The sequence below is a fragment of the Hemiscyllium ocellatum genome, chromosome 22, assembly GCF_020745735.1.
Source record: "Hemiscyllium ocellatum isolate sHemOce1 chromosome 22, sHemOce1.pat.X.cur, whole genome shotgun sequence".
Taxonomy (NCBI): domain Eukaryota; kingdom Metazoa; phylum Chordata; class Chondrichthyes; order Orectolobiformes; family Hemiscylliidae; genus Hemiscyllium; species Hemiscyllium ocellatum.
Window position 1 is genome coordinate 54,176,066 of NC_083422.1, and position 144,179 is coordinate 54,320,244.

The 144,179-nt window shown below is 41.4% G+C and overlaps 1 protein-coding gene across 1 annotated transcript; it reads left to right on the forward strand.

Moving 5' to 3' along the window:
- The first annotated feature begins 41,274 nt into the window (after nucleotides 1-41,274).
- slc25a28 (solute carrier family 25 member 28) lies at nucleotides 41,275-89,736 on the forward strand. The gene is made up of 4 exons (XM_060842239.1): nucleotides 41,275-41,843; nucleotides 76,965-77,193; nucleotides 80,523-80,579; nucleotides 88,495-89,736. The coding sequence occupies exons 1-4, from the start codon at nucleotides 41,499-41,501 to the stop codon at nucleotides 89,013-89,015; spliced, it is 1,152 nt and encodes a 383-aa protein (XP_060698222.1). The 5' UTR covers nucleotides 41,275-41,498; the 3' UTR covers nucleotides 89,016-89,736.
- Nucleotides 89,737-144,179: the final 54,443 nt, after the last annotated feature.

The window sequence follows — 144,179 nt, forward strand, 5'->3', positions numbered from 1 at the left end:
GGAACACTAAGTGATAGAGCCTAGCATCAGCAATTGCAGCTCTCTAGCTGTGCTCAAAGTAAAATTGGACAGCTCCACACGTTTCTGCATTGAATACCAAAAAATTAATGCAGTGAGTTGAACCAACTCTTAACTGACAACTCAGCTGGAAGGTTGCATGGAGAGCCTAGGTAAAGCAACCTACATTATCAAGTTGGATTTACTTAAGGGGTTTTCTGTAAGCTGACAACCTATTCATTAGATTGATGAAAGAGAACTCTCGTTCATCCTTCTTCTCCTCTTTCTCTTTCAACTCACCATTCATCTTTTGTGAGCTCAGCACAAGGATTCTTCAAAGACGTCATCATCTCAAAGATGGTCTTCTCAAGTTTGGGTTCATCCTGAAGTAGTTGCTCTGCCTTTATCTCTTCACTTTTCTCCCCACAGCAGACAGCTGAAATTTCAACTCCACTTATTCAGAAGAGAGTACAGTGTTCCATTCTCCTTTCATACTCAGTTCCACAAGTGTTTCTTGAAATGTTTTCTCCAATTTCTGCTGTGTCTCTGATCTTTGACTGCTTCCTTGGATTGTGACCAGCACACAGTCAGACGTGCTGTTATACCAGCACCCAGTGGTTCAGCAGTGTCCATGATGTGGAATGACCAAGCAGACTGATTGGAATTACAGTCCAGCACTCTTGATCCTGTACACGGAATATATGTGAACCTTGGAAACTGAAAGTTTTACATTTGTAGGTTTTGTCATGGCTTCTCACGTCTATGGATACATGTATTTTGGAATTTGCAGAAATAGAATATTGACACTTGCCCTTGTATCAATTTTAGCCAATAACAAATCATCACCAATCTTCAGAAGATGTGAATACACTGTCAGTTTCCCCAGGTATAACAGTGTGAGCCTTGTATTCAGCACTCTTTGTCTTAAGCTGCACATCACCAGATTCTGGGTTGTCAATCACTTCATGGGTATGCCTTTGGTGGGATACCATATGGTCTTTATTGTAGCTGGACAGCACAACTTAAGTATGGTCTGTTTGGGTTGGTGCTCTTTGTAGTTGCATCAGGCTTTGCTCTACTGCACAACTTCAGTAGACGGCCTTTTCTGCAACTTGCCTTGACAAGTTGAGTACTTCCTTGATGCATGACAAAGGACGCACTTTCCACATGTCTTGCTCTGTTTGGATGTTTGTGTAATTGGGCCAACCATTGCATTTTGTATTTAAGCCCTCGAAATTTTTGTCAATCCATCCATCTTTTAAGAGGTCTTTAATGCTATAAGACTTCAGTTTGTCCTGAAGATCTTTCTGGAAAGCTTCTAAGGAGGTTGCAAAGTTAAAAATCACACAACACCAGGTTATCGTCCAACGGATTTATTTGGACGTACTCAGTTTCGGAGTGTTGCTCCTCCATCAGGTGGTTGTGATGAAGAAGCAGCGCTCCGAAAGTTAGTGCTTCCAGATAAACCTATTGGACTATAACCTGGTGTTGTGTGATTTTTTTTTATATAGATATTTTTATTGAAGAAAAAGGAAATTTTTTAAATCATTTTTTACGAACTTACAAAATAACACAAATAAATGTAAACACTAATATATCATTAAATATTCAATAAATAATAACCAAAACATAACAGACACAAAAAAGAAAGAGAAAAAAACCCACTCAACTAAGAACTAATCTAACTTACCAATAACCAAAGCATATAATAGAATATCTTATGTTACTCAAAAAACAGAGATAACAATAAATAAATAATGAAGTACATGCTCAGAGTGAATAAGCATTAAGACATAATAAAACCCGTATTCATACAGGATTTCTCCTCCCAGGGGCCCCTGGACCAGCCTGAACCACTACTACAACTAGATAAAAGCCCTTAACATTATGGCTGAAATATCTGTATCTATATAGTTCAGGATGGGCTGCCATATTTTATAGAATAATTCAGTTTTTTGGTGCACTGTATTTGTAAGGAGGTCAAGGGAAATACATTCCATGATTAACCTGTGCCAATTCGAAAGTCCTGGAGGGTCCTCAGCTAACCAAGATACTAAGATATTTTTCCTTGCACAAAAGGAGAGAATGGAAAATAATTTCCTCACATGTATGTCCAAGGAAGGCAGGTTCGGAAAGCCCAGGAGAAGAGATCTGTACAAAAGTTGGCATTGTACAGCTGACCAAAAACTGAAATGATAAAAATCCCTAAATATAAAAAACCCTCCAGAGACCACCGAAAGGAAAAGCAAGACCTGTCCGATAAATTAGACATACTAGCGAAGCCACCCACCGGCATGGCCTCCGATTTTGTGAAATTGATTTTGTAGCATGAGAACGCACTGAATAAATTAATTACTTGGATCAAGCGGGGCACTGATATCAAAGGATTACTAAGAAAAAGGAGAACATTGTCTGCAAAAAAGGTCATTATAATTTACCTGAAGCAACTTTTGGAGCCATTATATCAGATTCCAGCATCTGCAGTCATTGTTTTTACCTTTTTGCCATTATATTAGAATCAGCCCGTAAGCTTCTGTTAGTGGTTCAATTATTAGCGTGAATAATAACGGTGAGAGAGGACAGCCCCTACCCACACTGAAGCTATCCGATCCTACACCATTAGTAATTATGGCCACTTTGGGATCGATGTACAGTATTGAGATCCATTTGGCGAATACCTCTCCGACACCGAACTTTTCAAGTGTAGAAAACAGATATGACCATCCAACCCGATCGAATGCCTTCTCCACATTTAAAGAGACCACTATTCCCGGTATTCTTTCCTGATGAAAGACTTGGATCACATTTAAAACCCTTCTAATATTATTAGATGATCTGCGGTCCTTAATAAACCCCATCTGATCCTCTTTTATAATGTATGGTAGAACCCTCTCTGGCCTTAGAAAGAATTTTAAAATCTACATTTAGCAAAGATATTGACCTGTATGATTTGCAATCTTCTGGCGCCTTTACTTTTTTAAGGATGAGAGAAATATTTGCTTCTCACATCGAAGGCAGAAGGCAGCCCTGACTATATGAATCATTGTACATGTCTATAAGTGGACCAGCCAGTATCCCTATAATCTCTTTGTAGAATTCAGCCTGGAATCCATCTGGGCCAGGTGCTTTACCACTCTGAAGCTGCCTAATTGCATCAAGTACTTCCTGGGTTGTCAGGGGCACATTCAGGATCAAACCTGTTCTGGGGTTAAATCCGGAAAGGCCAGGTTTTTAAAAAAGGACTGCATCTTCTTAGCTCTATCTTCACAATCCTGTGATTTATACAGATCAGCATAAAACTTTCTGAAGGCTGTATTGATCCTTTTGCGGTCATGAGTCAGAGCACCAGCACTTTCCCTAATGGATGTGATAGCTTGAGGGGCCTTTTTTCTCCTTGCGAGATATGCTAGGTATCTACCAGGCCTATCACCGTATTCATATCATCTTTGTTTTGCAAATAATATTTCCCTCTTTGCTGTTTGGGTAAGTGCGGTACTCAAGGCTGTAATCCTTTGTAATTTAGCAATAGAGGGCCATCAACATTTGCTATCTCAGCTGCCTTCAAGCGAGCCTCGAGTAGATGCTGCTGTTCTCCCTTTTGTATTTTCTGTGTTGCCGAGTATGAAATAATGAGACCTCGCGCATAGGCCTTAATGCTCTCCCATATCATCGACGGGTTACTGACCGTGCCTTAGTTATTTTCCAAAAATGTTTTAAACTCTTGAGGGAAATATTTTACGAATTTATTATCCTTCATTAAGAAGGAATCCATACGCCAATGTCGGTGGCTTATCTCATCGTCCCTAGTCTTAACTTCCGTATATACAGGAGCATGGTCAGAGATTATTATATTATCTATTTTGCAGGATAATATGGAGTTCAAAAAGGTCGAGGGAGCAAAAAACATAACAGTTCTAGTATGACACTTATGTGGGTTAGAGTCGAAAGTAAAGTCTCTGCCCTGTGAATGAAGGCACCTCCACCCATCTACTAGCCCTAGCTCCTTATTCAAATCTGCCAATTGTTTGGATCTAGGAGATATACCTGCAGTACTCTTGGGTATCCTGTCTATCTCTGGGTCCATAGTACAATTAAAATCTCCTCCTATAATTGTGTGACGAGCCCCAAAAGCCATCAATTTGGAAAACGCTTCCGTTATAAATTTGAAAGGGTGTGCCAGGGGACAATAAAGATTCAAAATTCCATACTCCTCTCCATTTATGAGGGCTTTGATCAGTATATACCATCCGGATTCATCTTTTATCTGATTTAAGATTTTGAAAGGAAGGTTCTTCTGAATGAGAATGACTACCCCCTATTTTTGGAACTAAAAGATGAAAAGAAGGCCTGATCGAATCCTCCTTGCTGTAATTTTAAGTGTTGTTTATCCAGTAAGTGTGTCTCCTATAAGAGGTCTAAATCAACCCTTTCTTTTTTGAGGTTTGATGGTATTTTCTTTGTTTTGATTGGAGAATTACTCCCCTTGACATTCCAGATGCACCACCTAATCGAATGACTAACCATGATCGTCCAGGCAAGTCCAAGACCCCCCCGGGAGTAAGAGCCCCACCCAAAACATCCCGAGCACAGACCGTAGAAAATTCACAAAAGTAGAAATTCTTTAATATATTAATGCCATTATAGCTAAAATCTATTCTAAATAAGAAAAATACAAAACACATTTAAAAGGAGATTTTCCCCTTGTTCCCAGGGGCATCACTACCTATCAATAAACCCATCGTATCCTCTCCCAACCCGCCCTGCCCTCGACCCAGGCACCACATAATAGAGTGAATAAATTCTTGTGTACTATAAAATCAAACACTTGAGTACATTTAGTAAAGATAATACAAAGTATAAACATATAAAACTATAAAGTTACAATCCCAGCCATTAATAGATAACTTAAGTATAATAACAGAAGAAGAAAAAAGAACCCCGCTCTGAAAAAAAAATTGAGGTGGGACAGAGCGAATGCTCCCCCCCACACGAATCAACTAAGCTGCCCGGCCTGTAAACAATAAGAAAATCACAGTAGGTAACAAATAAGTAAGCCCCCCCTCCCTGCTCCCCAGAGAATATATTAAACAATAAGGGGGATGAAAAAAGAAAGAAAAGGTAAACCGGGAGAAGGAGGGGACAAAATAGCATCATTAGCCACATAATTTAATTCTTACAGTCTATTTAAGAGAGTCCAAAAATTCCTTAGCCTCCCTTAGCCTTCTCCGATGACCCCAAGTTATAAGTGGATCTTTCATGGCTGGAGCACAGCGTTGCTGGATAACGCAAGGAATATTGGATGTTTAAGTCTCTCAGACGCTTCTTCGCCTCATCAAACGCCCTCCTTTTGTGGACAACGCTGGAGAAAAGTCCTGGAATAGCATAATCCTAAAGCCCTTGTACACCATGGCCTGGGGATCCTTCCCCAGGATTCTAGAGGCTTCCTGGAGCTTCTGTTTCTCTCTGTAGCATTAGAGCCGGAACAGGACTGGGTAGAGGTGCTGGTCCGACCCGGGCCTGCATATAGCAACCCGGTGGGCCCACTCTACCCATACCTGGCCTGATCCGGACTCCAGCTTTAATATTTCAGGGAGCCATTGCTCCAAAAAAACTGCCAGCTGGCCTTCCTCTTCCCGTTCGGGAAGGCCCAGCAACCGAATATTTTTTTGACAACCTCGATTATCGTCGAAGTGCTCCTCCAAGGTCCGGACTCACTGCTCGAGAGCCCGGACCTGGCCCACGGCCAATTCAGCGGCTGTCTCCGAGGTCGCGGCCTTCAGTTCCGCCCCTCCAACGCGATGTTCAAGCTTTTCAATTTCTCAGTCGTGCTTTTGCAGCGTGACCAAGAATGGCTCCCACCTGCTCCTGGATCCTTTGATGAAGGTGTCAGTCCTCTCCTACAGCTTGTTAATCACGGAGACCAGGCTCCCCTCCGCAGGTAAGTCCCCTGGGGTGACCGTGGATGTCTCCGCTGCTGCGGGAGGGGGTGGGGAGGGGTCCCTGCCTGTTGCGAGTTGCGGGCATTTTTTCCTTTAGTCATTTTAAGCACAGCACCAACTGTTGGTGCAAAATGACTAACTATGCTGGGTAAAAGTTATTTTAAATATTTTAGAAGATGTGGTGGAGGTGAGCACCCCACTTTGCCTGAGTCTTGGGCAGAGCACTACAGACTCAGACTTGCTGGGTCGCCGCCATCTTGAATCTCCCCGTTGTGTGATTTTTAACTTTGCACATCCCAGTCCAACTCTAGCACATCCAAATCATTCCAAGGAGGTGGAAGCAATCATCAACTCAACAATTCCATTTCCTCATTCCTCATCTGAAAAATCACATCATGAGCCCTTTTCTTGGCATCTGCTAACAAAGTGGTCAATGAATTCTGTATGCTTGACTCTAAATGACGTGGATTTGAGTGGATGTATGTGGAAGTTTAACTTGTCTCTAAATTAGTCTTCAGAAGACCAATGGCATGTTGAGTCCGTGTAGACCTGTGTTTTAAACAAATCTTAATGCCGTTTTTTCTGCCTCAGGCACACCCAAAAATAGAATCCAGAGCTCTGAATGCTGTTTAACCACTTTAATTTTAATTAGGAGGTCTGCTGTGTCACAACTTAAACCAGGAAATTTTGAGGACATTCTAACAATAAATCTTGTTGACCTTTTTCTTGCTATTGACACAGCACACACCCTGATCACATGCCTTTCTCAAGTGAGCTAAACTGATATCTCACTACAGTACAGATTTACTTAGATTAGATTTCCGACAGTTTGAAACAGGCCCTTCAGCCCAACAAGACCCTCCGAAGAACAACCCACCCAGACCCATTCCCCTATATTTGCCCCTGACTAATGCCCCTAACACTCCAGGGAATTTAGCATGGCCAATTCACCTAACCTGCACATCTTTGGACTGTGGGAGGAAACCCACGCAGACACAGGGAGGATGTGCAAACTCCACACAGACAGTTGCCCGAGGTGGGAATTGAATCCGGATTCCTAGTGCTGTGAGATAGCAGTGCTAACCAGTGAGCCAATGTGTTTCCAACACTTTCTGACACTTTAATGAACAAAGACATTGAGCGTGTCTCATGCATTTTAGCACAGTTTAAGACTTGTGTTTTTGACCTGTAGATTAACTTGTTTACTGACTCTTTGGGCATGATCAGCCTCATCAATGCGATGTTTCCCAACATTATTCCACAGGGCGTATTAATGATAATGGTCTATGAATGAATCGCTCAACAAGAAGTGGTTAACTCCTTAGGTTAGTTTATTTAAAATAGTAAAGCACATTACAAGTTATGAAGCAGACATTACAGCAAGCCAAATTATTTCTGTGATCGTAACTGGAAAACCCATTGCAGACAAACAACAAGGTGGAGTCACAGCATTGTATGCAGACATGGAGCTCTTAAAGGTGAACTTGTTTAAAGTCAACATAGGCCTGGGTCATTCTCAGTCCTGGGACTCCAGTGAATACTGTTATGGCATCAGCCAAGACCTCAGAACAGCTTAGACTCAAAATTTCTCTGGGTGGGAGTACCTCACCTGGTCTTGCCACTGCCTGATTCGCTTGACAGATCTTCCTAAAAACAGGCAACTGGCTCCACTAGGCAGACAAGACAACTGATCACCTCAGCAAGGTTTTGTCCAGTATGTTCAATAGTCATGAGGTTTTTTAACTACAAGGTTGAGGGAAATTTCTCAGTATATCTTAGGAAACACACCTCACGAACTATATGTTGAGCCACTCTGGTATCCTTCACACCTGATTGCAGCCTCAGTTTATCACAGGTAAACTCACCTCTCACCGGATGTCCATTGAAACATCAGCATCCATAGGACCTTCACCAACTTCATGAGGCTGCCGAGACAGGTACTGGCATTTCAAGGCTGTCCTGTTCGGTGATGGGTACGTTGTGAACACACCTGAGAAGAGGAAGATGGCACTCCGATTCTCCGACATATACCTGAAGGTCCTGGTGGAGGGGGTAGTGCTTAGGAGGGACATCCTCTTCTTACATGATCAATGGAAGAGGCCATGTCACCTAGATCTTTGCAGCCTGGCCTCAGAGGCTACCTGGGTCAGTGCCGTCTCCATGGCACAGATAAACAGTCAACAGTGTCATGAGAAGGTGTCAGCAATGTTGTAGGACCTTCTCCACTCCACCAGTGTAAGTGCCACTCTCTTCTCTCTGTCACCTCACACTCACTCTATCTCTGTTACTGCACCTGCCTCCATCAGGGCTCACGCTCTTCCACTCTTACTATCGCCTGCAATACCCTCCCTCACTTTCACCCAACCCATGCCAATACTAATCCTGTATGTCCTCTGTGTTGCATACTCACTACCTCAGATGACTTCAGCACCTTTTGACCACCTGCATCAGCACTAACAGCTGTGCCAACCCGCCCCACCCCACCCCATCCCACCCTCAGCTCACACAATGCCTCCCTTTCTTTTATTCAAATGGAAACAGCTCACAACAGGGGAGAAAAGACTTGGATAGATGGAGGCATTACCAACATCAGACTCCTGATGTCCCTAGAGGCATGGATCCCTGAACATTGCAGGAGAAGACCAGGAATGCTCTTGGGGAGATGCCAAGAGATTCATTTTCTTCCAGCTGAATAAGTCCTTCATTCCATTGATAATCTCTTCATTCTTCACCATATCGCCCCTCAAAAAGATAACCCTTGCCATTCACTTCATGATTGTAATGCCCCTCCCCCACCCATGCAATCCTCAATTCTGAAAAATCTGAGTCTCCTAGTGTGATAGCTTCCTGCCCCCCTTCTTTGTCTCCCTCATCCTCCTCAGTTTCTGTGGATGGATCATCGAGACTGACTCTGGCCCATCCCCTAGAATGACCTAAACCAGAGAGCTTGAGAATGTGAAGTGGCCAGATCCCTGACTGATGACTGTACATCTCCCCACTACAGGCCCTGCCCCCAGACTAACTACTATAGAGCCATAGGACTGACTGTTACCCACTCCCTGGACTGCACACCGAGAAATCCCTAACCAGACACCAGACCATGGCTAATTCAGTTGACTCTGCCAGGAACTCTTGACATACAAGGCCCTCCATGGACTTTGGTGAGGACTTTAAACCTGGTTGCCAGATTTCTGAACACACAGCATGTTTGCTACATGAGCTCCTGGCATGTGATGTAGGTGTGGGACTGCTGTGCAGCAAGATGTCCATCTCTTTGACTGGGGACTACTGAGCAGCAAAGCAATTTGCCTGGTTATGTGACTTTACTAATTGGCAAGGCAGCGATGCTGTAAAGATGCAGGTAGGTACAAAGTGAGCAGCCCTAAGATGCAGCAGGTCCAATCCGTGAGCTGGGTCACTTGTGCAAGAGTGTACTTGCAACAGCCTTTCAACACGAATTGCTGGTGCGCCCTGCAGTGCAATCCTGTGCTTCTGAAACATCCTGGAAGTGAATCAGAGAGGTACCATGAGGTTTGTCAGGGATTGACAAATGTCAAATGCCAATATCAAGGGCTGCATGGGGCTGGTGCCCACGGATTATTTGATGCTCAGCAGCGTGGAGGCTCCTTGCAGTCAGAGGTGAGCTGATGTCGTAGAGTCATAGAGACGTACAGCACGGAAACCGACCCTTCGGTCCAACTCGTCCATGCCGAACAGATATCCCAAGCCAACCTAGTCCCCCTTGCCAGCACTGGCCCATATCCCTTCAACCCCTTCCTAGTCATATACCCATCCAGATGCCTTTTAAATGTTGCAATTGTACCAGCCTCCAGGTTGCCAGGTACCCACTTGAATGTCCATGCTGACAGTTCTCAATATCTAGCTTTTTTAGCACTTTTGATAAGCTAACACACTGCATATTAATGAGGTGAATTGTGGCATAATTACGTTTTTTCAAATATCAAGTTATAACAAATCTTATAACAAGTCCTTTAATTAATAACCCACAAGAGCCTGGTGAGAATCTTGTCTTGAGACTCAGCAAATGCACAAAAGCTGCAGCAGGTTGCCTCTGACATCGAGAAGGACCTCGCCAGACCTTACACAACTCTGCCACAAATCTCACCATAGCCCACATCACTCAGGCCCCTTAAAGACTCTACTCTATTATTTTTTGGAAAGCATATTTAACTTTGGTCTCTGTGTATCCAAAGCATTTCATCAAAGAATTAATTTTTCAGGATCAGATCTGGCAAACCCTTTTATAGCCACAAGGCATGAATTAGATCATTTCAATGTCTCTCCCTTTTGCAACAAGAAATACCAAACCCCAGTCGCATATTGTGTGGAGTTGGCTAACTTCTACTCATCATGTGATTCTGTCGCAAATGTCCTCTTTTATCACAAAGACTGATGTCATCCACCGCAGTCAATGATCTCCAAAACAAGAATCTGAGAATTCCAAAATTAAATTATGAACAACACACACATGCATTAATAGACACACTTACAGAAAACAACAATTTCTCTTTTTTTTAGCACCCTAAACAATAATACATTTCAAGGTGCTTCATAGGAGCACTGTAAAACAAAATTTGACACTAAGCTATTGTAAGCTGATACTATGGCTGGTGGCCAAAAGCTTGGTCAAAGAGATTGGTTTTAAGCAGCGTCCTGAAGAAGGGAAAGTGTGGTCAACAGGCAGTGAAGTTTAAAAGGGGAGGACCAGACTGTAGGCCACTAACAGCTAAATGCACATCCACCATGCACCACAGCAATTGTTTGAGAGGCTAGAATTGGAGTGCAGTGATCTCAGAGGGTGAGGGTAGTGGGACTGGAGCAGCTTACAGAGATCAGCTGGTGGGGGGTGGGGGAATGATTTGGAAACAAGCATGAGTATTTTTAAATCTAGACATTGCTTGACTGGGAGCTAAAGTAAGATGACGGCTCAACAGGGGTGTGTAAAAATATCCACAACAGGAGGACCGCACTCACAGACAGAGATATGTTTACATGCAGAGACACATATATTCGCGACCATCCATGCACAAATATACAAGCATCTCTTAGAAACACATATACAGATCAAGATTGGAATTTGCTAATTAATTGAACAGGTAGCAAGGAGCTCAAGGTAGTAATACAATCTCAGGGTTCAGGTAACCTGTTCAAGCCACTTGAACTGCACCTTCCACAACACATGAGGAAATTGAAAACCCTGAGCTGTATTATTGTCAATAGTGACATCTATCTCTTCCATTTTGCAGCATGTAACAAGCATCCAGGCTTCTATTATTCCGTTAATAATACATGGATAATTCAATTCCAACAATCAAATAGAAGCAGCCCAAAAGTCTTCAAGTAAATGGTCACTCTCAAAGGGAATTTCCTTATAGTTCTCAATTTTGGAAAGGAAAGTAGTTTTTATGAAATGACTTGTGCAGGCTAAATAGGGAATACAACAATGCACACGTGTAATTTAATTCTGCTGTAAGAAAACTAGAATTATTTTTGAGTCTGTTTGCCTTTGCATGCTGTGAGATGTCTGATGAAACACATCCAGTCATTGTTGTTTGATTTCAACCAAAGTGTATTTATGATTCATAATTTCATCAAGTTTGGTATACAGCCCAGCAAACAATTAGGAAGGCAAATGGAATGTGGTCTAAACACCGAGAATGTTGGAGAAACTCAGCAGGTCTGGCATCATCTATGAAGACAGAAATAGAGTGAATGTTTCAAGTGTGGAATGACTCTTCTTCAGAACTTACCACGAATGTGAGTAAGAATTAACCGTTTCTCTCTCCGCAGATGCTGTCGGACCTGCTGAATTTCTCCAACGCTCTGTGTTTCTCTTGCATTCTTTGTGTTTGTTTCAGATTTCCCGTGTCTGCAGTGTTTTGCGTTTGAATGGAGTGTTGGCATCATTACAGAGGGGGATAGGTTGTGAATGTAGAGATATCTTGTTACAGCTGTGCAGGGTCTTCATCAGTCCACATACAGTATTCGCCTCCTGACTGGAGGGATTATATTTACATTGTAGCCAGTTCAGACAGATTCATGCATTGACTCTTGTCATGAAAGAGTTTTCATCTGAGAAAAGTTGGAGGAAGAGTAACCAAAACTCATTGGAGTTTAGAATTAGAATTGGGTTTTATTCTCATGTGTACTCAGGTACAGGAGTACAGCGAAAAGTTTATAATGTCACCATTCATAGTGCCATTTTAGGTACAAGGTACCTAAGTACAAAATCTTAGATTAAAAAGTAGAAAAAAGTTAAAAATTCAACGTTGCAGTTCTTCTTAGTATAAGAAAGTAAATAAGAAATTAAGTTACAAGTTCTAAATTACAGTTCTTCTTCAGCCATGGGCCTGCAGTCATTCCATGCTGACCTTTCACCACAATCTCTCCCCCCACACGAGACTTAATCTTTTATCGTTCAGCCTCAGGAAACATTTTCACTGAATGAGTTGCTAAAATCCTGAACAGTAGAAGAGTGATCTTATTTAAACATAAGATTCTGAGGGGGCTTGGCAGAGTGGATACTGGGAGGATGTCTCCCTTCATATGGAAGTCCAGAACCACAGTTCCAGAAGAAAGGGTCTCAGGCTTAGGTGGAGATGAGAGGAAGTTTCTACTCTCAGGGAGTCATGAATCTTTATAGTCCTTTTCCATATGAATTGTGCGGACTGGGTCATTGCATATATTCAAAGCTGAGATCAATTTTTGAACAATACAAACACAAATTTGCTGTCACGCAATTGATGAATTGGGGGCACTGTTTCTAAAGTGCGAACTTTTAAAACATATGTTGACTGTAATGCAATTACATCGCCATCACTTTAAGCACTGTTTCTAAAGCACAGTTTTTCAATAACATGGGATTGCACATGAACACAACCATCGAGTGATAAAAGAACGACCTGTTCTGGGCAAAAGGCAGGAGAGTGAAATTAAAGCTATATTCAGATCAACCGTGATGCTATTGAGTGGCAGGAAAGCTCCAAGGATCGAATGGCCAACCCCTGCACCTACTTTGTATGTTCTGATGCTGTAATCTGCATTTCTGGTTGAATAATAACCTTACTAGTGATCAACTGTTAGGAATGAGAGGTATACATCCCATCAAACTCATGTGAGAGTTAAGTATGACATGGGACCAAACCTCATCAATTTTCCAACATATGGGTTAACTTAAAATTGCATTGTCTTACGTTTCAGTTTTAACCAGTATTCCAGCCAAACTTGATAACATAAATTTGGGCAAAGTTTTCCTCTTAATATGTTGAGCTGTAGGCCCAAATGAAGTCTTTGTCGGGACTCTCTTTCCACAACAAGTGGTTGCCCAACAAGGATCAGTGCTGGGCCCACAATTTCTGAACAAATTGTGAATGACTTGGATGAGGAAAATGAATGTATTATTGCCAAGTCTGCGGATGACACAAAAGTAGGTGGGAAGACACGGTGAGGATGACACAAAGAGTCGACAGAGGGATATGGACAGGTTATGCAAGTGGGCAAAAACTTGGCAGACTTTAAGCTCTGTTTCTTAAGCACATTTTTTCCATAACATGGGATTGCACATGAACACAACCATCAAGTTATACAAGAACTGCCTGTTCTGGATGCTGAGGTTTCTGGGCAATGGGCAGGAGAATTGCGTTACCACGAATTCGCGTTTGTATTGTTCAACTTGGAGTATAATATGAGGTTATGCACTTGGACAAGTAAATAAAAACAGATGAATATTATTTAACTGGAGAAAAATGGCAGAAAGCTACAGTCCTCAAGCATGAATCACAAAAAGTGAACATCTGAGTTCAGTGGGTAAAAGGGAATATTGGCCTTTATTTCAAAAGGAGGGTAATATAAAAGTTGGGAGATTTTACTAAAACTATACAAGGCAGAGCTGGAATACTGTGAGGCTCTAAGGGAGGCTTATCAGGTGTGGAGGGACTGACTTTTGAAGCAAGGTTGAGTAGATTTGGCTTTTTCTTTGGAATATAGAAGTATAAATCCTTCTGTCACATATAAGGTTCTTAGGGGTTTTGACAGAGTAGATACAGAGACGTTGTTTCCTCTTGTGGGGGAGTCTAGGACTACAGGCCATAACCTCAGATTAAGGGGTCACCCACTTAAGACAGCGATGAGGAGGAATGACTCTGCAGGCAGCTGTGGAATTTGGGTCATTAAGTATATTCAAGGCTGAGATAGATTTTTAATCAGTAAGGGAATCAAGAGTTATGGGGAAAGGCAGCAAAATGGATTGTGGCCCATGAGTTCCAGATTATGGAATACTTTGCCCATTAAGATCGTGGGCGGCACGGTGGCACAGTGGTTAGCACTGCTGCCTCACAGCGCCTGAGACCCGGGTTCAATTCCCGACTCAGGTGACTGACTGTGTGGAGTTTGCACGTTCTCCCCGTGTCTGCGTGGGTTTCCTCCGGGTGCTCCGGTTTCCTCCCACAGTCCAAAGATGTGCGGGTCAGGTGAATTGGCCATGCTAAATTGCCCGTAGTGTTAGGTAAGGGGTAAATGTAGGGGTATGGGTGGGTTGTCGCTTCGGCGGGTCGGTGTGGACTTGTTGGGCCGAAGGGCCTGTTTCCACACTGTAAGTAATCTAATCTAATCTAATCTGCTGTAAAAGGCATCTCATTTCCCAACTCGATATCTCAGGAGGCAATTGAAACAATGGACAAACTTGACGTCACATTATAACCTTTTTCTGTCACTTGAAAATAGTTATAGAACCAACTGGAATAAAGTAAGGCAACCCAATATGGACCAGACATTGTATCTTGGGCATCTCTCATCTTTGGTTTTAAACTGTTGCGACCCATTAGGCCAGTCACAGCCAGACATCTGCAAGGTCAAGGGCAACCAGGGCATGGTCATAAAAAGCAAAATCAAAGCTTATTAATTAAAGGGAAAAGAACAGAGGTGCTGTTGAAGTTGAGAGAGTTGGATTGAAGCCCAGCCTTGTCTTTCTTTTGGTGAGGAAGGAGAATGTAAAATATTACATGAGCAGAAATCTCTAGTTTGTTAGTTAATTCCCCCAGTGGATGGGGCTTTAATAGCTAGGCTCAATGCAAAAGGAGTGATATACTGCATTACTGTAGCCTGGATGCAAATGCAAAGTTTAATTAAAGTCAAATTACTTTTCTTGTAGCCAATTATGTAATGTAACTGACAGCAAATTACAAGCACAGACTTCTTCAGTCCAAAGAAGGACCTGAAAACCCCTGACATTGATCGGCATGTACTTGATAAATGGACTTGGCAAATGGTCCCTTTTCCTTTCCTGTGATTTCTGCCTTACTTGTTCCTGGGGTTGCATAATCACAGCTTGCCCCAGTCCTCCACTATTTCACTTAGGAGCTGTCTGAAGCATGTGAGCTATGGGAAAATCAATGAGCAATATGACACTTTAGCTCATCGCTTTAGAATTAAATCCCATCTACATTCATCCTCCAGACGCATTGACTTTCAAGCTGAAACCACTGAATAGTCTTCAGGAATAGGACCGCTGTCTGATTTTGCATGACCAAATTATTCGCATAAAATTTGATTGTAACTTTGAGATCAGCTGATTTGTTAGGATGCCAGAGAGCAGCTCGCAAATATCCACTCCGTCCACCGTAAAAACACAGTGGCAGCGATGCACACCTTCTAGAAGATGCACTGCAGCCCACCATGGCTGTGTCAATAGCATCTTCCAAATCCATAACACCTACCACCTAGTAGGGTAAGGCCAGAAGAGCATGAGAACACCACCACTTTGAAGTTTCCCTTTAAGTCATACTAACTTAGAACTTGCTGTCATTTCATTTCCCAAGGGATTGGGACCTTCAGCAGTAAGATGGAAACAGGAGCTGGTAATTCCACAGGGTAAGTACTTTAATAGCATTCCTCAAAGATGCAGGAATGTTCTCCCCATTGCTCTTTGTCCCCACTGTGGTCCTGTAAGGAAATCTTTGTATCCTCCACCAATCATATCCAGCCTCTTGGTCTTATTCTTCGCCTAAACACCAGTTCCAAACTTGCTGACCTCCTGTGCTGGATTTAACTCCTCGCTGATGGCCAGACTGACAATTTGGACAGCTTCCGGATTGAGAATGAAACATAAAGACAATAATAAGGAGCTGCGGTTAAGTTCAGCTTTCTGGGGTCCTTATCTCTTGCTTGCTCAGATGGGTACCAGCCAGACTGGGTCACTTCCTTAAATATGTATGCAGCATGCCCAAAACAAAATTGGCAGCTTATATAATGCACCGCAGGGCATTTCATTCTTATGACTGTGTGCATTAACATCAGGAGCATTTTCAGGTTAGGAATTAGTATAACAGTTCTTTTAAAGTTGTTGAATCAGAATAATTCAGCAATCTGAAAGAGTAAACATTAGAAATGGGCAAGATCAACCCATTTGGGCATAGAGTCATAGAGATGCACAGCACGGAAACAGACCCTTCAGTCCAACTTGTCCATGCTAACCAGATGTCCCAACCTAATCTTCGGCCCACATCCCTCCAAATCCTTCCTATTCATATACCCATCCAATGTCTTTTAAAAGTTGCAATTGTACCAGCTTCCACCACTTCCTCCGACAGCTCATTCCATACATGTATCACCCTCTGAGTGAAAAGGTTGCCCCTCAGGTCCCTTTTATATCCTTCCCCTCTCACCCTAAACCTACACCATCGAGTTTTGGACTACCCAACGCAGGGAAAAGGTTTTGTCTATTTATCCTATCCATACCTCTCATGATTTTATAAACCTCTATAAGGTCGCCCCTCAGCCTCTGAAATTCCAGGGAAAACAGTCCCAGCCTATTCAACCTCTCCCTATAGCTCAAATCCTCCAACCCTGGCAACATCCTTGTGAAGTTGGAGATGGCACGGAGTAGGGTGACACCAGGCACACGGACACACAAGATGGCCACTGAACCATAAATTGGCCACTTAATGCACAAGATGGTTGCCGGACCACAATATGGAGAGAGACAGCAGAGCAAACACAGACACTGCCTGGGGCCACCAGAATGCCAGTACAATGCACTCACAACCTAGTTGATTAGTTTAAGGTGGTTGGGGGAGAGACTACACATGAGTAGCATATACTGCTCGCCGAAGTGTCTGGGTCCAGCCAACACCTTTGATAGAAATGCTAACAGTCTGATACAGACTCAGTACAGAGTGATAATAGCCAGCACTGCAGTAATCGTCCTGCTCAGGAAGAGCGATTAGCGCCTATTACAAGTGACGGACATCCGCGCAAACATTGAAACTGACAATGTCTGCGCTGAAACTGACAATGACTGCACTGCAATTAACAGAAGCTGCACTGGAACTGACAATGACTGCATCGAAACTGTCAACGACTCTGCAATTTTACAATAAACTAACTCTGTTACGGAGACAATAACCTCATCACTGACCGAATAATGTATAAAAGTTTCTTGATATGTGCTCCGGGTTGAGAGAAGACTTGCAGCTGACCACTGTGCTGATAGTGTCTTTCTCTCCCCAGAGCTCTGGTATTTCCTTGCACAATAACTCCCTCTTGAACCCCAACTCTGCCTCCGAGGCTGGTGATTTTCCCCTCAACACTTGTAAATCTTTTCTGAACCCTTTCAAGTTTCACAACATTCTTCTGATAAGAAGGAGACCAGAATTGCATGGACTACTCCAGAAGTGGCCTAACCAATGTCCTGTACAGCTGCAACATGACCTCCCAAATCCTATACTCAATACTCTGTCCAATAAAGGAAAGTATACCCAACGCCTTCTTCACTATAATATCTACCTACAACTCTACTTTCAAGGTGCTATGAATCTGCACTCCAAGGTCTCTTACCTTACCATTAAATGTATACGTCCTGCTAAGATTTACTTTCCCAAGATGCAGCACCTAACATTTATCTAAATTAAACTCCATCTACACTCAGCCCATTAGCCCATCTGATCAAGATCCCATTGTAATCTGAGGTAACTTTCTTTGCTGTCCACTACACCTCCACTTTTAGTGTCATCTTCAAAATTACTAACTATACCTCTTATGCTCACATCCAAATAATTTATATAAAGATGAAAAGTAGTGGACCCAGCACTGATTCTTGTGGCACTCCACTGGTCACAGACCTCCAGTCTGAAAAACAACCCCCCACGACCACCTTTGAGCCAGTTCTGTATCCAAATGGCTAGTTCTTCCTGTATTCCATGAGATCTAACTTTGGAACCAGTCTCCCATGGGGAACCAAGTCAAACGCCTTACTGAAGTCCATGTAGATCACATCTACCACTCTGCTCTCATCAATCCTCTTTGTTGCTTCTTCAAAAAACTCAATAAAGTTTGTGAGACATGATTTCCCACCCACAAAGCCATGTTGACTATCTCTAATTAATCCTTGCCTTTCCAAATACATGTATATCCTATCCCACAGGATTCCCTCCAACAGCTTGCCCACTACAGATGTCAGGCTCACCGGTCTATCGTTCCTTGGCTTGTCCTTACCACCTTTCTTAAACAGTGGCACCACATTAGCCAACCTCCAGTCTCACCTGTGACTATCAATGATACAAATATCTCAGCAAGGGGCCCAGCAATCAATTCCCTCGCTTCCCACAGAGTTCTAGGGTACGCCTGATCAGGTGCTGAGGATTTATCCACTATTATATGTTGCAAGACATCCAGCACTTCCTCCTCTGTAATATGGAAATTTTTCAAAATGTCATCATCTATTTCCCTACATTCTAGGTGAGATTACTTACAGTGTGGAAACAGGCCCTTCGGCCCAACAAGTCCACACCAACCCTACAAAGAGCAACCCACCCAGACCCATTCCCCTACATTTACCTCTTCACCTAACACTACAGGCAATTTAGAATAGCCAATTCACCAGAACCCGAAGGAAACCCACGCAGACACCGGGAAAATGTGGAAACTCCACACAAACAGTTGCCTGAGGTGGGAATTGAACCTGGGTCTCTGGCACTGTGAGGCAGCAGTGCTAACCACTGTGCCACCATGTGCACATGTCTTCCATGTTCTTCTCCACAGTAAACACTGACGCAAAATACCCGTTTAGTATCTCCCCCCATCTCCTGCAGTTCCACACAAAGGTTACCTTGCTGATCTTTTGAGGGGCACTATTCTTTCCCTAGTTACCCTTTGTCCTTAATCTATTTGTAATAACCCTTTGGATTCTCCTTCACTCTATCTGCCAAAGCATCATTAAGTAAAATAAGTTTCACATATCTCAGCTGATCTTTTAAAATGCAAATATGGCACCAGATGCAGTACTAAATCAAAGATTTGAGGGTTAGGCTTATACATATGTGACAACCCCTACGAGATCTATGGGGTATCATTAATTAATCTCCCTATGGAGCTCAATGACTATGAGTTTCCTTGGTACCAGGTAATGCTCAGGAGTTGAAGTCCCATCTTCACCAGAGGTATTTAATAACATAGCAGAACCGGTTGATTAGAAAATAGGTTAAATTTTTAAAAAACTAAAGCAGACTACCTCAGTGCAGAAGGGTGTGGGCAGGTCAGAGGAACTCCTCATAGGCCTGCCTAGGCTGGCTGTAAATAGGTCCAGGCAGCTGACTGTGGCGGAGTCATCTCTGCCAATTGTCTGCCTCTCTTCCACGGTTACACTTGTGCCCAGGTATCAAAGAACAACAAACAATACAGCACTGGAACAGGCCTTTGGCCCACTAAGCCTGTGCTGATTCCTAGTCTTTATTTAGACTCACTAACTCTTGCCTGTACAGAGGAACCTCGATTATCCAAATATCAATTATCCAAATTTTGGATTATCCAAAGAAAATCCCAAGGTCCCAATAGCAACATTACATTAAAGAGGTGTTTCAACACTGACCATGTCTTTTGTTTACAATGATTAAAAATGAACTCGGCTTACTGAAATGTAGTGGACCCAGCACTGATTCTTGTGGCACTCCACTGGTCACAGGCCTCCAGTCTGAAAAACAACCCTCCACCACCATCCTCTATCTTCTATCTTTGAGCCAGTTCTGTATCCAAACGGCTAGTTCTTCCTGTATTCCATGAGCTCTCATCTTGGAATCTGTCTCCCATGGGGAACCAAGTCAAACGCCTTACTGAAGTCCATGTAGATCACGTTTACCACTCTGCTCTCATCAATCCTCGGCTTACTGTCGAGATCAGTCCTGGACATTGATGGGGGCCCAGGCACCGTCTCCAAATGACTGACCGCCCGCGCTCTCTCTCTCTCTCCCCACATTTTCCATGGAGTTCTACACACGGGTGTACCCTAAACCCCCCCCCTTCCCCAGATAATCTTTCCAACATTGTCCTGCACAGGCAAAGGTGGAACCTGTCAAAAGGTTGCAGTAAAGAGTTGTGCATGTGTGCTATTTTGAGACTCACCCACCCCCCCCAAAGGCAGCAGCAGTCTTACTGTTGGTGTCTGGTCTGACTACCTCAGAGGGAGTGAGGTGGCAGACAGTGGATGGAGGTGGACTGGGGGGGGTTTGCGATGTAGGATGTGGGCGGGGTTTGGGGGCAGGATTGGGGGAGCAGACAGGAGGGGCAGGGGCGCATGCGTGGTGTGCTGCTGCCTAGTCTCCTGAATGGGGAGCAGACTTAGTAAGCGCTTGCTGTGTCAATCCCGTTGAACTGTTGAGGGGGTTGATGTGGGAGGCTTCAGTAATGGTGTAGGTCCGTTACATACAAGTGTGTGTCTGCTCAGAAACAAACCCTGAGACAGACAGAGGGAGCAAGACAGGCAGAGCGAGGAAAAAGGAAACTTTAGAAAACTCCGAGCCTCAGAGGAGAGGTATTGAATCTATTAACCAAATAATCAATTATCTGAACGAAATAGTGCCCGCCCATCTCGTTTGGATAATCAAGGATCGTCAGTATACAGTTTTTATTCCTCTGTTCACCTCCCGTTCATATGTCTATCAAGACACGCCTTAATGTTGCTAATGTGCCTGCTTCCATCTCCTCCACTGGCAGTGCATTCCAGGCACCCACCACCCTCTGTGTGAAAACATTTTCCCATCACTTCCCCATGGAGAGGGAGCGTACAGTGTTCCCCAATGCTCTCAGTGCCTCTCTCCCTATCACCTCCTCACTTTTGATGGTTTACATCGCCCTTTGCCTGTACATATTTAGTTGGCTATGCAGTGATTACTGGTGGGAGATAGAAAAGGAAAACAAAACACAAAAAAAGTCAGCCATTTTGGCAATGGGAAAATCGCTCAGTTGTGTGTGTTGGCATTTCTAGGTATAAAAAAAGAAAGAAAAAGGGGAAAAATTGAAGCAGTCCCTGACGGGGCTCTTGAGGTGCAGTGGTAGTGTCCCTACCTCTGAGCTAGATGTCTTGGATTCATGTCTCTGTCTGTTCCAAAGGTGGGCAATAATATTCAAAAACAGATTGATTAGAAAATATAAAGTAGACCCAGAAGACTCTGGTAAGCGCAGCAGTAACATCCCTAACTCTCAGCCAGGAGACCTGTGTTCAAATCCCACCTGCTGCAGATCTGTATAATAGCATCTCTGAACAGGTTAATTTAAAAAACACATAAAGCAGGCCCAGGGATAAATCTGCAAAACTGTCTATCCCAGTTTGGGACTGATGAAGAGCTTATGCTCAAAACGTCGACTCTCCTGCTCCTTGGATACTACCTGATCGCCTGTGCTTTTCCAGCACCACGCTTTTTGACACTAGCCTATGTATGCCATGAGGAGTGGCTCTACTTTGGTGTTCAATCATCAACAATGTTCCTTTCCAGTCAGGCTTCCTGAGGTATTATACTATGGATCTATCTTTTGTAAACAGGACAGTGATAGTGAACATAAAATGACAGTCCTCCATTAAATTCCCGTTCCTGCTTGGATCTTGACAGCTGCCAATTAATTGGCTTTGGGCTTTTTTCTTGAAAGGGTGACATTTTAAGACAAAATGGTATCTAATAAGGAAAGTTTAAAGCACTGTTGGTTTTATGATAGATACCCTTACCCTACGAAACACATAAAGACCCGACACCAAAGCATTACCACATAGCAAAGTAGAGAATTGAATGAGCTGAGAATGATCTCTGTGAGGGCAGGAGCAGCAAGTCCCCTCATTGTGGAGTCTACAGTCAGTCATTATGCAAATATTTAAAAACAAGAACAACTTCAACAGAGTCAGAAAGAAATTGAAATCTCTGGGCTTCCCTTAATTGCATCAGGCCTGTCAATTTCCTCAACGTTTTATTTATTGTAAGCCACAGGCTAGTCAGGATTGCTTCATCCAACATTGCAGTTAATTCTCATAAAGAAGTTTCATTATTCATTCCCTTTAAGTGACTCCTGTCACCACATCCTTTCTAGAGGTGCAATCTAGCCATCTCATCAGTAGGATTGCCAACCATTCAGAGGATTGACCTGGAATGTACCTGAGAGTTAAATAACTGGACACAATTATGAGCAACTCCAGGAGAAAAATGTGTTTCCTTCCCTCAGAAACTTTTAATTCACTCATTCACAGGATGCTATCATGTCAATGGCAAGGCCAACTTTTATTAGCCATCTTTATGTAGCTTAGTGGCCCACCAAGGATTTTCAGAGGACAATTATGAGTCAATCACATTGCTTTGGCTCTGGAATATAAAGGGCAAAATCACCATACTCCCGCTCTCCCATTAGAGAGAAATGACTGGTGGTGGTTTAATCTGAGGGTCACCACACCTCAGACAAGGGAAGAGGTTGAGAAGTAAATTCCTTCACTGTAAACTCAGCCGGTGCAGGAATTGAACCCGTGCTCTGCATTTCAAGCCAGCTATCCAGCCAACTGCTCTAGGCTTTGTAGATCAGACCAGGCAAGGATGGCAGATATCCTTCCACAAAGGATCTTACTGAACCAGACAGGTTTTTGCAGCAAGCAGGTAGTTTTGTGATCACTATCAGCGATGTTTGCTTCATTACTTTCACAATAATTAATTAGCAGAATTCAAGCTTCCCAACCCTCATCGTGGAATTTAACATAATGGATCTGGATGATTGATCTTGATCTGTGGATTCCTCTCACAGTGACATGAGACAATTGCTTATTTAGTAAAAACATCTTTGTTAGAAAGAAGGAAGATCATGACTGGGCAGCATGGATGGAGGGAGGAGATGTGAAATCATTGGGAATACTTAGGATATCTTCTCTGTTTGGACGCGTTGGACCAAAGGGTCTGTTTTCGTGCTGTACATCCCTGTGTCTCTATGACATCAAACCAATATTAATAACCCAATTAGACTTTTCTGAAGAAGAATAGCCTGTCATTATACACTTCAGCACAATGCTGAGCACTTAACATACACTTGGATTTGCACTTGAAACAAGAGCTTGCAATGCCACAATACAATCAGAAGCTGGAATTGAGAGGAATGTTGCTCAGCATTTTAGGAAAGCTCTCAACTCTTCTTCAAAAAGTGGAATCTTTAAAGCAGCCCCAAGAAGTGGAAGATGCAGCATATAAGAAATGTTTTCATTTTCCATTGTCTCACAGAAACATAGAAAATAGAAACAGGAATAGACCATTCAGCTCTTTGAAACTGCTGTGCCATTCAATATGATCATGGCTCAGTCCCCTGCTCCTGTTTTCTCCACATACCCTTTGGTTACTTTAGCCCTATTAACTATATCTAACTCTTTCTTGAAAGCATTCAGTGTTATGGCCTCAAATACATTCTGTGGCTCACTACTCCCTGTGTGAAATAATGTCTCTTCATCTCATGTAATCTGAATACAGTACTTCTGAAAATATACCATTGGGAGGGGACTTGAATGAAAAACCCCAAAGTAACAATTTGCATGAAATTCTTTGAAGCGTTCCTAAAGGAGAGAAAGTAGTGGAGGCTGGTACAATTACAGCCTTTAAAAGGCATCTGGATGAGTATATGAATAGGAAGGAAGGGTTTGGAGGGATATGGGCCAAATGCTGGCAAATGTCACTAGGTTAATGTAGAATATCTGATCCACATGGATGAGTTGGACCGAAGGGTCTGGTACCGTGCTGTACAGCTCTATGACTCTATGTCACTAAACAATAAATGAGCCTTTCCTCCCTTCATTGTTATTCTGCAGCCTGTAATGGTATCGCGTTTATCATTTTTGCATAGACAGCCTGGTGGATTGTGCCGCAATGAAAGATTGTCAAAAGAATTCTTGCAAATGGCATATATCTCAACAAAATGCAGAAGAAATCTACAGGAACTAAGTTGGCAGTGAGACTGCCACTTTAAATTGTGTTTGCAATCCAGAACCAAGCCATTCAGTTTGTGCTGCTCCTTATGTTCCAAGAAAACCTATTCTCAACCTCCTTCATCTCTCACATCTCTTTCAATTTCGTATTCCCTTATCTAATTGTGTAGCCTTCTCAGAAATGTCACCAATGTGATTCATCTCAACCCGGTGTGCAGTTGCATATTCTACATTTTAAATATTCAGAATAAAGAATATTAGGCACATTATTTTCCATGTTCTCAGATCTTCTGGATCGAACAACTATTTGACAGCTTGTTTAAACCAGTTTCGGTCAGGTTGGGGAGAAAGTAAAAATGCGGGGATTAATTTCTGTGTGTGAGGCGTGTTTACTTTCATGGTAGATTTTAAACCAGCCTTGCTAGTCAGAGTCGGCAACCATTGAAGAGTTAATTGTTGGGTGTAACAGGGTTCATCTGTGTCGTGGCTTCCCGGAATGTTATGCCTGCCTAAAGCACTTCCACTTCCACTGAAAACTTTGATGGGTTTCACCGTGGGGCTTCAGGTCAATTATTTGGAATCTTACAGACCAACTTTTCCATCAGTTTGCAATACTGTCAATCTCTCAACTACAGCAGGTTCTTCCCACCACTTTAGAACTATCATGAGCATTGTTTTTCACAGTATCCTCCAAATCTGGCAGCTAAAAAGATTTTGTTTTATTCCAAATGTTAAGCCAGCCTATATTGCTCATCCAAAATTGCTGGGAGTGCAGCTGAGATTCAGTCACATTGACCTGGGTCTGGATTCACATCTAGCCAAGAGTGTGATGCTGGAAAAACACAGTAGGTCAAGACAGCATCCGAGGAGCAGGAGAATCAACATTTCAGGCATAAGCCCTCTTTCAGGATTCACATGTAGGCAAGACCAAGTAAGGACAGCAGATTTCCTTCCCTGAATTAAGGGATCAGATGGGATTCTACAACAATCAATAGTGGTTACATATTTTCCACTGGGCCAATTATTTTATTGTAGATTTTAAATCAGCCTTGCTAGTCAGATATTTGGTTTTAGTTTAAATTTTACCATCTACCATGGTGGGTTTCAAATCCACAATCCCCGAACTTTACTTTTAGATTTTGGATTATTATCTTAATAATATTACCACTAGGCCACCACCTCTGTATTCAACAGCAGGTAATCCAACAGGAGCTTTCTCTACCAAGTCAACTTGACCAACATTGAAACGATAATCACTCAAAACCTACTCTGCGGGACAGCACACATTGTTCATGTGCCTGACATCAGACGCAATGCCTGTAACCAGAAACTGGTCGAGGAAGATAGTAGATAAACATCCACAAAGCATTCCTCAAGAGGTCAAACATCATGGAAAGCCACCTTATGTTCGACCAAAATGGAGAAGATTTATTTAAAAAGGAAGGACATGCTTCAGGAGATTTCATTAGGAATTTGCAGAGGCAAAGCTTTGGAGGGAACACATAACCTCCAAACATCTACTCAACCCTCTGAGAGTCATCTGCCCTGCATGCGGAAGAATCTAAAGATTGTGCATTGGACTGATCAGCCGCCTGAGAACCCATCGAACTGGAGTGGAAGCCTAAGAGACACCCTCAGAGTGGGGCTGACGATTGGTGTGTTCCTATGCAGAGGGCAGTAGGTGGAGAAATAACTTATTGTCAACAGTCTGTGAAATTCTTTCATATAAAGGCACTCATTTCTGTCCAAAAACAGAAATTGCTAGAAAAGTTCAGCAAGTCTGGTGGCATCTGTGGAAAGAAATAGAATTAATGTTTCAGGTCCATTGATCCTTCCCCAGAACCGCCCCATTTTTCTGATTTGGGGGATAACAGCCCTATCCAATTCACCTGATGTCTACATGGAACATGTGTTTTTGCTGCATAAAGCTTTGCTAAAGTTTTCACTTGCAGTGGTACATTTTGTCCTAGCACACTGTACCTCAGGAAAGATATATGTGGTTTAGAAGAGTTAAGTGCAGATTTATTGCAGTAGTACTTGGGTTAAATAATGAGGACAGGTTGCATGACTAGTCTTGGGTTTCCTTGAGTATAAAAGATAAAGGACTGATCTAATTGTGGCTGTTAAGATGATTAAAGGATTTGATAAGATAGATAGGGAGAAGCTATTTCCTTCGGGGGGGGGGGGGAGGGTGAGTCCAGCACAACCTCACCATGACAGTGAGGACATTCATGGGGTGATATCAGAAAACACTTCCTTTGTGCAAAGTATCGTGGGTATCTGGAACTCTTCCCAAAAACAATGCAGTGGCTGGAGATTGGTTTTATCTTTTGAAACAGCAATAGACAGGGTTTTGTTTGACAAAGTTATTAAGAGTTATAGAACTGAGCTGCAGAGATCGGGTTAAGACAATGATCAGCCACGACCTAATTCAGAGTTGCCCAAAGTAGAGGTCAGGACTCCGTGTTGGGTCACCAGCTGAAGGTTTGGGGCCAGGATTTCTAAGGCAGTTATGGCTGCTGTTGAGCTCTGAATGGGTTATAAGTGCAATCCTCTAATAGGCTCCCGGTCCCTAGAACCCACAACCCTCAATCCCCATTCTCAGTCAGAGGCAGCAGTAATTTTCAAGCCTCAAAATGGGGTCACAGTGGACAAACGTTTGAGAAGCAATGACGGAGCAGACTCAAGGAGCTGAATGACCTGTTCTTGCTTCCATGTAACATTCCTAACCTTTCAGTTGTAAATCTTTGGATAATAATCCTCTCTCCCTCTCTCTCTCTCTCTTCCCTCCACCCCTTTGGCCCAAGGAGATTGAGAGCAGTATCAACAAGCCAGCCTGGTCTGGATCTCTGACAACCCTTTGCAAAGACAGCTTCCATGCTGGTTTCATAGAAAGAGACAACGTTATGTTATCTCATGTTCTTCTATACCTAATTTCCCACAACCTGACATCCCTGAATCCTTCAATTAGAGAGCCATACAAGGACAGGTAACTTGAATGGAGGGGCTCTAACTGGCAGTATTGATGCTTCCCGCACTCCCTAACTCACTCCCTACCTTAGGAAGCTGGCTTTTCACGCTCAAAGCCTGAGCAGTACCCTGAAGGCTGTGATGTTAGACTAGCATCAAGGCGAATGGGTGTCAAAGGGTTTAAAGAAATTGAGAACTTCTTATGAACTTGTAAAATGTTTTTCACCACCTCAGGATGTTCCCAAGGCACTTTCCAACCTGTTGCAGTCACTGTTGTAAGGTAGATAACATGGCAGCCAATTTGTTCACAGCAAGCTCTCACAAACAGCAATGTGATAAAGGCCAGGTAATTTGTTTTCAGTGATTTTCATTAAGGGATACACTTTGCCCACAAAGGTCTGTTTCTTTCAGCATCTGAATGAGGACTTCAAATGCAAGGGCACAGTAACTTATGGATGAAGTGCAGGTTAATGGGATTAGTATAGTTTGGTGTTCGTTGGTTAGCTTAGGCATGGTGAGCATAGGGCTTATTTCTATGCTGTAAAAGCAAAGTACTGTAGATTCTGGAAATGTGAAATAAACACATGGTAGTGGAGAAACTCAGCAGGTCTGGCAGCATCTGTGGAGAGAAAACAGAGTTCACATTTTGAGTCCAACATAGCTCTGGAACATATTTATTATCTTATATATCACAGGCTTTGAAATTATACTGTACAGTTTAGTTATAAAACTATGAAATTTTATATGGTTGGCCTGGACGAGTTGGACTGAAGGGTCTGTTTTTGTGCTGGAGACCTCTATGATTCTATGACTCTATGTAAACTGTAGACAGTGAAATTTCATTCAAATATCTGAGACAATTGTAGGCAAAAGGCATATGTATTTAAAACTTAAGTGTATGACATTGTGTCAGGTTGATAAAAAATGAAAATGCCTTTGGCAAAACTACTATTTATAAATGGAATGACTGGCACACGACATTTTCTTTCACAATGTCATTTCAATCTAATTTGCGTCATCAAGTCTTCTGCCAGTAAACTGAAAAGAAAGTTTGGCTGTATGAGGAACTTGTTCCTCCCTCCAGCTCAAACATTCCCTGGGGCCAGCAGTGGGTCAGTACTATGGGCACTAATCTCTCATTGCCAAACTCTGATAATTGTGATTTGGAGGTGCCAGTGTTGGACTGGGGTGGACAAAGTGCAGCAGAGCAGAAAGTGTTGGTTTACAAATTTCCAAACTTTGTTACATTGCCAAAGAGGAAATGTCCCACTTGGCTGGTTGACATCAAAGAGCCTCTCAGATGAGTGAGAAGCGAGCGCCTTTCCCAATGTGGAACTGAGTCACAAAGGCTACGAGTGTGTCAGGTTCTCCAGTCTATGCCAAGTCCAAAGTTGCGGTAAAGGATCTACAAATGGCCTTAGCAACATTTACCAAGAGTTCCACTGTTGACAAAGAAAATAATCACAGCCCCATCACTTGAAATTTTCAAAACCTATCTCTAGGCTATTGACCAGAGGGTTTACGTTATCAGGTCGACCATCGCATCAGATCATGTCTGGTTTATCCAGCACTACCCATGGAAATGTTGGCAGAATATAAACGATAGTATTCAAAACTCAGACAAACAAAAACAGATTCCAGTGGTTTTGGTACAGAAAGTGCATACTTGTAGGCATTAAGCTCTTTTATGATGTTCTGCTTGTTGAACAGCCTACTGGCAGTCACTGACTTGGGTCCATACATAACTTATACATTTGTATGTGGAATTGCAGGGTAACCAGCCCCAGTAGAACTATACCTCAATGTAATTTACTAACTCCAGGAATGGACCAATGAGGGCACTGGAGAATTAAAGGCAGAATTGAGGACCATCAAGTGCTCACTCTGAAATGTAGGTGCTGGTATCTTGTTTAAATTATGACCACAGGATGGCCTGTCTGCTTCTCAAATTAGTTTCAAATCTATGGAGACTTTGACGAAGAAGATCCAGTTCTTACACTGTTCTTATTGATGGACTCTAAAACTCAATCCTAAAGGAATTCTTATCTTTCCAAAACCCTACCACATACTTCCTATCCTGCTTCCCAGTCCATTCACCATTACCTGTTCTTGCTAACCTCCACCAGCTTCTTATCAATCAGTGCATGCATTTCAAAATCTTCCAAACTCTTTTACAAGTCCCTGCAAGAACTCTTCCCACATTCCCCAGCAAACACCTTCTTCCAATCATCCATTTCTCACCCATTCTGCTCATTCTCGTATTTATTTTAACACCAATGTCAGTGAGTCTCCGCATTGTAAAATTCTCCATGTCAACACTCAGTAATTGCCTTCCTAGCTCTCAAACTTCTCCTCCAAACTGATCCCTTCAACGAGTCTATAAGTCACCATGACTAATCTCTTTCCCAATTCCCGCTCATTGCCTGTTTCCTCCTCCGCTCATTTTGCAGCTTAGATACCCTTTGCCCTGGAATTGGTGCCTTTCTATCATGAATCTGGACTGTATACTCTGGATTTCCCTCCTAAATCTCTCTTCCTCTCTGGCCTCCTTCAAGAGATTACATCTTCAACTAAATAAGTCCTTACATGTCTCAGTATCAAAATTTGCACTTTTGTAGCTCGTTGGGATGTTTAACTACCTTAAGGTCACTTTGAAATTCCTCTGAACTTTTCGCAACATTGTAGGTGCGATGTTTAGTCATCCTGAAACATTGGATTTGCTCAGCCAATGGATCATACATAACGGGGAAAGGCAAATCTCGAATTCCTGGTGTATCCAATTCCCGGTTTCCTTGTGTGTCTTGAAGTAACCTCATTATGTATAGTCTACTTCCTTGGTATATAGCATGGTTGTGTGACCAACAGTAGTGAATCAAAAGTTATGTCAAGAAAACATTGATGTCCTGGGCTTTCACAGATGCACTATTACACATCTTTGAAAAATGGAAGAGAAAAGTCAATAAGTGATAAAATGCTTGCCAACCCACTGTAGATTGCTTGTAAGATTCTCAATACTATAGTCATTGTATTTGGAACCAAAGTTTAAATGTGATTTTTCACGGAATTGTTACGGTGCAGAGGACGACCATTCAGCCTTGAGGGAGAGTTCATTGAATGTAGGAGAGATTGTTTCTTGGAGCAATATGTTGTGGAAACAATCAGGGAGCAGACTTTCCTGAAATTGGTACTGAGTAATAAGATGAGATGAAATAAAGATCTCATGGTAAAGGATCCTCTCAAGAAGAGTGATCACATCATATTAGAATTTCAAATTCAATTGGAGGGTGAGAAACTGGAGTCCCACACTAGTGTTCTGGTGTTAACAAAGATAATCACATAGGCATGAGGGCAGGTCTGGCCCTGGGAAGACTGAAAGTTGATGAGCAGTGGCAGATGTTTAAGGAAATACACAATTCCTTTTCGCTAAAATATATTGAAGAAACGAAGAAAGACTGTAGGAAGATCAGCAAGGAAGTTAAATAATATAAAGACAAAAACTAAGGTATACCATATTGCAAAAGCAAGTGGCAGACTGGAAGATTAGGAAACTTTTAAAGATCAATGACGGGTTACTAAAAATGGGTAATGAAAAGAACCAACATAAATAATAAATACTGTATATACTTCAGTAAAAGTCAATCTTGCAAAAATCCACACCCTATTTTTGGCCACCAAGTCTGGAATTTTCCATATATTTTGTGCAAAAGTCAACCCTAGTTCTTTACAGGTGACAGATCAGTATTTGCGAGTCAAGGTATTATCCTGCACATAAATGTTGCTGTTGTCCGTTTCCCTATCCCTGTATCAGTCGAAGCAAACACTGAATGACACAGTTTGGCTTTACCTCCTCTTGGAGGGAAAGAGGACAATCACCCACGTGTGCAGAGACATGAATTCTCGGTCTTCTCTCGAACAGCTGATTCTTAAGGAAGCAGCATCCAAATAATGCAACATTTATATTGATTGGATGACCGTTACAATCAGCGAGCATCAACAGTAAAGGTTAAACTATCTGCAATTATACAATGGATGTTCTTAACTTTGTTAACTGGCATTACGTAATGGATGCTTTTCACCTTGTTAACCCACTGCCCTTGCCTCCAGCACCTCATTGTTTACTGCAAATTCTTATCTGGTCAAAGTCATGCCAGCTGAGCCTTTGTTAAACAACCCAAAACTTAAACTCTTTCCCTACCTGCTCATACCTTATACACTTTCTAATTCCCTCTTTTTATCATTTCATGATAACCACCTAGATAGCACTACCAGCTTTCATAAGACTCTGACATCCAGTATTTAAGCACATTATTGACACACAGCATACAATGTTTATAACAACAAAAATTACTATTCCTTTACAGTAAATAGAATTTGAAGAATCCTCCCATGTGGAAAAAAATTCAAAAGTAAAGTTCTTAAATCCACAGTCCTTAGTGACCACTCCATCCCCTCCAAGTCGAGTGGAAATGAGCCAGTTCTCCAAAACTTCCTTCAGTAGAGTCCAACCTGGAAACAAAGTTCAGTCTATCCTGGCACACCACTCCACAGAGAAATCTGAATTCTTGGATAAGGGCAGTTAAATACTGAACAAAACAGACAAGACTTCCTTCCTTGCAGAGATGCTTCAGATGGAGGATATCGGCACATCTGAGCGTGCAGTGCAGCAGTTGCAGCAGCAGGCTAGGGGAATTCAGTATTCTTTGCTGCTTCTGCTCCCGCTTTAAACATAACAAAGCCAACTGGATGTTGTGATGTTGGCTTGGTCAGTGAACCTTCATATCCCTTAAATGATCACAAGACAAAGTAAAGCTCATGTGGTTTAATATCCGTAGGAAGGCCTCTGACAAAAAATGTACCGACCTCCTCTTACACTGTTGTTAGCTTCTTCACTTTTCATGCTTGTGACTGAGGAGCTGATTGAATCATTGGATCAGGTTGTGGAAGGGTGGGCAGTGGTCCGAAGGCGTGCTTTACCTGTGTTTGGGGAAACTCTAGAGACGATGTTAGCTGCTGAAAGTATCTTTGCAATTCTTCTCTCATTCCTTCCTGGCCAGGGTGGTTATCAGTATGAGGACAGTCATACACTTAGCTACACTAAATTGTGTCTGCCTATTTCAATATTCTCAGTCATCTTGAAGTCTTGTTATTCTGTTCACTATTTATAACATTATCAAGTTTTATGCAATCCATAAACTTCTAAATTGTACTGCTTAAACATTTCAGTCAATTATAAACAACAATCAATGGTCCTAAAATCTAACCCTCATTCAGGTTATTCCAAAATTATTTTCCTTTAACAAATTGAGACTTGGCATATGTGAAAGCTGTCAGGGAAAGTATTTCAAAAGTCTGGAACAGCAAGAAAACAGCAAAATGTTTCCTGTGCTTTAGCAATTGAAGAGGCAGTTTCAGTTCAGATTTAAATCTCAAGTATTTGTGGGAAACAAATGCAGAATATATTAAAATATGTTTTCCAAATTGCCAAATAAAACAGTTGGAATTACAGTGGCAACTTTGGTAGAGATCAACATTCTTTGAATTTGCATTATGAAGTGGGGGAGGAGCAAAAAAGCCTGAATAATAAATGAAAGAATTCAAACAGCTCAGCCTCAAGTTCTAATATTCTCTAAAATCTTAACAAAACATCAAACTAAAAATGCACTCTTCTTTGTGTGAACAGTGCATTAAAAACACAGCAGCAGCAAAGATATTATAATACAATACTCTCATCTGGCTGCAGCATGACCAGTGATCCAACTGTTTTTTGAAACAGGCATTCCTGATGAAGGGCTTATGCCCGAAACGTCAAATTTCCTATTCCTTGGATGCTGCCTAACCTGCTGTGCTTTAACCAGCAACACATTTTCAGCTGTGATCTCCAGCATCTGCAGACCTCATTTTTTACCCATTGTAGAATTTGAGACAAATCAGAGGCTCAACACACTCAATCAATTTGTGTTAAGGTTCCAATTTTGATAATTTTAAAAAAGGGCATAATGTTATACAATTTACCCCATTACATAGCCCACAAAGCACACTGAATTGAGATCCTAATTCAAACAAGGCAAAACAGTTACTTAAAAGTATTTTCTAAACCAGGATTTTTAACAAACCAAAATATTTAAATATTAAACACTCTCAGCATGGCTCAATTTAGACTGAAACTTCCTTTCTTGACCCAAGTATTGGTACAATCTTAATTTCAGCATTTCTCGTTTTATTTTAAGAGCCTTTAGTCAGAGATCTTCTCATTTTACTATGCGGGAGAAACACACACCTTTGAGACCCCACTCAGTTCACCTGGTAATGATCCATGAAATGGAAAACGAGGAATCGAAAAGATGGAGGAGGTGGCCCCAAAAGATCCACACCAGAGTCGGCAAAAATAAATCACGTCCACAGACTCTGAATCGACCACCACAGCACAGAAAAAAAAGCAAGCATCGGTCCAAGATTCCCAAAGCTCTGCGAACCCGACAGTGCGTGGCATGCACACACAGAAAGATCACTGAAACATCCTCATCTCAGTGGAAACGGGACTAAGGAATGCCATCCCACTACTGGACAAGGCTGCGAAGGAAAGGAAGACCAGCCGTACCCTCACGATGAAATCACACACACACAAAAAACCTCGCAGCGGAGCATACGGCGCCGTAGTCCAAGCCACTCTCTTCCCCCAGAAGAAAGATTCAGAGAGCCTCAAACTTCACCACTAGGAGACTTACACCCCTTACTCACCTTACTTCTCACAAGGACTCAAATCCCTTTTCTTACTCGATATGTCCAGGGACTCTAACCCCAATTAAACCCAGGGACATCGAACCCCAATTAAAACCCAGGGGACTGGAAACCCAATCTAACCCAGGGAACTCGAACCCCAATTAAACACAGGGGACTTGAACCTCAATTAAAACTCAGGGGACATCGAACCCCAAATAAAGTGGGCGGCACGGTGGTACAGTGGTTAGCAGTGCTGCCTCACAGTGCCAGAGACCTGGGTTCAATTCCTGCCTCAGGCGACTGACTGTGTGGAGTTTGCACATTCTCCCCGTGTCTGCGTGGGTTTCCTCCGGGTGCTCCGGTTTCCTCCCACAGTCCAAAAATGTGCAGGTTAGATGAGTTGGCCATGTTAACTTGCCCATAGTGTTAGGTGAAGAGGTAAATGGGTGGGTTGCTTTTTGGAAGGTCAGTGTGGACTTGTTGGGCCTGGTTCCACTCTGTCAGTAATCTAATCTAAACCCAGGGAACTCGAACCCCTATTAAACATAGGGGACTTGAATCCAATCAAACCCAGGGGACCCAAACCCCTATTAAACACAGGGATGTGAACCCCAATTAAACCCAGGGGACTTGAGCCCCAGTCAAACACCGGGAACCTGATCCCCAATCAAACACAGGGGACTCGAACCCCAATTAAACACAGGGACTCCAACTCCACCCAAACCCAGGAGACTCGAACCCCAATCAAACCCAGGGGACCCGAACCCCAATCAAACCCAGGGGACCTAAACCCCAATCAAACACAGGGGATGTGAAACCCAATCAAACTCAGGGGACTTGAACCCCAGTTAAACAAAGGGGACTCAAACCCCAATCAAACCTAGGGGACCCGAAACATTTGCAGCAAAAACTTCCAGCTCGGCGAACAGAACCACAACAACGGACACCCGAGCTACAAATCTTCAACCAGACTTTAAATAGCTGAGGGACTCAAATCCCAATTAAACCTAGGGGACTTGAACCCCAATTCAGCCCAGGGGACCCAAACCCCTGTTTGTCAGTGCGTTTACAAAACTGTCCCTCTCGACTGAACTAACTACTATTCTAGAAGTCCTTAGAATATAAAACAATTGAACGAGGGGACTGTTTCCGACACACAGGAATATCAAGAGGGACCAAGGTTTAAAATCTTACATTATGGGCCCGTCTGTCTTGAAATACCAGTGTTCCAGGCAAACATTGACACCGTCCGATCGTAACCATTCGTTTGGAATCCTGCTGACTATGCCATATTGTCGTCCCGTTTCCCTATCCCCATATCAGTCGAAGCAAACACTCAGAGACACAGTATAACTTTACCTCCTTCATCTTTTTCCGGGCCTTGGAGGGAGAGAGAACAATCGCCCATGTGCACAGAGACATGAGTTCTTGGTCTTCTCTTGAACAATAGATTCTTATGGAATTATATAGTCACTTACACGGAGCAGCATCCAAATAATCTCATTCCTGATGAAGGGCTTATGCCCGAAACATCGAATTTCCTGTTCCTTGGATGCTGCCTAACCTGCTGTGCTTTAACCAGCAACACATTTTCAACCAGCATCCAAATAAGGCAACATCTGTAGTGATTGGGTGACCTTTACAATCAGCAAGCGTCAACAGTAAAGATTAAGCCATCAGGCATGAAATAATGGATGTTCTTAACCTTGTTAACTGGCATTACATAATAGATGTTTTTTACCTCGTTAACCAGTACCCTTGCCTCCAACACCTCACTGTTCTTATCTGGTCAAGGTCATGCGAGCCGAGCCTTTGTTACACAACCCAAAACTAAAACTCTTACCTGCTCATACCTCATACACTTTCTCATTACAATGAGGAAATGAATTTTGTTTTTCATGCTACTATGTGTTTTGGTGTACAATCAACACCAACATTAGGCTAAAGATTTCTCAAGTTCATTATTAAACAACCACAATAACGAGTATAAGTTTTGTGATACAAAGTTTATCACATTATCACTTCATATATAAGATAGGCCTATATGCATTTACTTCAGTCTAATTACCACGTAGCTGTTGACGATTTCTCATGACTACCATGATTGGTGAGACTGTATGAGAGTCAAATATCTGATAAAATTCTTGTCAGAAATGAAAACTTAAAATCTCAGTTTGAGAAACTAAAAAAACCGTGGATGAGAGAAAATGGAAGAATTTGGTGCGCAATTTAAGACACATCAGGTCAGAGTTAGGTGGCAACCTTCCTTTGTATGCATTCTAGATGAGTGGTGCTGGGAGAGCGCAGCAGTTCAGGCAGTATCCGAGGAGCAGTAAAATCGACATTTCAGGCAAAAGTCCTTCATTAAGGAATAAAGGCAGAGAGCTTGAAGCGTGGAGAGATAAGCTAGAGGAGGGTGGGGGTGGGGAGAAAGTAAATGACCTTTGCAGTTGGAGAGGAACTTCCTGAGATTCTTATAGAGAGAGGAGGAAAACTTCAAGGCAGGCATCCTTGCAAGAGGATTCACAGTAGGGTTAAAATCGAGGATGCCTGCCTTGAACTGCGAATCCTCTTGCAAGGATGCCTGCCTTGAAGAAGTTTTTCTCCTCTCTCTATAAGAATCTCAGGAAGTTCCTCTCCTACTGCAACTCCTAGGTCATTTACTTTCTTCCCACCCCCACCCTCCTCTAGCTTATCTCTCCACGCTTCAGGCTCACTGCCTTTATTCCTGATGAAGGGCTTTTGCCCGAAATGTCGATGTTACTGCTCCTCGGACGCTGCCTGAACTGCTATGCTCTTCCAGCACCACTCATCCAGAATCTGGTTTCCAGCATCTGCAGTCATTCTTTTGTATGCAGTTCAGCTGAGCTCAGTTTCCCTGTAGCGCTCATGGAATGACTGTAACTCGTGTTTTTTTTTACTTTATTCGTTTAGAAATCAATTGGGTTTCTGCTAATGATATGGTATTTTGGGCTGTAGCATTAATTTCAGCCCCTCAACAGTAGTATCCATGTAATAGTCAACCCCACTGATTTAATCTTAAAAAGTAGTCTAAAAATTCTGACTTTAACGTGAGTATATACTGTAGCAAACAGCACAAAATGTAAAAATATGAATCAGCAAAAGCCTTTATATGCATATGAAAGGGAAGAGAATAGCTAAAGTGAATGTTGGTCCCTTGAAGGATGAGACTGGGGAATTAGGGACTGGGGAACACAGAAATGACACAGTTACTAAATTTTGCTTCAGTTTTCATAGTGAAAACACTAGTTCTATCCCAATAGTACCGGGCAAAGCTAAGGTTATAGAATGAGAGGAACTTAAATCAATAATCATCACTAGTGAATAAGTACTAGGCAAACTAGCGAGATTGAGTGCGACAAATCCCAGAGCTTAATGCCCCAAATCCTAGGATCTTAAAGGAAGTTCTAGCAGAACAGTGGATTCATTGGTTTTAATATTCTAAAATTCTCTGGATGCGGTAAAGGGTTTAAGTGGATTGGAAAAAGGTTAATGTGACACGCTTCTTCAAAAAGGGAGGCAGAAAGTAGGAAATTATCAACCAGTTAGTTTACCATGTGTTTTTAGGAAATTGTTAGAATTCAATATTAAGGAAGTAATAACAGAACATTTGGAAAATGCAATCCACCAGAGTCAATATGATTTATAAAGGATAAATCACATTTGCCTAATTTGCTAGAGTTCTTAAAGGTATAAAAAGCAATATGGATAACGGGAATTCTGTAGATGTCATATATCTGAACTTCCAGAAGGCATTTGATGAGGTGCCTCATGAAAGGTTAATACCTAAAATAAGATCACATATGCTCGAGGTACTTTATGAGCTTAGATAGAGGATTGGCTAATCAATAGAAAGCTGAGAGTTGGGATAAATGGCTCTATTTCTGGTTAGTGAGGTGTAACTAATAAGGTGTCTCAGGCCCAACCTATTTACAAATTATATTCATGACCTGGATGTGGGGTAGAAAGTACGAATGCCAAAGTGGCAATGAAGAAAAAAGAAATATACAAATGGATATGGACAGGTTAGGTGAATGGGTCAAGATTTGACAAGATTTGGATAAGTGTGAAGTTATTCATTTTCGTCAGTGGAATAGAAAAGCAACTAATTATCTAAATGGAGAGAGACTTCAGAATGCTTTGGTGCAAAGGTACTTGGGTCGTCTTGTGCATGAATAACAGAGAACTCTGAGATAATAAGAAAGGTAAATGCAATTTTGGCATTTATTGCTAAAGGAATATAGGGTATAAAAGACGAGAAGTGTCGCTGAAACTGTGCAAAGCATTATGAAACTGCATCTGAAGTATTGCATAGAATTTTACTCAGGAAGGAATGTAGTTGCATTGGAAGCAGTTCAGAGGAGGTTCACTAGATTCATTCCAGAGGTGAGAGGTTGCCTTCTGAAGCATTTTAGGGTCTACTGTCTGGAGTTTAGCAGAATAAGAAATTTTATTAGGTTAAGCAAGATGTTAAAGGGGATTGATAAAGTAGATGTAGAAATGATGTGTGTGCAGTATTTTAAATGAAAGGTCATAGTTTTAAGAAAAGGGGTAGATTTGAAACAAGAATGAGGAGGGATTACTTCTCTCAAATATATCTCTGGAATTCATTACCCCACAGCGCAGTTGACACTGGGACTTTGAGTAAATTTGAGGAGGAGATAGACAGATTTTAATTAGTATGGGTTGAGGATTATAGAGAGCAGGCAGGAAAATGAATTTGAGGCTGAGATGAGATCAGCCATGATTGTATCAAATGGCGGGAACACTGAATCGGCTATTCCTGCTCCTAGTTCTTATGTTCTTTCAAAAGGAAACCTAACAAATATCTGAAAAAGGTCCTGCAAAGATATGGGAAAAGAGTTGATAAAACAATATGAAACTTAAGAAATAGAAGGAGTAGGGCAACGGGCTCCTTGAACCTGCTCTGCAATTCAATTAGAATGGGAACTCAATTCCCCTTCCTATCTGTTCCCTATTTCTCTTGATTCTCCTATTGTTCAAAATATTTCTATCTAAGCCTTGAATATATTCAATGAGACAGTGTCCATACCTCTTTGGGGGAGAGAATTCCAAAGATCCATCACCCCCTGATACAACTTCCTCATCTTCAGTTTACATGGGCAATTCCTTATTCTGAAACTATACTCCTTATTTCTTGATTCCCCTCGTGAGGGGTCATATTCTCTAAGCATCTACCCTGTTAAGACCATAAGACATAGGAGTGGAAGTAAGGCCATTCGGCCCATCGAGGAGAAAGTGATGATTGCAGATGCTGGAGATCAGAGCTGAAAATATGTTGCTGGAAAGGCGCAGCAGGTCGATTAGTCGATTCTCCTGTTCCTTGGATGCTGCCTGACCTGCTGCGCCTTTCCAGCAACACATTTTCAGCATTCGGCCCATCGAGTCCACTCTGCTGTTAAGTCATGAGATGACCTCTCATTCTTCCAAATGCCAATGAGTGTAGCACAAATCTGTCAACCTTGTAGGATAACCCCTTAATCTGAGCCAAATGTGAATCGCCTTCAAACCAAGTGTAACCCTTCTTAAGTCAAGACTTATACTGAATATGTGTTCGAGGTGCAGTGTCACCACTTGTACAATTCTAACAAGAATTTGCTATTTTTGTATTCCATCCTATTTGAAATAAAGGCCAGCATTTTGTTTGCATTTTCAATTACTTGCTGTACCTGCATGTTCACATTTTGTATTTCGTATACCCAGAATCATCAGTAGTGTTGCATTCTGCAGTCTCTCTTGCTCTCTATTAAAGCAACAGTTAAAAATAATTTTAAAAAGTTTTAAAAATCTTTTTATGGTGAACATTGACCTCACTGACTCGCTTCACCTTTATGTACACTTCCACCAAATTTAGGTTCAGTGGTGCACAATTCCTATTTTTCTTAGATAAAAACAAGGACTGCAGATGCTGGAAACCAGAGGCTAGATTAGAGTGGCGCTGGAAAAGCACAGCAGATCAAACAGCATCAGGGAGCAGGAAAATCAACGTTTCGGGCAAAAGCCCCTCACCAGGAATAGATATGAAGGGCTTATGCCCGAAACGTCGATTTTCCTGCTCAGATGCTGCCTGACCTGCTGTGCTTTTCCAGCACCACTCTAATCTAGATTTCTATTGTTGCACTATCAGCTGGATAATATTTGCAACTATTTTTAAAAATTGTGTTGTGAATTTTTCCTCAGTTTGTGACCTGTAGCTATCAAAATTTTGGAACCCTTTCCTTTGCCTAGAAATTATTTCACCATTCGTGACATTTTGTGGTTGCGATCATGGATGTTTTTCCATTGTCCACGCCAAACCTGGGGAGCGACTTCACGGATTACTCTTGAAAAGACCTGCGCAATGAGTTGAATTACCTCCTTGTTGCAATATTAAATGATCCTATAACTTTAATTCTGTAAGTATTATGGTTAAACGAAGAATTTTCATTGAAGAGGGTGGCGGCCTGGCTTAAGTGCAGACATTTTGATGGCCAACGTTAATGCCCCACCATAAAGAACATAGAAAGTAACTTGACATTCTATATAATGAGTGTCGGCACATAGTATATTAAGTGTTTAATTTACACTTTCGAAATTGTAACCTCAGAGACAGTAACCCTCATCTGTTGTACTGTATTCTTAAACGATAACCAAATGCTACGCAATTGTGACATTCTCAAACAATCCTCTCATTTCGTCACCTGGCAAAAGATTATTGCACTTTATTTTAAACTGTGTTATATCGGAAATGCATTCATTTAGCTTTAGAAAATTGGAAAGGAAATCCGTTTTAGGTGATTTCAAAACTAGTTGCGTCATTGCAGATTGTTGCATATTTCTGGAATTTTTGCATTGATGAAGACGAGAAATACCGAGCTATCAACATTCCTTCAAAAAAAGTGCAATGAATGACCTTTCCCCGTTGTCCTTGCTGGGAAGCGGCTTGGGGACTTATTGCAACACCAGCAGGCGGCAGGGAGTCATGTGACAGGCTTTCCCGCCACTGATTGGAATATCTGCCTCGTGAACCCACGCCGCCTTCGCAACCTAACCCGCTGACCTGAGTGACAGTCGGATAAGCCAATCCAAGCTGGAAAGATGACCGGAAGACGGTACGACTGTCCAATCCCTGGCGCAGAGGTCTCGGAGTGGTGGAGGGAGGGAAGGCCATTAAGTTCGATAGAGAGCGCACGCGGGTTGGCGAGAGAAACCCTCCCAACTCGACACTGTAGGTGAGGAGGCGGGGCCAAGGGAGATAATGGACGGAGGCCGTCGCCATTGGAAAAGGGGAATTAGGTGTCCATCAACGATCTGGTCCAACCGAAGTTGGGGAGGCGGGATAAGGGGCGGGTACGCGGTGTGATGGGGTGGGGTTGAGAAATCGGAGGTACGTCACAGGGCCTCGGCCCCCATTTTACCTCCGTCCCGCTGCAAGTCCGGCCAAGGCGAGGATGGCGACCGTGAGGGAGGACGATAGCGGTGGCTGCTTATAAAAGGCCGGAGCGTCGAGTGAGTGAGTGAGCCGACGTGGGAAAGGCGAGGGAGCGGAAAAAAAAAATTCGAAGAGAGAGGAAGAAAAATAAAGGCGAAAGAAAACAAAACGTCTTATTTTCTTTTATTTCCCGATGGAATTTGAAAATGATGGAGTGAGGATCGAAGTACCGGAGCGGCCTGAAGCGATCGCCAACGGTAACGGCAAGGCCAACAGCCCGAGCAGCATCGCGGCCGGCTCGCCAGCCCTCGCCTCCCCGCCAGCTCTCTTCCACATCTTGGTGAAGCCACCGTCCCCGCCCAGCCGTTTTTTAAATATTATGGACAATTTCTCGGATGAGAAGAATAATAATAGCAGCAGCAGTGAGGTAGAATACGAGAGCCTTCCCGAGACCGCTTCCACCTCCACCCACATGATCGCCGGAGCGGTGGCCGGTGTCCTGGAGCACTGCGTGATGTACCCGATCGACTGCGTCAAGGTATCAGGCTCCCCCCTTCCCTCCCTCCCTCTCCTCCTCCTCCTCCTCCTCACACCATACAGCCTGACCAAATGGGGTGGGGGTGGGGAGCAGAAGATATCGATTGCAATTCCTTTGCATTTTATTTCTCTGTATTTGTCAAGAAAGCCTAGAGTTGTGCACCATGTGGAGCGACTTTCACCCTTCTTTATCTATCTCTCTGTCTATTTTGTAAAGCTTGCAGAGACAGCACCAACTTTTCACCAGGAAACTGCAAAGCACTGGTATTTCCAGTTTTAATTCTCGGGTGAGATCAATTCCCGACAATTAGTTCCTCATTTTAACTCCAACAAGTTCAAGGAAGGCATCAACATCTGTCTCGATGTATGTTTTATTTCTTTGAAAATCACGATCTGGAGTGTAACTTTAAGTTGCAGAGTTGAGTGGGTTGCATATCACTGACTGTAGCCAAGTTTTGTTTTAATGATGAGGTGGCTTGAACTTGTAAGTTTCCCACTGAATGGAGTGTCCAATCCATTTCACTGTTGGTCAGAATTTCTTTCGACTTCTCTGCAGCTGTACTTCATAACTGTGTGAGGACACCAGGTGTGTTCTGTTCTGATTTTAGGATTGCACAGATTGAAGGAGTTTTGATGGAAAAGTACAAATTTGAAGGGAGGGAACAAGTTAGCCATAACTACGCATCAGTCTGTTTTGCTGTCTACTTTTGTGGTGAACTTCTAAATAAACTTGAGAACTGAAATCCTACATTTTTCTTTTTTGTTTTTAGTAAATATTGCTGAAAAGGTTGGAACTTAAAGTAAACTTAGCATTCTCTATAAGTATCATGTGAAGAATGAAAATAGAATTTTTTTTTGAACAGTTGAGACTTGGAGAATTGTTGAGTTCTTCGAGGTGAGTTGTTGACTTGAGCTTTTTTAATGTCTTTAGCACAAGGAAAGTTGAAAGATGAGAATCCTAGCAAATGTCATGTTATAAGCAAGGGGAAAACTAACAGAACAGATGTACTAACTTTTAATTGATATGTAGGTTAAAGAAGTTTGGAGAAAGTTCCATTGAGTGTCTGGTCAACACAAATCTCATCTTTTTGAAGTGTTGAAACCCTTAACATCCTTCCGTTTGTGGTCTTTCTATTAACACTGGAGCTTAAATCTATCTTTTAAAAAGTATTGAGGATTTTTTTGGTTTGGTCTAATTCTCATTGTCAGTTTTTAAATAGGATCTGTTTCAAATCTACCTATCGTCTTCCCAGCTATCTTTCCCCAGCCCCATCCTCGCCCTCCAATCTGTCAGCACCCTCGACATCACTGAAGGGCTTAGACCCGAAAAGTCAATTCTCTGCTCTTTAGGCACAGCCTGACCTGCTGTGCCTTTTGAAGTGCTACACTTTAAGTGTTTAAGTCTTCCTGATTGTAATTTCTCCCCCAGTGAAACCTGTATTTAAGTCCTTGGAGGAGCTGATGTGGATTTATTTTCATTATGCTGTTTATTTTTTATTTTACCAATCTGCTTACTATACAAAAGTCGACTCTAGTAAGAGGAATTACTGTCATCTTAATGTTGCAAAGCAGTTCTGTTAGTATAATACTAATAATTAACACAGGCCATTTCCTTAGTTTGTACAAGGAATGTTGATGTTATATGAACACTGTACTGTAGGTTTGTGTGAATATTTAATGGGTTTGCTCTGTTTGTTGACTGAGATATGCTGAGTACATTCTGTCCTGACAGTGCCTTTTTATACTTCAAAGATATAGTAGTTGTATATGTAGCAGCGTTTTTAAGGTTATTTAGGCAAATGTTGTCATATTTTAGAACTTAATTGGGCTTGTATACTTATTCACCTGCAAATTAACGACATGGTTTTGGGATACTTAGATAATGCTGTTGAGGTAGTGAATACTTTAACATTCTTCCACTTCAAACAGATCAAAGGTATGTGGCTGGCATTTCTGCATGAATGCTGAAGTATGAAGGCCCCATTAGGGTTTGAAGAGTAGCAATTCAGGAGTAAATGACCCCCCAAAGACATTTGGCATTTAACTACGACTTGAGTTTTTTTCCAGTCTGTGGCTACTGTAAATCTTTACTGAGCAGTTGCTTTAAGTGGCTATGCAAACTTAGTAAGGCTGAGCATAAAAATAAGAAAAATTGAGTACCTGACCCCAAAACAGTCTTGTATAAACCATGCAAGAAGTGGCACACATTCAATTACCACCTGATAAAGGAGCAGTGCTCCAAAACCTAGTGCCTCCGTTTTAAACCGGTTGGATTATAACCTGGTGGTGTGATTTTTAAAAAAAAATTCAATTACATTTGTATTGTTCGGAGAGATTAGCTTGATTGGAATTGATTTGTATTGCCTGTGTTCATCTGATTTTGTGGTGTTTGACCCCACCCCCCCCACCTCAGCCGTGGTTTTTTGCAGAGTGGAGTGGGGTTCAATGGCAGCATGTTGGGCAAAAAAAAGTGAATTCTAAGCCTTCTGTAGCATGGAAAATAAGCAACCATGGGAGCATAACACCGTACTTAAAAAAGCTGTTTACTCAATGAACTCTCTTGGCCTCCACTGTAAGGTTGATGATCTAATGCACAAAATGATAGTTGAATTATGGTTGCAGTCCTACTAGAAGTATTCACTTTTCAAACTGGAGGTGTACAGTATTTTGTCAGAATATGTTCAATCCATAGTGGTTATATGTGCGATGCATATACTGTTCCCCTATTGACAGACAGTTAACCAAAGATGGAAAATCTGCTGTTGGGCAGACAGTGCTTGTTTGTGTACATCAACAGAAGTAAACTGTAACTCAAATGTGTCTGAGGTCCTGGAGCCAGAATTTTAATTACCATGTGGATTTCCTTAACAGCTGAGTTTGGTAGACACCAATTTGTAAAATAGTGGCAAGAGGACAAGTTGACATGATTGGGGTTTATTTTGTTGGTTTGAGTTTTTTTTAAAAATATACTTAACAGTTGTGTATTAATTCTCTGCATATTGGCTATTCTGTAACTTAGTAACCTGTTCATGTTTGAGCCTCAACTGCCATCGTTACAACAGACTATCTGATAGTTACTTGTGGAGTCTTGCTGGACTCCATTGTCTGCCATATTTTCTATCATCTTGTATTCCTTTACACCTGTGAGATGTTACTGCTATGTCTTAATGCATAGTGTGCTAATAACTGCAGTATACTTGGTCTTCAGACTTGAATAAAAATGCCTTGGGATTCTGGTGCCACCACCACTTGCTGGATGTTAAATAGAGGAAGGAGAGGCCAAAATGGTTTAGTGCCTTTGGAACAGGGTGTAAGTTGTTGTTGTACTTAGTCTTGCATGTTAGCTGTAGAAAATACTTTTACTAGACAGAATTGTTTTACTTGAGGTAAGTTGGTTTGTACATGTAATGTCTACAGGTGAAAGCTTGTGTGAAGCTTACATGCCTTCAGTATGCAAAGTGTGTGCCATTGAATGTTCAGCTTGTACCATGAGATTCATGATGACTTGCAATTTTGATATCTTAGGGTGTTGACTCTTGTAGAAAATGTGGCAGTGCTGAGTTAGATAGCTAGTTTGGGCTTGTTGTTGCCAGTATAACCACTTATGTGGGAGTGGGGATAGAGTAACTGAAGTGCTGATCTGAATTGTATGAAAGCAGACCTAGCTGGTTGCAGCAGTGCTTGGGAAGAGAATCTTCAGTTTGTTTTATATTGTGGAAATGCTGCCACTGATCATGTCTCATAATAGTGAATTTAGCTGTGTGCAGTAGATCAACAAACTAACCTTCGTTCTAAAGCAGGTTAACTTGTAGTGTAAGTTTTAAAAATGCCTTTCCCAGTCATGAATAGGCTAGGAATAGTACTGTACCCTGTGGATCGCAGTCACTCGGCCTGTGTAGGCTCAAAGAATAACCCAGGAGTTATTCATGTACGCATCACTGGTAAGGTTGCACTTATTGCACATACCTAATTGGCCAGTAAGCAGGTAAGAGTCAACTACATTGTGGGTCCAGAGTCACAACTACCTTACCGTTTAGTGCCATCCCTACTTGCATTGTGAAACCATTGTTGAATTGGATTCAACCATCATCATCATTAGAATCTTTCCAGATTTGTTTTTGATTTCAAAGTCCTCTATCTTCTGTAGAAGGTTTTGAGCCCAGGTCTTTTGAATGTTAGCGGAGAGGTGCTGGAAAAGCACAGCAGATCGGGCAGCTCTGAGGAGCAGGATAATCGACATTACTGTGGTGTAACTATCTATCTAGTAATAATACCACTGTACCATGACTTTGGATCAGCACTCCAGTTATTCCGTCCTTACGCTCACTTGTGTATCGTACTGGCAATAACAAGCCAAAGCTAGCTATCTGAGTAACATTATCTCAAAGACAGTTACCATCCTGCAATATTGCACATTGTGATGAACCTCTTGGTTACAAGCTGCCATACCTGACCTTTGCATTCACTCATACAAATGTTTTCCTACTTCAGTAGTCTTCAAGAGGAAAGCTTTGAATCTAAGATTAAAAACTAATTCAGCAATTCCATGGTCTCATCTAGGGTCTGTGGTGTAGCAGATATGGAAAGTGGGATAAGTTACTTTTTTGGCATATTTGCATCCTCATCAATTTCAGTGGTTTTCTCTTTTACAACTGATTTGAAGTACAAGAGGAACACCTTTTTAGAAATCGCAAATTACGCATAGCGGTAACAGGAATAAGAGCTAATGTTTGGATAAGGCCTTAGATTACACCTCACTGGTACATGGGGTGAAGTGACTGATGTTTTGTCAGTCATAGCCATGTTGTCTTTTAAGGATTCAAAATCAATGATCGGAATTACAGAATGAGTTGAACCTTGTGTTCCTGATCAATAAAACACTAGCCAGGCCTTCTCATACATTTGAATCTCTATTTATCCAATACAAGCTGGACTTAAATTTTTTTAAACTGTTTCACTCAAGGTTCAGTAATTTTAGTGCTGCATTGTCCAAATCAGGAATTTGATAAGTGACTTTGCTGTTTAAATTTGCAAAATTGCACGTGTGCAGTTAAAGCCAGCCAAGCTTATGTCACCAAAGTAATGTCTAATGGGTGGTTTAGAAATAAAAGGAAAGTACAAGACATAAATTTGTCTCGCACGTAAATGAGAGAGCAGCAGAATGTTACTACAGGATTGCATCGACTCCTGAATTCATCAAAGAAATCCGGCTGCAGATCAAAAGTACTCCTGCTTTGGAAATGGAGCAAGGTCTTCTAAAAGCAGCAAAAAGCTACAAAACCGACTCCATTTCACAATGTTAACTTGCTGTTTAACATTGTACAGGTAAACATCAACTATCAGCATCTCGTGCGCCATTTTGCTAAATTTCTCTCATTCTCCAGTTGTGTATCTCGATGAAGTGATCATTGTATCCACATATTCATCACTTTAACATGTTAATTGGGGTATGAGGGATTCAGGTGAAAGATTTTAAATGTTTTCTTATTGCTAGCAAGAAGAATGACAATGCTTCAAGAAGCTGCAAATACTATCATGCAAAACTATTTCGCTTTTCTTGTGGAATGAGAGCCAACTTTGATATATTCACAGGGTGAGTGATAGGAGTCAATTGATAATACTACTGGTTAACTGGCTGAAGGCCTAGCTGTTGACCTTTGCCATCTTTGTATGATTGTTGGAATTTGCTGTTCTGTACTGAGTTGGATTATTTATAGTTGCAAGTACTTTTTTAAAAAAAGTTAATTGCCATGTTTTTGGCACTATTTTTAACGAACTACTGAGAGTTAATCTTTTTAACGTAATGTCTTCTGTTCCTCATCTGCTCTGCTTGACTTCAGCCAGGTTCTGTCTACCTGGCTTCCAGTTTCTTTACTGGGGTCTCTAATGGGCTCTGGGCCCACCAATGCTGCTGTCATTGCTGCAAATAGGAGCACTGTTCTGTGCCCACCGCAGCCATTGATGCTGCTTTCTTCCATTGGTGCAGTCTACCAGAGAATGAAAGGGACAAAGAAGGGTATGACTGGCCTGTTGTTTGGGAGCAGATGGAACTAGGAACCCAGATGCTGCTTACCTACTGCTGCCATATTGAAAATCCGTCTAACTTGCTTTATAATTCTGTTGGTAACTATGAATTAGGATGAGGTTACATACAGTAACTCCAGATTAGTGTTTGTTTTAAATTTTACATTGATTCAGATTTAGGTTTTATTGTCATCTAAACTAATGTACAGGAGTACAGTGAAGTGTACAATATGGCACTTAGCCTTTCTGGTGCCAGCTTAAGTACAAAGATACTTAGATACAAAAATAGGAAAAAAGTAAAGTTCAGCACTGCTGTTCTTAGTATAATGGAGTTAAAAGTTAAGCATTACAGACTGACCATCAGCCATAGGCTAACAGAGTCCACACTGGGCTTGCTGCACAAGTCCTCCCCCCTGTACAGCACTGACTGCTGCTTCATTTGTAAGCTGTTTCATACCTGATCGCACTAACCACCAGTCAGGCTTTACTAGCAACCAGCTGGGCTTGCCAGCCGTCTTCACTGCTGCTTTACCACTGACTATCAGCTGGGCAGTTTATTTATTTGCAGTTAAACGTTTTCCTGTGTAGGACAAGCGTTAAATTCCTGGTCTACAGATCAATAACTGTGACCAAGTGATCATTCTCCTCTTGTAGTATAAGTTGATTCTTTTTAGAAAGTAATCCTCAATTGCTACAGTTGGTAGGTGAGAGGTGCACAATAGACTCTTGCCTCTTTAATTTTTGAGGTTTTTTTTATCCATTGTCTAAAGGACTTGCACTCCTAGGAGTTGCAACTGCCTTTCTTTCAGCTGAAGACAACAGCAAACATTTTAACTGGCACCGATTAGTCCACACTGAATTTAAAATTGCACAGCAATAGAAACTTAATACAGGGGATACATATATCATTGTTATACTTTATTAAACTGATTTATACTATAAATGCAGCCTTGCCGCAAAACCTAACAGCAGAAAGCCTCCTTGCTCACACCTTCAACTGACTATTCCAGACGTTGTGGTAGATTGCAATATTTGAGGAGAAATTGACTCCAAATTGAATCAACTATTGATATTTAATGTGGCCATTTGATTAATAATACTTATGTTGTATTATTCTATCCAATTAGATTTTTTCTAAAATCTCAGTAAAAACAGTGCTTGCTGGTTTATCAAGTGTGCTGGTTCATGAGCTATTGGTTTAACATTTTCTGCAGTTCGTGGATTACTGGTAAATTATTTCTTGCACAGATCAAATGAAGTTTTTCACAATTTAAAGATGGAAATATTGTCTGTGGTCTACAGTGATTTTTAAGTTTACTTGATTTTTGTTTCCTCTCAGTTGCATTGTCAGCTGTTTCTTTAATTTTCAATGCATGACTTCGCGAACTGCAATGAGCAAGCTACAGAAGACACTTACGGAAAGTTGCAATTTAGAAGTCTCTATCTGAATTTGATTTTACTTGGTAATGACTTAATTGTATGTTCATTTTTCTCAACTTGCAAAGCTGATTTGTGAAAGCAAACCAGTTTTAATCATGCTACACCAATGTATGTTAGTGACTGCCTATTTAATAGCCTTAATGTTTTGAAGACCTTGGTAAATCAAGATATTGGGTTGATGGGTGCATTTTTACCTAGCCCCTCCGACACAGCCCCATACCTGGTAATCATTGCTGGCAACAAATTGCTATCATGCTTGCGTTCTGGGAGCATTAGGTTGTCACAGAAAGGTGCACCCATCTGGAAACAAGTACTGTATGTGGTGCCCTTTGCTAAGAAGCTGGAAGCACACAAAATTAACTGTTCTTTGCAATAAGCCTTTGGTTGGGAACTGAAATTTCTTTTAAGTGGGCACCTTGTATGTACAATAAGTTGTACTATGTACAGTATAGCTAATTTTCTGACCAGGCAAATGCTCAGGTTTCCCCCTTTTTTGTTTCATGGTCTTGTTTTGTAAATTTCTTTTATCTGGTGACTGCACATAGCTCTCCATCTATGAGCAATGCAATTTATTTTCTAAACTTCATTTTAGCTATATTGTCATAGAATCATCGATGTACAGCACAGACCTTTTTTTAAAATTGTAGCTCATCCATGCTGACCAAATATCCTCATTTAATCTAGTCCCATTTAGCCATCACTTGGCCCATATCCCCCTCAACCCTTCCTAGCAATGTACCATTCAGATGCCTTTTAAATGCTGTAACTGTACCAGCCTCCATTTCCTCTGGCAGATCATTCCATTTCTGCCCGGAAAAAAATTCCCCTTAAGTCCCTTTTATACATCTTTCCCCCTCGCCCTCAACCTAAAGCTTCTAGTTCTGGACCCACCCTCCCAAGGAAACAATATTGTCTATTTATCCTATCCATGCCTGTTACGATTGTATAAACTTCTATAAGGCATAAGTGGGTACTGCAGATGCTGGAAATCAGTCTAGATTAGAATGGTGCTGGAAAAGCACAGGAGGTCAGGCAGCATCAGAGGAGCAGGAAAATTGCCGTTTTGGGCAAAACCTCAAACCTGATGAAAGCTTTACCCAAAATGTGGATTTAAACTTCTAGAAGGTGACCCCTCAGTGCTCCAGGGAAACGAGCCCGAGTCTGTTCAGCCTCTCTGTATAGCTCAAATGCTCCAGCCCTGGCAACATCCTTGTAAATCTTTTCTGAACCCTTTCAAGTTTCACAACATCTTTCCGATAGGAAGAAGACCAGAATTGCAGGCAATATTCCAACAGTGGCTTAACCAACGTCCTGTACAGACTCAACATGACCTCCCAACTCCTGTACTGAGTACTCTGACCAATAAAGGAAAGCATACCAAATACCTCCTTCACTATCCTATCTACTTGCGACTCCACTTTCAAGGAGCTATGAACCTGCACTCCAAGGTCTCTTTGTTCAGCAACACTCCCTAGGACCTTAGCAGGACTTATACACTTAATGATAAGATTTGCTTTCCCAAAATGCAGCACCTTGCATTTATCCATTGTCTGAGTTTTGTGGACAATAGGCTCAGGTTCTTAAAATAGTAAGTGACGTTAACACTGGAATTTTTGTTTCAGACAATTGAGTTTTCTCCACTTTTTTTCATGAAGTTGGTTGGAAGAGTACATTAGTTTCAGAAAACATTTTGCACTGTGCCATCAGCATTTCTACTGGTTTACATTCTAAACTGCATTGTGCTTTTGGGATTAAATGTCCCAAGTAGCAATGCAGAGAAAGCTTAATGAAATGCTTTATATTTCATTGATACTGTCGGGTTGAACCACTGTGATACAGCGTTTTAAAGTGGATCTGGTCTTAACACATGCCCATTTCTTTGGGCATGTTGGAGTGTGCAGCTACACCTAACAAAGGGATTTGGTTTTGACCCTTTGGTCTGTTGAATTAATTAGCTTGTCACTCTGCCAGCCTGCCTCCAGGCCTCTACAAAATCCACTTCAAAAATTTTTGAAATAACGTTTGGTGATTTTTTTTTTTTGTTTTTTGCAGGTGAAGCATTTGATAGAACCACAGGTGGTGAAATCATATAATTGGAGACTTGCTTGGTATGGTCACTTGTTAGAACACATGCTCATTTCCATTTAGTTTCCTTTCCTAATCGTATTCCTGCATATCCTAATGCATGAATTCCCCAGCTGTTGGGCACTGGAGCAGATGAGGACAAGATATTTGTTGTTAATTGGGTCATTCCCCAAAGAGATTATCTTGAGCTTTTTTTGGGGGGTATAAAGTATGCAGAGCTTGGTTCAGGATATGACCAAAGCTGATAATGCAATCGTAGTCAAAACTGTTTTTGCAAATCTGATTTTTCAAATGTCTACATTGCATACGTCAATTTAACATGCTGTATAATTTCAGGAATGCATTTGGAAGGTGAAATTTCGTAGTATCAATAGGTACTGCATTGCTGTTTGCAGACCTCGAATTATTTCCTACTTGAAAGGCAAGCTCGGAATAATTGGTGTACATGTTGGTTTTCTTAGCAAAGGTGATTCAGTAGCTCAACCTTCAGAGCAAAATGTCTACCATTACTAATTTTTGGCCTGGAATGATGCGTCTTGTACTTCTAAGGTGCCAAAGTTAAAGTGAACTATTTGTTTCTGAGGTAATAGGTGCAAATATGGAATGACTGGGACCTGGTATATTTCTAACGGTTCTAGATACAGAAAAGGAATTTGACAAGTCTGTTTGGAGATGAAAGGTTTGCTTTTCTAACTTGCAGTTGGCCTCAGTCTTACCCCACGCATGTGCCTGAAAATTTCACCAATGTTGAAGAGAGCATAATCTGTGCTTACCTTTTTTTGAGGATGCCATCTTTTTAAAGGACTCTCAGGATTTTGTCAGGACCGTTTCTGTCCAAGCAACAAACCAGCTTAAAATGAGTCCATTTCCATTAGCAGTTTTGGGATGACACAACCTCACTTTTTCATGTTAATGAATGTGATTACCCTAGGATATGTAATAAACTTGGAATATTAGTTTTAAGAACTTGTCCCCCACATTTGGATGTAGGTTTGCTCGCTGAGCTGGAAGGTTCATTTCCAGGCATTTCATCACACTACTAGGTAACCCCTTCAGTGGGTCTCCAGTCCTTCCACTTTTTAAACAAGGACTGTAACAAACCCTGTATTAGACAAACTGAGAAAACTAGCCACCAGGACACATGAACACCAAGTTGCCACAAAATGACATTGACCCTCTCTAACTAGTATTCTTACATACAGATAAGGAAAGACACAATTTCCACTCAGGACAACACATCCATCCTAGGACAAGCCAAACAGATGCATGAGAATTCCTAGAAGCATGGCATTCCAACTGGAACTCTCACCTACTATGGAGATGAAACGTCTGAAATGAACCATCCAGCTCAGCGAGCAAACCTACATCCAGAACCTCAACCTGAGCTACAAATCTTCTCAAACTTGTTGGGTTCCCCACATTTTAATTAGTTTGGGTAAAACTTCAAGTTCATTTTTCATATTTCCTAGTTTTCCCATCACTTAGTTGCTGTTGTCTCAGACTTGTTTGTATCATTACTTAGCCACAGCAAAAGTGAAGCAACAGTAACATACATCCAAGCCATGCACCATTCTGTCTTGGAGAGGAATTGCAACCCTCTGACCACCGATCATTGGTCCTGTACAAAACACCTTAAATGTGCCTGATGTTTGTGGACTGTTGAAAAGTGGTCAAATGCCACAGATGCAGAAAAAATCAAAACTTGTCACATTAGTGAATAGTCCAGGTGTGGTGCTGGAAAAGCACAGCTGGTCGAGCAGGATCTGAGGAGCAGGGGAGTCTGTTTCAGGCATATTCTTCCCTCCAGGATGCGGAGGGCCTGAGGGGTTTGAGAAAGAAGTGGGGGGGGGGGGGTGATAGCTGGGAATGCAATAGGCAGATGAAAGTGGGGGGTGATAGGTTGAGGAGGATAGAGCATGAGAACAATATAGCACAAACAGGCCCTTCAGCCCACGATGTTGTGCCGAACATTTGTCCTAGCTTAAGTACCTATCCAATTGCTGCTTAAAGGTCACCAATGATTCTGACTCTGCCACTCCGACAGGCAGTGCATTCCATGCCCCCACCACTCTCTGGGTAAAGAACCTACCCCAAACATCATTTTTCCCCCACCCCCCCAAAATACCTTCCACCCTTCACCTTAAATTTGTCCCCTTGTAACATTATCGTACCCGGGGAAAAAGTCTGACTGCCTACTCTATCTATTCCCCTGATCATCTTATAAACTTCTATCAAGTCACCCCTCATCCTTCGCCATTCCAGGCAACATCCTGGTAAATCTCCTCTGCACCCTCTCCAAAGCTTCCACATCTTTCCTAGAGTGAGGCAACCAGAACTGCGCACAGTACTCCAAATGTGGCCTTACCAAGGTCCTGTACAGCTGCAACATCACCTCACGACTCTTGAAATCAATCCCTCTGCTAATGAACGCTAATACACCATAGGCCGCCTTAAACTCTATCCACCTGAGTGGCAACTTTCAAAGAGCTATGAACATAGACCCCAAGATCCCTCTGCTCCTCCACCTTAAGAACCCTACCGTTAACCCTGTATTCTGCATTCTTATTTGTCCTTCCAAAATGGACAACCTCACACTTGACAGGGTTGAACGCCATCTGCCACTCCTCAGCCCAACTCTGCGACATATTAAGTCCCTTTGCAGCCGACTACAGCCCTCCTCACTATCCATGACTCCTCCAATCTTATTGTCTGCAAATTTACTGACCCACACTTTGACTCCCTCTTCCAAGTCATTAATAAAAATTACAAACAGCAGAGGACCTAGAACTGATCCCTGCAGAACTCCATTTGTAGCTGGGCTCCAGGCTGAATATTTACCATCTACCACCACTCTCTGACTTCAACCGGTTAGTCAGTTCTCTATCCAACTGGCCAAATTTCCCACTATCCCACGCCTCCTGACTTTCTGCATAAGCCTACCATGGGGAACTTTATCAATGCCTTACTAAAATCCATGTTCACTACATCCACTGCTCTACCCTCATCCACATGCTTGGTCACCTCCTCAAAGAATTCAATAAGACTTGTAAGGCAAGACCTACCCCTCTCAAATCCGTGCTGGCTGTCCCTATTCAAGCATTGTCTTTCCAGATACTCAAATCCTATCCCTCAGTACCCTTTCCGTTACTTTGCCTACCACCGAAGTAAGACTAACTGTAATTTCAAGGGTTATCCCTATTCCCTTTTTGAATGGGCACAACAGTCGCCACTCTCCAGTCCCCTGGTACCACCCCCGTTGACAGTGAAGACGAAAAGATCATTGCCAACGGCTCTCCAATTTCCTCTCTTCCCACATAATCCTAGGATATATCCCGTCAGGCCCGGGGGAGTTGTCTCTCAAGTTTTGCAATATGCCCAACGCATGTTCCTTCCTAACAAGTATCTCCTCTAGCTTACCAGTCCGTTTCATACTCTCCTTTTCAACAATACGGTCCCTCTCATTTGTAAATACTGAAGAAAAGTACTCATTCAAGACGTCTCATCTCTTCCGACTCAATACACGGTCTCCTACTACTGTCTGTGATCGGATCTACCCTTGTTCTTGTCATTCTCATGTTTCTCACATACGCATAAAAGGCCTTGGGGTTATCCTTGATCCTACCCGCCAAAGATTTTTCATACCCTCTCTTAGCTCTCCTAATCCCTTCCTTCAGCTCCCTCCTGGCTATCCTGTATCCCTCCAATGCTCTGTCTGAACCTTGTTTCCTCAACCTTATGTAAGCCTCCTTCCTCTTTACTAGACATTCAATCTCCCTCGTCAACCAAGGTTCCCTCACACGACCATCTCTTTCCTGCCTGACAGGTACATACATATCAAGGACATGTCGTATCTGTTCCTTGAAAAAGTTCCTCATTACAACAACATCCTTCCCTGACAGTCTATGCTCCCAACTTGTGCTCCTCAGATCCTGTCTTGCAGCATCGTATTTACCCTTCTCCCCAATTGTAAAACCTGCCCTGTTGCCCTCACCTATCTCTCTCTCTCTCCATAACCAAGGTGAAAGTCACAGAATTGTGATCACCATCACCAAAATGCTCACCCACTAACAAGCCTGTCACTTGTCCAGTTCGTTACCAAGTACCAAATCTAATATGGCCTCCCCTCTGGTCGGAAAATCTACATATGGAGTTAGAAAAGCTTCCTGGACACACTTCACAAACACCGCCCTGTCCAAGCTACTTGATCTAAAGAGCTTCCAATCAATATTTGGGAAGTTGAAATCGCTCATAATTACTACTCTGGCTTCTGCACCTTTCCAAAAATCTGTTTCCCAATCTGTTTCTCCACATCTCTGCTACTATTGGGGGGCCTATAGTAAACACCCAAAAAGGTGACTGCTCCTTTCCTATTTCTGACTTCAGCCCATACTATCTCCAAAGGCAGGTCCCCCTTGAACTGCCTTTCTGCAGCCATTATACCATTTCTAATTAGCAATGTCACACCCGCTCCTTTTTTTTAAACCACCTTCCCTAATCTTACTGAAACATCTGTAACCAGGAACCTCCAACAACCATTCCCGTCCCTCTTTTATCCACGCTTCCATGATGGCCACAACATCGTAGTCCCAAGTACCAATCCACGTCTTAAGTTCACCCACCTTATTTCTGATACTCCTTGGGTTGAAGTATGCACACTTTAACCCATCTGTGTCCACAAGTATTCCCCGTCAGTGCTGCCTTCTCCACAGCCTCCCTACATTCTTGAATATCCTGAAAAACAGCTAACCTATTTGCTGGACTACAAGTCCTGATCCCATCTTCCTGCCAAACTAGTTTTAATCTCCCACCCCGCAGAGTGCTACCAAACCTACCTCCAGGATATTGGTGCCCTTCTGGTTCAGGTGTAACCCATCCCACCTTCCCCAGAATGCAGTCCAATTGTCCAAATACCTGAAGCCCGTCCTCCTACACCATCCTTGCAGCCACGTGTTCAACAGCACTCTGCCTATTCCTTGCCTCGCTGTCACGTGGCACCGGCAACAACTGAGAGATGATGACTCTGTCCGTCCTATTTTTTAGCTTCCAACCTAACTGAGCTCCTGAATGACCTCCCCACCCCTCTTCCTACCTATGCCGTTGGTGCCAATGTGCACCTCGACTTCTGGCTGCACATCCTCTCCCTTAAATGTTCTGAAGACACGGTCAGAGAAGTCTCGGACCCTGGCACCCGGGAGGCAACAAACCATCCGAGAGTCTCGCCCATGTTCACAGAACTGCCTGTCTGTCCCCCTAACTATAGAGTCTCCTATAACTAGCGCACTCCTCCTCTTTCCCCTTTCCCTTCTGAGCCTCCGAGCTGGGCCTCATGCCAGAGACCCAGTCACTGTAGCTTGCCCCTGTTAGGCCGTTTCCCCCACCCCCCAACAATATCCAAAGCGGTATACTTATTGTTGAGGGGAACGACCACAGGGGATCCCTGCACTGCCTGCTTCCTCCCCTTCCCACCTCTATTACTCGCCTGCCTCTGTTCTCAGGCATAACTGTCTCTGTAGCTTCTATTTATCACCCTCTCAGCTTCTAGAATAATCCTCAGTTCATCCAACTCCAGCTCCAGTTCCCTCATGCAGTCTGAGAGGAGGTGGCTGCACTTCCTGCAGGTGAAGTCGACAGGAGCATCGGTGGTCACCCCTACCTCAAGTGCATAGTGGGAGATAGGACCGTTCAAGAGGGCGATGCTGAGTTGGAGGGTTGGATCTGGGATAAGACGGGGGCAGGAGATATGTTGAAACTGCCGAAATCCACATTGATCCCACGTGATTGGGCAGTCCCAAGGCAGAAGATGAGGCATTCTTCCTCCAGGTGTCTAGAGTTCAGTGGTGGAGGAGACCAAGAACTTGGCGGAGTGGTGGGGAAGTTTAAGTGGTTGGCCACAGGGTGGTGCAGTTGATTGGTGCGTGTGTCCCAGAGATATTCTCTGAACAGTACAGCAAGTTGGTGTCCTGTCTCCTCAGTGCAGAGAGCAATGGACATAAATAACATGTGGAAGTACAGAAGTTTCTGTGGAAGGATCAGTTTGGGGCCTTGGAGGTGTGTGCGCAGGTTTTGCAGTGGTCGGGGAAGGGGTTGGGAGTGGAGGGTGGTGTGTGTGCATCCAGAGGGAGTGTCTCTTAGAATGCAGGTTGGGGAGGGCAATATTCCTGGTGGGTCTGTTTTGTAGATGGCAGAAATGGCAAAGGATGAGGTGTTTGTATTTGGAGGTTTGGGTGGAAGATGAGACCAGCAGGCTCTGTCCTTGTGATTGGAGGTGTAGGGTTCAAGAATGATTGATTGGGAATTGGAGGGTATTGTCCACCACGTGGAAGGGGAAATTAAAGGAGGTCATCTGGGATGTTCTGTGGTGGAATTGGTCCTCCTGGGAGCAGATGAGGTGGACGAATTCGTAGTGAGGGATAGCATTTTTTGCTGGAGGCAGGATGGGGTGAGGTGTAGTCAAAGTAGCTGTGGGAGCTGGTGGGTTTGAAGGATATGTCCATGTTGAGTCAGTCATTAGAAATGGAGATGGATGTCCAGGAAGGGGCCTCAGCCACCACCAAACGCTAGCCACCTGATGCTTGGAGGAAGCACACCTCATCTTCTGTCTTGGGACCCTCCAACCACATGAAATCAATGTGGATTTCACCAGTTCCCTCATTCTCTCCGCGCCCCCCCCCCCCCCCCTCCATATCCCAGATCCAACCTTCCACGTCAGTACACAACTGTCCATCTCTCTTCACCTATCTGCTCCACCCTCCCCTCTGACCTATCACCAACTCCCACCTTTCATGTACCTATTGCAGTCCCAGCTATCTGTCGTCCCCACCACCACCTATTTCATTCTCTGCCCCCTTGCACCTCCCCACCCCAAAATATTGTTGAAGGGCCTATGCCAGAAGTGTCAACTCTCCTTCCTCAGATTTTCTGACCTGCTGTAATTTTTCCAGCACTATACTGAACTCTGATATCCGGCATCTGCAGTCCTCGCTTTGTCCAAAATGGGCAGATGTCAATAACAATGCAGTGCATGATCCTTTTGAAGGAGGAATACAGGCAGTTATGTATTGGTTTTGAATAGCCTGCAAAACCATTGAGGTACACATGGATAAACCTTTTGAAGATGATGGGAAAATCTCTTAAGAAAACTCTATTATAACTGCAAGTATAGGAGTTAACCTAAGTAACTGTGTAAATCTCTGGTTAGCTCTTTAATTGAGGATTGTATTCAGTATTGTACCCATATGTTACCTGTGCAATCTCTGAAGGAGTTCTCCACTTTAATTCCAAAACTCTAAATTCCTTTTATCCTTTTGACAAGAAATAAGTAACCATGATGAATCTAGTTCTGTCACCTTTTTTTTGGGGATAGGCTGTTGTTATTAATTTCTTTGAAAGTTACTCTTTTTTTTGTTTCCACCCTGTTCTCTTGCAAATTTAATGATTTGACAACCCAGACTTCTGAGGTAGATCCCAGGATAGATTTCCATTGTTTAGTCTATTAGGATCTTGATATCTAGTTGTGATTGCAGAACTATATTTAGCATGTTGAACAAGTGTAGTCTAGTACCAATAATCCTTAGTCCTGTGCTAAAATGTCACTAGTATTCTGCTAATGAGCCTTATTTCTGTGGTTTCTCAAACATTTGTGAGTAACTGCCATTGAGTCAAGACTGGAACATTTTAAAACTTTTTTGTTCTGCTCATAATATTCGATCCCTTGCATCTGAACATTTTCTGGCTCAACAGGAGGTTAAGGAAAGTAATACAATAAGCAATGGGAGAAGCAGAGAGATGGTTTTTAAAGTGGTGGAAGTGCTCAAGTTTGGCAGGGCTTTGGGAGAGGGGAAAATAGTTATTTATTTTTCAGTATGATGGTAGAGGGAAGGTCCTAAAGATAGAGGACGGGGTGGGAGAGATCGACAGCATTTAAAAGGCATCTGGATGAGTGTATAAATAACAAGGTTTTGTGCCAAGCACTGGCAAACACGACTAGTTTAGGATATCTGGTCGGCATGTGAATTGGACCAAAGGGTCTGTTTCTGTGCTGTACATCTCTGGCTCTAAATGAAACAAAGTTATGGAGCGTAAGGCAAAGGGAGTGGTGTTGATTGCAGTGAAGAAATTGCATAAATGTCAAAAACCTGTCAAAACTTGAAAAAAGTCTCAAACTAGCATGTTTTAGGAAGAGAAGCAAAATTGGGGGCAAGATTAATTCTGAAATTCAGCTTTCTGAAATTCCAGTTCTAAGCCCTTGCTTGGAAAACATTTTCATTAAGCTCAATCAGTAAACAAAGCAGAACAATGGGAGCAAGACGGTGTATTTAAAATAGCAACCACGAAAAGCTTGGTAACACACCCACAATGGATTAAGTGTTCTGCAAAGTCACCATCCAGTTTACTCAGTAGTCCCAGAGTAGCAGATACTGCATAATGAATGGTGATGACTGTTGAAGTAGTGAAAAAGCACAATTGACTTATTACTTGATCAAAAGTATTTGGCACTATGGATGGTGAGGCGAGAGAGGAGATAAATTGACGGTTTTTGCATTTTATTTTTAATCTTGCTGTTTAAAAAGCTCAACTTCGGAGAAAGATGTCCTGCAGTAAACTTAGTATCATACATTGCTGTAATAGTATAGAATGTAATGAATTGGACCAACAGAAGTCCCTTCCCAGGAGACCCAGTAGCAGTAGTTGTAAGTTTTTGTCATGGTTGAGTTGCATATTTGTATTTTTTAGATGTGGATTATCATTGGACTGGGGTTTGCTTATTCCTCAGTTTGGACATAAAATGGGTACTTTCTAAGACTCTTGTGCGGGATTTCTTTCAGTCCCTGTTTCAATCTTAGAGGTTTGTCCTTTTATTACATCCTTTGACTTTGGAGCTACACAAAGCTTTCACTGACAACATGACCAATTAACTGTACTTGTTAAAAATAAGTCAATCTAAAAGTAATGGCAGTTGATTGACCTTATGCACTATATACTTAACCTGAAGAGTTGTCTAAAAGGGATGAATAACAAATACTGGCCTTAGTAGCAGTGCTGCTATCGCATGAAAGACAATCAAAACAATGACTGAATAATTTGTTTTGGTTAAGTGCAAATTAGTGTTGAGGATATTATAATGTTATAACACTGCAAGTCATTTCTTGTGTATGTTTAAACCATGGCATTGTAATGTTTTAATGAAGGAAGTGTTTTCCTTGCAAACTTTTATATTTTTCAACAAAAGTGTAGTATTATTGTTTACTATTGATAATATTATCTCTAGAACTCCCACAGACAATTGTTTTAAAATTCATCGTGCAGATTCGACTGTAATAGTGCTTGATTAAAACTGCGAGGTGTACTTGTGTTTACTGAGTTCTAATTAGAGTTTTAGTGCAAAACAACTAGTTAGGGGTAATTAGTTTTTGCAATATGTGTAGAGAGAGAATTAATGTATAAAATCCAAAATGACACTTCCAAACTCAAGTTTGGCCTAAAAAGTGAACACCAATTTAGTTCCAAGTCAGAATGGTGTGGGGTTTTGGTGTCTGACCATCTTTTCATTGGTTCACTGCAAAATCTCTGTGTATGGACTTCTCAAAAGTATCTTCAAACTATGGTAAAGTGCCCTGGTAGATGCAGTAAAGTTGCAACGTGCCAGATTACGGCGCATTTTGTGTGGACACAATATTGGCTGAGGCAAAGCAGATAGGAATGGAAGAGATGTCTACACTGATCTTCTTCCTACAGATTTGTATCAGAGCATGACTTTTATTTTGGTTTCCACCATTTAGTCTTTGGATGATGTGACTGTAGACTGTTAAACATGCTGTAACTAAATATGCATTGCACAGTATAGCACAAGAGTACTTCAGTGCCAGTTTAGAATATCCTAGTTAATATTTAGTAATTGCTAAAATTTTATTCGGGACTTTAACTACATGTTTTCCTTAGTTCACGTGCTGCTTGACCTGACTTTCTCCAGCATTCTGTGCTTATTTTGGATTTCCAGCAACCTCTGTTCTAGCTATATTTGAACATTGTGTTTCCTTTACAAGTCATGAATAATGAGGACTCGTATGTACCTTTCATGACCCTGGGACAGCCAAAGCACTACAGCATATTGTGTAAATAGGCATTGAGGAACCACGATAGTCACTTAATACACAGAAAGATCTCATGGACAGTAATACAGTATTGGATAATCTAGTTAGTTGGGATAAATAGTGGTGTCAATGTTTGAATTCATTTGCATAGTGCTATTGGATATTTTAATTGAACAAATTGTCACCTTAGTTTAGCATCTCCTGTAACAGTCCACATTCCCTCAATCACAAATGACTTGTGCTCAAGTCTCTGGAACAGGTCTTGAGCAATTACCTTTTTGATTTCAGGCACGAGTGCTACCAACTGAACCACAATAGATAGAAGCTTAACTGTTTAGTGATGCAACTTGATTTGAGTGAAGTTATGTAATGTCCTTTTTCTGTGACCTGTAATGCTTCCAAGTGTGCACATGTAATTGGATGTATCTATGTTTTAAACGTATTTATTGAGTCTACAGTGAAGTTCGGTGTTGTGTCTTTCTATAGTCCATTCTTTGGAATTGTAAATAGCTTTTTGAATGTACGCTGCCTATGGATGCAAGAGGTATTTGCCAATTTTTAAAAACTGTCCCTTCAAATTTCATCCTTAGCTTTAGAGCCCATGAATCCTGCTGGAGTATCTTTTTTTTCTTTGCTAATGTTTTGGATAAGAATATTTTCCCTCTGTCTTGCAGATATTACCTGCATTCCCTAGGTTACAAACAGGTTCTGTTTCAGAGTCCATTTTGAAGTCCATTTGTATGCAAGTTGGAACATGGGCAAGATGTAAAATAACTATTAATAATTAGTCCTAGAGATGTACAGCACAGAAACAGACTCTCTGGTCCAACTTGTCAACGCTGACCAGATATCCCAACACCATCTAATCCCTCTTGCCAGCACCCGGCCCAAATCCCTCCCAACCCTTCCTATTCATATACCTATCCAGATGCCTTTTTAAAGTTGTAATTGTACCAGCCTCCACCACTTCCTCTGGCAACCAATTCCACACACAGCTCACCATCAGATGAAAAAATTGTCCTTTACGTCCCTTTTTTGTATCTTTCCCTGCTCACCCTATGCTCTTCAGTTCTGGACTCACTCAGTCCAGAGAAAAGTCCATGTCTACTTGCCCTATCTGTGCCCCTCATGATTTTATAATGTCAACCCTCAGCCTCTGCTCCAGGGAAAACAGCCCTAGCTTATTCAACCTCTCCTCATAGCTCAGATCCTCCAACCCTGGCAACATCCTTGTAAATCTTTTCTGAACCCTTGCAAGTTTCACAACATCTTTCCGATGGGCGACCTAAATAGTATGCAGCATTCTAAAAGTGGCCTAACCAGTGTCCTGTACAGTTGCAACATGACCCCCCAACTCCTTTACTCAGTACTCTGCCCAATAATGGAAAGTATACCAAACATCGTCTTCACTGTCTTATCTACCTGTGACTCCCTTTTCAAGGAGCTATGGACCTACACTCCAAGGTCTTTGTTCAGCAACACTCCCGAGGACCTTACCATTAAGTGTATATGTTCTGCTACGATTTGTTTTCCCAAAATGCAGCACCTTGTATTTATCTGAATTAAACTCCATCTGCTACTCTGCCCTTTGGTCCATGTGATCCAGATCCCATTGTAATGAGGTAGCCTCCTTCTGTCCATTTATGGCATTCCACTGGTCACAGGTCTCCAATCTGAAAAACAACCCTCCACTGCTGCCACCACCCTTCGTCTTCTACCTTTTTTGAGCCAGTTCTGTATTCAGTGAGATCTAACCCTGCTGACCAGTCTCCCATGGGGAACCTTGTCCAACGCCTCAGTTTTGAAGGTGCATGGTTTGTCTCGTAATGAGCATCCACTCGTGGTTGGTTTAAAATGCTTTCACTTGGACTGAGCTTGAGCATTTTCTATTGGCAGAGCTGACTTTACCATGGAAAGCTAGTCAGCTTTCTAGTTATCTCTCTCGCCAGCATAAATACGTGAGGCTCATTGTGCATTTGTCATGCAAACCGAAGACAGTAGTGTTGTGTACTGTTCTGTAATTAATGAACATTAACTACACTTTGGTTAGATTTTTGACATCCTATTACTGTACTCTGAATATATTAGTTAAATACTGACTGAACCTCTAGTCCTAAGCTTGTTGATGTCCCAGAATGCCAGGCCTACACAAGCGAAGGTGGTGTTTAGGTTTTCATTTTTGTAGCAGGTGATTTAACTTAATCCCTGCTAGTAGTTTTAAAATAAAACTCTTTCAAGCCGTTAGAATCCTTAACCTTTAAATTTAACTGAACTGCCATATCTCCCACAAAATGTAGCAGTACTCCTGGATGCAGTTCCACAATTATGCAGCTCTTGAATCCATAGATTACTTTGGCTAGCATTTTTAGTCAGAGTACCACACCTGTTCAACTATTAAACCAGGTCTTTTTTTGACAACCTTTTGTATTTCAATGCGTGTTTAAATGTAAAAACTTGTTTAAATTCAACCACTGGAACTACTTAATTTGTGAAGCTTGAATTTTGCAATTGGAAAATCTGTTCTGTGCTAATTAGATCTGTAGGAGGGTAATCATACAAGGTAATGCCACTGAAATAAAAACCTCTGCAATAGAAATTAGGCCCTTTGGACTGAATAACTAGTTGGACGAGGTATTGGATGAATGCTGGAAGCTATAGAGTAACCCATGGTTGAGGTGTGGTGAAACTTCACCCTATAACCACCTTGCATGAAAAGTGTGGTACTTTTGATGTTCCTTTACAGTCTTCGTTGGACAATAGTAAAGTTAACGTTGGGTTGTGGAAAGATTTTTTTAAGCTTGTGTTCCTATATCTTACAAAAACGAGGGTTTTGATAGTAAAAATTCCCTGTACTGTTTAATTCTGCTAATTCCTCAGTGTCCTCTGACCTACAACAATTTATCTTAATGTAAATTTTCAAAGGCTTGGAGCCCAAATTTTAATTATTCCCAAATGTCGAATGCTGTCTTAACATTTAAGGGAGGCTTACTTCAAATTTAGAACGCAATGTCAAAGGGACTCCTATTTTTATAAATACACAATTTATAAAAAATAGTATATTTATCTTTTTTAAAGTGTTGTAGATGGTGAAAATTTTTTGATCCTTGCAGTCGCTTGATTTTAGTGAAATAGCTCACTCTTGAAAGCATACAAAGTATGAACTAACGTTATTAGTTTAAGGGCACACAAATCTAGCAAAGTGGGGGGAGAGGTGGTGTGCAGAAGACAATGTGGCCTTGTGGCATGGTTTGTCATACAGCATGGAAGCTGAAAATGTGTTGCTGGTTAAAGCACAGCAGGTCAGGTACATACAGCATGGAAACAAACCCTTGTTCTTGCTGACCAGAATTCGCAATCTGACCTAGTCCTCTTTTGCCAGATACCCCTCTAAACTCTGCCTATTTGTGTACCTATCAAGATGCCTTTTTTAAACACTGTAATCGTAACTGTTTCCAACACTTTGTCTGGAAGCTTGTTCCTTACACATGCCAGAGCTGAAAATGTGTTGCTGGTTAAAGCACAGCAGGTTAGGCAGCATCCAAGGAACAGGAAATTCGACGTTTCGGGCCAGAGCCCCTCATCCTGATGAAGGGCTCTGGCCCGAAACGTCAAATTTCCTGTTCCTTGGATGCTGCCTAACCTGCTGTGCTTTAACCAGCAACACATTTTCAGCTCTGATCTCCAGCATCTGCAGACCTCACTTTTTACCCTTACACATGCCACCCTTATCATGAAAAAGGCACCCATTAGGTCCTCATCTCACCCCCCTCATCTCTTAAACATGTGTCCTCTCTCTACTTTTGGATGACTCTACCTTTGGAGAAGGGAGAGTTGGGAATGGATGTCTGATTGGAAGGCTTGGTGAGAGTTGCTTGCAGTGTCACTTAAGTAAATCTTGAGTAACTAGGTTTTGATTCTGTCTTGTCCTGGGTAACTATAAGACTTTTGTAGAGGATCCTAGATAGTGGGGAATTGCCCATTGCAAGTTGAAACTTTGAACATTCCCTTGGTGACTTTGGCTAACTTTGTGGAATCCTATTGAGTATCTTCAGTCATGCATTGTATGACTAACTCTTTATGCTCGATCAGCCTTAAGAATGTATGCAATATGGTACTGTAATGTTAAGATTAATGTCCAGAGAGACATTCCCCTTTAATGTAATAAAGGTTTAAACTGCACTGTCGTCTTGGGTGAGGGTGACAATCATGAAAGAATTCCCATGACAATCCATTGTAATTTGCACTTAACTTAGATAGTCATTAGCTACTACTCCCTTGCTCTTGTCAAGTTAAACTATCATTCAATCTCTTCCATTCAGAATGCTTTCTTGCCAGAGGTAAGTCACACCTGCATTGATTTAGGGAATTAGGAATCATTTATGTAGACAATTTCTTTACTAAGGACTAGGGCATTGGCATGATCTCATCCTGCCGTTGGTGTGTGAAACCCTGAGAACAGAACCTTGTGGCACTGCAGATTGAGCGATTTGTAACATCTGTCCTGTAGTAACTTAGTCACACGTAAAGGCTAACTGGGTCATCTTAGCTACACTTAAGACCTTGAATCTTCTTTTCTCCCTTATGTCTACTACCAGTTCCCACCCCCATTATCCAAATTCTCTTCCCACCCACCCCCACCTTGTAAGCTAACCATACTCCCCCAGCTGTTATCCTGGCAGACTTGGCTTACATCAACTTTCAGGGCAAATGGTTATCCTAAAGCTATGAGCGAATAGTGTAGAATTGATGACTGCATGTGATTCAATATGGTGAGATTAATTGCCCTCAACTAATCTAGGTTTGAGGGAAAGTTTCCTGATCTATCTTTGGGCATGTGTGGAAGTGTTTTTTGGAAATGACCTCATATATCACATGGTGTTGACTTAGTCTAAAAAGTTGCCAGCTTGGCATAACTGTTGAATTCCAGACAGATTTATCCATGTTCTGGTAACAAAACTGAAACAAAACCGTTTCCAGGAATTGGAAGAAAAGAACTATTCTCCTTTTTGCTTGTTTAGTAGTTGTGGGATTGGTTTTTTTAAGTAGAAGATAGTGAAATTTAAGCATGTAAAATATTTCTATTTTCAATCTTTCCCACCAATAATGAATCTGACTTTCTTTGCTCATTGCTGCTCTGAAACGATGCTTATTGATTTGCCAAGTCACTCTACCCTTCAGTTTCTTGCCTCTACTTGAAAAGTGGCTATTTTTCAGTTACCGGTTTTAAGATAGTGGCTCAGTGGTTAGCACTGAAGCAGAGGTGCGAAGGACCCGGGTTCAATTTCAGTCTTGGGTGACTGTGTGCAGACTCCACACAGACTCATTCTCCTGGTGTTGTCGTGGGTTTCTTCCAGGTGCTCTGGTTTCCTCTCGCAGTCCAAAGATGTGCATTTTAAGTGAATTGGCCATGCTAAATTGCCCATAGTGCTCATAATACACAATTGCTTAGGTGTAGGTTAGGTGCATTTAGTCAGGAGAAATGTAGGGGAATAGGTCTGGATGGGACATTCTTTTGGAGGGTCCATACGGACTTGTTGGGCGGAAGGGCCTGTTTCCACACTGTAGGGACTGTATGAAAAACTGATGCCACCAAAAACTGGTTTTCTACTGCTTAAATGAGATATTGTGCTAAGTGGATGACAATCTTAATGCAAGGCCTTACCTTGGACAGGATAATCCACAGCTGCATCTTTCAAGATGTGGTAACCACATTTGATTTATAAATTGAAGTAAAACTGTTTCCATATCTAATGCTTGCTTTATTCACTTCAAGCATTCCCCTTTCTCAAAAGGAGCAATGGCATCTGACTCGAGATTAAATGAGCCACCTTGTTCAATTCGGCATATAACTATGGTTAAACTTTCAGATGTGCCTGGCGTATTGCTGGCTCAGCATCAATAAATGTCTGCATTTCTCATTTACAATCAAACTTATTTATTTTCTGTAGATGCTACAGCAAACAAAGTTTGGTTTGACATTGTAGTCAGGTGATGTAGTGATGAGTTTTACTCATTAGAAGAGAGAACTTTGGATTGGTCCTGCTGTTACATTCTCAAATGGGTACCTGCCAAAACTCTAGGCAAAGCAATCTGATTTTACTTGTATGTCAGCTCGGTTTTCTGTTTTGTATCCTGTCTTTCCCTGTTCCTTTGCTCTTGCTGTCCGCCTGCCCACCCATCTGACAGTGAATTAGTTCTAGCATTGGTCATTTAACGCTGTTTATTGACTTGATGAAATTGAGATTCCAAACTGTTTCTGGTCCTGTCTTTTGGGCTTCATTGCAGGATGAAAATTGCCAGCTTTGAAGTGGTTTGTGGCAGTTGGATTGCTAACAGGATTATGATGTACAGAGGAACCTTGATTATCCAAATGTCGATTTTTGTCTGAATTTAACTATCCAAACAAGATCGCAAGGCCCTGGTGCTTGGCTAAACTGTTACCTGACATCCAATTATCCAAACAAACTACTCCCCGCCAGTGTCGTTTGGATAATCGGGGTTCCTCTTTAAGTCTTTTTCATTACCTTAAGCTAGTGAGACCATCATACCAATGGCCAAGTTTGTTTTCAAAGGTGGAATAAACTTCTCACTGAAGTGATCTTAAGGTTGCAGGCTTGGCTGTTTGCTGCAAACGTTCACTTTAACCTGTCCACCTGGATGGTGTAAAACTGTAATGACTTGGTGTCAATTGCCTTGTTATTTGCTCTGAACCTGTCCTCCAGTGGATCTCAAATTGGGCCCAAAAATACTTTTTCAGAACTGCAGGTAAGTGAAATGGGCAGTTTCCTCAGGCACCATGGTCAAGAGTAAACAAAGGAGCAGCAGTCTGATCATAGTTGGCTTTTCTAAAAGCTCCTGCTCTTCTCTTCTCTGAACCTAGATTAGATTAGATTAGACTTAGTGTGGAAACAGGCCCTTCCGCCCAACAAGTCCACACCGACCCGCCGAAGCGCAACCCACCCATACCCTTACATTTACCCCTTACCTAACACTACGGGCAATTTAGCTTGGCCAATTCACCTGACCCGCACATCTTTGTGACTGTGGGAGGAAACCGGAGCACCCGGAGGAAACCCACGCAGACACGGGGAGAACGTGCAAACTCCACACAGTCAGAAGAGTACTGTTGTTTCTGCCAACTTCACTCCTGTGAACAATAGTCACATTTTGCAGTGAGAAGTGGTGTACCAGCACATTAAATATGAACACCTGTTTTCCTAAAAAGCATTTGAACACTGCATGTGCAATGCTTTCATAATTGAATTGGGCTTGGGGACTGGTTGTGATTACTCATCCATTTGAAAAGGGTCCGTCAAAGTAAAATGGAGAACCACTCTTCCTTCATGAAGCCTGCAAAAGCCACAACCACCTGATGGAGTGGTGCTCAGAAAGCTAGTTCTTCTAATTAAACCTGTTGGACTATAATCTGGTGTTGCGTGATTTGTAACTTGGCAAAAGCATGGGCTTTCAATGAATGATGAGCATGGCCTATTTTCTTAGATATGAAGTGCTGTAGATGTTTAAGTTCCATACACTAACCAAAATTAGTGTATTGAGGCTACATTAATGTAATTGACACTCTGCCAATTCACCACTTCAAATTATTCCCATTGTCAGCACTTGAAACACTTTTTTTTTCCCCTGTGGGATTCTATATCAGTGCACAGACCACATTTGGAAAGATCAGGTCTCTAATTGGTACTGTTAACTTTTTTTCCCCAGCTTGGATGGATGTTAGTATGAGCTTCATTTGGCAATTGCATGTTACTGAAGGCTGTAATTGAGTAGTTTAAATTGGTTATTACTGACCTTCCTGTTGGGAGTTGTGATAAATTTTAGAACTGCTGGGGTGAGTTGGATTTTTGTGTTATGGTGGGACTGTAAAAGTTAATATAAGATAGCAATGGGGTGGTCTTTTTAAAAAGAAAACCTGCTGATTGCAGGTTCATGACATCATTTTTGCCCTTCAGGAATGCATGTCTGATTCTCTGGGAGCTCATTTTTTTGCACTTATCTGGGAATTATCTTGTTTACATGTGGTTAAAATTGTATCCCTTATCAGTCACAACAAATGCACGTGTGCGTGAAAAGTTTACTGGTATTGCTGAGAGCCCAGATATGAACAAAATCAAAAAAATTTCTTTTGCATGTTTTGTAATAGAAATTTTGCAAATTTTTCCCTTTTGAGCTCATGTGCTGATGAGGGAAGGTAGCTTGAGGCTAGAGTAGAGACTTTTGCTGTTTAGACCTTGCACATGTTTGTAGGCAGACCTATCTACCTAAAAAATAGGTCTAAAGTCAGTACTAATCTCTAATTTAAAACGAGTTTTCCTTTCTAGTTATAACATGTTCCCTTTTAGTTTATGTAAATATTTTGGGGTTGGGGGGACAAAGACTGGGGATAGGGTAATAAGTTGGTATTTGGTAGTGAATTACTGCTGCAGTGACTGACAATGTAACTGGCATTAAAAAATTGGTTGAAGCTTATTCAGCATTAGTTTATATTGTGTGATGATGCCACTTTGTAAAATTCAAACTTCAGTTGGATGCCTCTTTGTGCCTGACCAACGAGTTTGTATTTTTTTTTAATAAAGCAGTGATTCATTAGCTCATTTAGGTAGGGAAAGTATGTTTTGATTTTTAAGTAGACAGTTTTTGAACAGTTAGATTTCAACAATAACTTTTAATGTGGGATGGAAACTTACTTTGCAACTGACTGGAAAATACAAGGGTTTGATAGAATTGTTTGACTAGTGACTTCTTTTGCACTTGCATGTCAAATGTGTAATCAAAAGCTTTGTTTCAAGTTCTAATGAGAAAAAGATTATCCTTGAATACAGTTTGGAGAAACCTGCATTCATGGGAGCCTCAACTTTCAGAAACCACTAAATTTAGAGTGGACTAATTCCAAAAGCTTATCAGAGGCTTTCAGTGTAATTTCCCTTCCAGTGGGAGGATATGGCCTTTCAGACTCTTTTGTTTATGATGGATTTCCACAGTTGTTGTAAACAAAAATATTAAAAGTTTATTCATGTTTTTGTAAGGGCTTTGGACTGCAGCCTGTATAAACGGACTATCCAAAGATGATTGGGTTCTGCCTGTGTACGTCTCATAATCCGGCGCCACATTAATGTGCTACAGAGAGGTCATGATCTGAAATATGTGCAAGTGATTTAAAGGTTACCAATATTACTAAGTACCTGTTGAAATGGGATACCACTGAACCAGTGATTGTACGGAATTCTGAAATGCGACTGTTTGTTTCAGAAGGTACAACTTGTCCATCAGGTTTAAACAATCACGTTTTAAATCTAGTGCTATTGAGTGTTTCAGTTGATTCTGCAGTTTTCCCTATACCTCTTTTGTCTTGCTACCCCATTTGATTTCAAAAACTTGATCAAAGCCTATCTCATTGATCTTCCAGCCAGTGAACATTTCAATTCTTGGCACAACCCCTCTTGCGTTCCTACGAGTAATTTGTGTACTTATGAATGCAGCTCAGTGCTTCAGAACACTTCCCAAGGAAAAAAATCAGGTTGTACTTCTGATGCAGTTACTGTTGGATGCATAAGTGCACAGTCAGAAAACTTAAGGTATTGCAGCAGATGACTAACTTTTCAGGTAAACAAAAGCATAATACTGCAACTGCTAAAGTCTGAAATTAAAAATAAAAGTTAGGGTCAACCACTGTTTTTGTACGTGTTCATTCCTTCATTCTACGTAGTTGCCCAACATTTCAGTCCATTTGTATCTATTGCAGCATTACTGCTTCAAGCATCATGAAAGATTTCTGTGGAACTAATAGTTCCTCTTCAGATAGTAGTACCATGGCTTCTTGCAAATCTATTTCAGCAGGTGGAGAATAGGCTTTGTTTTTACACCTTGCCTGAAAGACAGCACCCCTGAAATATTAGCCTGATCGTGTCCTCTGGACCAGGAATGCTACTTAAGTGGTTGTGTTGTTGGCTCAGTCAAACTAATTCTTCTGTGTTTGGGAAAACAGCCATAAAGTTTAAAATTTTTTAAAAAAAAACTTCAGAAGCATTGAGTACACATCATTCATTGTAACATTTACATTTGGGTCTTACCTCCATACGACAGAGGTGTTTTGTATCTTTCAGATTTCTAACTGTTAAGTGTTGCTAGCATACAGTACTTTGCATACTTTTCAAACTGCCAATTATAGCTTGTAGGTTCATTTCATCGTGCTCAGGATTAAACTGTACACCCTCCAGCTTCTTCCACCGTTTCAGACAAACGTGGCTAATGGTCTGCCTCAATTCCCCTTTCCCATTCACTGTCTTGTGTTTCCTTAAGACACCATTAATCGTGCTCAAGGAATGGAGCATGTATAACCCCTAATATTGGGAGTAGTGGAGAATTGCACCCTTTGGATTTGAGGGAATTCTCATCTTGGTTGTAAATGATCAAGCCTTTATTTTTGGGCTATGCCCTTGTTTCCTCTGAAAGCAGAAGAAATCACTTTGCTGTAAAGCCACTTCAAATTTAAGACATTTGGCTTCAGTTTAGGAAAGGAGTCAAGGTTTTCTTTGGGGTTTCAGGAGAAGTGGGCTTTCAAAGCTGTGGCACAAGTTATACTTCTGTCAGCTGGTTAGGTGTTTATTGGTACCACACAAACCATTACAGTATCAAACCTTGCCCTAAACTGAATGCAGTTTCTTATTCTTCATCATTCATTCTGACTACATAATTATAAAAGGTAAGACAGGACTTAAAGGGACGCAGCCTACTTCATAAATTTTTGCGTTGTGCTCATTGCTGTCTGTTGACTGGTCTGGGTTCTTAATGAGTTGATTTGATTTTTTTGTACAACAGGATTAATTTAAAGTGACTTAATTGAAATAGCTGTTAATTTGTAAAATGTATCCTTTGTCCTTTAGCTGAGAGTGTTGCTGGGAAAGTACAGCAGGTCAGGCAGTATGTGAGAAGCTGTTTTGGGTGTAAGCCTTTCATCAGGAATGAGGCTTGTGGACCAGGGCTGTAGGATAAATGGGTAGGGTTGGTGGGAAGGTAGCTGAGAAAGCAATAGATGGATGAAGGTGAGGGAGAAAGTTGAGGAGGGGGCGCAGAGTAGTGGTGGACAGGTCTGGAGGGCTGTGCTGAATTGGAGGCTTGGGACTGGGATAATGTGGGGAAGGGAAAACGAGGAAGCTGTTGAAATCCACATTTTTATCACATGTGGTTGCAGGGTTCCGAGGTGGAATATTCTTGCAGGTGTCAGCTGGTCAAGGTGGAGAAGTCCCAGGACCTGCATGGCCTTGACTGAGTGGGTGGAGGAATTGAAGTGTTCAGCCACGAGACAGTAGAGTTGGTGGGTGTGGGTGTCCAAGAGGTTCTCTGACACTATCTGCTGGAATACGTCCTGACTGCTGTGGAAGGATCCCTTTTGGGGCCTTGGACGGAGGTGAGGGGAATAGTGGTGCAGGTTTTGCACTTCCTAAGGTGGCAGGGAATTGTGGTGGGGTGGACCTGTCGGGGGTCTGAAGCCATGGTCTTTCTGGAATGTTGATAGGGGTGGGGAGGGAAATATATCTTGTGGTGGGGTCTGTTTCAAGGTGGTGGTGGAGGATGATACAATGTATGCGGTGGTTGGGGTGGAAGGTGAACTCTGGGGTTGGCTGGGGATTTCGGTCCTTGTTGCATTGGGAGGGGTGGGATTAAAAGGGCAGTGATGTGCGAAGTGGAGATGTGCTGGAGGCACCATTCTTCACATGGGAAGGGAAGCTGTAATCATGGAAAAAGGAGGACTTCTGGGACTTTAAGGTGGAATTGGTCACCCTGGGAGCAGATGTGGCTGAGGAATTGGGAATAAGGATGGCATTTTTACAGGTTAGATGGGAGGTTGTTTCGGTAGTTATGGGAGTTGGTGGGCTTGTAGTATGTCTATGGTGATTTCCCCAGTTGATTCAGCATCTGATCTTAAATTGCATAGAATTATCACTTTATTTAGACTTCATTCTCCTAGGTTTGTTGTTTTGTAAATATTCTTGCGTATTGCCTCATTCAATTAATTTGTATTGTTAACTCAATGACTTACCTACAATTTACTCTGCAAATAAAGCTACAGATAGCAAAATCAGATGTGAAATCCTTTGTGAACAGAAAAATGGACAATGATGCAGAAAGCAAGTATGATCTTGCCACAGCTTAAATTAAGAAACAAGCTTTTAAGCCCTGGCTTTTCAAAATTAATTCGATCAGGTTTATTTATATTGACTCTTTGCACTTATTATAGGTTGAATCTAATATAGTCTGAAGTTGCATTAATTAAGTTAGAAAATACTTTGCCACAGTTTGGGCAAAAGTTTCATAGATTTTATTTTAGCAAAATCTGATGGTTTTTATTTCCACAGGTAATCAGTTAATTTGCCAACTAGGAGAAAGTGAGGACTGCAGATGCTGGAGATCAGAGCTGAAAAATGTGTTGCTGGAAAAGTGCAGCAGGTCAGGCAGCATCCAAGGAGCAGGAGAATCGACGTTTCGAGCATACTCTGTTCCTTGGATGTTGCCTTGATTTGCCAACTAGTCTGCATACCTTTTGTATTGTTGCATTCTTGTCTAGACTGTTGAGTGCAAGGTGATAGGCTTTGACGTGTCTGTCTTTTTCCTGCAGTATTCAAGTTTTAGATGTATTAGCTGATTTTAGAAAGTTATCACCAACCTTGGTAAACATTTGTGGCAAGAACTCCAATCTTGAGTTTGAGTTTCAGTGATCAAAAAGCACAAGCTCAAGGCAGAAAACTGGCCATTAGCAGCAGAAGACTCTTGTACCCCTGTGGAGTATTGGCTTCTGTTTTTTTCTTAAACAAAACCATGAACTATTGACATGTAGAAAATGCAGTTTTAGTAGGGACAAAGGTTGCATGCTCTGTCAAAATTGATACAGGTTGCTCTGCTATAACATGCATTTCATTGATGTGAATATGCTATAACAATAAATTGGGAACAATGTTTCTATAGTGTAGGGTGTAGGTTTGCTCCCTGAGCTCTAAGTTTGATATCCTGTTGGGGTTCTATAATATGAACTTTTAAAGTGTGTTAGAACGTGATTCCAGCCCCATTCGTTTAAATGGTGTTGCTATTAGCAATTTTTCTTAACACTGGTTTGCATGGGAACACAACTACCATGTTATAGCAGAACTGACTGCATTAGCTTATTGTTTCTGTAAGTGTGGGTATTGTCTTGAACCACAAAAATAAAATAAGTTTAATCTGGTTATTAATTATATTGTTTTACAAAGGGCATGCTTTTAGAATGTCACTGGTGTCCTGCAGTGAATGGTTTTTGTTTTGTGTATTCTTGTTGACTACCACGTTTCCTGATGAAGGGATTTTGCCCACGACGTCAATGTTTCCTGCTCCTTGGATGCTGCCTGACCAGTGCTTTTCCTGCACCACTAGTCTTGATTCTAATTTCCAGTATCTACATTACCCACTTTTGTCTACCACCTTGTGTTATCTACCTTGACTTTCTTTTTTTCTTTGCCCTATCACTTCACTCAAAGCCAACACTCTTGTTTTTTGGTTGGGATGTTTTTGTTTTGCTGTCTGAACACAACAGAAACCAAGATCTTGTGACTTTAATAAAATTATCATTTGAAATGGAGATTTGCTTGGAATGATCAAAAACTGCGTACCTTTTTAAGATACATGACTTAGGTTCTATTATCTTCAAAAACTTGTAATTCTTAGAAGAACCAGTTCTATTGCGTTAATGTTCTGGAAGTGTCATGGGGTAGCATGATTGTTTTGTGAATTCAGAATATTACTTGCATATATTCTATAGAACCTGAATGTGGAGTTAAGATAAGATGAAGCCAAACATGCTCAATGATTTTTATTGCCACTTAAAATGCAGTTTGAGCCAAGTAATTAGGTTTGGATTTGGGGCCACCAAGTTGGAATAAATTGTGTAGTGATAGAAAAGATAGTGATGTGAAAGATTTAATTGCTAAATCAATACAACTCTTGAATCATAATTTCCCAAATAAGTAGGAACTGTGGGTGACAAAATAACGTTGTGATTTTTCTTAAGGGTGTGTGATGAATAGTTTGCAAAGAATTTAACACAACTTTTCATTTGTAAGTGTGACTTGTGCACATTAGTATTATATTCGAAGGTGCTTAATTTGAAAAAAGCTGAGGCAGTTTGGTATTATGCAGTCTATAGAGGCTTGGGCTTCAACTAATCACTGAAGCTAAAAATCGTCTGAGCAACAGCCAGGGAGTTGAACTTCATGCTTTGTGATGATGAATTGACCATTGTCACTTCTGCTTGCTTTTTGCTGGAATATTATCTGTCAATGGATCTTTTTCCTTTATTGACACACATCTAGCTTGCATTGGTGCATGCTCTTTGACTAACTTTGCCACATTTACCTGTTAGGATTACTTGAAAAGTGTGATGCCTCAGGTAAGACAATTCACGTGGAGAACAAAACATGTTGCAAATCAATACCTATGGAGTCAAGTGCTTACAGATCCAGTATAGCAAACTAGTATGTTGATTGTTATGTACATGACTGTTTTTGTTTAAAGCAGGAGTAATTATTACTTGGTCATCTCAAAGCACTTGTTTTTAATTTCCCCTATGGTAAATTCTGTCTTTCCAGTCTGAGTATTGATTTAGGGCAAGAGCCTAACAAGCTCCTTCCATTGCCATTGGAATTTATTTGCACTACAAAAAAACACTCACCTCTGTATTACAACAGTGAATACAGGACAATCCTCGTACGTTTTCCAGCTCTGGTTAACCACGTGCACATATCAGTAGAATATTCCTCTGTCTACTCAACAGTTTGCATAGATTTAAATATGCTTGGCAAGATACTTTTGTAATCTTTTGAACTGGGAGTTTCTTTATTTTCTGGTGAGCAGGAAACAGAGAATTTGCACTCAAAACTTCTCTTTGGGGAACTGAAGTATGTAACAAGACTCTATTACTCTAAATCTAAACAGTTAATACTGGAAATACTCAGCTCAAGCATTCTATGAAGTGTTTCAAATCTGATCTTTAACCAGTTCTAATACTCTCTATCCATCTCCCATGGCTACTACATGTCCTGAGTATTTCATGTTTTTTAAATCCAAATTTCTGGCCTCTGAAGTGTGTTAATTTTGTTTTAGGCTAAATTCCTGTTGACACTGATGTATGCAATTTGTTTCTTTACTGCCAGTGGATAACATGGGAACATTTGCAAAATGTAATTTCAAAAAAACTTGTGAATAAGTAAGCTCCATCTGAGCGCCAGATTGGTGAACATCAAATTTATTTTGTTGAAAGGTTTTTTGTATTCTTTCGAAAGTCTGAATAGTTCTAAATATTGTCAAAACTAGTGTTTATTCCATCAGATCAGTAGCTAATGCTGAGTTCTTGCTGCTTTATTTTAAGACATTTCTGCTGTAGTTCAGACATGTTTGGTTTCGTAGTTGCTTTAAACATTTCTTCTTTTTGTTTTCAGACACGAATGCAGAGCCTACAACCAGATCCTGCTGCCCGGTATAGGAATGTAATGGATGCCTTGAAGAGGATTGTCCGCACTGAAGGATTTTGGAGGCCAATGAGGGGATTAAATGTGACTGCCACTGGTGCAGGGCCGGCACATGCCCTCTACTTTGCGTGCTATGAAAAAATTAAAAAGACACTGAGTGATACCATCCATCCAGGTGGCAATAGTCACATAGCTAATGGTATTAATTACTACTTCAGTGATTCTTCTACAGTTAAGCATCCTTGTGCCCCTTCTTCCCATTTGTTTCTTTCATGTAATCTCTTAATGCTCTGTGCAGGTGCCTTGACCAGAATGTTCACCTAATGCTGAAAACTACTTGTGCTGTCCTGGTTTTAAATCTACTAATCTGCTTTCCTGTAAGCATGTTAGTCTTTTTCTAGCCTTGCTTTTTTAAGTTCATTGCTGTGATGTAACTTAGTTTAACACTTGTTTCTGAACAGGGAATAAGTGTTGGGACCCAATTAGACTGAATTCAGCCAAACATAGCACAACATCAAGTAGTGCACTATTTGTGATTCTAGTTTAGCTCTACAATATCTTTTGTTCACTATACTATATATTAGAGAACTTGTGTCCATGATATGTTTCCTGTCAACAGCCCAAATGATCTATTTGGATATTTTCATGTCTTGAGTAATGGCCCAAAGTGTGAAGTTTTTGGAAAAGGAAAATGTGACCGTGTGTCATGTGAAACTCGCTTCTGCTTGGTAGTGAGACAGATACAATGTGGGGGACTGCTTAACTCCATGAGGGAGTATGAAGTGTACATGTTGGGATGAGATTAATCAAGGTGGTTGGAGGCTCAAGTGGAATGCAAGTTAGGCCAAATGGTTGTTTAGCTTAGGAAATTGAGGTTAAAGCAAAATTAAAAACCTCTGTGCCGTAGTTCATATTTTATATTCATGGTAGTGACTGAGTTCATAGTGTTGTATTGCTTTTGACACTTCACAATATTCACTATCCTCTTGGTAAAAATCAAGTGTTCATAATTTGGGTACAGTCGTAATCTAAGCACGCTAGTTTGCGAATGAACTTAATATTACAGATTTTTAAGTTTTTTTTTTACTAACTCGTGACTTAAGTACCAAGTAGAAAAGGTGAAGTTGGATAAATTATTGGAGTGGAAACTCCATGTTCTTTCCATTTATAGAGCAGATTTGACTTGTCAAGAAAAATGAGTTAGTCTGAGGATGAGATCTATTGTGCTCTTACCCCATCCGTTTTAATTCGTAAGTCATTAAATTCTGGTTAAACAATGATTTGGCTTTGCTATCTACTTTTACCAACTTACTTAAATGCTACCCTTTTATTTGCCTCTAACCTTTTTTTGGCTATAAAGGCAGTACATGTCTCTTTGTATTAATTATTCAAATTCCAGTCGGCAAATAGGTGATCTCTCTAACTTCCCCCTTTCTCCCATTTCCCTTCAGTTTTCTTTCCTCTTTCCTTGATATCCCAAGCATGCTTTCTCCAGGGCAGAACATAAATTAAGACTTGAATAATAAGCTATGCTCCCATCTAGTGGTGCATCCTTTCTTTGAAAGTCGTCTTGAGCAATGAAGTTTTTAGAATAGTGTTTGGCATGCTGTCTTGAGTTTCTGCATTGCTCATTAACTAACTGGTTGTATTCCCTGCAGTTCAGTACCCCATGAGTCAAGTGTGATGTTGCCCGATGTAACATGTACCCTTGTATGTAGATCTTCATTCCACCCACTCATCCATCTGTTGTCCAAAAATAACACACTTTTTTTCCCATGTTTTTATCATTGTTTCTCTCAATACTCTGGCTGACTTAAGTTTCTAAATTTTCAACCCCCCCCATAATATTATAATTCTCTGCATCCTGCACTCTGTTATCTTGTCTTTGCTTGCTAACATAATCTGCAATAATTAGAAATTTTCTAAATGGGAGGAGCAAATAAACCCTGCATATTAATATTTCACAATGCAGTCTGGTCCTTGCATAAATTTTATTTTAGTGTTTTGCTATAACTATTAGCATTTCATATTGAGCTGCTCTTACTCCCCATCCCTCCTTGTCCATATTTAATTTTTCAGGTTATAATGTTTGGTAAGTAAAGCACTGACGTTTGTTTGATTTGATTTTTTTTTCCCAAGTTGACCAGTGGATTTAACTGGAGAATCGTCTTCAGAGCCCTAACTTTGAGGGGCTGCTTTGAATATTTGAATGCTAGCTCTATTGGACATGTAATCATGTCATGTCATTTTTAGGTGTGTATTTTCTTGCTGGTCTATTGGAAAGCTAATTTAATGCAATGATATTAACTGGGACAGCAAGATCTTTTGAGCTCCTCATATCGGATGTTTCTGACTCCTGAAGTTCTGGTGTTTGGAGTTCTTTTTACAAATCACTGGTTAACTGGGAGCTGCTGATAACTACCAGAACGCACTTGCACTTGTGAACCACTGACAACTGTTGGAAAATGAACCATGGCTACTTTCAGCTTTGGACCAAGATTCTAAAATTGACCCTGGTGCACTACATTGAATAGTTCTCATGCTTTGCTAACGTTGTAATGTAAATTTTGAATAGAATGTAGCAAATATCTAATAACAAGATTCCTAATGTTGTGCATAAGTGAGTGTTTTGCTCATCTCAGTTAAATCCGCCTTGATGCAAAGTGAGTTCTGGTTGTCAATGGGCAGACTCTACAATGGCTATTTATTTGATACATGTCTTCATTCTCTCAAACATCCAGCAGGTTAATGATCAAGGTCCAAAGAGCTCGTCTTTCCCTCTCCTCTCCATCCCATTTGCATGCACATGTCTGCACACGCAACTCAGGTGTGACTATTCATCTAAAATATCTCTATTTTAGAGCATCAGCTACCGTCGCTTGATTTGGAAATTGCTACCAGTCAGTTGATGAAACTGATGCTTTACGAGTTCATTACCTTGTAACTTGAGGTTACCCAGTTCTTGGATTCAGAAATCCAACTGGCACATTGGGAACTGCAGTTATGTTCTTCTTCACAGGGTACTTGATAGAAATTAGATGCATTGTATTAAAAATTGGCATGTTTGAATTGCTGTTTGAGTGACGTTGACAGCTCATGCAAATTCACTGACAAGTGTTGCAGGTGAAGAGAAAAGGTTAACTGAGTTATTCATCAGTATTTTAAATTTTTAATTGGGAGTTTTGTAGATGTAGTTACTAAAATTAAACTTAACCAAATATTTCTCTCCTATCCTGTTCCCCTCTACTAGGATGGATCTATGGGTGAGGTTACTGCTCACATTTGTGAACAGTTTCCTAATGTGTGGATATCAGAAAGAAAATGCTTGGATTTAATGCACCCAACTGTGATCAAAATAGTAGCATTTCTTGTCGCCTGTGTTAAGGTCTGGTGTGAACTCAACATGTTTACACTTGGTTGAAGTTGCTGTAATCTTTATTTTGCGCTCTGAGGGTGCAGTTTTCCCCGGTAGTCTCATTAGCTCTGGGTGACCTTCACCCATACTCACGTGTGGAGTTTCTTTTGCAGGTGCAGCAGGATGTGTGGCGACTTTGTTTCATGATGCGGCCATGAACCCTGCTGAAGGTAATGTTAACAAGGTTAAAAAGTCTAACTAAGAATTTCTCCTATTGTTTTTGACTTAAATATGGTGCAGGTACGTTGAATGTAAAACCAACTTGTACTTCTGCATATTTCAGAATTTATCAAGACCGCTTGCAATTAATTGGCTGACATTGCAGTGCGTTCCTGGCGAATTGCCTTTTGGAGCAAGCAATGTGGGTGGTTTTCTCGTAACATTGCATGGGTGCAATTCTTGATTTGAAAAGTGTAACGAAGCTAACTTTTTTTTATATACTGGAACTATTTTCATGCCCTTTTTTCTTGCCCCTTTTGCCATTGTCAACCATGGCTCATTTGTTAGTATTCCTGCTTTTGTTAGGTTGTGGTTTCAAGCCAGATTTAAGATTGGAGTACAAAACAAATCAAGACTGACCTTACAGTTAAGTACTGAGGGAATATTCATGACAGAGGTCCATCTTTGCACAAAGTAATAAATCTGTGTGGCACCTCTGGTCAGCATAAGATCTTATCATTCAAAGAATTGGAATGTTCTGACCAAGTTTTACATCCTACAACCTAACTTAATCTGTGGGAGCTTGAGAACAAATTTGAAGCTGAGTTTTCTGTACTTCAGTGATTGCACTTTATATGCTGGACTAGCTGTAAAATGCTTTGGGATGTTGTGAAAGGTTCTTATTCAATCACTTAAATTGCTCCCTGAAATTTGATTTAACTTTTTTTCATGGGATTAAGTATCATCAGGAAGTCAAAAATTGCAATACCAGGTTATAGCTGCAAATGTGTTGCTGGTCAAAGCACAGCAGGTTAGGCAGCATCTCAGGAATAGAGAATTCGACGTTTCGAGCATAAGCCCTTCATCATTTTTTACTTTTTTACTCGAATACCAGGTTATAGTCCAACAGGTTTAATTGGAAGCATACTAGCTTTCGGAGAGCTTGATCGTAACACAGAATTTATAGCAAAAATTTGCGGTGTGATGTAACTGAAATTATACATTGAAAAATTGATTGTCTGTTAGCCTTTCATCTGTTCCACTTTCCTCTGCTGCCTGACCCGAAGTCCACCTTGGGGGACAGGCAGCAGAGGAAAGTGGAACAGATGAAAGGCTTAACAGACAATCAATTTTTCAATGCAGTGTGATGTAACTGAAATTTATACAAATTTTTGCTATAAATTCTGTTACGACCGAGCCCTCCACTATCATCTGATGGAGTGTCGCTCTGAAAGCTAGTGTGCTTCCCAAAAATCCTGTTGGATGATAACCTGGTGTTGTGATTTTTAACTTTGTACACCCCAGTCCAACACCGGCATCTCCGAATCATGGCACTAATTTAGTTTGTGAATATGGTCGGTGTGGACTAATTGGACATACAGTTTCCATGCTGTATGACTGACTATTTCAGAGGACAGTTTTGGGCCAACCACATTGCTGTTGGGTCTGGAGTCTGGTGTAGGCCGTATTTTAAAGATGGCAGATTTCATTCCCAAAAGAACTTCAGTGAACGAGATTCATTTCATGGCAGTTGCTTAGTTTTTGATCTCAGTTACTGAAAAACTTTCAATTGTACAATTAATTGAATTTAAACTCCATGAGTTGCTCTGCTGAGATTGCAACACTTGTCCCACAGTATTATTTTGGGTCTCTGGATTATTCCTCTTGTGACATGACTGCTTCGCCATTGTTTCTGGTTCATTTACTGATTAATAAATGGACTACTACAGATTTTAAATGTGGGATGTCTTCAGTTGAATACACTTTATCTCTTTAGGTCATAGTTTTGCACATTGATAATCTGTGGCAATCATCTAAATTCAGGTGTTTTGGTCCACAAAACCAGTTCAGATCTGTATCTCTGTCATGTGCTCACTGTTTAAAGCAAACTTCTGAAAAGAGGAAATTCATGTGTCCTCCTCCGGATTTGTAACTAAAGTTTCTAGATTGAGGTCCCTTTTTTTTCCTTGAGTTTTTTTCAAAATCATTCAAGGGGTACCTGATGCATTGGGCTTCATCAGGCATTCGAAGCAATAAGGTAAATTCCATTTTTCTGACTTGCCCCCTCAGCTAAAAATGTGTTTTGCATTTGCTGCATTCTACTGCCTTTTACTTCACTTCCTACATTTTGCAGTTGGTTTTAGGGAATCTAATATTTAGTCGAGGTCCTATTTAATCAGTGCTCTCCCCTTTCTGTCAGAGCAGTAAAGATTTTTGATTCACTTGTTCCTGTGCTTTCTCCAGTTCTATTCAGAAGTGGCTCATGTGCAATGTATATCCTTCAGTCCTATCTGAAGTGATTTTTTTTCCTTCTGATTTAACATTGTTCTAGTTTGGTAATTCATGCTGTTTTAAGCATTTATTCACCAAAAATAAAACCACTTAAAAATGGGACTGAGACTTGGTATTTTGAATTTACATTTGATTGTTAGGATAGGATTATTGAATTACTTATGCCCTCTGGTTTTCTGCAGGCAATTTGAAGTTGCAAGAGCATGTCTTGTACAACTTAATTTTATTTACAGCATTCTGTTAGTTGTAGTTTAGTTTTACATAACAGTATAGTAATTGTTGAAGTAGTTGACAATTTTGTAGTGTTTTTTAACCTCCAACTCGAACTTGTACTAAGCAGGTTTGTTGCCACAAAGCTATTGTATTTGTGGTTAGTTATTTTCTTCCCAGCTGTCATGAGTTGATAGATCTTGTCAAATTGCAACTTGCAGCCTAGTTGATATTCATAGAATTTTTAAAAACTAGTTAAAACCTTTCCTATCAACTTTACTTCAATGTATTTTGAAGCTCTTGGATATTGGAATTTGTCTGCCAAGGAATTATCCTAATGGATAGCCTTTTCTGTTTGACAATTGTAAATATACAAAGTTAATGGCCTTTGTACAATGCAGCACAATCAAATGTGCATTCGTTCAGGAACAGAGTTAACATGGGTATCTCCGCCAATGTAGGGAGTACATGTAAAGGCTTAAGAACAAGTTAGCTGTCAGACTGAACTGTGTGTGGGAATGAAATTGTAACTTTATGGGTGAGACAGATGAATTGTTGTAGTTTGCCTGTCTGCCAAGTTGTTTCCTTTTGTAATTTTAAATGTTAAGCTGACTTAGCTAAAACTGACAGTTCACACCAGGTCAGTAGATGAAATGAATTTTTTGACTTCAGCTTGTCTGGCTTGCTGCTACTAAGTTCAGTCTGTAAATCAGTGCTCCATCTAGAGGCAGAACATAAACTGACACTATGCAGTGTTGGCAGATACATTCCACTGACCAACATTTTGTTCATCTGAAATCTTGGTAAAATTAAGCATAAGTAGCTTGTTGGATTGCAATCTTGAGTTAGTGTTCCCTTATTTGCCTGGAATGAGAATATAAAAGTTCAAGGTAATGACCAGTTGCTCAAATGAGTGGAAATTGGTGTTAAGTTGCAGAAGGTTTCAGAAAGCAAGCTCCTTAAAGGAAAGATCACTTCTTAAATAGCTTAGTGTTACCTAGTGAAAGGAATGTGCAGCTGGTAAAAGCAAGGTCCTTTGTGTGAAGGCACTTCAACCTCTGGGTGCAGCTTTGGGGAAAGGCAGGCTTTTGGGATTTTGCAACTGTTTTTGAAATTAGATCAAGTTGAGATATATTTTGTTAACCTTCACTACTATCTTGAAGAAAAGAGCTTTTTCCTTAAGATTTACTAACCATTTCTGCTTTAGTATGTAAACAGCACTTTTGCTGTCCTGATTTCAAATGACTTGGCTGCATGCATGCTTTTTGAATCTGCTGATTTTTTTTTTATCATTCTTCTCTCTTCCCCTTTTGTCTCTTCCTCCACCTCCTCTTTTTTTCCCCCCCCCCCCCCCCACATCACCACCACCACTACCACCTCCCTTCCCCTTCTCCACCACCACGCCCCCCCCCCCCCAAAAAAAAACTCTACATTTGTGACATTGTGGACTAAGTGGCCATTCTTTACGTAGGTGCCGAAGTATACATGCTAATAGGCTGATCAACTGTGAAGGGCAAAATAATTGCTCTGCTCCAGTATCTATTCAAGTATTTGTCAGCAGAGGTAAATAAACTATGATTTAGAGGGGGATTCCCTTATTCCTTTTATGTCCTGAAGTTTGTTGTGAAAATGTTCTCCATTCAAGTAAATGAATTGCACTTTACTGGATGGGATCAAATTTCCTCAGGTATAAACTTCAATGGTGTCTGCAATTTAATTCTGGCCACTTCTTGGTTCTCCTTCCTCCTGTTACTGAATTAAATTGTCTTTTTCTCAAATTAAAATGTCAATGCATGAGTATCTGTTATAACTGACATGCTTCACTGATTTGACTTTGAATGCTTTCTATTCTAATATTTGAGTTTTATTGAGTTGGTTGTCTTGGAAGTTTGTTCCTGATGTTTCACAAACATGTAGGCTTGTGGAAGTTGGTATACAAGCACAACCAGTGAATGTGGCTGTGGTCTTATGCGCCTATGTTGTATCATTTGCGATCTTAAATGATTTGGTGTGGGAATTTTGTTTGAAAATTCTTTTGATCACTGACCCAGTTGTCAGCCATTTCAGTACTTGAAACAAAAAAGTGCGTAAGCTGAAGCAGAATACGTAATGTTGGCATTGAATAGCAATCTTATCAGGAACTGAGTGACAGCGTTGGATATTAAGACCATAAGACATGGGAGTGGAAGTAAGGCCAATCGGCCCATCGAGTCCACTCCACCATTCAATCATGGCTGATGGGCATTTCATCTCCACTTACCAGCATTCTCCCTGTAGCCCTTAATTCCTTGTGACATCAAGGTTTATGGTTTGAGATTTCTTTTTGTAAGAGACAGGTGTTGTCTAGCTTGTAAGCGAACTGTACAGTCTCAAATTTGTACAACACACTTGAAACAATATTTTGAGCTGACAAACCTAAAGTGACTCCTCATCAATTCTAATAGGCATGCCACAAGTCACATGTTCACTAATTCTGACCTGTTTTCAGAATTTTGTTTAGCTTTCAAATAGTGAATTTTTAAAACTGGAAATTGCCTGCATTTTGAAATGTTTTAGGCCTAACACATCAGGCCTTAAAAACTATGTAGTGGTTGCTGCATTTAGCATGCTAATCGTCAAGAGCTTATGTACATTAAGATGAATAAAGATGTGTGGTTTATACTGAAACATTTGAGGTAAATCATTTAAAGCCTCTGAACATCACATGGAGAGTTTCTGAAGATTAGTGAAACTTGGCTCTAATTTGACTGTCTTTACAGGCCAAGTTCCTCAATTATTTTGAAAACATAAATGTTTTAAGAATTTACTGAATGTGTTGTATCTGCAAACAAAACCTCTTGATCATTCCAATGTTTTCTTAAAAAGAACAGGAGACTTATTGCAGTTGACTGAATGTGCTTCATGTTTTGTAGGCACAAGTGTTAATTGACTGTCCTTCAAGTCATTGTAACACAGCCAAGAGGGTCATGGACAGGCATGCTCCTATCTGCAGATTGCAGGAGCCATTCAAATACTACCCAAGTAATTTAACAGAAAAGTGAATCTACCATGAACAATCATGTGTTCAGCTAATATAACCACAATAATTCCCTCCTTATATTTCCTGATCTAGCTTCTGTTCTTGAAAAGAATTCTTTAAAAAGCAATTTCTTTTACAAACTTATGACTTAATATCTCCCTATTTGGCTTGTCAAATTTTAGTTCCATAATGGTCTAGTGTTTTGGGATCTGTATTTCCACGAAAGTAAATCTGTCTTAAATTATTTCAAAATACTGCAAGCTAGAATAAGTATTTTAAAACAAAAAGCCCTCTATGGCTTAGTGGGGGAAACACATTGGCTTGGTAGTACAGATTATACAGCTAATCAGGAGGCTTTCCAGCTTTAAGTCTGAGGTGTTAATCAATTTTATGTAAGGGCAATACAAATAATAGCACTGGATCAGTTTGTAGGAACAAGATTGCAGAAAGAACACTATCTGCTTTGTGCTGGAAGTCTGTCCACCAATGCTGGGCAATTCCAAGGATTGAGGTTGGTATGCCTGGAATTTCAAATCGATGAGTTGCCCTTTGGAAGAAGTACCTTTTTAAAGCTACTGATAACTAGGGAACTAAATTGCAAAGTCCATCATACATTGTGACATGTAGCAGCAGCATCTCTGCTACGCATTCATTATTATACTTACATTTAGCAATTAACAATTTATTTTTTAAAATCTGTCATCGGATCATCTACTTTTGCATTGGCTGTTGACCAGACTATGAATGGGCAAACTCTTGCCAGTTGAGCAAAAGAGCCTTCTGCAAATAAAGTTTGTCATTTTTATGAAAGCTTTTAAGTTAAGATTTCTGCAGGGCTTTGAACTTTAGCCATGAGCATTACTGTCTTTCTCTAGCAAATCTTGCCCTATCCTTTGACGTTAATAGTTGCTGAACTTTGTTATCTTGTCCATAACAACAGGTATAACATCTTACTGTATTTGAGATCAGCTGCTAAAGGCATAAAAAGCCAGGCTGGGTTTAAAATGTTACGTGCAGATATAGACTTTTTACCACTTGCTGGTGGATTTTGTATCTATATCATGCTGCTGTTAATTACAGAAATATTTGAGCACTTTTTTTTTCTCCTATTTTAAAATTCATTGCTTTGGATTTGTCCTCTTCTCCAAAAGAGACTGGAGTGTTTGGCATTAATCCTATAGCATGTCATTAACAGCACTTCTGTTGTTGATGTTTTTAAATTGCCCAAAGTTTGGCAACTCCTGTAGTCAATTTAAATCATTTTTAAAATTAATTTAAGCTTGACCACTACTTCCATTGTTTAAAAACTCTAGACTAGCAGCTGAATTAACTGTTTTCTCCTCTTCCTTTCCCTGGTACTGTCATATTCCTCTTGAAATAGGAGCTTCTCTTGGCAGCTTCATCTGTTAACACTTGTAACTTGAGATGCTTGCACCAGAAGTTTTACCTGAAGTCTAATATGAAAATTCAAAGTGCAGTATTTTGGGTATGACAATATTAAAATTAAGTGCAACGGTGGGGCAAATTAGGGTTTTTGATTGGATTTAAACGTGAAGAGGCAAAGTGAATAAGGTAGAGTATTTGCAGCTTGGAAGTAAATGAGCAAATCTGTCATGGTACCAACAGATGAAGCCAATTTCAGGGTAGTGCATGTATTAACTCTTTAGGGGTTCGTGTGGCATGGTGGTGTCCCTACTTCTGGGCAGGAGACCCAGATTCAAGTTCCCACCTGCTCCACAGGTATGTATCTCCAAACTGGTTGTTTCTAAAATATCTCTTGTATTAACTTTTTTTAAACACTTTTTTTTATTTAATCAACTTCTCTGCTTCTACCCAACTGATGGGAAATCATGCGTACAGTTGAGGCTGAGGACTGCCAAGTATGGCTTGTTTCTGTACTTTCAGAATTCAAATTATGATTTGTAAAGACCAGTAAAGCATTTTTGGTAAGCTAAGCTATTGAAGAATGTTGGGCAAAGGCATGAATTTTATCATAGGTCAAGCAAGATTATATTAAACTAAATAGGCTGAAGGAACTAAATTACTTATGCTCCTGCATTGCTAATTTGAATTTTTATTGTACATTGCTTTTGCACACTAACGGTTTTGGCTAAAAGTAATGAACTATACTAATCTGAAAAAAGATGAGAAACTTCGCATTTGAAAACCAAAGAAATTGATCAGTTTTTGAACTGGCTGGTGGGTAGGGGAAAGAAATTGCTGAAATGTGTTTCACTAACTTGTTTTCCATTTTCTCCCTTTGTTTTAATGTTCTGCTTTTGTTGCTCTAACCCATCTCTCTTTGACATGGCCTGCACGTGACCTGGGATGCCATGGAAACCCTGTCTCCACTCCCATTGTCTTCAAACTGGAACCTTTATTTCTAAACCTGTTGAACTGCGTAGTGGTGAAGCAAAGGATGCAGATGTACAACTCTCCCTACAAACGAGTCTTGGACTGCATGAGGACAGTGTGGAAAACTGAAGGGGCTGGAGCATTCTATCGGAGCTACACCACCCAACTGACTATGAACATCCCCTTCCAAGCAGTTCATTTCATGACTTATGAGTTCCTGCAGGAGAAATTGAATCCGCACAGACAATACAACCCCTCCTCACATGTTCTTTCTGGGGCTATGGCCGGGGCTGTCTCAGCAGCGGTAACAACACCACTGGACGTTTGCAAAACACTACTAAACACGCAAGAATCCCTGGCTCTAAACTCCCTCAACATCAGTGGACATCTTTCTGGCATGGCAAATGCCTTCAGGACGGTTTACCGGCTGGGTGGTATCCCAGCATATTTTAAGGGAGTTCAGGCCAGAGTTATCTATCAGATGCCATCCACAGCTATTGCCTGGTCTGTGTATGAGTTCTTCAAGTACTTCATTAGCAAACACCATCGTGAGAGGAGGTCAACTTACTGAAATTCAATATGCCAGCACTGATGCCATAGAAACTTATTTGAACTGCAATACTCCTATATTTCCGTTGTTGCATCCTTTTTTTAATAGAATCTGGTAGTAGTTCTGATCCACTTTGCACTCAGTTGAGTAAAATTATCACCATGTCTCCTGACTACATTAGGTCAAACCAAAGTTTGTGTATTTACTGTAACATCTAAAATGACAGGTAGACTTGGCCGTTGTCGACAAGGAAAACGCACAGGTATTTGCTGGCACAACAGATGTGTTGGGCACTTTTGGAAGCCTAACCTTTGTTTTAAGATTTTTCCTTTTGGATACTTTTTTTCCTCCCCATTCTCTTCAGTTTGCTGGGCTGGTTTAAATGTTTTTAAAAAGCACATACAGGTTTACATGTTTAGCAAAAGTGTCAGCTATTGCATTAATGTATGTGTACTGTATCATCAGTAGTTGAGAATACTTAAACCACTGCCAAGGTAGGCATCAAATTGCTTCGCACAGAAGGCAAATACTGTTTGATTTTAAAACTGTATTTCTCTGCACCCTTTGTATTGCATCAAGCTTTTTCATGCCTACATTTGCATCAGCAATGTACTTAAAGAACTGAAATGTAGCCCTTTATATTCACTGGAATATTATTCTGGAATTATTTTATCCAGCTAAATTCTTTGATGTAGAAAAAAGGGTTTTCACAAGGAAGATGATTAAACAAAAAGACAAGAAATCTTGTGTTGTCATTTCTTGATCTGTTTTGAAACTTTTTTCCTCTTTTAGTTGGGACACAGGTTTTTGGAGTTACCACTTGGGTTTTTGTATGCTCAGCCATCGAATACAGTGAACACTTCTGAATGCTTTGCTGATCGACAGCCATGAGATACGGCTTATTGGAGTTCTCTGCACTAATCCTGCAAACAGATTAAAATGTTCACCTGTATAATTGAATTTTCTGATATGCAGAGTGATTTAGCCATACAAGATCCAGTGCTGAGATTGACTTTTTGACCTCTGCACCATAAATCCTGAAGCTAACCACACTGTAGGTTTTAATTTTTATTCAGCAAATGCTATTCAAGTTTTCAAATGAAATCCAGAAGAAGAACCACCGTGATCGTACTTCTAAGTATCTTTTTGAAAAATCTCAGGATGATTTCATTGAGTTGGAGCCATATGGAGTTTTCAAAATCTCAACCTGTTGAATGAATTTGGATGAGTTGATACAGCATTGTATTCCAACTAGAACCATTTACTTAGTTTCAATCATATCTGGTCTTGACCAATTTTAAGATTTGTGGCTAGGGGTTTGAATGGCATGGTGAAAGTGGCAAACCCGGGACATGGAAAGCTACTGCAAATCCTTTACTCCAGTCATATCTGCATTATTGATTTTGTTATTGGGTAGCTGAATCTGTTTTAAAATTCTTAATTGAATTACCCTAGAAACGCTAGAAATTGAGTCCAGTATCCTAGAGTCGTCGTCACTTTTTTTTTTATATTCCCAAAAAAAAAGCACAATTCCCCTATTTCTGTTTTGATCCAAATTTACAGCATGGACCAAATTTACTTGACAAATGACTTTATTACAAGGAAATGATTGTGTTTCAGTAAATGACTATAAGCAATTAGTATATAATGCCACCAATATAACACATGCACAGCACAAACACTGAAGGTAAGGAAAGCTTGATAGGAATGGAGGGAAAGGTTGGGAAGGCAGTTAGTGGTTCCTGAGGTCATTGCTGGTCAGAACACTGTCGAGGCTGGAAGTTAGCTTAGTGACTGTATGGGGTGAAAAATGGTTTTCATCCATTTGAAATGGCTCCTCTGGCAATCTTGGGTGTTTTTTGGTATCTTAGTCATAGCCCCAAGGTGTCCTATCTGTTAACCGGTTTCACAGTTGGCAGGTAAAAGGCCTTTATCATCGGTAACTGGTCGCCAGTCAGTTACTTGTGCCAACCATCTGAACACAACCCTTCAGCTCTAGATTGGCTGCAGTAAAGCTTTAATTGCTTGGAAAAGCAACTGTGTAAGTAATTGGACACATTGAGCACTACTTGTTTTTAAAAGCTGCAGTAATCCTTTATTTTCTATAAGCTATTTTTCCATTTCAGTCATTTTTAAAAATAATGACTTGCTTTACTGTTGTAAATGGAAACCGTCTATCTGCTCCGGTTTTTCCTGCTGGGGAACTCTAGTTTCCAATTTGTGTGGTTGACTTAATGTCAATGAAGTGCTCTAACAGGCTGAACAGATGTTCTGTAACTAGTGAAAGCCCACCATCACTAACTTATTTTGGTAGTGTTTGAGCCAATTAGATCTTGAAATTATTTTAATTTTGCACCTTGAACTCTGCATATCCTTAAATTATGCAAGGGATAGACTTGGGATGTTTGAGTTTTAGCAAGGGGCTTGAAGCCTCAAGCTTATTGTGATATATGAATGCTGTCTTATTTAGGTGGCATTAATGTACACAAAGCTGAGAGTTTGAGGCATGCGAAATTTTTCAATGAGAGCAAAGTTCTTTTTTTCAATGAAAGGCAGGAATCTGCAGACTAAATTGAGTGCGTAGACTTTGTATTTTTAATCCTTAAGGCTTAATGGAACACTGCAATTGAAACTCAGTACTAAAGTACAAGCAGAGACATGGGTAGATCATTCAACCCCTTGAGACTGCTCTGTTAAGTACATTTAATGACTAGTTTCTACTGCCCTCTTGATACAGTTTGCCTGACAATCCCAGAGTTCAATACTGCAAAGACCATTGTTTAAAAGCCTTTTGAAAATTGATGTATTTATCAACTAGGATACCAACATCTCCCTATTGTGCATTCCCTGAACATAAGCAGCTTTTCTGCAAGCAGTGTTGTCATTCTTTTGTGTATTGAGTTGATCATTCAATGTCTTAGTGATCCTTTCCATCAGCTTTTCTGTCAGTAAGAATTTCTTGATTTGGGTTAAATTTTTATGGCAAATTTGTTTGTTTTTTCAGGCCATGGGAGCAACAGTGGAGCTCTGGTGAACTCCAGTGCCAGCAAAGGAATTACAACCACAGGTGCTTCCAATAGTGCAGAATTCAGATATCATCCATTAATTGAGCGAAAATGAATTCAATCCCACTGAGGTAGCTTAAGCATTTGAATGGTTTCTCCTTGCTAAAAAAGATGAAAGCTTATTGGTTTGCCAGCTTTCTCAGGACAGCAATATTTATGGATGAATTTAACATTCACAACTGGAATAATCCAGTCTGTGTAGGATCTCCTTGAGATAGTACGTTGAATGTATTAGACTGGTTTTACAACCGCTTGAAAAGGACTAACAGTTTTCAAGCTATTTTGGGTGTAATCCTTTAATCAATAATAAAGGATCCTCTTGGGAAAAATGATCATAGCATTCTAAAATTTCTAATTCAGTTGCAGGAGGAACTGAAATCCTACTGAAGTAGGTTGGAGTTAAACAGACCTAACTTGTATAGTTAGGTGACTTAGGCTGGGATAGTTGATTAAAGTGATAGCTTAAGGAAATACAGTTGCTAGCAACAAATATATTTCTGACATTGTAAGAACAAGGTGAAAGCATCATGGTCAAATGGAGGTTAGTGATAAAGACAAAACCTAAGGCATATCTTGCAAAGGTGAATGGCAGGCTAGAAGATTTTATAAATTGTCATGAGGTTGCTAAAGTCATGAAAAGAGCAAAGATGAGGAAAACTGCAAAATATAAAAATGGATAGCAAAAGCTACTAGCTAAAGTGACTTGGTCCCTTTGGATGTGACTGGCCAGTTATGTGTTCCTCACTATTGAATTCACTATATCAATATTCTGCTTATTTTTGCAGTGGAGGACACTTGTACCATCCCAATAGTAGCTGTTGCATTACTTAGGGTGGAACGTGGGACAATCATCACCAGGGGAAAATGTACCACGCAACTATTGGGGTTGAAGGCAGACTACCTCACCTGGTGGCCTATATCCGAGGCCCTTGAAATAACAGGTTATGAACCTGTTGGTTATAATAATCTAAAATTCCTTTGGATGTGTGAAATGTTCCAGTGGTATGGAAAACTATGAATAGGATGTCCCTCTTCTAAGGGAGGAGGGGCAGAAAGTAGGGAATTACATGTTAGACTAACTGGTTTGCATCATTGGGAAGTTTACTTGAATCCATTAAGTGTTTAACAGGACATTTGGAAAGCTAAAATGTGATCCATCAGAGTCTGCATAGTTTAACGAAGAGTGAAATTGAGAGTTTGAGGGTGGGATGTGCTTTGTTTCCTTATCTTTGTCAGCTGTGGGAATTGAAAATTTGCACAAAGGTGAATTCTGGACAAAATAGTGACCTCAAACTGGAACGCTAATGGTTTGGCGAATTGTCTCAGGAAGTTTATTTAGAGTGGAAAAGTGAGCTAAAACATTGTCTTTTTAACACTTAATAGTACAGAAACTGGATGGTGGGGTCGACAAATTATTTTCCAAGATTAAATTTTAGTTTGAATATAAATGTTCAAGGTGGCCGACAGGTAACTTGTCATGGCGTTAGATTATGGACCCTCCTGGATGGCAGTGTAATGCAGGACAGACATAGCTATTGTCGTTGTTTACAGTTTGAGTAACTGGGTCAGTTTGAGGTGGGCCCTGAAATGCAATTGTTGTGACTGCATAAGACAGCAGTTTCTTGATGTTTTAAAGCAGAAGGTTAGGACCTTTTTTTTTTGAAGAGGAGCAACATTCTAAAAAGAGGGCTTGACCATAGCTGAGTAGAAATAAAGGACAAGGTAAAAGCAGGATGAATGGGAAGCCTTTTAAATAAACTAGAGGGCAACTAATAAAAGCAGTACGAGGCGATTGAGATGTCAGTAAGCTAGCTAATATTTTTTTAAATTGCAGAGGCTTTTTTAGATTACATATGGCAAGAGAGGCAAGGGTGGACTTTCGACTGCTGGAAAAATTAGTCTGCAGAGGTAGTGATTGGGATCTAAAAATAACAACTGAATAGGTACTTTGCATTACTGTTCATAGTGGAAGATACTACAAGCATACCAGAACTTTGAGAGCTGAGTGCAGTGGACATTGCAGAAAACACCAGCCAGAGAAAATTCCAGAGGACTAGAAAATGAATAATGCAATGCTTCTGCCTAAGAAGGGAGACCGAAATGATAGGCTGGTTATCCTGAGTGCTCATTGGTAAAATTTTAGAATCTCTTGATGTGATTGTGGGCTGAGTCAGCACAGGTTTGTCAATGGGAGGTAATATCTGACTAACCTTTTCAAATTCCTTGGAGCAGTAACAAGCATGTTAGACTAAGGAGAGCTACTGGATGTGATCCATTTGCACTTTCAGAAGCATTTGAACACGGTGCAACACAAGTTTGCTAAATAAGACAAACTCATGGCGAGAGAGGCAAGGTACTGGCATGATTAGAGGATTAGCTGAGTGGGAGAAGGCAGTGTGGAAATTCAGGGTGATCATACAGTATGGCATCTGGTGAATAGTGAAGACCTGCAGTGGTCAGTGTTGGAACCACAATTACTAGCGTTTATACATTAATCTGGATGAAGGAACTGATGGCATTATTGCAACGTATGCAGGTGACACAAAGATAGGTGGAAGGGTATGGAAATGTGGCTACCGAGGAATGGATGAGCTAGGAGAGTAAAGAAATGACCGATGGGATGCAGTGGGGCTAAGTAAGCCTCCTACTCTGTTAGGAAGAATGGAGGTGTAGACTATTTTCTACATGGGGAAAGTTCAGAAATCTGAAGCATGAAGGGACGTTGGAATCCTACTTAAGATTCTCAAGATTAACATGCAAATTCATTTGGCAGCTAGGAAGGCAAACACAATGTTAGTGTTCATTTTGAAAGGGCTAAGTACAAGAGCATGATATATTGCTGGTAAGTCTGGAGATACTGCATTTTGAATATTGAGCAATTTTGGGCCCCATATCTAAGGAAAGATATGTTGGCTTTGTGAATTCATAGGGGTCTTAAAAGAATGATCACTGGGTTGAAAGAATTGTATGAGCAGGGTTCAATACTTGAGGCTGATGGACATTTTTAGTGGAGGGGGGCTCAGGAATCTGAAACTCTCCAGAATACTGAGGCCTTGATAAAGTGGAGCATGGAGATCATGTTTCTATGACTAGCAGAGACAAGGACACAGACTCCAGAGTGAAGGACCACCCTTTAGAACTGGGATGAGGAATTTTTTCAGCCAGTGGGTGTTGAATCTGAGACTCATTGTTACAGGAGGCCATGGAAACGAAGTCTTTGGGTGTATTTAAGGCAGTTATGCACTTGTTTGGTATAGGGATCAAGAATTATAGGGAGAAGGCTGGAGGATGGGGTTGAGAAACATTTTGGCCATGATTGAAAGGCAGAGTGAACTCTCCACCAGAAATAGCTATTTTACCTCTGTTATGGTCTTGAGGGCAGATAGGATCACCTGAGTATGTGGCTCAAAGAAGTGTTTTGATTCATGGAATATTTGTATCAGTATTAGAAGTGGGGGGGGGGGGGCTATATTGTTGGGATGATCTGCACCTGCATTGGGACTTGTTTTCTCAAACTATAACTAGGGAATAGGGGTTTAACTAAACAATAGATGAGGGAAGCTAAAGTAAATTATGAACTCATGGTCCAGGCAAATCTTAAAAGATAAGAGCATTTAATTTTATTGATTATTCATAGCATGTTACGAAGTAAATTGCATGTTTTGAATTAAATGATCAGTTGGCCATTACAGAGATATGGCTACAGGATGACAATTGCCTCTTAAATATTGAGGCATATGATAGAAGCTAGGTGGAGATGTAGTACTGTTAATCACAGATGGTATTGCTGCAACAGTTGTAAGTGATCTTGTGCAGGAAATAAGGGCGTTGAATGTTTAATGAAAGTACCTGGTAGGATGGGCCTACAGACTCAGCCTATGCATGATGAGGTATAGAAAAAAAAAATCTCCATTTATGATCAGGCAGTAATCATGGATAATTTTTTTAATGGGAGAAATTGGGTTGGTACTGGTATCCCAGAATAGGTTTATGGACTGCCAAAGAGAATTTCTTAGTGGCATATTGTGGAATCAACTATTCAACACTACTAATATTATAGTATTGCATAATGTAACTGGCTTAATGACCTCCAATTAAAGGCATCCCCAAATAGTACCTGTGATATTTGAATTTTACATCCAGTTGAAAGGGAAAAGAATGAACCAAAGCTTAGTATTTTAGACTACTTTTAGAGGATAATGTGGCTGCGAAAGCTGAGCTAACTGAAGTCAACTAGAATCAAATACTAGGAATAGATCACTTGAGAAGCAGTGGCAGATATTTGCAGGGGAATCTTAATGCTTGGGATGCATGAGTGTACAAAGCATTAGCTGTCTAGACAGCGCAATTGAGGAACTGATGCAAACTTTATTATCTATGAAATGAATAAATTTTACTTCAATAGTGGGTGTGAACAGTATTCCAGAACTAACTAAATTGTGGAAGGAAGCAAGGAACTTAGTGAAATTACTTTTTTCGTGAAAAAAGTAGCACTGAGCCAACTGGTGGAACTTTAGAATGAGAAATCTGGGATCTGCGATTTCATCTAAGGGTCTCTGAAGTGGGGACTGAGGTAGTGGATATTAGTATTAATTAAAACCTCAACAGGTTGTTTGGAAAATATCTATAGTTGCACACTTAATCTTGGAAATTGGGAAGAGTCAGCATGGTTTTGTGAAAGGAAAATCAGTTATTTGAAGAAGTGTCGTGTTCATAAAAGATGTATAGATGTGAAGTGCTTTTAGAAATCCAAGTAACATAAGTGTATTATTGCATCAAGTACACATCATGGTCTATGGGGTAACATATGGGCATGACTGGAAGACTAGCTGGCTGGCAGAAAGCTGGGATAAATTGGTCTTTCTTTGATTGGCAGGGTGAGTGGAGCCTGAGGGATCTGTGCATGAGCTAGGCATTTCACAATGTATAAAAAGTAAAGTTGCCATAGTCCTATCAAACCACACAGTTGCTCTCACTGGAGAAAGAAATGACTGGCTTAACATTGAGGCTCAGGCAGGAGGGGAGTCCTTCATGGTAACCTCCATGTGGGAGTTGAACACCCCATGGTTGACATCACATGGCCTTTAGTAACTGTGTACTAGTCTTGCAAATTCCTTTCGTTTCCCCCAGGCTATCGCTGATTAAACACTCTAGATTCCCTACAGTTTAAGGTAAATCAAATCTAAATGATCTCCATTTCCACTCAATCCCACTAATTTCTAAAACATTTTTAAGGAAGTGTGAAAATCCAGGTTCTTAACTCAATTACATTAAATTCAAGACTTGGACCTATTTCTGAACTTTTTTCAGTCTTTGTCCTACTCTTTCCCCTACTCTTTTTTTCCCCCACCCAGGTGGTGAGTGTTTAATGGGATGTTAATCAGTTCTTGTTCTGAGGGCTGTTGTGGTAGTGTCCCTCACCCAAGCCTAGAGGCCTGAGTTTAAGTTCCACCTGCACCAGAGTTGTGCAATAGGATCTCTGAACAGGTTCGTAAGAAAAATAGGTTAAATAAATTAATCAAGCAAACTCCGGTTCCCTCTTGTGGAACAGTGGTAGTGTTTCTACCCATGGAAGGAAGAAAAATAAAAATCGGCTCTTGTTCCAAGGGCTTTTGTGGTGCAATGGTGGTCTCTGTATCTGAACTGGGAGACTCAGGTTTGAGTCCCACCTTGTCCAGAAGTATGTACAGTAATAGCACTTTTGAACAAGCTGATTAGGAGAATATTAGGAGAACAGATCTGATTGATCTTTCTGGCCCAGAAGCAGGGATACTGCCAAGCATAAAGTCTTTACATTCTGAATCAACCTGGTTGGACGTATTATTACACACCTTCAGAGTTGGTATCAGTTATGGTTCCTGCTTTCGCCATACTTTAGTATCTCTAATGAAGCGCTGCTGCCCAATTTTTAACAGTTTGTAATGCCCTTCCTGGCAGATTAATAACTTGCATTTTTAATATTTTTACTGAAATAGATTTTTTAATATTACAACACAATGCAATTCAAAACAGTACAAAAACCCAAATAATAAAAAAATCCCCAACCCTCCCTCATTTACAAATGTATAAACATGTATATAGAAAAATATAAAATTTTAAACAAAAACCTAAATTTAAAATTGCTAGTTTAGTATATAAATAACCAACAACAAACAAATAGTAATAACTCAGCCCAGCCATACAAAACGCTCATTCGCAGTTCCTCCTCTCTGGCTGTTGGACTCGTGAAACACAATCGTTACAGCTATATAAAAGTCCTTGTTAGTGTGGCAGATAAATCTGTGTCAAGGTATTGCAAAAAGGGCTGCCATGTCTTGTAAAAATTCTCACTTTTGTGGTGTACCATATTTGTAAGAAAATCCAGAGGAATATGCTGCATAACTATCTTCTGCCAACCCCACAGGCCTGGGATTTTTTTTTCGGATATCCAACCTAGCAAGATATTCTTTCTTGCACAGAACGTGAGAATATTGAAAAGTTTTTTTTCGTCTGCAGGAAATAGTGGGTAGGCCCAAAAGGGGAGAGGGAGGGTTCTTCTCCACCCTTACACCCAAAATCCTCTCCATTGCGCCTGCCACAGCACTCCAAAATGTTTGAAGCCTATTGCAAGACCAAAGACTATGGATAAGGGGGGGTGCCCATGCAGATCTTTCACTTGGGACATGCTGAAGATACCCCTGGTTTAAATTCTGACATTGTTTGGAGCCAAGAAGATTTGCATTTTGAGATGCCACAAATGCTTTAAAGTCACTGTCTTAATGTGATAGATATGGCCTCTGCATTAGCAAGGTCCCACAACAGCCATGTGCGGATGATCTGATCTTACTAATTTTGGTTCAGAATAAATAGTAGGATGATGTGATAGTGATCTCTGCTCTTGTTCTTTGAAACAGTGTAATGAGTTGTGATTTTTAACTTCATCCAAAAGATGGCACTCCCTCCCTGGTAAGCAGATGTAGCCATCAGACAGATGATGGCGCTTACAGATCAGATATCTTTCAGTTGTGACATGGGTGGCGGTAATGAGAGCAGCCTTAAGAATGTATGTAAGGTTGTTGAAGAAACAAAGCTCGGCAGCTATTTGTCGGGTGTTGGGAAAGGTGAAACTCTAAGCCAGCTGGCTAGCCTGATGAAGAATGATTTCAAAAGGAATATTTGTGTTCAATGCTGCAAGCAAAGAGCTTTAAACCATGTTTAGAGGCATTTGGCCTTGTTGTCGAGTGTATGACTTTCAACTTGTTTGATCCCTATTGACAGCAATGTGTTGTTTGGTCTCTGATATACAGGTGCATGTGTGAACTCTGGCCTCACAGTCCAAGAAAAAAATCAGGGGGTGAATACTGCTCATTATTAACCATTGACAGCTCCACCAATGCACAGAATACAGCAAACACCCTGGAAAATGTTTTACTCCATGTGTGCACTTTGATTTAAATCAGTTTTGCTTATTCCTTTGTAGCTTGTATCACAGTCCATGTGAAGTTAATGTGCATTTTATGTTTTACTTCTCAGGAACATTGTAGATCCTTTTGCTGACAGTGTATCATAAGCAAATAATATATAGCTGTTCCTACACCCAAATGTAGCATCCCTTACATAGAAGTTATCGGATAGATTTTAAATTGCTGTCAGGTTGCAGATGTCATATTAGCCATCTTTATTTTAGTTTATCAGTATTGAGAACTCAGAATTGCTCAATTCAGCCAGTATTATCTTCCATATCAATTATCCTAATCCCAGATTCTTCAAATGAATCATGCCATATTGAATTGTCTTGTTGGTGTATACTGTTTCCTCCTCTTCTCTTCTCCCCTGACTCCAACCACCACCACCACCACCACTGAAACCAATTTGTTTTTATGTACCCTACTTTGTTTCAGAATTTTTAATACCTCTGCCAAGTAACTCCTGTTTAATCTCTAGATAAAAACAAAATGCAGTACAGATGGAGAGAAATGAGGTCAATATTGCAAGTTGTGAATTGAAAGATGTAATTAAGGACAGGGAAAAGTGGAAGGTAGTGCAAGAACAAAAAGGGAGGCAGATTAAATGACACCAGATGATGAACAAGATGTTAATAGGACACAGTAAAGAAGTTAAAAACAAAAGTCTCAAAGTAGTGCTAATGGTAATTATAGGAATCATTCCTGTTTTGCTTGGAAGAAACTGTATATAACAAGTTCAGTTTCTATTTCTGTTAAACTGTCAAATTGTAAATGTCTTAATTGGAAGATGATATGCTAGCCTGCAAGACTGTTAAGCTGGTCATCAGCATAGGAGATAGAACAGTTAGATGGGAGTAGGGTGAAGAATTAAAATAACACAAACTAAGTTGTATCCCTTTGGTCCACAGACATGTTCCACCAATTTGCATGTAGCCTACTTAGGGTAGAGGAGATGAATATAGTGTACTAAATCAAAATATGTAGAAGTAATTTTTTCTTTCAGCTGGAAAGGAGTAATTAGGGATCATGAATACTGGAAACAGAAGTTCAAAAGTGTAACTTGTGAATCTCCAGTGTTTTCATGAGCTGGTGCTGTACAATGGTGATAGAAGAAGGGCTTATGCCCGAAATGTCGAATCTCCTGTTCCTTGGATGCTGTCTGACCTGCGCTTTTCAGCAACACATTTTCAGCTCTGATCTCCAGCATCTGCAGACCTCACTTTCTCCTGATAGAAGAATGGACCAGGATGTCTGCGAGGAGATCTTTTAAGATTTGTAGGGGAAGAAAGTGATCTTTGAACTGCTCTGCTCTAATTAGAAGAGCAATACCTTATCAGTTTCATTTCAAAGTTACATCTTCTCATGCTAGGTGCCATCTCAATAAGAGGGGCATAGTGAATCTGTGGTACCTCAGTTGTTTCATACATTATGCAGTCTGAAAACTGTATCCAGCCTTCAGTTTGGTCTGAAGATTTTGTAGTTTTTCCATTAGGTCTCAGTTTTTATACTTTATGCCTCTTACTATTAAATACAATATTTTCTTATATTGAAGAAGTTAATATATTACACTCAACAGCAACTTGGTTTCTCTCTCCATGCCTGTGGAGTTTGTCCAATATTCTACTTGTTTCTAATATTCTAATAGATTTTTCTCAGTCTTATGTTCTTGAGGTGTTGCTTTAAAGAATTTAATCTCTTGTGAACTTATGCTACTCTTCAATATAATTGAAATCCACGCTCATTGATTTTATCAAGGATTAAATCCCAAAATTGAATTCCACTGCCACTTTTCTCATTCAGTTTCACAATCTAAACAAGCCCCTACCCAGATGGGGCATTAACCGGAAGACAGGTCTGCCACCTGATAGATATGTCCATGGCACTAATTTGTGCATAAATGGGGTGCTGTGCTTCCTCCATGGGAATAGTAGCTATACTTAGTATATCATTGGTTTTGTGTTCTAGTTTGTGTAGTTGGATGCAACTAATTCTCCACTTTCATGTTGCGTCTAGGGCCTGACTGTCAGGGGTGGAGAATAGATCTCTGGTGACTTTAAACAGAGGAGCTTCTCTTAGACCTAGTGCTAGGTGATGTTTATTGCATACTAGCGATAGGTACAGTTTACATTAACTTGCTGGGTAGATTATTAGAGAGCCTATGGCAGCTGCATAGAACCTTTTGTGTGGGAAGAGTTGAGCACTTCAATGGTACCCAAAGAGTGACATAAGAAAGTAACTTCAGCATTAACTCTTGTGTAGGAGTTGGGAGGTCATGGTAGCTGTGCAGGATATTGGTTAGGCCACTTTTAGAATATTGCATGCAATTCTGGTCTCCCTCCTATAGGAAGGATGTTGTGAAACTTGAAAGGGTTCAGAAAAGATTTACAAGGATGTTGCCAGTTAGCGTTTGAGATACGGGAGAGGCTGAATAGGCTGGGGCTATTTTCCCTGGATCATTGGAGCCTGCTGGGTGACTTTTTATAGACGTTTATAAAATTGACAGGAGTATGGATAGCATGAAGTATTTTCCCCAGTGTGGGGGAAATCCAGAACTAGAGGGTATAGATTTAGCGGGGGGGGGGGGGAGAGGAGATTCAAAAAGGGACCTAAGGGGAAACTTGTTCACGGAGGGTGGTGCGTGTATGGAATGAATTACCACAGAGGTGATCGAGGGTTGTACAATTACAGCATTTAAAAGGGATCTGGATGGATACACGAATAGGAAAGGTTTGGAGGTATATGGGCTAAATGCTGGCAAATGGAACGAGTTGGAACGAAGGATTTGTTTCAGTACTGTACATCAGTGACTCTAATTGGCTGCAGTGTGCTCTGCGATAAGCGGTCATTGACCGGCATCATTTAAATGTGAGTCTGTCAAATTATTGATTGCGGTGAATTGAAACAGTTGCAGAACTGTACGTTGTGGGACATTGCTAGTTCCATCCTGCAATAGAAGGAGCCTTTACATTCTCCCATTTGACCTATTTAGTCTAACTTGCTACCTCTCCACTAGTTGCATATCCCTTGATTATCTTCACTATTCTACATGATTAGCTACATGAAGCCTATTCCTAATTCTTCCGATACCTCTGTTAAATGTTTTCTAATGGAACAGTTACACCACCTGCACAGTATGGTCGCATCTCTACCTCTCTTCCAGTAACTCTTCTCAAGGTACAAGTTCTATACCCACCCACTTGCACTTGATTCTTGCGCCAGTGTGGTAGCGCAGAACCTGGGAGGTTTTAGGACCGTCCAAGAGAGGTCTTCGCTCCCGTTCCTCTTCACTTCAGCGAGCTGCAGACACCTCAATGCAGCTCCCCTCCCGGGGTCTTGTATTGACAGGCTCTACCACAGGTGCGCAATTCAGAAGTGATGGGACAATGAAATGAGTCGAAGCTCCGCCTAGTCGTCTCATTCCGAAATCTGGCCTCGTTGCAAGCAGTTGCTGGAAAAAGTCTTTGAAGAAGTGAGCAGTTGCCCGAACACCGTTGCAGATGGTTAGCATTGCTCCTATTTCATGCCTGTAGTTGCTATGTGCAACTATTTTAGATGTACGATTTTAACTTTGACTCCTCAAAGAGCAAGTTAGGCGAATGACCCGTTATTGTGTTTCAGTTTTAGAGAAAAGTACTTCCTGGTAATTTGAATAATGAAAATCTGCTTGTACTATTCTAACAGAAGGGATAGGCTTTCAGTTTAATGTCATCCCAAATATGGCGTGGAAATTCATTTTAAAAACGTAAGCCAAAAAAAGTGAAATACTATAAAATCCTCAATCTCAGTCAAATAAAACATTACTGCCCGTTCCAAAGGGAGTATCTTATAGCAGAAGTTTTCTTTTTAAGACACCCATTGACTCAATTAATAAATGCACCATTGACTGTGTTATATTAGCCCACCAAAAACGTGAAAGCCAGCTAACCGGTTTGATCTCCAGTCTTCGCTGTGTTGATAAATCTGAGCTCCAGGTGGCAGTAGCGGCGTTGCAGTTGGTATTAGTATACAGGAGAGAGGGGTTCCTGGTGCTGATCACTAATCAGTAGCCCCTGTTGGAAAGGAAATATGTTGGGGATCCGCAGCTGAGGGCAAGGTTGACTTGCCACTGTTCAATGTCCTCTTTTACTAAAAGTTAAAATTTGCAGGGAATTAGAGCTAACTTGTGGCTAATGTTAGAATTTAATACTATTTTGAACCATAGAATCCCTACTGTGTGAAAGCAGGCCATTCAGCCCACACCTATCCCGCAAAGAACATACCACTCAGACCTACCCCATCACCCCACTTTTTCCATGGCTAAGTCACCCACCTCGGGCATCCAAGATACTATGTGCAATTTATCATGGCTAATCCACCTAACATTTGGACTATGAGGAGCACCTGGAGAAAGCCCACACAGACACGGAGAATGTGCAAACTCTGCATAGACCGTCTTCTGAGGATGAACTTGAACCCTGGGGCTGTGAGGTAGTAGTGCTAATCACAACCACGATGCTGCTCCAGAGAATTAATATGACCTGAGATTTCCACTTTCCTTCTCCAGAGTATAAGGAGCAGCCTATTATATATGAAGGGGCCAGAGGTGAAAGGGGAAATGGTGGACAGTGGTGAACACTTTGGTTGTACTTTAAACAGCTGCTTTAACTGCTGGTGAAATAGTAGTTAACTGCTGGAATTGCCGGAAGACTGAAGGTTGGCTAACGTGGTTACAATGCTTCAGAAAGATGGTTAGGACAAGCCAGGAATCTATAGACCAGTGAACCTGATGTCACTGGTGGGCAAGGTGTTGGAGGGAATCCTGAGGGACAGGATGTACATGTTTTTGGAAAGGCAAGGACTGATTAGGGATAGTCAACATGGCTTTGTGGGTGGGAAATCATGTGTCACAAACTTGATTGAATTTTTTGAAGAAGTAACAAAAGATTGATGAGGGCAGAGCGGTAGATGTGATCTATGTGGACTTCAGTAAGGCATTCCACAAGGTTCCCTGTGGGAGACTGGTTAGCAAGGTTAGATCTCATGGAATACCAGGAACTAGCCATTTGGATACATAACTGGCTCAAAAGTAGAAGACAGATGGTGGTGGTGGGTTATTTTTCAGACTGGAAGACTGTGACTAGTGGAATGCCACAAGTGGACAGTAAAGGAGGCTACTTTTTATGATTACAACAGGATCTTGATCAAATGGGCCAATGGGCTGAGGAGTGGCCGATGGAGTTTAATTTATATAAATGATTTGAATTTGAGTATAAGAGGTGCAGTTAGTAAAGTTGCAAATGATACCAAAATTGGAGAAGTAGAGGGCAGTGAAGAAGGTTATCTCAGAATACAATGGGATCTTGACCAGATGGACCAGTGGGTTGAGAAGTGGCAGATGGATTTTAATTCCAATAAATGCAAGGTGCTGCATGTTGGGAAAGCAAATCTTAGCAGGATTTATACACTTAATGATAAGGTCCTAGGGAGTGTTGCTGAACAAAGGGACCTTGGAGTGCAGGTTCATAGCTCCTTGAAAGTGGAGTCACAGGTAGATAGGATAGTGGAGAAGGCATTTGGTATGCTTTCCTTTATTGGTCAGAGTATTGAGTGCAGGAGTTGGGAGGTTGTGTTGCGGGATGTTGGTTAGGCAACTTTTGGAATATTGTGCGCAATTCTGTTCTCCTTCCTATCGGAAAGATGTTGTGAAACTTGAAAAGGTTCAGAAAAGATTTACAAGGATGTTGCCAGAGTTGGAGGATTTGAGCTATAGGGAGAAGCTGAACAGGCCGTGGCTGTTATTCTTGAAGCGTCAGAAGCTGAGGGGTGACCTTATAGAGGTTTACAAAATCATGAGGGGCATGGATAGGATAAATAGTCAAAGTCTTTTCTATGGGGTGGGGGTTCCAGAACTAGAGGGTATAGGTTTAGGATGAGAGGGGAAAGATATAAAAGAGACCTAAGGGGCAACATTTTTTCACGCAGAGGTTGGTTCGTCCTGTACATCTGTATGACTTCATGACTCCATGCTCGGTAACAGTATGGAAAATTTCATTTGAGCCAGTGCCACTGCACAGAATCATAGTCACAGCATAGAAGGAGGCCATTTGTCCTGTTGTACTTGTGGAGGCTCACTGCAAAAGCAACTCATCTATTCCCATTTCATTCTACATTGTTGGTAGTCAGGTCAAAATCTAATGGACTAAAAATCACGAAAAACATAAGTTCATATGCCACTTTGAGAATTTGAATTAGTTCGAAACTGGAAAAAGTGCTGCTATCTATTAAATTGGCCATGAAGCTGTCAGATTGTTATAAAACTGTAACTGTAACTCTGAATAGGTTGATTACAAAATATCTAAAGATGCAACTGGTTTACTAATATACTTTGGGGAAAAAAAACAGTTGTTCTTCGAGATGTGATTTGATTTATTGTAGTCATGTGTACCTAAGTATAGTGAAAAGCTTTGTTTGTGAGAAGTACAGGCAGATCATAGTAAGCAAGGATGTACAGATCATAGGGTGCTCATTTATTCCTACTCTTATAAACGTTTACCAAATCCCTGCCATTTTTTATCTACAAATGCTTTTGAATCCAATTCCTTTCTGAAAGCCAGTGTTGAATCTGCCTCCACCTCCATTGCCTTTTCTGACAATGTATTACAGGCTCTAACCACATACTGCGTTTTTTTAAAAAAAGATTTTTTTCATGCTATCTCAGTGGTTGTTTAATAAACATTTTAACTCACATCTTGAGAATTTATTTGAAAAGAAACCTATAGGGCAATTTCCACATGGAGTTAGTGATGTATGCAAGTGGGTGACCATTAGTGATGGAAATCAAGTAGGTCTATTGAGTCACAACCACCACTGATCTTCACCAGTTTGAATGGTTTCAAATCCAATTCCATGTCGGGATTAAAGATCAATCTGTCAGCTTCTTTATTGGGTCTGTTGAGTACGTCTTTTTTTCTCATTTGTGTATGGGATGTGGGTGTAACTGGCAAGGGCAACATTTGTTGACTATCCCCAATTGCCCTTGAACTGATTGGTTTTCTTGCCATTTCAGAGGGCAGCTGAGAGTCGACCTTCTAGCTGCAGGTTTGGAGTCACTTGTAGACCAGAGCAGTTGAGAATGAAATATTTCCTTCCCCAAACACTTTAGTGAACCAAACATCTTTATCTGACAATCAACAGAGTTATCATTGGGCCAGCTATTAACTCCTGCTTTTCTTGAATTCAAATCTTACTGTCTGTCATCAGGATTGATGATGATTGGTTAACACACAGCAGGCAGAGTTTTGTAATTAATGTCAACAGAAGTGAATATCTAAACACTGCTGAAATATTACAAGACTTTCTGATTCAACCACTCTTTTAGGAATCCAGTTTTGCACACCCATCACACTCTTAAAAAGGTGTCCTCTTCTCTCCTGTTAGATTCAAGGTAATAGGTAGAAGGCTATGATCCCTAGTTGTTGACCCTTTACTAATTAAATAGTGGTTTCCCATCCAGCCTCCTCACGAACCTCTATCAGGTACCTACTTTTCAAAGAGATTAGCCCCAGCCTCATAAAATTGTCACAGTGTAGAAGGAGGCCATTTGGCCCATCGTGTCTGTGTTGTAACTCTAAGCATTTTTACTTCGTGCCATACTCCTGTCTTTCTCCTGCACATTCTTGTGTGCCTCTCCAATCTTTCCTCAAAGCTCAGAGCACAGCAACCTCTTCCCTCACCAAAAGCCCACATCTTGCTAAATTTCCTCTGCACCTTCATTAGGCCAATCACCTCTTTCCCAAATTGTGGTCACCAGAACTACACATAGTACTCCAGTTGTGGCTTAACCAGCATTTTATACAGTTCCATCACCACCTCCTTGCACTGTATTCAATGACTTGGCTAATAAGGCAAATATTCCATTTGTCTAGCATTTGGCCCATATCCCTCTAAACCCTTTCTATTCATGTATCCAGACAGATGCCTTTTTAAATGTTGTAATTGTACCAGCCTCCACCACTTCCTCTGGCAGCTCATTCCATACATACACCATTCTGAGTGAAAAAAATTGCCCTTTAGATCCTTTTTATATCTTTCAACTTCTTACCTTAAACCTATGCCCTCTAGTTTTGTACTCCATCACCCCAGGCAAAAGACCTTGCCTATTTACCTACCCATGCCTTTCATTATTTTACAACCACGTTTTATAAGGTCACCCCTCAGCCTCAGATGTTATAGGGAAAATAGCCCCAGCCCATTCAGCCTCTTCCTATAGCTCCAACCCTCCAACCGTGGCAACATCCTTTCCTGAACTCTTTCAAGTTTCACAACATCCTTCCGATTGGAGGGAGACCAGGATTGAATGTAATACTCCAAAAATGGCCAAACCAAAGTCCTATACAACCGCAACATGATGTCCCAACTCCTATGCTCAGTGAACTGACCAATAAGGGCAAGCGTACCAAACACCACCTTCACTATCCTATCTACCTGCAACTCCACTTTCAAGGAGATATGAACCTGCATTCTCTTTCTTCAACAATACTCCCCAGGACCTTAACATTCAGTGTATAAGTCCTGCCCTGATTTGCCTTTCCAAAATACACACCTCACATTTATCTAAATTAAACTCCATCTGCCACTCTTTGGCCCATTGGCCCATCTGATCAAGATCCTGTTATATTCTGAGATAACCTTCTCCACTGTCCACTCCACCTCCGACTTTAATGTCATCTGCAAATCTACAAACCATACATCTGTGTTCACATCCAAATCATTTATATAAATGACAGAAAGCAGAGAATCCGGCACCGATCCTTGTGACACACTGATGGTCACAGGCCTGCAGTGTGAAAAGCAACCCTCCATCACCACCCTCTGTCTTCTACCTTCAAGCCAGTTCTCCCTGTATTCAATGTGATCTAATCTTGCTACCATGAGAAACCTTGTCGAACGCCTTACTGAAGTCCATATAGATCACATCCATTGCTCTGCCCTCAACAATCCTCTTTGTTACTTCTTCAAAAAACTCAATCAATCCCCTCTCATAAAGTCATGTTGACTACCCCTGACCGGTTCTTGCCTTTCCAAATACATGTAAATCCTGTCCCAGTATCAGGCTCATCGATCTATCATTTTCCTGCTTTTCCTTACCGCCTTTCTTAAATAGAAGCTCAATGTTAGCCAACCTCCAGTCTTCCTGCACCTCACTTATGACTATTGATGATACAAATATCTCAGCAAGGGGCCCAGCAATCACTTCCTTAGCTTCCTACAGAATTCTAGGGTACACTGGTTCAGGCCCTGAGGTTTTATCCATCTTTGTGTTTTAAGATATCCAGCACCTCCTTCTCTGTCATATGGACATTTTTTTTCAAGATTTCACTATTTATTTCCCCACATTCTATTGTGGATACACACAGCTCTCTGATCTTCAACTATCCTTTCCCAGGGTTCAACCATTTGTGTGTAATCCCTTGTTAGACATTAGTAAATACATTACCTCACACTTATCCAGGTTCAATTCTATTCCTGTTTCTTGCATTCCTATGTTAAAATTGGACTTGAGCCTATATCTTATAGGACGTTAGCTGTGGTTCTGCATTACTAGACCAGTGACATTACTGCTACACCACCACCTCCTTAACATATAAGTGAGTTAGAGTTGAATCTCAGATTGAGATTCAAAATGCTGGAATGTTTAGAGAACAAAGAAGTAAAACTGTCCTGTAGAATAGGGTGCTGTTCACTATCAGGAGAAACTGCGCCTGTTTTCTGAAAGAGCTATTTCCGACCAGACATCCCAATTTGACCTAGCCCCGTTTGCCAGCATTTGAGCAATATCCTTCTAAACCCTTCCTATTCATATACCCATCCAGATGCCTTATAAATGTTGTAATTGTACCTGATTCCACCATTTCCTCTGATAGCTCGTTCCATACATGCACCATCCTCTGCATGAAGAAGTTACCCTTCACATACTTTTTAAAACTTTTCCCTCTCACTTAAACCTATGTCCTCTCATTTTGGACTCCACCACCCTAGCAAAAGGACTTTGGCAATTTACCCTTTCCATTCATGATTTTATAAACCTCTACAAGGTCACCCCGTAACCTCTGATGCTCCAGAGAAAAAAGCTTCAGCCTCTTCAGCCTCACCTTATAGCTCAAACCCTCCAGTCACAGTAACATCCTTCCTACAGAAGGACAACCAGAATTGTATGTAGTACTCCAGAGGTGACCTCACCAATGTCCTGCACAGCTGCAACATGAAGTCCCAGATCTTATACTCCATGTTCTGACCAATGAAAGCAAGTGTTCCAAATGCATTCTTCACCATCCTATCTACCTGGAGGTTAGAGTAGAGAGTGTGGTTCTGGAAAAGCACAGCAGGTCAGGCAGCATCCGAGGAGCAGGAGGATCGATGTTTCTGGCAAAAGCCCTTCATCAGGATGAGCTTTTGCCCGAAAGTTTGATTTTCCTGCTCCTCGGCTGGCTGCCTGACCTGCTGTGCTTTTCTAGCACCACACTCTCGACAGGCATTATTTGCAGTCCAAAAGGTCTATTTTGACAATGCAACAGGGCATCAAATTAACGCAAGCACTACTATCTTTAAATTATAGCTGAACAATTTACAAGCTGGTGCATATACGTAATAGATAATTAAAATACCTGAGGCAAAACTCCAATTGTAAATGGATTATTCTATGTTTTGTTAAGTGTAGCTAAAACCAATTAACAGAAGAATGTGCATTGAGATGACATGAACGTTGAATAAAACATGTCCAGGGTACCACTTTACCCACATCTCTCTCATAGCCCTGCAAATGGTTAGCACTGAACCTGAACCTGAATGTTTCAGCATGGCTTGTCCAACAATTGATCTTGCCCCAAAGTCTAGTCAGGGCACGGAGTAGTGAGCTTTGCTTTATTATTTTTATTTTTGTCCTTCCTGATCCAAGGTTTAAATTGGCTCATCATCCAACTCAGTCCCCTGCTCATGCTTTCTCCCCATACCTATCGATGCCTTTAGCCCTAAGAACTATATCTAACTCCTTCTTGAAAACATTGTATTTTGGCCTCACTGCTTTCCATGGCAGAGTGTTTTCCTGGTTCACACTCTCCTTAGACTGTGACCCTGAGTTCTGGAATCCCTGGTTATTGGGAACGTCCCATGTTTCCCCTGTCTCAGCCTGTTAGAATTTTATATGTTTCAATGAGACCCTCCCTCAATCTTCTCAACTCCAGTGATATAGTGCTGAACTGATCCAGTTCATACAGCACTCCTGCCATCCCAGGAATCAATCTGATAAACCTTTGTTGCACTTCCTTCAAAATGAGAAAATTCCTCCCTCAAATAAGGAAACCAAAACTGCACACAGTACTCCAAGTGTGGTCTCACTAAGACCCTGTATATTTGCAGCAAGACATCCCTTCTCCTGTATTCAAATCCTGTTGCTATGAAAGCCAACACACCATTTGCCAACTTCACTGCCAGCTACATTTGTATGCTTACTGGTGCACAAGGACACCCAGCTCTCATTGTACCTCCCCCTTTTCCAACGTCTTGTCATTTAGATAATAATGTGCCTTCCTGTTTATACTACTCAAGCAGATAACCTCATTATACTTCCATTTGTCATGCATTTGCCCACTCAACCTGTCCAAATCACACTGAAGTGTCTCTGACCCTTTTCATAGTTCACCCCCTTCACCCCACCCCCACACTGAAGTTAAAAGAAACCAGGGAATAACCTGACCAATATTTATTCCCCAACTAATATCACACAAACAGGATAGCTAGTCATTTTCCCATTGCTTATGCAGTCCTGTTCCGACGAAGAGTCACTGGACTCGAAACGCTAACTCTGCTTTCTTCCCACAGGTGCTGCCTGGTCTGCTTAGTTTTTAGATTAGATTACCTACAGTGTGGAAACAGGCCCTTTGGCCCAACAAGTCCACACCAGACCTCTGAAAAAGTAATCCACCCAGAGCCATTTCCCCTCTGACTAATGCACCTGGGACTATGGGGAATTTAGCATGGCCAATTCACCTGCCCTGCACATCTTTGGAGTGTGGGAGGAAACGCATGCAGAGATGGGGAGAATGTGCAAACTCCACGCAGACAGTCGCCGAAAGCTGGAATCCCTGGTGCTGTGAGGCAGCAGTGCTAACCACTGAGCCACTGTGCCACCCGCTCCAGCAATTTCTTTTTCTGTTTCAGATGGCCTGCAACCGCAGTTCTTTGTTTTATTTTCACACTGCTTGTTGTTGGTCCTTGCTGTGTGTCAATTGACTCCCTTGTATACTGAATTGCAACAGTACTTACACTTCAGGTGTACTTCATTGGTTACACTGTGTGAGAGGGGATGAAAATTCAATTGCTGTTTAAGAACCTCCCAATGCAGTTTTCAGGCAGAATTAGAGAGGAGCCCACCCTGCTTCAGTGTGGGAGGCCACTATCTCGATGATGCTTCTAATGTGCACAATATGTGCCACCAATTTGTCTCCTTTAAAGGGATATTTCCTTTGTGACCTAAATTGAAATCAGTTCCACCTTCAAATGAGAAGCGAGTCAAATATTTCCCACCTGCCTCCTCTCTCCCCGTCTCTGCCAAAGGGCACCAGCAAAGACTGTGCCACCTTTCCACTGATGACAAGAACCCTCCTAATTCTTATGACTAGTCATCGTGGGTGAGTTTGCAGTGAGAGTCAGCATGTGAGATATTCAAAGTGAAAGTGATGCTCTGAAGTAGCTCAGCCAGAAATGGCCAGTGTATGTGATGATGCTGTCACCTTAAGAGGTTATTTTGTCCTGGATGTAAGGCAGAGGTAGCAAGCTGTCTCTAAGAAATAAACAACTTGTAAGGCCTTGGGGACTTTTAAAACGTTGGATCAATGGAAGTAAGAGAGAGTGAGGACTGCAGATGCTGGAGATCAGATCTGAAAATGTGTTGCAGGAAAAGTGCAACAGGTCAGGCAGCATCCAAGGAGCAGGAGAGTCGACGTTTCGGGCATGAACCCTTCTTCTACTTTCTGAGCTACTTTCTGTGAATTTTTTATCATTTTTTTTCCCCTGGATTGGAGAACTGCGTGTGAGGATCTGAGTATGAATTTGCCTTTATGCCAAGGGGTGTGTTTTTGGAATGTTACTATATTGGAACAGTTAATTAGTGATGGGTACTGTATCTATTATTCTAAATTTCCCTTACATTTGTTTGTATTTTAACTCTCGTGTTTAAATAAATTGTGTTTTGTTTAATGTTGAGTAGTTTGATCAGTTGCATTGCATCTGGAACACAGCACTTCATGTCTACCTTTTAAAATAAGAAAAGTTAGGCTATCTTCTTAAAATATATTGAGGGGTTTGGTCTGGTCTGGTCCATACCATGTCTCTGTGACTTCATTGTGATGTTGCAACTCTACCCCAGTGAGTTTGTGCACAGGCAGTTTACTCTTGGTCCTTGACTTTACCATTCTGTGCTGTTGTACTGGAATTCCCCTCCTAAATCTCGCTTTTCAGTCATATTAGGTCTACAGTACACAAATGGATTGTCTCATTTCCTGACCTACAACAGTGATTACACTTGCAAAGTATTTTATTGTATGTAAAGCACAATGGCATGTCCTGCGATTATGAAAAGCATTGTATTTATTTAAATCTTTCTTACTTTGCAACCTTTCTCCTTTGTTGACTCTTTTGCTTGCCTGCCCTAATGTCTCTTACAGAAGTAAAATATTACAGATTCTGGAAATCTAAAATAAATGTGGAAACTCAGAAAAATTCAGTATCTGTGAAAAGAGAGAGAAACAGTATTAATGTTTCAAGCCCTATATGACTCACCTTTACAACCCCAGCATTTTCTATTTGCTAAAGTCTCCATACGAACCTGAGTGTCCATTTTTGTCACATTACGTTCCTTGAGAATACTTTGGGATTTTTTTCCATTTTTGTTAAGGGTACTATACAAATGCAAATTATTGAACTTGTTATTGCCAGACCGTGTATCTAGCCTGCCAGTGTAAAAGGGACAGGGGCAGCTGGATTGCAATGAGTAGAGTCCTACAATACATTATGAGGAGCACAGATAGTGAGATGTTTTCCCCACTATTAGAGGGCCCGATAACCAGGGGGTACAGTTTTAAGGTAAGGTGATTTGACGAAATACCCAGACGGGTGATGGGTATCTGGAAGTCACTGCATAAAAACTGGTGGAGACAGAAACTCTCAAGACTTTTCTGAAGTATTTAAATGAGTGCTTGAAATGCCATAGTACACAGGCTACATTGGAAAATAGGATTAGAATAAATGGATAGATACAATGGGCTGAAGGACCTTTCCCCCGTGCTGTAAAATCTCCATAACTCTAATATAAAGAGCGTGCTAGGAAGACCTTACCTGAATTTTTATTTGTGTTCGACTGCTATTTTTGACACTTTGCTAGCCCTACCCTCAATACGTCAAAACCAACAGAGAAACAGCTTTTTTTATACAAACCGCACTGGGTACACTGTGACCATGGACATCTTTTTGCAAGGCAGTAGCTAGCTTTGTATATCCCATCTCTGCACACTGTTAGCAGGGGTCTAATGAAGTGATTGATCTGTCTGTAATCTCATTAACAGGCTATTCTTTTCAAGGTCCTTGTTTGCTCAGGCTCTCTCCTGCTTGTACTGAGATACATTGCGCACACACAGGGCTGATTGGAAAAAAGTTGCCTTTCTGTCTTAAAGTGAGCAATTAATTCAGTAAAATTTGCAAAAAAAACCATCAAGCAGATATGAATTTGCCTCTTCTTCCTCTGAAATAATTGGCTACTTTTGACTTCATGAAGAAAATGGAAGGATTGAGACTGAGCCACCTATAGTTTAGTGGGTATCTGTCGGTAGAAAGCTTACGGTGGGGGGGGGTGGAGAGGTGCAGTAGGGTGTGGAGGAGGCGGGATAGTCTCTGCACCTGTTTAAACAAACTCAGGGGGAAAGAAGAGACGGCTTTGTATTCTGCAGCCGCACTGTACAAAAAAGTATATGTTAGATTCAAGTCCAGCAGGAGCTCAGCACAAAACTACATCTTGAAGTCGATTATTTGTGTTTCTCTAGAAGAGTTTTTGTGGGGTCTACTAGATCCACAAAGCCACGAGCCAAGAAAAGCACACCCAGCCTGGCCACCCCCATCGAGCAATGTTTAGGGCAGATGAGAGTCAATATTACTTCCTTGTGAAAATGACATGCTTTCAATTTATTTACACTGAGGAGAGTACATGTCTAATAGGCACTTTTCTGTACTCGACAGTGAAAGACAAGAGTAATAGCCACTGCGCTGTGCAGCTGTCGGTCGGTGTTCCTCACCGTTTGCTTGACGTTGAATGATTTTTGCTGAACAATGTTTGATTACCTTTGGGGAGACAGTATCGCTCTTTGTGGCCCTGTGCTGCTGATACCGGGATATGTCAATGGGGCGGAGCGGCTCCAAACAGGAAGAGAGTCTTCTCCCTCCAACCCCCAACCTCAACTCACAGCCCTCGACTCCCACTCCCTCCTTTGCTCTCACCAGCCTTCACCTGACCATACCTGGCTGTGGGTGGTAATGCTGAGTGGCTGCCATTGTGGGAGCAAGTTGGCTGCGCCACCTGAAAGGGAAAATGTGACTCGGGCTGAGCCCAACTCACACTGCATGTCCAGCCAAATCCCATCCCCACATCGTTGGTGGTCCCTTTGAGGAGAGGCTCAAGGCATGAGTTGCCCAGGCTCTTCCTAACCAAGCGGAATGTGCGGTTGGAAGAAATAGAGCAAAAATGAAGAAATTGATTTACAGCGCCACACACACCCACCTCAGCTCTCCTCAGTTCTCAGAGAATCCACTTGATGTATCTCATACCACAAAATGCTGCAGTGTTTTTTCCTTAGGAAAATATTTTCTGAATGTTACACTCGCTGTACCTTGCTCTGGTTGTGCGTTTTTCTTTTGTGTGACTTGCAGCGATTTATAGGTCTGGAAATCGATGGGGCTGGCCCTTTCTTTTAAGCTAGCAACTGATCCTCCATTACAAACACAGAGAATGCTGGAGAAACTCAGCAGGTCTGGTGGCATCTGAGAGAAATAGAGTTAATGTCTTGATTTGGGTATGACTCTTCTTCAGAACTGGACAGGAGATGTTAACTGTGTTTCTCTCTGCACAGATGCTGCCAGGCCTTGCTGAATTTCTCTAGTATTCTCTGTTTGTTTGAGATTTCCAGCATCTCCAGTATTTTACCTTTAATCTTCCATTACAGCAACCGGGAAATAAGTGCTCATTCTAAGATGGCAGCTGTGTTGGCTTCAGGGCCCACTCCTGCAAGTTGCCTTAGTTCCTTTGTACATTTTAATAAGAAGTTGAACTCCCACTCTGTAATATTGGATTGCCTTCTGCAGCCAGTGCTGTTACTGCCTTGGCTTGCAGCTGCCCTTCGGTCTTTCATACCTGAAAGCTGCTGAAGCAACGGTTCAATCTTTCAGTCTCCTCTTCAGCACACAAGGGGAACCTTATTCAGTTTCTTTGGATCAGTGGTCCAATAATGAAAAGGCTGTGGCTCCATATCATGAGCATCTGTGTGGACCAAGCACAACCTGAGTGCGTACAATATCTCAACCATTTTGTTGTCAGTAGCTTGGTTTCAATAGTAACCTGTGTTCATAGCCTACCTGTGCTTTTGCTTTAGACTCTGGTTAGAACACCTCTGTTCAACAGTGTTGAAGATGCTGCCAATTAGATGATAAGCCTTTAAAAATATTTGAATGGACACTTTTAGAATCACAAAATCCCTACTGTATGGATGCAAGCCGTTTGACCATCAAGTTTGAACCAACCCAAAGACTGCCCACCGAGACCCACTATCCTATCCCTGTAACCCAGTGTTTCCCGTGGTCAATCCACCCAACCTGCACATCTTTGGACTGTGAAAGGAAATGGGAGCACACAGAGGAAACCTAGGCAGACTTAGCGCGAAAGTGCAAACTCTACACAGACAGTTGCCCAAGGGTGGAATTGAACCTCTGCGGAAAAAGTTATCCCTCAAATCCTTTTTAAACTTTTCCCTTCTCACCCTAAACCTGTCCCTCTAGTTTTGGACTCCCCCATCTTAGGGTAAAGACCTTGACCCTATTCATGCCTCTCATGATTTTATAAATCTCTGTAAGGTCACCCCCTCAGCCTCCGATGCTCCAGAGAAGAAAGCCTCAGCCTGTCCAGCCTTTTCCTATAGCTGAAACCCTTCAACCCTGACAACATTGTTGTCAATCTTTTATGCACCTTTTCAGGTTTAACAAGGTATCGAAGGGCAAACAGAATTGCATGCTAGCACATGGGACTAGGTCAGATTGGGATGACTAGTCAGTATGGATGGGTTGGAGTAAAGAATCTTTTTCCAGGCTCCATGACTCTATGAATCTATAAATCAGAATGTTGCATTGCTTGCGGAGGAACTTGCAAGTTGATGGTGGTCCAATTCTACCTGCCCCTCTGTTTGAATCTCTGAGTTCCATGCAAGGCAGTGACTTACGGAACTGTTAGCATGTGGATCAGTATTCCAAAAGTGGACTTACTAATATCCTGTACACAGCTGTAATGTGATATCCCAACTCCTATACTCAATGTTATGACCAATGAAGGCAAGTGTGCCAGACACCTTCCTCACCATCCAGCCTGCCTGTAACTCCACTTTCAAGGAACTATGCACCTGCACCCCTAGGTTTCTTTGTTCAGGCGACACTCCCCAGAGCCCTACTGTTGACTGTATAAGTCCTGTCCAGGTTTGCCTTACCAAAATTCAACACCTCACATTAATCTAAATTAAACTCCTTCTGCTACTCATTTGTCCATTGTCTCATCTGATCATGGTCCTGTTGTATTTGGAGGTAACCTTTTTCACTGTCCACTACAGATCATTTCAAAATTGGTGATGTAACTAACCAGCCATATGTCCTATGTACACATTCAAATCATTATATTGCTATTCCTTCCCTGTTGCTAGGTTAAAATCTTGAAACTTCCTTTCTAACAGCACTGTCAATATACCTACACCACAGCAGCAGTCAATGAATGCTCAACACTACCTTCTCAAGGGCAACTAGAGATGGGCAATAACAGCTGGCCCAGTGGGTAGTGTCCATATCCCATGAAAGTAATAAAATAAAACAGGGGTCCCTGACAGAGAGAGAGAGGTGCTCCCGCTTTAATAGGGGTCTTTGACAGAGAGACAGGGAAAGAGAGTGAGAATGTATGGCAAAAAGTCTTCTTGATTTCACCTTAACTTTAAGACTACACCTTCTCATTCTTGATATCCCCCAGTTTCAGGGACATGGCAAAATTATGGTACTTGATTTTGTTAAATCCATGATGGGAGGAACGCTTTGTATGTAAACCCACTATTCCATTTGTTTCACAATTAGTATAAAAATGTTCATCCAATCATCAAAATAGTCAAAAAAAAAGAGCTGCGGATCCTGGAGATCAGAAAGAAAAAACAAAATAGTTGGAGAAACTCAATAGGTCTGGCAGCATCTGTAGAGAGAAAGCAGAGTTAACATTTCAGATCTAGTGATCCATTTTCAGAATCAAAATGGTCAATTGATTCCCTTTTATCCTACAATCCAGAATAAAAGGGAATTTCACCATTTCCTTTAATTCACTTCAAAATAATCCACTTACTGTAACAAAAAACTTATTCTTAAAACAAGATGTAAACACTGGTTAACATCAAACCTATAATCCAGAATTATAACTATATCCCCCTAACTTCAAACAGATAACTTCATGTGACACTAACTCTCCAGGGTGGTACAGTTGGTGAAGGGTCTGAAAAAAAATAATTTGATAATTTCTCACAGTCCACAGATAGCTTGTTGATGAAATTGAATTACTGACAGCCATAAGCCGACAGATGATCTTCAGTTCAGGTTGAAATCAAGCTGGATCCTAGTCTTTGAAGGTGATGACAGTTTATATTTTCAGGGTTTGTAAGTTAGTCAAAAATGCTGATATTTGAAAACTTTATCAGTTTCCCAAAAACTTCTATTGATAGAGGGAAAGAAATAGACTAGCAGCTTCCGAGGTTTCCTTCCTTACTGACCACCTAATTCTTTGAAAACAAAAATCAAGTCCAATAAACATTGCTGGACTCACATAATTTTTTCCACAGCTTGGTTTTCCACTAGTTAGGGGCCATAAATCCCATCTCTTATCTCCCTAAAAGATTTGCTTGCCTTTTTCTCCAAAGTCATTTATCTTCCTGTCTAAATTATCGCACACATTAAGCTGTTGACCTCACTTTTCAAGAAACCATATGATTAACATTCTTTTCAATCCAGAAAATGTCCAAGCATTTCCATATCTTCTAGTTTTTAGCATAAATTAAAATCATGATCTTCTGTGGGCTGTGTCCCAACTGTTGGCATGATTGGAAGAAAGAAGGAGAAAGTGAGGACTGCAGATGCTGGAGATCAGAGCTGAAAATGTGTTGCTGGAAAAGCGCAGCAGGTCAGGCAGCATCCAAAGAGCAGGAGAATCGACGTTTCGGGCATAAGCCCTTCTTCAGGAATGAGGAAAGTGTGTTCAGCAGGCTGGACACTGCACAGCAGCACCGCCTTCCTAACCTGCAATCTTCTTCCTGACCTCTCCGCCCCCACCCCACTCCGGCCTATCACCCTCACCTTGACCTCTTTCCACCTATCGCATCTCCAATGCCCCTCCCCCAAGTCCCTCCTCCCTACCTTTTATCTTAGCCTGCTGGACACACACAGCAACACATGATTGGAAGAAAGACCATTTTAGGAAATGTTTGTGTTTTATCCTTCTGAGAATACACAGGAAAGGAGGTTAGGAACCAACTACAACTCTGGTGTTGTGTGTTAGTGTTTGAGAGAGCAGGCATTCTAGGTTGTTAGTATTCTAGCTTGTGGTTCCATTGTGATAGAGTATACTGAGATTGTTGCATGTGCAGGTAAAAGGAATAAAATCTCTCTGATTGTTGAAAACAGCTCATTAGCAAAGATGCTTTTGAGGGAAACTGGATAGACTCCTTTCTCTATAGTCTCACATTAATGAGTTCAACACACGCTGCGACCTTGAACGTTTCTTCCTGCGACTCCTTGCCCACATTTTCAATCAAGACATCTGCCCACCTACCGAGGACCCCTTCTCCCTCCTTCAACATGTACCAATAACCTGGACATCCCATGCCGGCCCGTTACCCGGACTTGACCTCTTCATTTCAAACTGCCGCCGTGACATTGACCGCCTCAACCACTCCAACCTCCCATCCTCACAATGCACAACCTTCCACTCCAACCCCAACCTCACCATCAAACCCACAAATCACAAAGGGGTGCAGTAGTAGTGTGGCTTACCGATCACTACACAGCCAAAGCCAGACACCAACTCACAGGCACCTCCTCCTACTGCCCCCTCGACCACGACCTCACCTCCCACCACCAAGCCATCATCTTCTAGACCATCTACAACCTCATCATCTCTGGGGATCTCCCACACACAGCCTCCAACCTCATTGTCCTTGACCCCGCACTGCCTGATTCTACCTCCTTCCTAAGATTCACAAACCTGATCGACCCATTGTCTCAGCCTGCACCTGTTCTACCCAACTCATCTCTTCCTACCATGACACTGTCCTGTCCTCCTTAATCCAGGAACTTTCCACGTACATTCATGACAGCACCTATGCCCTTCACCTCCTCAAACATTTTCGTTTCACTGGCCCCCAATGCCTCATCTTCACCATAAACATCCAGTTGCTGTACATATTGATCCACCATGACAAACCTCTCCAAACCCTTTGTTTCTTGCTCTCACACCATCCCAACCAGTACCCTTCCACTGATACCCTCATCCACCTGGCTGAAGTGGTCCTCACCCTCAACAACATCTCCTTCCGATTCTCCCACTTCCTCCAAACCAAAGGGGTAGCCATGGGCACCCTCATGGGACCCAGCTATGCCTGACTGTTTTTCGAACATGTGGAACAGTCCAGCTTCCGTTATTACACTGGCACCACACCCCCACCTTTCCCTCCCCTACATCGATGACTGTATCGGTGCCACGTCGTGCTCCCAAGAAGAGGTTGAACAGCTCATCAACTTTACCAACACCTTCCACCCCGACCTCAAATTCACCTGGACCATCTCGAAAACCACCCTCACCTTCCCGGACCTCTCCATCACCATCTCTGGTGACCGACGAACCATAGATATATACTATAAGCCCACCAACTCCCAGAGCTACCTAGACTACACCCCCTCCCACCCTACCTCCTGTAAAAATGCCATCCCTTATTCCCAATTCCTCTGCCTTCGCCGCATCTGTTCCCAGGATGACCAATTCCACTTCAGAAAGTTCCAGATGACCTCCTCCTTCTGTGATCACAACTTCCCTTCCCACGTGGTTGATGATACCCTCCACTTCACACACCACTGCCCTTGAACCCCAATCCTCTAACGCAACAAGGACAGAACCCACCTGGTCCACACCTTCCACCCCACCAACCTCCTCATACAATGCATCATCCTCTGCCACTTCTGCCACCTCCAAAAGGACCCCACCACCAGAGATATATTTCCCTTCCCACCCTATCAGCGTTCCTAAAAGACCATTCCCTTTGCGGCTCCCTCATCAGGTCCACACCCCCACCAGCCCATGCCCTACTCCTGGCATCTCTCCCTGCCACCATAGGAAGTGCAAAACCTGCATCCACACCACTTCCCTTACCTCCATCCAAGGCCCCAAGGGATCCTTTCACATCCATCAGAAATTTACCTGTATCTCTACTAATGAGATCTACTGCATCCATTGCACCTAGTGTGGTCTCCTATACATCAGGATCTTGCAAGTTGTTTCAGAGAACATCTTTGGGACACCCGCACCCACCAACCCCACTGCCCCCTGGCTGAGCACTTCAAGTCCCCCTCTCACTCCATCAAGGACATACAGGTCCTGGGCCTCTTCCACCACTAAACCCATTACCATCTGAAGCCTGGAGGAGGAACACCTCATATTCCGCCTTGAGACCCTGCAACCACATGGAATAGATGTGAATTTCAACAGCTTCCTCATTTCCACTCCCCCCACATTATCCAGTCCCAAGCCTCTAACTCGGCACCGCCCTCCAGACCTATCCATCACTGTCCCTCTGACTTATCACCTTCTCCCTCACCTTCATTCACCTATCACTTTCTAGAACATAAAACATTACAGAGCAGTACCAGCCCTTCGGCCCTCGATGTTGCGCCAACCTGTCATACCAGTCTGAAGCCCATCTAACCTACACTATTCCATGTACGTCCATGTTCTCAGCTACCTTCCTCCCCACCCCTCCCCCATTTATCTCTCATCCCTGACCCACAAGCCTCATTCCTGATGATGGACTTATGCCCGAAATGTCGACTCTCCTGCCACTCGGATGCTGCCTGACCTGCTGTGCTTTTCCAGCACCACACTCCCGACTCTGATCTCCAGCATCTGCGGTCCTCACTTTCTCCAGGACACCTTTCAGTTCATTGCAGAACCAAGATTCTTCAAACAACTACCCATCTTCCAAGATCAGCACCACCTTAAAAGCCAGAATGTTTCACAACTACGCGGCACGGAGAAGTCATAAATTGATTGGTGTTTTATTTTTACTTTTCCCACTTAATTTTCACTTCTAATTTGTGTGAACATGTTGGATTTTCTTTTCTGTGTTTTGGTTGCTAATATACTCACTCTTTCTTAACTGAAGCTTCAATCCTGATGAAGGGCCTTTCCCCGAAACGTCGATTTTCCTGCTCCTCAGATGCTGCCCGACCTGCTGTGCTTTTCCAGCACCACTCTAATCTTAACTGAACAAAGTCTGGTTATATTGACTCACCTTAAAATATTTGCGATTGGAAAAATATCCACAGGGGAAAGATCCTTTTGAAAAAATCTTGACTAACTAAGGGGGAAGGGTTATGTAAGTGGGGCAGGGTGGTGTTCATACATCTACCATGGGAATATGTGATGATGTTGTCACTTTCAGAGGTTATTTCGTCCTTTCTCTTTTTGAAGAAAGGTTGTAAGGCGGCAGTAGTGAGCTGTCTCTAAGAAAGTAAACAGTTGATGAGGCTTTGGGGACTTCTTTAAAGTTGGAACAATGGAGGCAGACTGGGTGTGGCCAGCTCTCACAATCCAGGCTTCCTAGTCTTTTTTATAGTTTTTAGGTTTTTATTGGAGTCTCAAAAGAGTTGGGAGCTTCGGTGAATGTCTCCTAGCGGCTACTTTCTCTGAATTTTCTCTCAACGTTTTTTTCCTCCTCAATTGGAATACTGCATGTGAGAATCTGTGTCTGAATTTGCCTTTTTGCCAAGGGGTGTCATTATGGGATGTTACCATATTGGAACAGTTAATTAGTAATGGGTACTGTATCTATTATCGATTAAGTTTTCCAATAGTTAATTTATCCTAAGTTCCTCTTTCTTTAGTTTGTATTTTAACTGTAGTTTTTTTAATTAATTGTGTTTTGTTTAATGTTGAGTAGTTTGACCAGATGCATTGCATCTGGAAATGGCACTTCACATCTACCTTTTAAAATAAGAAAAAATTAGAGTCTGGACTACCTTCTTAAAATATTTTGAGGGGGTTTGGACTGGTGCTTAAGAAAGTATAATCGTTTGGGGGTCCCCATGTGAAATTGTAATGAAAATTGTCATGACTGTGACTCAAGGATTTTGCCCTTGAGTCGGATTTGAGCCTGTAATTTTATGATTTTGAGAGTAGACTTTACCAACTGAGTCTCAGACTGACCTGCACTGTAAGTACGACTAGTCTGTGACCTAACTCTGCATAGAACAAAGTGAGGACTGCAGATGCTGGAGACCAGAGTTGAGACTGTGGTGCTGGAAAAGCACAACAGGTCAGGCAGCGTCCAAGGAGCAGGAGAATCGACATTTCGGGCATAAGCTGTTCCTCAGGAATGGCTCCACATACTGCTTTCAGCCCACATTCCTGCAAAAGAAAACAATAATTTTATTTTAAAAAGTCTGTCTTAATTTGGGCTTTAAAATGTTCAGTTGAATGAGGTTCAGTGTGTGATGAAGCGGCGAAGTTTTCCCACTCTGACATTAAGGTTGGTTGAATGATTAAATTAAATGCATGTTGCTGTGGTCCAATGATAACAGCTGCTTAGAGACAGTTTTAATCTCTGTCCTGTTGATGTGGGTCAGTCTGAGGAAATATACAAGGCCTGCATTTAATAAACCTGCAATCGATAATACTGCAATTGCAAATGCAAGCATTTGTTTTATTTTTCAATATGTTGGCTCCCAATGGTCTTTAAGACAGAAGCAGGGCTGAGGGAGTAAAACAGTTATCAATATAGAAAAGATGAGTTTCAATTTTCCGAGAGTCTTTTGGGTGGTTTTCTGCAGTGATGCCCATTTCTTTGCTTAGTGTTTTATCCAGACACTTGATACAGAGCTTATTGTCAGTGTCCTTGGCACTGCTTGGTCCCATCTGTAAACAATTTAGTCTTCTGAGGTTTCTTTTCAGATCTGTATGGTGACCACATGGATTATGGGCTGGTCTTAAGAATGCAAGGCTTGCAACAGGTGCATTTAAACGTCCTGTAGTGCCACAGTTCCAAGTATCTCTCAGGTTGTAATCTGCCCACCTTGACTGATACCCGTACGTAACAGTGGCCTATATGCAGTAGAAAATCCTAAAACTCACTCACAGGGGTTTTGTCAAACATTTGACACAGAGCCACCTAAAGTGTGAAAGATAAGTTATAAAGCACCCCTTGTAGAAAGAGAGAGAGACAGTTTTGGAGAGGGAATTCAAGAGTTTACGACATGTACCTGAAAGCAAAGCTTTCCAATAAAAATTAAAGATGCACAGAATAGAAGGGCAGATATAAACAGGAGTGTCAGATGCCTTGTTCTCAGAGAAACCGCGTAATTTGGATTGTTTATTGATCTTCCCAGACGTGGACGCGAGGGTGAAATAGCATCGGGAACACCAATGCCGGACCCAAGACTCTGCTAAGCGAGAGAGACAGTTTACCTCAGGGGATGAAGTTTGATGTAGGAACCATGGGAATGGCTCTGTGTGGGGAAGAGGCTTGATTCACGTGAGGTCAGGTCCAGTGACACATAAAGTTCAGGTAGTCACAATGGTCCTGAGCAAACACTTGGAACATATGAAAGTCGCAAACGGTGTGGGAGCAAAACGTGCCTGGCTCCTCAACGGCCTTTCCAACTGTTTTGGAACCCGTAGGTTCTCTCTATCAAGCGTTGAAAATATTTCAGAATCCAAGATGGACACAGCAGATGTCACTGCCTTAATGGCTGAACAGGAAAATGAATTTCTTCTGAGACACTCCAGAGACAAGAGGCGAGTTACTGTCCATTACACGCTGCCTGACAGATATAAACAGGAGTGTCAGAGGTTCTGTTCACTCTGAGAGCTGGATCTAAGGAAGGTGGGTTAGTGTCAAGGTCTCTCCACATGTGAGTAAAGAGTGACTTGGTGACAGGACATTAGCCTCTGTGGAGCTTTTTCAGCAATGAGCATGGTTTTCTTAATATTTAATTGAAAGGATTTCTGTTCAACCTATGCTTAGAAATGGATGCAGAAACAGCAAGTAATATAATACGGATTTAAATTTTTAGTGCAGCCGTGTGGTCATTCTTATAATTTGGACCAATTAATACAATTAATGTATCTGTCTCACAATTTCTACCTTCTCATTCGATGTCCCTGGTGTCTCAGTTGTTCACATGTCTCAGAGGTGGTAATGTTGACTACACTCTGCAGCACTGAGGAAATGATTCACTCTCAAAAGTGTCAATTTCCAAATATAATGTTTGGCTCTTGCACAGCATGCTTTCTCAGATGGATGCAGATGATGCAATGGTCACTGTTTGAAAATTTAGCATTGGAGATCACCCTGCTAACCTGGTCAACATTTGTTGCTCAAGTGACATCACTAAATGAAAGATTTGTATCTGCTATATGCAAATTGGCTCGTGGATTTCAATTCTTCAAGTTCTTATGCATTTTTAAATGTCTTGATGTCATGAAAGACACCATCATTTTCTCTCCCCTCTTTATTACACACTGGGTGTAGACCTTGCCAAAGTCCTGGAGTTATGTTTGGGATCCTGGCAGATGAAAATCAACTCTGTATTTAAGTACTTCATTTTCATTCTTTTGTATGTCAAAATGGCACTAGAATGTGGCAACAGAACACTTTTCACTGTATCTCTCTAGGTATAATTGACAATTGATCATTCGTTCAAATGTCACTGGGCTAGCAATCTAGAACCACAGGTTAATGTTGTGGGGACAGGTGTCTGAATCCCACCAAGGTAGTTGGTGAATTTGAATTCAGTAAAAATTTGGAATAAAAAGCTAGTCTAATGGTAAACTTTCTGTCTACTGTCAATTGTCATCAAAACCTATCTGGTTCACTCATGTCCTTTGAGAGAAGGAAACCTCTATCCTTATGTGGTCTGACCTACATGTGACCCCAGACCCATGGCAATGTGGTTGACTTCTGATTGTCCTCTGGGCAGTGAATGCTGCATATCTCATGATTCAATTTTATATTTTAAAAAATCTTCCTGAACTTGAGATTGCTATGTTGCCAGCAGCTGCAGGGACGCCCATTATGTTTCACTTAGTTCACTCACCGATTCCCCCCTACTAATGGAGGAGAGGAGCACAAGGCTTAAGCATTGAAAAGTGAGACTCAATCTCTGATCTTTCGGCGGTAGGATGATAAAATACATGGGTTTCATCATGTGTCTGAAGTTTCAGGACACCAGCATGATGACTTCAAATGGGAGTTGACAACACTGTGGTTTACTGAATGACTACAGAATAGAGCAAACTGAAAATTGTCACAGTGGAAAGTCAAGGTTCGTACATTTTATCTGGAAATCTTATCCCACATTGTTCGGCTACATTTACATCACACCAACTGACAAAACGACTGATAAGTGAATCCTGTAGAAAGCAACCTCCGGTATTAAAGCATTAATTCATTTCATTCCAACTTTACCTTTATATTTGGATGTCAGTTGCAACTGAATGATTTTTGTGTCTGCCAGCACTATCTAAGAATGAAACTGGCTTGAAATTGAATGGTATTGCCAGCACTGAACCCACACTCCCCAATAGTGCACTGAAGGTTACCATTGGCCAGAAATGGAACCATCCATCTAACTTCCAGGGCTCTAAAGGCAAGTCGGAAATTCTGTGTTGAGTAGCTCACCTCCTGACTCTCCAAAGGCTGTCCGAAGGCAGGAGTGTGATGGAACACCCTCCCCATGGATGGGGGAAGCAATGTCTGTCACCCTCAAGATGCTCTGCAGCCAAACTTGCACTTCATTAGCATCCTGCAAACCAACAGTTTCCAACATCTAAATGAACAAGGGCAGCACAAGAGAAGGACTGCCACTCACACACTTATTCTCCTTCAAGTCACACACAATCAGTATTCAAAACAAATTCACCATTAATGGGTTAAAGCTCTCTTTCTAACAACATGATGGGTATATATACACTACTTGGGACTATCCAAGAAAACAGTTACATTCACCTTCTCAAGGATAATTTGAGACTAATAATTCATGCTGATCTTGTCTCTGATGCTTAGATAGAGTCATACATCATGGAAACAGACCCTTCGGTCTAACTCATCCAGGTTTCCCAAACTAAACTAATCCCATTTGCCCGCATTTGGCCCATATTCCTCTGAACCTTTACTATCCATGTATCTGTCTAAATGTCTTTAAAATATTGTGATTGAACCCACCTCTACTACTTCCACTAGCAGTTTGTTCCATACATGCACCACATTTTATATGAAAGTATTGCTCCTCAAGTCCCTTTTAAATCTTTCCCCTCTCACCTTTTCCCCCCTCTCCCCTCTCTCTCTCTGGTTTTGGACTCTGCTACCCTTTGACTTTGACTAATCACTTTATCTATCCCCCTCATGATTTTATAAACCTCTGTAAAATGACCCCTCATCCTCCTATTCTCCAGGGAAAAAGTCGCAACATATTCAGCCTTTCCTCATAACTCAAACCAATAACGTCTTGTAAATCTATTTTGCATCCTTTCCAGTTTCATAACATCCTTTCTATAGCTGGGTGACCAGAAATGTATGCAGTACTCCAAAGTGGCCTTATTGTCTTGTACAGCTGTAACACAACATCTTAACTCCTGTACTCAAAGCTCTGACACATTCTTGATGAAGGGCTTATGCCCAAAAAGTTAATTCTCCTGCTCCTCGGATGCTGCCTGACTTGCTGTGCTTTTCCAGCAACATACTTTTCAGCTCTGACTGATGAAGGCAAGCATACCAATGTCTTCTTCACCACCCTGTGTACCTCTGGAAGAATGAATTTAAACCGAAGGGTCTGTTTCTATACTGTACATCTCTATGACTCTATGCTTAATGCATTCACCGTGCTCACATTTTCTTATATGAATAACGGTTTTAAATTTGGTTTCCTCCTCAAACTTCATCCTCTTTTGTATTTTATTATTCCTTCATACCTGTGCTCTTTGGTTCCTAGATGTTAGCATTTCCATTTTAAAATTCTCGTTCTCTTGCTCACAGGAATATAATCAGTCAAGCAAAATTAACATTGATTTTCAAAGGGTAAAAAATGAGGCCTGCAGATGCTGGAGATCACAGCTGAAAATGTGTTGCTGGTTAAAGCACAGCAGGTTAGGCAGTATCCAAGGAATTCCTTGGATGCTGCCTAACCTGCTGTGCTTTAACCAGCAACACATTTTCAGCATTGATTTTCAAAGGCAATATTAGGACAGTTAGATAAAAGCTGGGACAAGAAAGTAGGTTTTAAAGAGGAGAGAGCAGTAAAGAGGCAAATAGGTTTTGGAAGAGATAGCCACCAGTGTCCGTGGGTGAAGGAGACTGAGATAGATAATCAGCCAGAATCAGAGGCATTCAGCCAAAGGAGATTACAGAGAAAGAGAGTGAGGACATGGGGCATTTGTATACTAGAATTAGATTTCTACATTTGAGGCATTAATGGTCCTGGAGCTAACATAGGCTATGGAGCTCAGGGGTAATGGGTGAACTGAACTCAGTATGGGTTAGGATAAGGACATAGGATTTGGGATGAGATCAGATTTAGGCAGGATACAAGATGGGGGTGGGATTGGGTTGGGGGAGCAGGGGGTGGGTAGCACATGTTGAGTTGCGAAACTATCAGAAAGTTTCTATAAATCATTGAATTGTCTACATTGAGTAACTGACAGCACGAACCTTCAAAATCAACAGCACCCCTTTATGGTGTTGATGCATCTGAGCATCCTGATCATGAACACTACCCACCCTCGCCAATCCATCCAGCAACTGCTGAGAGAAGCACAAATCAGGGAAAACATCTCCTGGCCAATTTACAGAGGGGAAATAACTGCCAAATCCCTTACCCATAGAGATGATCAAACAAGGTCAATTGAACCATAGCAAACTTGAGGCACATTGACCCAGAATCCTTTTATAGTGTGATATTAGTCACATTTGGAAACTTTTTTGAGTTTTTGTTTGTACATTTGTAGCAAATGCATACACTATGAATGAACTGATTGTTCTGTAAAAAGTTAGGACCCTGGAGGAATATTGTGATGGTGTCACACAGCTGCACATCACTGAATATAAATATCACAATATGTGCAGAGTTAGAACACTATAAGAAGATTGCAACACTGCAATAACAGAATACTGTACTGTGACTAGAAGGATCTGTTTGATAAGGAGGTAAAGTTAGTCTCACTCGAAGAAACAGACAGCACATGGACAAGCACATAAGAAGGGAGATTAATCCTAATGCAACTATAATTCAGAACCTGATATATCAATCATTATCGCAGCATTAAGCCTTAGTGGAAAGTACATAGCATTACTTTGAAGTCTAAGCCTGAAAACAGTGAATCTAGCTTCTCTTTGACCAGTCTGTAAAGAACCCAAACACAGAGTGTGGCATCAAACCAAATGATATAATACTGATGAATGGTGCCAAAGATCGATGATCTTCCAACAAAAGAAATGTTTCTAATATGTACCCAAGTCCTGTGCACACCTGATCTATGTGCACTCCCCTGGTTCTTACTAACAGTGGATTCAATTAGTTTATCGTTAAGGATAAGGATAGACTGGGTGATTGCTTTGCAGAACATCTATACTCTGTCTGCAGAAAAGATCCTGAGCTTCCAGTTGCCTGCCACTTCAACACCCCACCCTGTTCCGTGGCCAACATCTATCTCTGTCTCAGGCTTGCTGCAGTGCTCCAGCGAAGCTCAGCGTAAGCTGGAGAAACAACACCTCATTTTCCACTTGGGGACCCTCCAGCCTTCTGGACTCAACATCGAATTCAGCAATTTAAAGTTTAGGTTAAAGTTTAGATTAGATTACTTACAGTGTTGAAACAGGCCCTTCGGCCCAACAAGTCCACACCGACCCGCCGAAGTGCAACCCACCCATACCCCTACATTTACCCCTTCACCTAACACTATGGTCAATTTACCATGGCCAATTCACCTGACCTGCACATCTTTGGACTGTGGGAGGAAACCGGAGCACCCAGAGGAAACCCACGCAGACTTGGGGAGAATGTGCAAACTCCACACAGTCAGTCGCCTGAGTCGTTCTGGCCTTGATTTTTCCCATGTCCTTACCCCAACTTCCACACACCAGGTAGTCTGCTATTACACACAATCCTTTGTTAGCCACTAAGAGTCCCCATTAACAGCCATTCACCCTCCTAGCCTGATCGTTACACACCACTTTGTCTGTCCAACTGTTCCTCTCTCCTTCTCAGGGCTCTATTCTCACCTATCGTTTACTCTTTATGCCCTATCTTCTGCAACACTTTCCTAGCTATGATCACTTCTGAGGAAGGGTCACTGGGCCCAAGATGCTAACTCTGATTTCTCTCCACAGACACTGCCAGATATGTTGAGCTTTTCCAGTAATTTCTGTTCCTGTTTCTGCTTTACATCATCTGCAGTTCTTTCAGGTTTTATTCATCCATGAGGTTACAGTCTAATCCCCCTTAATTATGTTAAAGATCTCAGTCAAATATTCCAGTTCTATCATCTGAAACAAAATGGCTCTCTGACCGGGTGTGGGAATGAAAGCACTTTAAGCTCCAGTAAGATTGCAATAAATTGAATCATGGGGGCCTTCCACAAACCTGTGTTACGTAGAACCTTAGGTTGGCCACGGAGTTGCCTATGTGACATGATTCCCCTATAAACAAACACCATCTCAGAGTAAAAACAAATACAAACACAGCGACACAGTAAATAGAGCCATCGAGCACAAAAAAGGCCCTTCAGCCCATCAAGCCTACACCAAGCAAAAAAGCCATCTAACTATTCTAATCTTGTTTTCCTGCATTTGGCCTTATAGCCCTGTATACCTTGACGTTGCAAGGGACACCTAAATATTTAAATAATATGAGAGTTACTGCCTCCATCATCCTTATGGGCAATGAGTTCCAGATTTCCAAATCCCCAGGAAAAATGTTTTCCTCACATTTACCCCCTAAACATCCCACCCTTACCTTCATAATTTATGCCTCTCATAATTTTATACGTCTTTATACATCTTAATCTTGTCCCCTCTCAGTTTCCTATGCTCTAAGGAAAACAACCCTAGTGTGTCCAATCTCTCTTCATAATGGCACGGTGGCTCAGTGGTAGTCACTGCTGCCTCACAGCACCAGGAACCCAGATTCGATTCCAGCTCGGGCAACTGTCTGTGTGGAGTTTACACATTCTCCCCATGTCTGCATGGGTTTCCTCCCGTTTCCTCCCACACTCCAAAGATGTACAGGTCAGGTGAACTGGCCATGCTAAATTGCACATAGTGTTAGGTGCAGTAGTCAGAGGAAAATGGGTCTAGGTGTGTTAGTCTTCGGAAGGTCGGTGTGAACTGGTCCGAAGGGCCTGTTTCCACACTGTAGGGAATCTGATCTAATAACGGAAACTCTCCAGTCCAGGTAACATCCTGTAAATTGTTTCTGCATTCTCTCCAGTGCTATCACATCCCTCCTGTAAAGTGGTTTCCAGAACTGCACGCAATACTCTAGTTGTGGCCTAAGCGATGGTTTGTACCGTTCCAGCAAAAATATGTGAAAATGTCTTTTTTATTAATTTTTTCACACATTATAATGGCCTAATCTTGTACAGTAAGACATCAGAGTTAGATCCAGGGAACTCTGTAATTTTTCTCCACTGAGAATGCTGTCTTTTGACAAGAGGGTTATGGTCTACCAGATCATCAAAATATTGGGACATCTTCTCCCTGTCTTCATGCTGCAGTGAAATCCTGGAGCATCTCTACAATCTTTGCAACTTCAGTTGGGGAAGAAGGTGCTTGAGCAGTAGCTATTCATCAGAGCTTCCAGGGACATCAGCTTCCTTGGGCTCCTCAGTTGAGGAATGCAGCACATTTCCTTTTGTCTGGTCTGTCAGATCCTTGGTGCCACTCTGTTGTGCATTTAGCCCACGTCTCTGCATCATTCAGTCAGTGAACTGCCTGTGGGCCAGCCTCTTTGGCAGGGCAACTGCCGTTTCTTGCAGATTTGGACCAAAGACTGGGTCATTCTCTGCTTGAACTGCGGAATGTTGGAATGGGTTGGAATGTCCTTTCACAGCAAAATCTCAATGTCAAATGATGGCTTGCCCATGATTTTATGTTTGACCACAGCCTAATTCTGCTCAACTGGTAGGTATAGTCATATGACTAGCATAAATAAGTTAGATTACCCCGGTGTTAGCAATGTGGAACTATGAATTATCAAGGGCGTCCTATTATTGGATTTCCCTTTCTGATGGCAAACAGAAACTTTATCGCAACAGGAGTTTGGAGTTATCTGAATTTGACTCATTGCAATTTAGCTGTAATTATCAATCAAGCACCCCCCTCTAATCTACCACAGGGAACCAAGACTGAATGCAGTTTATCAAAAATTGAGGGAGTGTTTTATTTGATCTATTTTACTGAACCCTCCTTAGAACACATCCTAATGAGTATTATACCCTTGTAGCATTCTACATGAAGTTCAGAGATCTCTGTTCCACAGCAAGTCTCTTCCCGCTTAACAGTCTTTATTGCATGTGATAGTTTGTTTTGTTAAAGGTGATATATAAATGGAAGTTGTTGTTGTTGTGGTATAATCACACCTGCACCTGAGAGTTACCCCCTGTGTATGACACCATGTTCATCCAGGAGAGAAAGAAATCATTTTGCACAACCTTTATACTTCGGGTGTTACACCTGAGTACTTTCTTTTAGACTAATGTCACAAAGGGAATGACTTAATCGTGGCAGCTGAACATAGGATTGGTAATGTCGAGGGTCTCAGGAGTGTTATAATCCTCCCAGTGTTCATTCATACACACACATTGTGTAAATATGAATGAAAGTTTCAAACAGATTCTGCCGAAATACCTCATACATCTGATGCTCTGGGATGCGATTAATGTTTGACAGTTGACTCAAAGCCAGTCCCAATTCTTCCAGCCAGCTGTCTGGTAAAGAAAAATACATAAATATGAGGTAATAGAGAGAAAGAAAGAAAATAAAAATGTGAGGAATGTTCCTGGAATCAACATTTTGTACAGTCGGTTTATTATAACAGCTCTACTGGTTAATGATGTTTTATTAGGTTGTCCCTGCTGTTGATCAGAGCACAGAGGAAAATGAACAGCTTGATGAGACAGGATGAAGACTTCCAGTCAGTCAGTTCCTTACACTTTTAATCAAATGTATCAGTAATTCAAGTACATGCCACCAGGATATACATTTCAAGCATTGTTTCTGGTGGATTACATCTGTAGTAGTCAGGAGGAGGACGTTTAGAGATCACAAAGTCGAGGTGTGGTCTCAGCAAAGCCCTGTACAGTTGCAACAAGACACCCCAGCTCCTGAACCCTCTTGCTATGAAGACCAATTTGTCGTTTACCTTCTCCACCATCTGCATGCTTACTTTCAGCGCCTGTTGTACAGGAACACTCAGGTATCATTGCACATCCTCCTCTTTCAATTTATAACCACTCAGATAATAATCCTTCTTCCTGCTTTTTGCTCCCAGTGTGGATAACCTCGCATTTATCCACATTATACTGCATTGGCCATGCATTTGCTCACTCACTCAGCCTGTCCAATGGACAGTAGATGGGATAAACCATTTAGGACTGAGATGGCGAGAAATGTCTTCACCCAGAGAGTGGTGACCTGTGGTATTTGTTACTACAAAAAGTAGTCAAGTACAAAACACTGTACAATTTTAAGAAGGAGTTGGATATAGCACTCGGGACTAAAAGAACCATAAAGGATATGGGAGAAAAGCAGGAACAGGCTATTGAGTTGGATGATCAGCAACGATTATAATGAGTGGTGGGACAGCTTCAAAGGGCCAAACGGCCTATTCCTGCTCATATTTTCTAGGTTTCTATGTGAAGTCACTGCAGTTATAGCAGAGAAACAGGCCTCTTGCCTCACTGTATCTGTCAAAGGTGGAGATATCCATTTCAATCCAATTCCCTGCTCAAACTGCTCATGGCCAAAAGAATACATTAAAGGGAACATGTTGATCATGTAGAAGCTGGGAAGGGGCATGTTTGAACAGTGTGGCTCATTTTTAATACGATTCTACAGGATCTTCATCACATTTGATTCCACGGTAAGAGTATTTTCCACCCTTCTTTAAATGAATTCTCACGATCTGGGTCACACTGGTGAGGTTGACATTTTACTGGCCATCCCCACCTGTGTTCAGAAATTGGCAGGAGTGAATCTTTTTTTAGGCTCTGCTAGTTTGTTAAGATGGTTCGGTGCAGCTGATAGGTCACATCAGGAGACAGTGGGAGTGAACCTTTCAGTGCAAGATGCAATTATTTAGATGCAGGATTCAGGAAAACATATTTTTACATCCAGTCAGCTCAATTTCCCTATACATATCTCATGCTGGGTGATCCTTCCCCCAGACACTGAATAATATTCCCATATAATTCCCTCTCTAGCTGACGTGTCTTGGTTTTGCAAACAAACTAGTAATCCTGGCATCTTGTTGGAGTGTCTACATTCAGCTTGGAATAGAACATTGTTCAAGATCTCCCAGTAACTGAAACATTCTGAGATGAGTCATTCTTTTCCATTCATTAAAACGCTGACTTATGCTCCAATGATGGTTCCACAAATAACAGTCATCCTCCTGTGCATTATCCCCCAGGTCAGTTTTCACTCCTGAGATCACACCGAGAGAAGCCAACCCTGATTACTAGGTCTAAAACATAATTAGCAGTCATTCAATAATGATTTCTCCCAGTTTCCCAACCTAAGTTCCCTAAGATCACAGGATGCCACCAGTGAAACGGGGCGAATAGCAATCACAAGCCATCTACCAGCTGCCTGCCAATCAGCAGCAACCCACCAATAATCCGGCCATTGGTAACCACACCAAAAAGCTTTTAACTTGGGAAATGGGCAGTCGGTAATCATTTACAGTCATTGTCGTAATGTAGGAAAAGCAACAGCCAATTCACTCAAAGCAAGATCTCACAAAGAAAAAAGCAGTAATGATGTTAGCTAGTATGGGGGATACATATTGACCATTAAACTGTAAAATAAGATGGTAAGGAGCAGATTTAGGCCATTCAGCCCCTCGTGTCTGCTCTGCCATTCAATCATGGCTGATATGTTTCTCTACTTCATTCTCCCTGTAACCCCTAATCCCCTTAATAGGGCACTGGGTAGAACTCTTGTCTTCTTTGTTCAAATTGTGCTTCTTATGTTCAACTAAGATGGAAGGCAGGCCCCAGTTTAATATCTCATCCAAACAACAGCACTTTCCAGAAATGCAGCACCCAATAGTGCATTGTAATTCAAATGTAGAATTTGTGATCGAGTCACTGGAATGTGTCTTGCAGCCACAACCTACTGACTCAAAGGCGAAAGCACTACCCACTGCTCAAGGCTACCTGAAGACCCCTTACTTACAGCGAAGACATCACATAACTGACTCAAGAGTCAAGTCGAGTTAAGAGTAGCTTTATTTGTCATTTCTACCATATACAACTGAGACATATGTAAAAACGAGACAGCGTTCCTCCAGGACCAAGGTGCTACATGGACAGCACAAACTACATGATCATACGCAGTGCGGCATGAAATGCATAAGTTCAAAACACACAAGACAGCTCAGTAATTCCTGACACGTCTAGGCAATAGGCACAGAGGTGTACAAATGACAGTGTAATAAAGGAATCATCATTAATAAAACAGTGGTCTGACAGCAATTCAAAGTCATGCAAAGAGTTTCAGATGGAATAGAGTTTGATCATACAGTGCTAAGGAGCCTGATGGCCAGAGGGAAGAAACTGTTGTACAGTCTGGCCGTGAGAGACTGAATGATCCGGTATCTTCTGCCAGATGGCAGGAGGGAGAAGAGTTTGAGTGAGGGGTGTGTGGGGTCTTCCACTATGATCTTAGTCTTTCAGATGCAGCGTGTGGAATAAATGTCTGTAACGAGGGAAGAGAGACCCCGATGATCCCCCGATGATCAATGGTCCTCAATATCTGTGGTCGAGTCTGACGATCTGAGACAATGCAATTCCTGAACCAGGCAGTAATGCAGCAATTCAGGGCACTCTCAACGAAACCTCTGTGGAATGTGGTGAGGATGGGGGGTGGGAGGTGGGCTTTCCTCAACCTACACAGAAAATAGAAATGCTGCTGGGCTTTCTTGGCGATGGAGCTGATGTTGAGGGACCAGGTGAGACTTAAACAAAATCAAGATTCCCTTCACCAGCATTAACATTCTCATTTCCCCTGAATCCCAATGCAAAATCGCTATTATTTTACCTACAGCACCCAAAGGGTTAAGTTGCTGTCAGTCTGCTGACAATTTCTAGAGTGTGCGTCTATTTATGAAGTGCCTGTTCTGGTGTTTACAGTGGGAGATGCTATCGCCTGTGGAAGGCAGAACAAGTAGTGGGTGATGTTGAAAGGGTTATTGATTATTAACATACCATGACCCAGCCAGGATAGACTGCAGGCAAATGGAACAGATGAGGAGGCGGCAGCATAGACAGAATGTGATTATCAGCAAGAAATCTGAAAGAAGCTTAATGATGGATTGAAAAAAACAACATGCCTGTCCAAGAGAAGAGCTATGTACGCAACACTGTGTGACAGCGTTGCTACAGAGGTGAATGATAATAGTTCATAAAGAGTTAGATCTGGACCCCCTTCCCAATTTATGACCTGAGAAGTTGGTTTAACTAAAAAAAAAGGGGCTTCTTCTAGATTTTTCACCTCCCACATAAATAATGGTATATGGGATAGAGTTTAATTGGGCCTCCCAACAGGATCTTGGCTAACGTAGCCAGTTGTGGTTGAAGGCATTCCTGGACGTTTTGCCATATGACTTCTTGCCTTCAATCCAAGGAGTCCCAGGATTTTGACCCAGCAACAGTGTAGGAACGGTGACATATTTCCAAGTCAGGAGGTGAGTGGCTTGCAGGGGAAATTGCAAGTGGTGGTTTTTCCATGTATCTACTTCCCTTGTCCTTCTAGATGGAAGTAGTCATGGGTTTGGAAGATGCTGTCTAAGGAGGCTTGGTGAACTTTGCAGTCCAACTCATAGGCAGTACAGAATGCTGCTACTGAGGGTCTGTGATGAAGGGAATGGACGTTTGCAGATGTGCCAATTAAGTGGGCTGCTTGCCCTGGACAGTGTCACTCACTCTTGCTCAGATGGATGTGGGATATTGACTGAGGACAGTGCTTTCCCCCATTAAAACTTCCATTACAGAAATTATAGGATAGAATAAGATGTTAGATATTTCATCATTGTTTAGGAGGAGAAAGGTGGACAATGAAAGAAATGGTTTTGACATGAACCGAATTACGTATTACTACATTCAGTGTATCACTCAGGGTGGCTTTGTCACCAAGCTTAACCCCAGCAACACCAAAACTCTCAAAATAGCCGAAATACTTACCTAACACACTTGGCCTATTCTCTACAGAGAGAAGCACCAATAGTGTGGGTTCAATTCCCACACTGGCTGAGGTTACCACAATGGATTCTCCTTCTCAAACTCTCCCCTTGCCTGCGGCATGGTAGTCCTCAGATTAAACAACCACCAGTCATCTCTCTCTCTAATGAGAGACCAGCCCTATGGTCTGGTGGGACTGTAGTGACTTTACCTTTTTCGTTTGAATTCCATGTCTTGGAGTACTTTCAATCGGGAATGGTTGCATTCTAAGTATTTTCCATCATCCTTGTCCTCAATGCAATTTGCCAGCAACTGCCAATCCCACAACTCACTCCCTCCACACCCCCCCCCCCCCCCCCCCCCCATCTTTTCTCTTAATTCTGGCAGATTTATTACATTAGAAACACTCTGTAAGTTATAACACTATAAAGTCAATGTTGGCTATATTTTGGGATGAATTATGTACCAGCAATTACGGGTCTGATCAGCTTGGTGGATGCCGACAGTAGAAGTCGAGGAAATAACAGGAAGCTGTAATGCATTCCGCTCCTGTGACTGCCCTAAACTATAAACTATATGGAGAGGTGATGAAGGCACAAGGACCCTCAGTTAATTGACTCCCCAGGGAGATTTAAAGGTGTCAAATGCTTTGATCCCAGGTCACCAACAAATATTGTTTGCAAGGTGGAAAACACAGAGGGGAGCAGGGGTCTCGACACGTGGGAACAGGAGTGCAGTCGGCAGGTGTAACAAGAGGAGAGCAAGAGAGAGAGGATGAGCTTGGTGGTGCACACAGCTGCTTGGAGATTTTATTAACAAAACTACAACACAAGGGTGTCTGAACTGCAGGCCCATGACCTAACAAGCTGGCCTTCAAAGCCAGGCAACATAATCCTATTTGTGCTCGTGGGCTTGGGTGTTTGGAAAATGCTGCCCTTTAGCATTCATACCTGATCAAAATCTGTACGGCTGAAGGAATACTTACAAATTTGCAGGCACATTAATTTTAACTGCTTAGAGCAAAATTTACAAGTATGCAATATTCCCCGTGGTGTTGAAACCCAAATCGAGAATCCAACTATACAGTCCTTTGACCTCATCACTATTTATAATATTTACTGACATTTAGGTTTTATATTGGGTGAGTGTATTTGTGAAAAATAGCATTACATGTGAGTGCTGAGTACCTTGTCTCTGTGCCTACATAGCCCTCAAAAACAAAGGCCTGGCACTTCCCCTGTAATTTATCAACATTGTACAACTTTCTGATGTAAAATTACACATAATCCTAACTGTCGATTTAATAGTCAGTAAAACTGCTGTTGAAAGACAAGTAAAATAAAGCTGAAAACTGTTCTTAAAAATCCCACAATAGAAGGTTAAATCGACAGGGTAACATGATATAGTGGAGCTCACGTGGGACAGGTACAAATGGCATGGATCTGACCAGAGAGTGCTCTGTTGTTGGAGAGGGAGAATGGATGGTGAGTTTAGCCTAAGGGTCAGCACACCACAGGCAATGGGTGAGACTGAGAAGACAGAGTCTTCATGATGACCTCAGCTGAATCTGTACTGGTGGTATCACTGTGCATTGCAAACCAGCCAGCCAACTGTGCTCACTGAATTATGAAGCAACGCTAGACAGGGCTAGCATGCTATTCAACTGTCAGAGGCATCACAATGGGTTTTCTTCGTATTGCATAATCACACCCACACAATTTCACTTCAGCCAGAACATTGGACACTGACAGATAGCAAACAAGACCATTCTTGTCTCCCTCCCAGAATTATACATGCCCTAGCAAAAGACAGGATTTCAATCTGGGACAGTCTGCTCTGAGTGGCTTATCACCAGGGACTTGCCTTAGGCCAGAGAACACTCTTAAAGATGAAGCAAATTCTAAACGTATACAGCATGGCAATAATTCTAAAGTATGAATAGATTTTTTTTGTGTTGCTTGTGGGTAGTTTGGGATCTATGGTACGGGTTTGATGTTGAGCCGATATGGGGCAGCTGTCTTTTCTCTTTGAGGCCACTGTCCAGCTTACCCCTTTGGTGCAATGATCTGAATAGTCATAACCTGCAGCCAATTAGAAGCAGCTGCTTTAAAATCCTTGATCTTTGCCCTTGGATAGAGCCCAAGTCATCATGGTCAGCAACAAAAAGAAGGAAATAACTGACTTTGTTTTTATTCCTTTCCAGTTCTTTTGACTGTTTGGAGTGTAATGCCTTGGGTTGGACAGTTAAGTATAAGACACAACCATCTCTGACATTTCACATGAGGAGTGATCTGTATGGGTTGCTGAAACAGAGGTCAGGTGTTGGGAGGTAATTAGATAAGGTGTGCTGTGGTAATGTAGTCCCTATTTCAAAGTCATAGATTCTGTCCTTTTTTGTGATAATAACTTTACTCTTATTATAATTTGCTATTCATGAGAAAAATATTCAGAAGTAGAGGTGCAAAACTGCTCAGAGCAAAGGTATTTCTCTACAGTACAGACCGCGGAGCAGGTTGATGGGCAAATGAGTATACAAGGTCACCATTGCCAGAAAACAGTAATGTTTTTATGGTGGCAGCTCCCATTTTTAAATGTGATTTCAGAACTTGCAACAAACTTGCTGAGTTTCTCCATCATTCTCTGTATTTGCTTCTAAAGTGATGATGTTCTTTCTTTACGAAGGAAAGCAAAACTGTTTTATTCTATTTGATCTCTTTCTTAATCCCATCTTCTTTTCTCATTGAATTATTTTTCTCTGCTTGATTTGCCACTGAATTAAGTATTCCAATTCATACCTCTGAATTTAATCCGTGCAGGGCTAGTGAGGATTCTTAAAACCCCTGTTTGACTTCACATTTAACCTTTTTATGTTCACAGGAGATAGCAGAGAGAGTCTTGTTTAATGTTTCATCTGAAATATGTCCTTTTCAACATTGCAGTCTTTCTGTCCACACCCACCAACCTCCACATTACATCATAGTGTAGGCTCAATTTTGTGCTCAAGTTTCTAGTGTTTTCTGACAGGGAGATAGGAAAGCTACCGTTGAGTAAAGTCAAGTACAATGGGCAGAAACATAAACTGTGAAAAGAAACGTGCATCAATTTTTTAAAATCGCTTTATAATGTCATTACAACAGATTAGTTAAATGCAGTTAGGATTGCAGTGAAATCTGCAACATAATTACAGGTTTGAATAAAATGCCAATTCCAAGCTATGCCTGAAAGAAATAAAGGTATGCATTTATATCAAACATTCATAAAACACTGAGTTCCAAAATGCCTTGCAGTCAATTAAGAACTTTTGAAGTTGTTGCAATGTTGGAGAAATGACAAGCAATTCAGACAAAAGCTCCCACAGGCAATAGTGTGATTTGAACAGAGAATCTGTTTCTCAATGATATCCGTGTTGCGATATTGGGCAAGACACCAGCAAGAATTTCCTGTTTTTCTACCACATTGGGCCGTGGAATCCTTAATGTCCACCTGATGGGACCTGAGTTTAACTTCTTAGTCTTGGCGATGCTAAAAATGACCTGCACTCAGCTTGGGGAGAACCGCAACAAAGGGAACTAATCAAAATCTAGAAAGGCGGTTCTACTTGTCATGGCAAATGAGGGCAGGTTCCAGGATGAAGTAAGATCCCTGAAGGCACTCCCATCTAATTAATGAACAGAGGAGGATCCAAATCTTTCAAGGAACCAACAGTCTTAAGGGAGCAAGTTCCTTCGATGTGCAAATGATGATGCATCTGCCTTACAAAATGTCCTCTGGCCATCAAAAAGACAGCTCATAGAGTAAGCTGAAAAGATGACCCATGTTTGGAAATGATAGAGTCATCAAGATGTACAGCACAGACTCTTCAGTCCACTCGTCCATGCCAAGCTTCAATATATAATCTGCAAACTGCAGGCTAACTGTCTCCCTCTGTGCTATTATGTTTATGGTTCTATAGAAAAATGGATTTCAGTCTAATTCAAGATCTAGTCAATGGGCTGAACAGCTGACTTCTACCTTGAGTGTCATTTTCATCTTTCCATGAACATTGGAAGGTTCAAATCTCTACAAATGTTTTAATAGCTGTAAGGAGAAGCATTTCTAATAAACTTTAAATATTACAAAAAAGACCTGCTGAATCACTCAGTCATCTCTTCTCACCAATCACTCCCACTCTCTTTTATCTCTCTCCCACACATTCGATGGGCAATTGGTCCACTCATGGTCCTGGTGTCTCTGTACTAGAGGATTGAGTTACTTTAGTCCAACCCAATGATTTACTTTCCAGTAGGTCCTGACATTTAACTGTCACAAGGCTTAACAGCCCTTATGGTAAATGGGAATGCAGACTGGATAATGGGATGCAGATGTTAGTACATGTTATAGCGCCCCTCTCAAATTCTCACTTACTAATGTCATTGACTGGAGACCTGCAGATCACAATAACTTTACATGGTTAACTCTCTGCCAATGCACTGGTCACTGTGTTAAGGGTGGAGTGTCCTTACCCCTAGGCTGGGAGGCCTGGGTTCAAGTCTCACCTGCTCCAGAAGTGTGTGATAGTAACTCTGAACAGGTTGATTTTAAAAATACTTTTCCTTTTGTCTCATATGTCTTGTGTTAACACTTTGACAACTGTTGCTATGATCCCAGCTGATGGTAATACTGGACAAGTTGATCTCAGACCTGCCTATATTGCTGCCAGGTCTTGTCGCATTTGGACGTGGATTGCTTCAGTAGCTGAGGAATCATGAACAGCGCTGATCATTGTGTAATCGTCGGTGAACATTCCCACTTCTGATCTTATGATGGAGGCAGATCATTGATGAAGCAGCTGAAATTACTACTATTAAGGACATCTCTCTGACTGAAACTTGCACACTGTCTGCTTTCTTCTGGATAGTTCTGACTTTCTATATCCCTATGTCATTAACATCTTGTTGCTAGTAAAAACCATTTTCTTTCCCTCTTCCATCCTTTAGTTCCAAAGCACTGTACTGTCCTCCTCAAGAGCTTTAAAGAGTGCTTTTATATTATTAACCTTCAACAAGCCATTGAACTATTTTTATTAAAATAACATCGGAAAGAATGCGGTGCAGATACATTGAGTAAGGCCCTGCCAGGAAAAATTGAAACTCGTATCTCAGTGTAATAAAAGCAAAGTCCTATGGATGCTAGAAATCTGGAGTAAACATAGAAAATGCTGGCCACAATGCTGTAGATAATGCACAGGGTTTAAGAAACAGGATGTGAGTTATTTGCCACAGAATTCCGAACCTCTGACCTACTTCATAAATGAGTTGGACCGGAGGGTCTGTTTCCGTGCTGTACAACTCTATGACTCAACACTTGACACCATGGTATTTATGTGGTTGGTGCAGTTCAGGTCCTGGTCAGTAGACACCTCATGATGTTGACATTGAGACCATTTTCAAATCAAGGAGACAAATATCAGGCAGCTCAAACCAAACTCTGCAAGGTTATTGCTGCGTTGGTGAAATTGACTATCACCCTCAAAGACATGACGATCAAGAAAGCACAACAATGCCCCTTCTTCCTCAGGAGGCTAAGGAGGAGATTCCGCATGTTCATAAGGACACTCACGAACCTTTTCAGATGCACCATAGAAAGCATTCTAATTGGATGCATGACGACTTAGTACAGAACTGCTCTGCCCAGGACCGTAAGAAACTACGGAGAATAGTGAACACAGCCCAGACTGTCGCATCAGCCAACCTTCCATCCATTGACTCCGTCTGTACTTCTTGTTTCTGTGGAAAGCAGCCAACATCATCAAAGACCCCTCCTGTCCTGGTTATAATCTCTTCCACCCTCTCCCATCAGGCAAAAGATGCAAAAGCTTAAACACATGTTCCAACAGGTTCAGGAACAGCTTCTTCCCCGCTGTTATTAGACTGCTGAATGGACCTCTCACATTTCAAATCTAATGCTGATCTTGCTTTTGTGCATCTCCTATGCAACTGTAACTTTGTATACCTTGCTCTGTTCACCCTTTGATCTGTCTGTCCTTGTATGGTATGACCTGTCTGCACCGCATGCAAAACAAAACTTTTCACTGTACTTAGATACATGTAACAAGAATAAATCAAATCAAATATCTGATCATTGCCACATTATCGTCTGTGGAATATAGTTGCACACAAATTGGCTGTGGCGTTTTCCACATTACTGAGGTGTCAGCAATTCGGAAAGTGGTTATGTGTTGCCTTATGATGTGAAAGGCTCTATATGAATGCACATTCTTTTATTTTTTTCTTTCTGTGCCTCACATTGACCACTCACAGTTTTGTTTTGACTGCACATGTCTACCTCCATGTCTGCCCTATATACGAGCTGGGAAAAGGGAGAGAGGACAATAGCTCACACTTTTAATCCAATTTTAAAGTTACTCTGCTAGATCAATGGGAGAATGACAGTTTTATGCATTTCAATATGTTTGTGTGATTTTTCACTCGCTGTCTCTCTCTCTCTCTCTCTCTCTGTCCTTAATCATTTAACTTCTAGATATCATGAGCATTGAAAATATAAAGAGATGGTGAAAGGTACGCTAGGGGCAATAGTTTAGTTTTAGTTTCTATCAGTTAAAAAAACCCTGTAGAAATGTGCGGTGTTGATAACATGAAGATAATTCTTGACT

What these genes read in the sequence shown, in the direction of transcription:
- slc25a28 (XM_060842239.1), top strand. Translation starts at nt 41,499, where the DNA reads ATGGAATTTGAAAATGATGGAGTGAGGATCGAAGTACCGGAGCGGCCT. An exon ending in CAATAGTCACATAGCTAATG is followed by an intron (nt 77,194 to 80,522) that starts GTATTAATTACT and finishes TTTCTTTTGCAG; the next exon opens with GTGCAGCAGGATGTGTGGCG. An exon ending in GGCCATGAACCCTGCTGAAG is followed by an intron (nt 80,580 to 88,494) that starts GTAATGTTAACA and finishes TGAACTGCGTAG; the next exon opens with TGGTGAAGCAAAGGATGCAG.